This window comes from Vitis riparia, chromosome 18 (genome assembly GCF_004353265.1).
Source record: "Vitis riparia cultivar Riparia Gloire de Montpellier isolate 1030 chromosome 18, EGFV_Vit.rip_1.0, whole genome shotgun sequence".
Lineage (NCBI taxonomy): Eukaryota > Viridiplantae > Streptophyta > Magnoliopsida > Vitales > Vitaceae > Vitis > Vitis riparia.
In genome coordinates, this window is record NC_048448.1 from 4,756,084 (window position 1) to 4,898,100 (window position 142,017).

The 142,017-nt window shown below is 34.7% G+C and overlaps 16 protein-coding genes across 20 annotated transcripts in view; 5 read left to right on the plus strand and 11 right to left on the minus strand.

Annotated features, from left to right (window-relative positions):
- The first annotated feature begins 10,072 nt into the window (after nt 1-10,072).
- LOC117906738 (phospho-2-dehydro-3-deoxyheptonate aldolase 1, chloroplastic) lies at nt 10,073-14,105 on the plus strand. The gene is made up of 5 exons (XM_034819905.1): nt 10,073-10,749; nt 10,863-11,140; nt 11,625-11,901; nt 12,318-12,563; nt 13,643-14,105. Exons 1-5 carry the CDS (start codon nt 10,171-10,173, stop codon nt 13,907-13,909), a joined length of 1,647 nt encoding a protein of 548 aa, XP_034675796.1. The 5' UTR covers nt 10,073-10,170; the 3' UTR covers nt 13,910-14,105.
- A 1,167-nt stretch (nt 14,106-15,272) lies between these two features.
- Nucleotides 15,273-31,270, minus strand: LOC117906623 (F-box protein At1g78280). Its single transcript, XM_034819728.1, is given in 17 exon segments — nt 15,273-15,706; nt 16,303-16,468; nt 19,022-19,208; nt 19,211-19,237; nt 19,379-19,463; nt 22,380-22,613; nt 24,150-24,481; nt 24,582-24,662; nt 26,658-26,780; nt 27,295-27,870; nt 27,970-28,069; nt 29,034-29,233; nt 29,318-29,515; nt 29,920-30,062; nt 30,257-30,312; nt 30,492-30,602; nt 30,917-31,270. Coding segments are annotated over 17 exon segments (2,910 nt in total). The 5' UTR covers nt 31,069-31,270; the 3' UTR covers nt 15,273-15,567.
- Nucleotides 31,271-33,221: 1,951 nt separating this feature from the next.
- Nucleotides 33,222-36,258, minus strand: LOC117907714 (40S ribosomal protein S6-like). Its single transcript, XM_034821357.1, has 6 exons — nt 36,155-36,258; nt 35,996-36,060; nt 34,706-34,763; nt 34,504-34,612; nt 34,074-34,346; nt 33,222-33,666 (listed from the first exon to the last, which is right to left on the minus strand). The coding sequence occupies exons 1-6, from the start codon at nt 36,158-36,160 to the stop codon at nt 33,428-33,430; spliced, it is 750 nt and encodes a 249-aa protein (XP_034677248.1). The 5' UTR covers nt 36,161-36,258; the 3' UTR covers nt 33,222-33,427.
- Nucleotides 36,259-37,182: 924 nt separating this feature from the next.
- On the plus strand, nt 37,183-38,946 carry LOC117906296 (purine permease 1-like). Its single transcript, XM_034819275.1, has 2 exons — nt 37,183-38,049; nt 38,444-38,946. Exons 1-2 carry the CDS (start codon nt 37,312-37,314, stop codon nt 38,774-38,776), a joined length of 1,071 nt encoding a protein of 356 aa, XP_034675166.1. The 5' UTR covers nt 37,183-37,311; the 3' UTR covers nt 38,777-38,946.
- A 3,386-nt stretch (nt 38,947-42,332) lies between these two features.
- Nucleotides 42,333-46,574, minus strand: LOC117907365 (serine/threonine-protein kinase SAPK2). Of its 2 annotated transcripts, XM_034820880.1 has the most exons (9): nt 46,118-46,571; nt 45,821-45,895; nt 44,971-45,072; nt 44,058-44,111; nt 43,854-43,946; nt 43,663-43,755; nt 43,479-43,583; nt 43,219-43,317; nt 42,333-42,848 (listed from the first exon to the last, which is right to left on the minus strand). In XM_034820880.1, the coding sequence occupies exons 1-9, from the start codon at nt 46,235-46,237 to the stop codon at nt 42,582-42,584; spliced, it is 1,008 nt and encodes a 335-aa protein (XP_034676771.1). In that variant the 5' UTR covers nt 46,238-46,571; the 3' UTR covers nt 42,333-42,581. The 2 variants fall into 2 exon arrangements, with proteins under 2 accessions (XP_034676771.1, XP_034676773.1); XM_034820882.1 differs by lacking the exon at nt 45,821-45,895 and having other exon boundaries at nt 46,118-46,574.
- Nucleotides 46,575-47,122: 548 nt separating this feature from the next.
- LOC117907364 (plant cysteine oxidase 3-like) lies at nt 47,123-49,139 on the minus strand. The gene is made up of 6 exons (XM_034820879.1): nt 49,125-49,139; nt 48,907-49,056; nt 48,673-48,821; nt 48,428-48,572; nt 47,526-47,729; nt 47,123-47,442 (listed from the first exon to the last, which is right to left on the minus strand). Exons 2-6 carry the CDS (start codon nt 49,022-49,024, stop codon nt 47,330-47,332), a joined length of 729 nt encoding a protein of 242 aa, XP_034676770.1. The 5' UTR covers nt 49,025-49,056; nt 49,125-49,139; the 3' UTR covers nt 47,123-47,329.
- A 2,403-nt stretch (nt 49,140-51,542) lies between these two features.
- Nucleotides 51,543-53,797, plus strand: LOC117906304 (14-3-3-like protein). The gene is made up of 4 exons (XM_034819285.1): nt 51,543-52,189; nt 52,679-52,801; nt 53,274-53,390; nt 53,489-53,797. Exons 1-4 carry the CDS (start codon nt 51,704-51,706, stop codon nt 53,543-53,545), a joined length of 783 nt encoding a protein of 260 aa, XP_034675176.1. The 5' UTR covers nt 51,543-51,703; the 3' UTR covers nt 53,546-53,797.
- A 5,516-nt stretch (nt 53,798-59,313) lies between these two features.
- Nucleotides 59,314-61,699, minus strand: LOC117906303 (VQ motif-containing protein 9). Its single transcript, XM_034819284.1, has one exon. The coding sequence runs from the start codon at nt 61,522-61,524 to the stop codon at nt 60,514-60,516; it is 1,011 nt and encodes a 336-aa protein (XP_034675175.1). The 5' UTR covers nt 61,525-61,699; the 3' UTR covers nt 59,314-60,513.
- A 4,511-nt stretch (nt 61,700-66,210) lies between these two features.
- Nucleotides 66,211-69,101, plus strand: LOC117906124 (alcohol dehydrogenase-like 1). Its single transcript, XM_034819082.1, has 10 exons — nt 66,211-66,373; nt 66,479-66,618; nt 66,706-66,752; nt 66,853-67,178; nt 67,640-67,722; nt 67,835-67,910; nt 67,987-68,051; nt 68,137-68,232; nt 68,500-68,661; nt 68,737-69,101. Exons 1-10 carry the CDS (start codon nt 66,322-66,324, stop codon nt 68,851-68,853), a joined length of 1,164 nt encoding a protein of 387 aa, XP_034674973.1. The 5' UTR covers nt 66,211-66,321; the 3' UTR covers nt 68,854-69,101.
- Nucleotides 69,102-71,970: 2,869 nt separating this feature from the next.
- On the minus strand, nt 71,971-77,817 carry LOC117907543 (thylakoid lumenal 29 kDa protein, chloroplastic). Its single transcript, XM_034821119.1, has 11 exons — nt 77,648-77,817; nt 77,439-77,537; nt 76,519-76,603; nt 76,393-76,427; nt 76,192-76,257; nt 76,046-76,086; nt 75,661-75,791; nt 75,069-75,175; nt 74,180-74,317; nt 73,122-73,256; nt 71,971-72,273 (listed from the first exon to the last, which is right to left on the minus strand). Exons 1-11 carry the CDS (start codon nt 77,732-77,734, stop codon nt 72,163-72,165), a joined length of 1,035 nt encoding a protein of 344 aa, XP_034677010.1. The 5' UTR covers nt 77,735-77,817; the 3' UTR covers nt 71,971-72,162.
- Nucleotides 77,818-78,519: 702 nt separating this feature from the next.
- On the minus strand, nt 78,520-85,662 carry LOC117906859 (O-fucosyltransferase 7). Of its 3 annotated transcripts, none has more exons than XM_034820106.1 (12): nt 85,282-85,662; nt 84,576-84,674; nt 83,889-83,988; nt 83,603-83,670; nt 82,819-82,907; nt 82,547-82,727; nt 82,340-82,468; nt 82,104-82,237; nt 81,752-81,965; nt 80,008-80,192; nt 79,818-79,900; nt 78,520-79,089 (listed from the first exon to the last, which is right to left on the minus strand). In XM_034820106.1, exons 1-12 carry the CDS (start codon nt 85,438-85,440, stop codon nt 78,923-78,925), a joined length of 1,608 nt encoding a protein of 535 aa, XP_034675997.1. In that variant the 5' UTR covers nt 85,441-85,662; the 3' UTR covers nt 78,520-78,922. The 3 variants fall into 3 exon arrangements, with proteins under 3 accessions (XP_034675997.1, XP_034675996.1, XP_034675998.1); XM_034820105.1 differs by having other exon boundaries at nt 78,520-79,076; nt 79,805-79,900; nt 85,282-85,659; XM_034820107.1 differs by having other exon boundaries at nt 79,063-79,076; nt 79,805-79,900; nt 80,008-80,203.
- Nucleotides 85,663-94,382: 8,720 nt separating this feature from the next.
- LOC117907180 lies at nt 94,383-95,185 on the minus strand. The gene has a single exon (XM_034820622.1). It carries the CDS (start codon nt 95,154-95,156, stop codon nt 94,632-94,634), a length of 525 nt encoding a protein of 174 aa, XP_034676513.1. The 5' UTR covers nt 95,157-95,185; the 3' UTR covers nt 94,383-94,631.
- A 2,555-nt stretch (nt 95,186-97,740) lies between these two features.
- On the minus strand, nt 97,741-100,710 carry LOC117906223 (39S ribosomal protein L41-A, mitochondrial). Its single transcript, XM_034819197.1, has 4 exons — nt 100,628-100,710; nt 100,389-100,535; nt 99,631-99,695; nt 97,741-98,031 (listed from the first exon to the last, which is right to left on the minus strand). The coding sequence occupies exons 2-4, from the start codon at nt 100,531-100,533 to the stop codon at nt 97,948-97,950; spliced, it is 294 nt and encodes a 97-aa protein (XP_034675088.1). The 5' UTR covers nt 100,534-100,535; nt 100,628-100,710; the 3' UTR covers nt 97,741-97,947.
- A 7,441-nt stretch (nt 100,711-108,151) lies between these two features.
- On the minus strand, nt 108,152-110,118 carry LOC117906195 (homeobox-leucine zipper protein ATHB-6-like). Its single transcript, XM_034819171.1, has 3 exons — nt 109,689-110,118; nt 108,868-109,241; nt 108,152-108,756 (listed from the first exon to the last, which is right to left on the minus strand). Exons 1-3 carry the CDS (start codon nt 109,747-109,749, stop codon nt 108,328-108,330), a joined length of 864 nt encoding a protein of 287 aa, XP_034675062.1. The 5' UTR covers nt 109,750-110,118; the 3' UTR covers nt 108,152-108,327.
- A 6,041-nt stretch (nt 110,119-116,159) lies between these two features.
- Nucleotides 116,160-135,316, minus strand: LOC117905324 (queuine tRNA-ribosyltransferase catalytic subunit 1-like). 2 transcript variants are annotated; one of them, XM_034818234.1, is made up of 16 exons: nt 134,960-135,310; nt 134,729-134,785; nt 134,062-134,155; nt 133,424-133,602; nt 132,300-132,350; nt 124,638-124,694; nt 122,913-123,033; nt 122,442-122,508; nt 122,279-122,320; nt 121,659-121,764; nt 120,821-120,931; nt 117,636-117,707; nt 117,439-117,540; nt 117,308-117,354; nt 117,106-117,133; nt 116,160-116,618 (listed from the first exon to the last, which is right to left on the minus strand). In XM_034818234.1, the coding sequence occupies exons 2-16, from the start codon at nt 134,744-134,746 to the stop codon at nt 116,517-116,519; spliced, it is 1,197 nt and encodes a 398-aa protein (XP_034674125.1). In that variant the 5' UTR covers nt 134,747-134,785; nt 134,960-135,310; the 3' UTR covers nt 116,160-116,516. The 2 variants fall into 2 exon arrangements, 1 of the variants encoding a protein (XP_034674125.1); XR_004649721.1 differs by having other exon boundaries at nt 116,602-116,618; nt 117,439-117,545; nt 134,960-135,316.
- Nucleotides 135,317-139,111: 3,795 nt separating this feature from the next.
- Nucleotides 139,112-142,017, plus strand: part of LOC117905964 (protein FAM91A1-like) — a 17,900-nt gene continuing 14,994 nt past the window's right edge. Inside the window, exons 1-4 of the mRNA XM_034818863.1 lie at nt 139,112-139,335; nt 139,592-139,750; nt 140,124-140,241; nt 140,736-140,832. Of these exons, the coding sequence (XP_034674754.1) occupies nt 139,623-139,750; nt 140,124-140,241; nt 140,736-140,832 (343 nt within the window). The 5' untranslated portion in view covers nt 139,112-139,335; nt 139,592-139,622. The remainder of the gene's footprint in view (nt 139,336-139,591; nt 139,751-140,123; nt 140,242-140,735; nt 140,833-142,017) is intronic.

The following is a 142,017-nucleotide window of genomic DNA, read 5'->3' on the forward strand; positions in this document are numbered from 1 at the left end:
TCCGTCATGTGGATTCATTGCATTCATTGAAGAGGAAACTTCAGGGGCGCCAACTTCTGCATAATGCAGAACCGAAATTCTGGTCAGTATCTATATTCTCTATGGCAGGCCTTGCCTATGTTTCATCCTTCTGGGAAGCTATTGTGAGAGATGCTGCGTCAGTTAGGGTGAAGGTGGCAGAGGCGGAGATAGGATCTTCCAGCTAAGGGTTCATGCAGAGGCCACGCAAGGGTAGTCCATGTAGATGTGGCAAGTGAAGTTAATGGAAGAGTTGAATCTGACCCACTGATAAGGTTTGCATGGAATGAGTCACAAGATAAACTTCGAAAATGCCAATATGATTGAAGAACTCACCAGTCTGGACCAGTGCAAGGGCTTGACTTTTCTTGAGATACTAGATACAAAATTATGAGCCCAAAAAGCCCTCAGACAAGCCACTGGAAGCATACTGATGGAGCTTGCAATTACATCAGCAGCTACAGATGCTGCTACTCTTACACCAGCAGAATCTTCTCAGGAGAATATTGAAACCACTAAGGGTCCTTCCCCAAGCAATCAAAGTATAGCCTCAACTGCACAAGAAGAAGATTATCCTAATCAACCTCAATCTCCTCCACATGCACCAGAAAATTTATCACCAACCTTCGGGGCAGCATCGCGTGGTGCACCTGTAGATATTTCCAGAAATTTTCGAGGCGCTGCCTGTGCTTCAGTCATCTGGATTCATACCTCCATTCCATGCAACTGCAGCAACTTATATGACTTCAGTAAATCCCTTTTACCCCAATCTGCTCCTCCATGCATAAGATCCTATGAGCTTTCCTATGAAATCTTGTGCTGAGTTCAAGACTGAACACGTCATGTCAAAGGACAAAATCAGTGGGGAAATGAACGGAAACTTAAACTCCGTATTGGATGAGAAGCGAGAAATGGGGTTGAATAATACTGAGATCTTTTAAAGGACAGCTACAGGATGAAATGCGGGGTCCACAAGGACATTTAAAAGTTAATTCAAGATTTAAATATTTACAATTATTATTGTATTTATAAGGAAATAAATAGAACAATAGATTTGTAGTATTTCAATTAAAGTTTTGAGACAACATGATGCTTTAAATTATGGTATGTTCTCTTAAAATTTTGATTTATGAATTAATTTTTGTATATTGATTTAGATCATAATAATATTTTGAATAAAATTATTGATCTATCACTACAATTAATTTGATTATTGAAATACTTTCTAATTATTTCATGTATAAATTGCTCCACACTTATAAAATCAAATGTATGAGATATTTAAGAAATATATAACTTTAAATTATCTCTTTCATATTTATTTTGTTGTGTTATATATGTTTTTATTACTTTTACACAACTTATTAAGGTAAGTGATCATCGATGACTAATATTTTTTCATTAATTTTAACTCTTTCTCTATGATAATATTTTTCAACTCTATAAAGGTGAGATATTAATGACATGTTTTATGACTTGTTATTTTGATGAAATTCTTGTCTCATTAATTGCACAACATTGATGACAAACAATGTTAATATTATATCAGGTGATAGAAACCTGATTAAAGGCTCTAGAAGAGCTTACACTATGTTACTAGTAGTATTTGATTCCATGTGAATGACACTTTATACTATGTTAGATTCAAAAGAATCGTGTAAGACCAACCTGGTCCCCTAGAGTAAACAATGATACATTAATTCATTGTAAAGTCATATGAACATACATTATAAAAACCATAAGTTTTTATTTAGTGATTAATCTACTTATATGCTTGAAAGATAGAATAACATGTTGTGCAGATTATCATTTTAATGACACTATTTTCTCACCGTTAATGAGAGAAGAGCCAGTTCCAGATTCGGCGTGAAATTATTTGGAATGCATTGACTTTGACTTATCTTGATCCTCGTACTAATCAATTTAAACTAGAAGTTCAAAAGATTATTTATTTGTAAGGACTTGTAAATCAACTACCAAATGCTTTAATTGATGCAAATAAAGTGACAAAATCATTTTCACTGACCTAGAATATTCCTGTATGAATTGGTGTCCCTAAAAGACAATTAAATAATGAGTTGATGTCCATGAAAAATGATTAAATAATGAGTTGATGTCCCTAAAGCATGATTAAATAATGAGTTGATATCTCCAAAGGACAATTAAGTTTAAGGCACGCTTGAAGCTTGGTAGACCTTAAAGAGACAAACATGTTCCCTAGAAAAGGAAAACACAAGGAAAGATATATGAAATGTGACACTCTTGAAGAAGTTGCATATAAAATGGGTTATTAAAATGACTGATTAGTCTCAAGTAGTCCTTGAAGAGGCATAGTTTAAACAAGTAGCTCTGGGAGAGACATATGTTTTACAATTCGTTCCTAAAAAGGTACAAGTACCTAATAATAATGAAATCTCAATTATCTACTTATATATAGAGAAAAATGATATTGAAATAGTTTTTGTCATTGACAATATATTTTCTTTCCAAGTGATTATTGGTATCATAAGAAATGATCAGGATCCAAATCAAAAACTATGGATGAATGACAACATAGAAAATATTGGCCAAAATGGAAAGAATATATTCTGACAAAATTAAACACATTAGAAAAATGTGAAGCGTTTAGACATGTAGTCCAAACGCTTGAAGTTGTCAAACTTGTTAGATATAAATGAATATTTATAAGAAAATATAATGAGAAAAATGAAATCACGAGATATAAAGCGTGACTCATAGCTCAAGGTTTCTTGTAGAAACCTAGTATTGACTATGAGGAAACATATTCTCTTATGATGGACACAACCATATTTAGATATCTAATTTGTTTAGCAGTCTTAGAATGATTGGATTTACGTCTCATGGATGTTGTTGCCGTATATTTATATGGATCTTTAGATAATGACATATATATGAAAATCCTTGAAGGATTTCAAATGCCCGAAAACAACTAATTCAAAACATCATAGCATTTAATCAATTAAGCTACAAAGATCTTTGTATTGATTAAGCAATCCAAAGACATGTGGTACAATCACTTCAATGAATATTTGAAATAGGAAGTATATATGTAATACCTCATTTGCCTATGTATATTCATTATGTTGAATATTTATAATTGTTATAGTATATGTGGAATATTTGAATTTTGTTGGAACACCTAAAGAGCTTACAAAAATAGTTGATTATTTGAAATGAAAGATTTTGGAAAACAAATTTTTTGTTTCAGCCTATAGATTGAGTACTTTTCAAATAAAATGTTAGTTTATTAGTCAACATATACAAAGAAAGTGTTGAAGCACTTTCATATGGATAAATCACATCCATTAAGTTCTTCGATGATAGTTCATTCACTTAAAGTGAAAAATAACTTCTTCTGTCCTAAAGAAGATAATGAAAAACTACCTAATCTAAAAGTACCATATCTCAATGTTATTGGTGCGTTGATATATCTTGCAAATTATACATGACTAGATATTGTATTCCTTGTTAACTTGCGAGATATAGTTCTATACCAACTCAAAGACATTGGAATAGAATCAAACATATACCACAATGATATGGGTTTATTTTATTTGAAAGGATCAGAATCTTAATTGTTTGTATATGTAAATGTTGACTATCTTTCAGATCCCCATAAAGCTTAATCTCAAATGAAGTATGTATTTATCTATGGTGGTACGATAATATTGTAGAGATCAATCAAGCAAATAATGGAAACATGTGGACTACCCTCCATAAGAGGTAATGCTACCAAGTTAAAAATGTTGCATGCATTGCACAAATTAAAGAATGATACATTAAGGGTGATAGAATCAAGTATATATCACTACCCAAGTCTTTTACTTTCATTAACTCTAGGAGAGTGATGAAATTGTTATTCAACAAGTAAGATTAAGTAACAATTTAGTAAATCTATTAACAAAGGCGTTGTCAACTGCAATACTCAATAAGCTCATTGGAATATGTTGACTCAAATATCTCCATGTTGTGCTACTAGAGAAAACATAATCATGTTAACATGAGAATGAACTAATTGATAAGAATATCACTACGCTGTACTATTTTTTCTTTCGTCTAAGTTTTACTTTTAGGTTTTTAACGAGATAGTTATAGCAATCCAAAAGAATATTGTACTATTATTCCTTCATTAGGGTTCTTTTTAGTAAAGTTTTAATGATGCATATTCTTATGATTATCCAAGGGAAAACGTTATAAAATATGAGATTTTATTGGATTATAGAAACTTGTGGATGATCGTTTATATTGATATATATCTTTTTGTAACTCTTTTTAAAAGGGAGATACCTTTAATGAAAATCCATTATGTTGGCTACATTTTAGTATACTTTTATTTGAATATTTTTGTTTGTTCTTTTGTATTTTTTTTCTTCTTATTCTTTTATTTTATAATGAGATGTTATTTTTCTAATTTTTAGCTTCTTTTGGCCTACCCGTAATATTTTTATTTTGTGTTGGATTTTGGGTTGACTTTTGGTTTCCCAAATCAAATTTTTTTTGGTTGGGTTGAAATTTTCCAATCCAATCATATAATTGTCCGGATTGAAGCAAGATTGAATAGAACTCAAACTTGGGCTGGGTGAAGGACCCACTATACTCGCAATTGGATCAGCTAAGCCAAGTCCAATCCAATGTCGCTAACCGAAGCCTGAATTGCGTCCAACGGCATCTAAGACACCAGCAAGTGCCATACCAACTCTTACAGATTCCAGCTCGGATAAAATCATCTACAACACCTTTATCTATGATTCTATGTAGAGGTAGCATCATCCAAAATAGGAATACCAGGAGACATTAGGCATTAGTTTCTATCTCCAGGTTCAAGATGCTTCATTCTAATGAAGCCCATAAGATTGCTTAATTTGCTCTCTGAAGACTAGAATGCATGCTGATGGTTTTATAGACCTTTTGGACCGGGCTCCCTCTTAGCCGGTTTTGTTTCTAAGTGAGTTTGGGCCTCAGCAGTTGAGCCCGCAGCCGGAGGGCCTCTCTTGCTTAGGTCTGAAAATCAAATGCTAATGACAAATATGCAATGATAATTTTTTTTTTTCCCGGAAAAGCTCCATTTTGTATTTTTTTATTATTATTATTTAAAAGTTTCTTCCATTTAATAAATAATTATATATATTTAATTTTTATAGTTGTTGATTTTAAAAAATGGAAAAAATTAACACTTTGATTTTTTTACATTCAATTATTTTTTTATTACCAACGCAAAAGCAAATAGAAAATTTGAGAAAATTGGGGACGACAGTTGATTTTAAAGTACAATTCTAATATAATTAATTTATAAAAATTTTGACGTGACATTATTCAAAACCATAAATTTAAAACTTCTCACTTAGGTGGATTTTTTTGGGTACCTATAAAAAAAGCATCACTGCTTGAGGAGTACCATGTATATAATTTTGGTCTTGTTCTTTGTATCGATCTCATTAATTTGTATTTTTATACATTGATTCCATTTAATCATGCATTTATTTAATTATCTAAATTTCATCATAATACCACTTCTTAACCTTAATATTTTCCAAAAATATAGCTTAAGAATTTGTAAACATAGGCACTTGTTACCTTATCAGTTATAAGAAGGGCACTGGAGGCTTCCTCTTTCAAGAAAATAGTGAGCTGGGGTTTATTCAACTTTGATGGGAAGATATTGTGAGCCTGAGACATGAATATCACCAACTTAGAAGTTTCATTCAAACCCAATCACGTACGGGTGCTGACCGTAGGACGTAAGGCAGTTTGACATTCTGGGTCCAAGTGTGTGAGCCAAAGCATTGAGCATAAAACAAGAGAATATGCCGAAGCGTGAAGGAACACGTGTCGTGAAAGAAAAATGAAAACAAATGAGGTTTGGTTGGTGGGAGAGGGGAAGAGATGTGCATGAAGTGGAAGAGGGTAGGTGGGGGTGACCCGGTCTCCTCCTCTCTGCTGAGTGCCGAGTGCTGAGTTGATCGTCAAGGGGTAATGGGCCTATTCGTAATTTCGCTCACTCTCGTCGCCCCCGCTTTTGGTCATCTTTCAAATGACTTTCTTTCCCCACAAACTGGCTTGGCTCTTTGCTTGGCTCCTTGCTTGGCTCCACTCCATTCTACAGGTGATCTAGCCAACTTTTTGGGACTTCTCAGAAATGGGAACGGGGATTCGCCACATCCCCCCATCCATCATCCATCTTGTCTACACGCAGTTTTCTCTCGTCAACAAACCTGAAATCTGGTGGTGGGCTTGAAAATTTGGTATATATCTGGGAGAGTGGGTTCCGGTCATTACTTCCATCTACAAATTAAAGCACAAACAACCCTTTCTTTAATACAATCATAATCGGTTGAATGGACTCCATTCCTGGCAACCCTATGGAGGAATATCAGATTATCATTGCCGAACGCATATAACCTACCCAATAAGTATTTTGTATTCTGCTTATACAATTTAAGACTTCCTGTTTTCTTTAGATATACCAACCCCTGAAGTTGGAAGAGTTTTTTTAACTCACCGAGGATGTGATATTTCGTTAGTCTGGTTTCTAGATAATAAAGACAAGAGAGGAGGGCAATTTATGTTTCTTTCGTTCTTTGTTTGTACCGGAATCCAATATTCATGAATATTGGTACTACATGGATCACTACCCAATTTAGACTAATATCCACTATAGAAATAAAATTTAATAAAAATCTTTTTTTTTTCAATCTAATCAAATATTAGAATGGAAACCTCATTTCTATTAAATTTTAAACATTTATATATATATATAAAAGTGAAATGATTTTTAAAATTGTTTTAAAAGGTTTTAACTTTTAAGTAACTATAAAAAAATTGTTAGAGGTTCCAAATATTAAGTTTAGGGTTTCTAAGCACTTTATAGTGCAAAGTCTAAAAACTAGTTGAGTTAGTTGAGTACAATCGATCGAGGGATATTTTCACATCCTCTTTCTTCTCATAACAAAAAAATGTTGTCGGTTGAGGCATAACCTCGACTAATCAAGAATTGGTCGAGTTCCTATTAAGGTTTGATTGAAGTTATAACCCCCAACAATAACTTATCAAAGTATTAAATGTTCAATGACCACTGACCAATCAACCCTTAAATTTGCTTTGTCAATTTGGGTTTTCAAACCCTATTGTTTTAAACTTTTTTATTTTAGAGTATAAGAGTTATAAATTTTTTATGAACATCATTTAGCTCTTCAGGGAGGGGGGGTGTTTTGAGTGCACTTTGTTTTCAAATGCATATTCATTAGTGTACCTCAATCCTAGTTTATTTTATATTATTTAAGTAAAAAAAATTATATTAGGATTTTATAAAAATATTTCTTATAATTTTTTTGTAAATCTTTAAAAGGGAAAAATTTAAGTGTAAGGTATCATTAAGGATTATCAAGTGTGAAGTATTGTTGGAAAGATTGTTAAGAGTAGAGTATTTCTTGAGGATTGTAAATATTGTTTAGTTCAATTGTAATAGTTTGAGCTTTAGAAGCTTTGAATTAAAGAAAGTCTTAATTGATTAGAAGTTTGAGAAGAGTGGATATAGATCAGGTTGTATCAAATCACTATAAAAACTAGTGTTTGCATCCCCTATTTCTCGCTTTTTATTTTATATTCCATTATTTTTCATTGTATTTATTATATAATTGCATATATTTGTTATTTGTATTTATATAGTTCAAATTTGTAAAAATTGATCATCACCTTATTCACCCTCCCCATTAGGTTGAGTCTCTTAGGTCGATATAACTAAAATCTTAATAATGTTTTAGGATTTTCAGTAGAATATAATAAGTATAAAGGACATGAAAGACACATAATTAGTTTAAAATTTATGAAATATATATGGATAAAAACACTCTTGACTTGACTCTCCAAAAAAAGAAAATTTAAAATAAATTTACTTAAAAATATAAAATAACTTACAACATATTTATAAGAGATAAAACAAAAAAAGGGATACAAATCTTGAATATTCAATTTTTTATAAAAATGAAGAAATGTTGCCCATGTTTTCTTTTTCTATAACTCAAGAAAAGTTGAAAGAAAACTTAAAAAAAAAAAAAAAAATCTTGAAAAATCAATTCTCATGGATCTCCAATGGTTATATAATAACTACCCATTAAGGTAAAAATGGTGTTTTTGAAGGTTATAATTCATTAAAATGAATTTAATTTTTTTAGAATTTTGTTTTCTTATGTGTTTTTTTTATGCATGTTTTTGCTATAAAAGTCTATCCCCTTTTCAAGTGGGAATGGATTAAGAATGTTTTGAATATTGTTACATAGTTGTTAAATATTCTTAGCATCAATTATATTCCAACTTTTAGATTTTGGACTTAATTATACATCATTTATCATTTAGGTTCATTATATGCTATTGAAAGCCTTAAAGGATCATCATCCCCCTTATCGTACGATAAGATGGCAAATATATATATATAATAAAAAACCATTCCATCCATCTTATATTTTATCTAAAGGGTTTTGTCAACCATAATCCTTCAAGTCATACAAAAAGGGCATTACACATTTCTTTTATTATTAAGGCAATACAATATAGCCCCATTAGGAAATTTTTATTTTATTTTTGCCCTTTTATTCTTTAATTAAATAATTTAAAATGAAAATGATAATTCACATGTTTATAAATTTCCACTAATATTATTAGTTGGTTACCTTTTCCAAGGTTTTGTAATTTTTTGCACAAATGATAATTGTGATTTATTGCAACAATACTATTATATTCGGAGCAAACATTTATGATTTTGTTTCTATAAAATGTTTTTATTACTTTCTTATTTAAAGAATCATATGAGAAAGAGTCGCGGAGAGTGCTAGCGTAAATTCTTGGTACAACACCCAAAAAAAAAGAGAAAAATTTAAATATTCTACTCATTTGAGAAAGAAAATATCTATGCGATATTACCCCTAAATTGCTAAGTGGGTGACAAAAACATTTCATCAATTTACCAATCATAATTAGGCACAACCACTAATCACCATACTTGGAGGGATGCTTTGAGGACACATTACCACATTCCTTGATAGCCCCAATACCCTATAAGACCTTTTTTTTTTTCTTTTTACGTACCTATATCTATCTCAGACTCTGGATAGTGATATGTAAATTAGGAAGAAACTACAAGTTCCACTATTGGATTTTATTGTATCAACTTGAGAAACCACTTATAGAGCTTATCAAGATCATAGTTCTAAACAATCATAATTAGTTAGAAGCTTATCAAAATATTATATATTCGATACTAGGCATTGTGACCCAATTCTTGCTCTTATGACTCAACACAATCCAATAACAAACTCATCACCTCACCTCAAAAATGTTCAATTATTCACTCTTTCATGAGGAGAGAGTTGACCATATCCCTATCACAACAATCAATACAAGTTTTATAAATAAAGAAATCCATATTTATAAAAGGAAAATTCCTATTCAATATTTTCTATCTAAAATAAGTTTCATAAAAATAGCAAAAAAGTTAAACATTCGAGACACTTTCCAATAAATATCACCCGATTCACCCCAGTTAAAATCTTTCTACACTTGAATTTCATAGTGACCACGGAAAAAAAAAAGACATTATTTAAAATTAGAATTTAGAAAGGGAGGAGTGTTGATAAATGGTATTTTATATTGGAATACAAGTGGTTGTAGTTGAATACGAATGTATTTAGTATTTACAATAAGGAAATGGAGACAGGAGAGAATGGAAAGGGGGGAGTAGGTTGGGCTCGGCTGAGTGGAGTGGCTGAGAGCTGATGGCTGATGGCTGATGGCTGATGGCTGATGGCTAATTGGCTATAGTCATAATCAAATTTAGTAGGTAAAAAAGCCGCAAAGCAGGGCAGAGGAAATGAATCAGCTTGACAATGGACCCTAACAAAAATTAGGTAGCTGAAATACCAAAACTACCCCTTTCCCCAACTACCACCACCAGCCACCGCCTGTCCCTGCCCCGCCATCACTCTACCCTTAGTCTCCTCTTTCTAACCTTATAAATTCTCTCCCCATTTCTCTCCCTTCCTTTCATTGCTCACTGTCGTCTCTCGCCCTCTTTCTCTGCCAGTCTTCCTTTTCAAATCCAAAAGCAATAAAAAGGAGAGATAGAAAAAGAAAAAGAGAATGGCTCTCGCGGGCACTTCCATTATTCCCACCAATTCCAACTCCTTCCTTCAAACCCAAGCTCTTCCATCTTCTGCCTCCAAATCCCACCAACCCTATCTTCTCACCAACCCCACCAAATCCGCATCTATCCGACCCATCTCTGCCGTTCATTCCGCTGATCCCTCCAAGAATCCCGTCGTCTCCGATAAGTCCCCGAAGGCCCCCGCCGCCGCTGCCTCCTCTGCAGCCACCACTGCCTCTACCACTAAAGTCTCTGGTGCTGTTCCTGGAAAATGGAGCATCGAAAGCTGGAAATCCAAGAAGGCTTTGCAGCTCCCAGAATATCCGGATCCGGAGGATCTGGAGTCGGTTCTTCGTACCCTGGAAGCGTTCCCTCCCATTGTGTTCGCCGGAGAAGCCAGGAGCTTGGAGGAACGCCTTGCGGAAGCCGCCATGGGAAATGCTTTTCTCTTGCAGGGTGGTGATTGTGCCGAGAGTTTTAAGGAGTTCAATGCCAACAACATTCGTGACACCTTCAGAATTCTTCTTCAAATGGGTGCTGTTTTGATGTTCGGAGGGCAAGTGCCCGTAATCAAGGTTAGATCTCTGTTGTTGTTTGTTGTTGTTGTTGGTTTTTTTTTTTTTTTTTTGGGATGATTTGGGATTGTGCGTGTGAAGTTGGTTTTGAATTGGGGTTGATGGTTGTTTAGGTCGGAAGAATGGCGGGTCAGTTTGCGAAGCCGAGGTCAGAATCGTTCGAGGAGAAGAATGGCGTGAAGCTGCCGAGTTACAGAGGTGATAATGTGAATGGAGATGCGTTCGATGTTAAATCGAGGACTCCGGACCCTCAGAGGATGATCAGAGCTTATTGCCAAGCTGCAGCTACCCTCAATCTCTTGAGGGCTTTCGCCACCGGAGGGTATGCTTCTATGCAGAGGGTGACCCAGTGGAATTTGGATTTCACAGAGCACAGTGAGCAGGGAGATAGGTATATTTCATTAAACCTCTTTTAGATTTAGGTTGTTCTTCTTCTCAGTCAATTTCAGATTGGGAAGTGGAAACACCCTTTTGATTTTGTTTTTTGGAATTGAAAATAATTAAAAAGAATCCTCTAATAGGCATTGATGATCGGTTGTTTTGGCGTATTTTGCGATAATTGACCTTCCAATTGTAGTTTGCCAATTAGTGTATGGAACAGATGATGATGATGTTGAACTCCATAAGCCAGTTCCATCAATATCATTATTGTATCTACTCTTCCAAATAGTCCAAAATAGATCTCTTTTAGATATATAAAACCCCTTCCCCCCGTTCCTGTTTTGATATTCTGTATAAATATCCACTAAGTAGAAGTCCTGTCTTAGATGACTTTGTCTGGGACAAGCTTCAACTCGAACCAGATTGCATTTTCGTCTAGCTAAACTATATTAGGTAATAAATTTCTCGTTGCTCTCCTTGCCATGACATACCAGGTATCGGGAACTAGCACACCGTGTTGATGAAGCCCTTGGTTTCATGGCTGCTGCTGGGCTCACAGTTGACCATCCTATTATGACAACAACTGAGTTCTGGACATCCCATGAGTGCTTGCTCTTGCCTTTCGAGCAGTCGCTTACTAGGGAGGATTCAACTTCTGGTCTTTACTATGACTGCTCTGCACACATGCTTTGGGTTGGAGAACGCACCCGGCAGCTGGATGGTGCCCATGTTGAGTTCTTAAGAGGAGTTGCTAATCCCCTGGGCATTAAGGTATCTACTTTTAATACCATTTTTATTCAATAAAATTAATGCATAATTAACAAGATTGACTCAAACAAGTTGATGCAACCCCATTTCTAAGAAACTCAAGGGTTATGCAACTGCATCTAGGCCACTATGGTTTGGATTTTGGCCTGAACTGTTTTTGGTGGTGTTTCTTGGTAAGGTTGTTTCATCACCCAAATTTTACTCGGTGCTCTTTTAAGTGGATCAATTCTAATTGTTCTAGTTTAAATTGAAGTTGATCCTTGATTAATGCTTCCCTTCTGTTGCTGTGTAATTTTGACTTTCAGCTGTTTGGATATGCATTATGTTGTAGTTGATCATGTATGACTTTCTCATGAGATTTGTTTATGGATTTTGAAGTAAAATTTGGTGGCTAACAGAAGATGTCTCTTGTGCTGCAGGTGAGCGATAAGATGAACCCAAATGAGTTGGTTAAGCTGATTGAGATTTTGAATCCTCAGAACAAAGCGGGTAGGATAACGGTAATCACAAGAATGGGAGCTGAGAACATGAGAGTGAAGCTTCCACACCTAATTCGGGCAATTCGCAGGGCAGGGCAAATTGTCACATGGGTCAGTGATCCTATGCATGGAAACACCATCAAGGCTCCCTGTGGTCTCAAAACTCGCCCCTTCGATGCCATCAGGGCCGAAGTATGATAAACTTCATCTTTCTTGTTCTTATCACTCTACATAAATTTTGTTGCCAGGCAGTCATAGTTGAGCAGAAACTACTCAGTAGAGTTCAATGCTCATGCTACCAAGGGTTTTATGAACCATGCATAGAAATTAGATCTCTATTTTTTCTTCAAATATGTTTGAAGAGGCAATCTCATCCTTTTTGAATGTGTTAATCCTTTTTTGAGGATTTTATCACCTAAAATGTTTTGAAAAGAGTTGCAACTAGAGAAACTTATTTTAAATATGATAAAAAGATATTGAATTCAAATGCTATAAACAATAAAATAGTATTATTTTGAATCTATGTGGCATCCAGATCCCAGGAAAATTTTTGTTTATACCTACATTTTGGGTATGCATTAATGATAAATCTATAAATATATTTATTTTCTTCATTAGCTTTATTGTGGACTAGTATGAATATTCTTCTGTGACAATTGGCATTCCTGATCCTTTGATAAATGGGTTATAGCCTAATAAACGCCTAATACATGTTTGCTTTTAATGGAGTGGCTAGATTTCTGTTCATGAGTTCAATTTACAGAGTGATTCAACCATTTTTTAAAACTATTTTTATCTTTAAAAACATTGATATTTGCACAAGTTTTTTACCTTTTCATTTGATTGGTCCACCAAAGATGGGTATTGTGCATTGAGCATCGGAAAATATATTTTGTCTCCCGCAATGGACTCAAATGGGGACAAATGTAGAGGTGTGGTAGGTGGGAAAGCAACACCATATAAGAAATTCTTTAAACGCGTAATTAATAATTCAAGTAAGAAATTTCTTTGGTAGGTAGGCAATTATTTTTCCTTATCCATAGTTGTGGTTGGACTGTGCCACCTACTTCAATATAGAATTTGTCTATGGCTATGCTCACCCAATGCCTGTTAGGTTGCTGGAAGAACTGAGAGAGAGATTTATAGATCCTTATGCTGGGCTAAGGGGGGAGAAGCTATTGTAAAACTTGAATTTGCTTTTCATTTAATGTTAATGATAATTATTATCATCAATGTTATAATAACATCATATTTTGTTGGAGCAGGCCGAAGTAAGAGCATTCTTTGACGTGCATGAGCAAGAAGGAAGCCACCCGGGAGGAGTTCATCTAGAGATGACAGGCCAAAATGTGACAGAGTGTATTGGGGGGTCACGAACTGTGACATTTGATGATTTGAGCTCACGCTACCACACCCATTGTGACCCTAGGCTCAATGCTTCTCAGTCTCTTGAGCTCGCTTTCATTATTGCAGAGCGCCTTAGGAAGAGAAGGATTGGATCCCAGCTGTCTCTGAACACCATGGGGCTGTAAAATGATGCTAAGGGCACCCAAGGATATTGGTGTTTTTTTACCGCGGAATTAGTAGTGCCTTTACTAATATATTTAATTTTGTTATTTTCATGTTTTAATTTATGAAGTGTTGTATGTATACTGGATGGGAACCATGGTTTGACTATGAAGGGTCAGAGGAATAAAGCAAAAATATTAGTAATACCTTGAAAAGAAATTGTGTTCGGTAACTTCATTTATCATAGTATTTTTGTCTAGGAGAAACCTTATTTTGGTAGTCAGCAGCACACCATCTTCATCTAGAATGCGTGCTGGTTTGTTCAAAGTTATCAGGGTTATCTATGTTTTCAAAATCCATCTAGGCTTTAGACCTGAGTAGGGTCCAAATTGTTAAACTTTGTGCTAAATTAGCCAACACCCTCCCCTCTCCCCAGGGGTTTTACTGCCTTGGTTTTGCACTTTGGCTCTTGAACAAGGCGGCACACGATCAATTAAAAGTTCTAACATTTCCTGGGAAACAAAATCAGAGCAGGGAAAAAGGGAACTTGTCTTGAGGTTGGTTGAAAATGGTTGCTAGGGTCCCCTTCCATCTGTAAAATGACCGTGAATGACCAATTTTCTGGTGCTGAACCTGAACAAGCCGGCTTCCTATTTGGCAAGAATTGATTCAGCTTAGAAACACCTCTCTCTTGCTCAATTCTGGTTGCAGATTAAAAACACAAATCATCAAATTTGTAATGCAATATTATCTTCAAACCTTGACAATAATGAATGCCTGAAGCATTAGGGACGCACAACTTGTCTGGCTTTTGGATGTTTGGTTTTTGGAACCAACTGTTTGGCATTAAGTAATACATCACTAAAAAAACATATTCCTTTAGAGCTTTCATTTTTTCATGTATTTCCTTTGCGTTTCTTTTGGTAGGTACTTTCTATCCTTAACCTTCATTTCCTATCAAAGAAAAGATCCATTCATCTCTCATATGATTACATTGGATTTTTTGAAAATTCCTTAAATCCACATTTTTTTTAGAAAAATGTTTTTACATATAAAATTTTCATGGAGGTCGAAGCTTAAGAAGATACTGGCAGACAAGAAAGTTTACCGCTGCCAAGGTGAGATGTAATTGTCAGATGGCAAACTTTGTCTGCATGTGGCAAAAGCCCAGCACCAGAAATAATACCATCTCTTTAATTTTTGGGTGAAAAAATCCGTCAATTCAATCGACAATCATGTGATAGGTATCTTTGGAATCTAAATCTGGGACCTCCAATATTTCAGCATCCGTGCTTGTCAGTTGAACTGCTCTAATGATGAAAATAATAATAATATTTATATCACTAATTAGAATAATGGCTACTATTTCTAACGTGACAATGTGCGGAGAAGGAAAGACGGAGTCATAAATGTTTCATTCATCAGTTACAAATCAACACTACAATAATAGCACTGCGTTACAAGAGTCACAGTGCATTCATGCACTTATTCACCTTGTCACCTTTTCCGGAAAAACAAATAGATTAATAATTCTTTAAGTCACAAATGGAATTATTGCCTTATTATTAAGGTTCACAGCTACATCCAATTGAAAGAATTTTGGTAAAAGTTATGTGTTCAGAACAGGCTCCAACATCCGCAACATGAAACCCAACCCCTAAACGAGCAATCAAAGGTGTGATCAGCAGAAGCCATCGTAATTATTCAGCTCTCCCCATACTGTCTCCTCAACTTCTTCCCATGATTTTGCCACCTTCAGCTCCTTCCATAAACTAAAAATTGCCCCCAACACATTCTCTTCATGCAAAATACAGTAGCACCTGCAGATAGGGGAAACCGTTAGAAAAATATATATATATATTCTATAGGTGTAAGGCACCAATGCTACAATCACAAAACTTCTACTAGAAAGACCACCACGATGCTGATATGGGAAAGAAACATAGAGAGAGCAGAGTGATGACAATAATGAAGGTAACCAAAATGCCATAAAGAAGATAAATGTGTGTGCTTTGTGTTTCTGGCCAAGTTGCTTAGTAGAATTCACAAGCAACCTTGAACCAGCCACAAACTCAGTCCATCCATTTCATGTTTTAGTGCTTCTTTGACATGTGCATCTAATAACAAATGGACCTTGATGAAAATAACAGTGAAAATTTTGAAGTAGCTTGAGGAAAAAAATCTGGTTTCCCCTAATTATCAAAGCATAATTCTAGAACGATAATGTTTGGTTATTGGAAAAATAAAAATAATAACTGCAGTCTTATGGACAGTAGATATTTCATTTTTAGTGCTGATAAAGAAAAGAAGGTCAGTATTGCAATAAATTTCGAAAGAAAATCAACCAACAATATTGTGGATAACTAAATTGGGAAAGACAGTAGACATAAAGAGATGTCGATTTTCACCAACTTACATGGCATGGTACGATAGTCGCCTGAACTTATCATCATGCTCTAATCCATTCTGCGATGTTCTTCTCACTAAAGGAAGTTTATAGCTTTCTAGAAACTGCTTAAGCAGACAAGGGTCTCCTCTAAAGACATCAAGGTGTATGGGGATCAAGTCCCAAATAGGGTCACCTGAAAAAGAAATATAGGAATCAGATTTCACATTAGGGTGATAATGATGACCTAATGCCAAAAGTGGACACTGTTTTCAAGATGACCTAATGCATCACTAACTACAATTAGAACATATAAGATGTATATGTCATGACTGATGCTAAAAGTCAAGAAGATAGTATTACAAACTACAGATATTATCAAAGAGAATGATATACATTGTGAATCAAAATCCTACAAGTACAAACTTTTAGGAAAATTGGTAGTTCAACATGGTATCTAGAGTTGTAACTTGGTCGAGTTTCTTGGGTTCATGGCTAACCTGAACCTAATCTAAATTAAAAAACAATCAACTCAGACTTAACCCAACCCAACCTCTAACTCAAGGTACTAAACCCAAATCCAACCTAACCTCATTTCTCTAAGCTCAGGTTGAGTTCAAGTTGATCAGGTTGTTCAGTTACATAATTCCAAATTCATCTATAATGTTTTTTAAAAAACTTTTTTCTATACATTTATATGAAAATTTAAAGAGTAAATAGAACAAAATTTCAAGATAGTAACAAAAAATATATCTTAAAAAAAAATGAAAACAAATATAATATAATATAAATTGATATTTTTTCTTAAAAATCTCAAAAGAAAATGAATATTATTACATAGGATAATATATATTATAAATTTTATAAAAACATTAAATCAGATTTAGGTTAGGCTCGAGTTGTCCAAACCTTGGCTCGAGCAAAACCCAAATTGAGTTCGGATTGAAAAAACTTAATCCAAGTCCAAGTTAAGTATTGTAAATGACTTTCCAAGTCCATCCAAACAATGGGTTGGGTTTGGGTTGAGTCAAGCCCATCCACCCGAGTTGTACCCCTAATGGTATCATAGCATTGTATGGCGGGAGGTCATGTGTTCAAGCCTCACTGCATAATATTTATTTCCCTAATTTATTGAGCCCACATTTAAGCCCAAAAGAGGTTGATTGTCATTGTTTGCCTACAAGCCTATGTGTCTCTCTATGTATGGGTAGGGTTCCACACATAAGGGCGAGTATTAAAATCCAAATCCTACAAGCTTAAGATTTTAGGAAAATTGGTAGTACAACAAATATCACAAACTACATTTTAGACCATATAAGATGTATGTCATGACTGATGCTAGAATTTAAGAAGACAACATAGTGCATTTTTCTGTATGCAATATAAAAGAAATCAAAACAATAGTAATATGAATTATAGTATCAGAGTGTTATTAGATGCAGAGTGAAAGGCTGGTGAGGTTCTGAATCTTCACCAAACAGAGAATTTTTACAGTAATTTATAGTGAAAGCATTTTTGCTGGTATCAACTGAACAGAAACAATATTGGGATTAAACTAGGTCATGTTGAAGAAACAGCAAACTGAGGGTCTGGTTCAAATAATGGATTGCGCTTTTTGTTTAATTTTCAACTGCAAAAATGATTAACAGATCATCTCCAGTCAATTGCCACTCAAACCTGAATTTCTTCACACATGGTCCCAAAAAGCATCTAAACATTTTCAGTTTCCAAACAGGCACCTAAATCTAACTGCAAACAGTTTAATACACACCCATAGAAGTAACATGGCCAGGGAAAATGGAGAGTATATCAAGTGTCTAAACAGTGAGGGTTTGAACATGAAGTTTTATGGAAAAGAAGATTAAAAAAACAGGTGTTCTTATTCAGGCTGATAAATTAACAATTATGCCTCAAATCAAATTTGCCTAGTTTTAATTTTGGGAGCATTGCCTATGGGAACAGTAATTGATTTTGACAGAATAAATTTCCAACCTTATTCATTTGATCAGTAACTTTGATAGAGAAAACTCAGCAAAAGTCCCTATATGGACGACGGGAAACTGATTGGTGATCTCTATCTAAGAGAATTAACAAATAACAATTTCCAATTTATTCTACCAAAAAGGATCCATAGATTTTAACAAAAGTAAATAAAATCAACTAAAGAAGGAAAAACTAACATCTCTAACCAAGCAAAAAGAACCTCAAATGCATAAAATAACGTATGCAATACATGGGATTTAAAATCTAATTTACAATAAACAAAATTATAAGCAAATGCCCAAGTTTAAGAGAGTATTTGTTTTTTTAACTTTTTGCTGAAAGTAATTTGCTTTTAGACTTTAAGTTGTTTGTTTTTCTACTATTTCATAACTTACTATAAATTTTTTGTTGAATAGAAAAAGTAACATGTTAGTTTTTCTTTACTTTTTAATGCTTAATAAAAATAAAATATTACAAAAACAAACAACCTAATACTTAACACTATCAAACACTATTTAGTTTTAAATTCTATTTAAAATTAAGTAAAAAAAACCAAACACCACCTAAAGCTTTTTCAAAATTGGTTGTTTAAAAACAATTGATTTAGAATATAAAACCATTAGACACCAAACATGCTGAAAAAGGTTTCCTTCATGATATAAGACTTTCAACTAGCTCAATGCTTTCAAAGACAAACAGTAGCCATAAAAAATTTTTTATATAACTGTAACATGGAAAACTAACTGAATCACTGAAAAGTAGTCACCTATAGACAGATCACTGAAATCAAGAATGTGGCCAGGACGCCATGATACTTCCTCTGTGCAGCCATCTGCAGAACCATTGCCTGTCAGACAAGAATCTGTGGCAGGTGTGGTCAAGCAAGAACTAATCCTACATGGTTCCATGTGAATATTGTCATCCATGATATCTGAGTGTATCCAGCAGCAGGGTTATTAACTTTGTCTTGGCCATCTTCATCCTAAAGTAAAATAAAAGTCAAACACAAATATAAAGATGTTAAAAAGAGATTATGGCAAGGAATTTTTTTTACAGTAAGTACAAAAATGACAATCGTAATAACAACAACAATAACATTGATAATAAGAGAGGCGAGAGGTACCTGGAATATATTGAGCAACTTTGCAAAATCATTTGGGAGGTATTCGTCAACTTTTTCCATCAGGCTGCTAGGAATTGGATCTCCCCTATAAATTGCAACTGAGGATTAATCAGAAGCACACAGATTCCTTTTATGTCATATTAAAACAAGCATGAGCAAAGCACATTCAATAAACAGCAAGGCCAAGATCATAGCCACTAATAAATGTAAAGAACAGAACCCTCATTGAAAAGATCAAATTCAGTCACAGAAGACAAATCACAGATAGATGAATTAGCAGGGATTTATGGATCACTGCAACAAATAACATGCATGCATTAATATATAAGCACAAGCATACAAAAGAGCACAACAAAGATCAGACAATCCATTAGCCTTATATTAGAAAAAAGGAAACATGATATTTGCATCTGTAAGCCACAGCTTTCTTACCAAAAGAAGAGAAAAATAAATGAAGGAAGAAATTATTTGGTTGCAACACAATCTCTCATCAAATAAGCATTTTTGAATATTCATCATAATAATTTTTACAGTAATATGACAAAGAGCTAAATGCAGTGTCCTGATATCTAACAAGCAAGGCGAAAGGATCCACCATTACCAACAAAAATAATAACAACAAACAATAAAAAAAATCAAAGAACCCTACAAAAAGATGTCTCAAAATTTATTAAATTGTTTCCCATCAATGTGACCCACTACACAAAAAGCAAATAAAAAACAACCTAACTTCTATCATGTATGCTGCATGTACCCTTTTAAGAAAGGTGATCTCTACACATTTCAGCAGAGTAAATTCACCCAGAATCAGCTCAAGCAATTTAACCATATGATTTGAAACACTATTTATATAATGGGCTTATGTTTTGAACATGATTTAAGAAATGTGATTCACCATATGATGGGCCAAGAACATTTTTCTAATTTCTGGTAAGTTAGAAAACCATACAAGCTGTAATGTGTACAAGTCAGGTCTTTTATCCCCATACATGGTAGGCATATCTGATCCCTAAAAAGGAGGGGACCACTGTCCCACAGGTTACATTAGGAAGCTATGTGTAGCCAAGTCTTCTTTATTTGGGAGGTTTACATCATCAATTTTTATCTTTTATTCTTCATTTTTTATTTGGTATGACCAAAGTTTTTAAAGGCAAAAGTGTGAGTTGAGGCGTTTTTGCACCCGTGAGGAGAGACATAAAAGCCTTGAAGTGTTGAGACATAAGCCTGGACCTTAATTTTCATAAAAATAATTTTCTATAGCATATTTTCATACAATATCTTCTCTCCAATTTTTAAATGATTCATATTGAAAAAAAATTATCATAACTGAATTTTTTTTTTCTAATTGAAAAATCATAAATAATTAGATTGCATAATTTTTTTCCCCACATAATTAAATCAGTAAATAAATAATAATCTAAATAAAAACAGTCAAAATAAATAAATAAAATTTTAAGTTAAAAAAAGGGTGAGTGTGGTGTAGAAGAGCATTACTAGAGTTTTAAATTTTAGCCAAAAAAGGGGGGACCACTGTCCCACAGGTTACGTTGGTAAACTATGTGTGCCAAATCTTCTTAAAATCATTATTTTATTTTTTATTCTTCATTTTTATTTGGTGAGACCTACCATAATTTCTTTTCCATAGCATTCTAAAAAGTTGTACTAATAACAATCTAACACACTTTTTGATTGAAAACAAATAATCAAATGGGGCCAGCCATTGAGGCCAAGTTTAAGTTGCAAGGGGTTGGGAAGGTTATTGGTTGAATTCTATGAAATAGACAAACAAAGAAAAAAACCCTACTTATAAAAAATAATTATAAAAAAAAAATGGAATTACTTCTGAAATACTTAATGTACCATTTGGAATCACCATCTGGTGAAACAGGCCTTTTTCCATCAACAAACTGTACAAACTAGATTTTATGTTGGTTAGTTAGCTTGTTTCCATTAGTAGCATGTAAAACATAATAAATCTAAAGAGGTAAGGACATAAATGTCTCAGAATTATACCACAAAGACGACCAAAGAGTTTGCCTGCCAAAGAGGTAACTGCCACAGTTAGTAACCACATACGAGTGCCATAATAAACTGATTCTGTAGATTTAAGCCATGTAAAATCCAATTTTCTCTTGAGGCCTAGCTTAAGTGGCAAGGGGCTGGGGTAGGAAAAACAGAGACTCCACATTCATTACCATATAATAGCAACATATAAAGAAATGAACAAATAAAACAAATGAGAAAAAGAAAGGAAAACCAAAAGCAAAAAAGGAAACAAAAAAAAAAGAAAAAATCCATTTTGGCTATAGGCAATAATTAACAATAGGGCTACTCCTTATGTAGGTTGGGTCATGTTGATGGCCAACCCATGCCCATCCTAAATTAAGAATATTCAACCGAAACTCAACCTCTAACTTGAGGTACTTAAGCCAAGCCCAACTCAACCCAACCCCTAACTTGAGGTACTTAACCCAAGCCCAATCCAAACTAATTTCTCTAAACCTAGATTGAGTTGTTAGGCTCAAATTAATCTAACTCAGGTTATTTTCTTTCATTAATTTTTTTTATTATATAGGATATTATAAATTAGAAATATTATAAAAATATTAAATTAGGTTCGGATTTGGCTCAAGTTGCCAACTTGGACTTGAGCCTAACCCAAATTCAGTTCAAGTTGAAAAACTTAACCCAAGTCCAATCCAAGAATAAAAAATGATCTCTAAGCCCGTCCAAAGGTTGGATGTGCTTAGGTTGGGTTGTACCAATCCATTCAGTTGCACCCCTAATTAATAACGACACAATACAGGTGTTGTTTTCCCACATAAGGTGACACACTTGACATGTTAGTCTCAAATATGAACACAATAACAGTGCAGTAATCCAAAGGGTACATGGTGTCGAACATGACAAAAGCCAAACCATATGCTTTATGTATCTGCATCAATAGTTGCTCAACAGGTAAAGGTCAATTTTAAGTACTTCTCTGAAGGATAGGACATACCATTTAGTTAAGCGGCTGGAGACATCATTTCTCTTCCTGGCTAGAGTTCTAATGAAAGTCTCCCATTCAGCTGGAATGCCAATTTTATCAGAAATTTCATCCATAAAACCATTATCAAGGGACAAGTGTATTGAATCGTTCAAAGATGGATGGGGCAAGATATGAAGATTATGCAGCTGCTTTCCCAAAAAAGAAGCTAAGTTTAGAACATCATCCCTTGGAAGTGTATCTCTTCTGCAAAAAGAAGAGAACAGTCAACATTGATAATAAAACTAAATTACTCTTATTCCTAGCTCTTTTAGATTTCAGTTATGATATACACAATGTACCACATTAAAAACCAAAATACTAAAAATATTGATTAAAATAAAAGTTTCAGATTTCATTAAAAAGAATATAAGAAACATTTAAAAGAATTTTACAAAAAAAATAAAAATATAGTAAGAAACAAAAAATCTCACTAGCTATTTTTCAATCATTTTCATATTTTTTTATAGGAAAAAAGAATCTTAAAAAAATTTCAAGAGCCATGAGAGAGAGGGAAAGTAGCTAGTGATACCCTTATTGTCATTCTTTAAACAAAGTAATTTTAAACATTAGTCACAAGTATACACAATGTATCAAATTAAAAACCAAAATACTAAAAATATTGGTAAAAAAAAAAAGAATTTCAAAAAATAGCACATGAAATAAAAATATAGTAAGAAAATAAAAAATCTTAGTAGCTATTATTCAATAATTTTAATAATTTTTTGTAGGAAAAAAGAATGAAAAAGAATCTTAAAAAATTTTCAAAGAATTCAATAATTTTTTCTACTAAATTTTTTTGAAGAACTAAATATAAAATAAGTGAAAGACACAAAACCTTGTATGTAAAAATAAATTGTCATACATGATCATCTGAGGACCAAATCATCACTTAAACCTCAAATAAAATACAAGTGGTTAACAAGAGCTTGATTGTTATTATCCATAATTTAAAGTATCCTATTAAACCATGTTATCTCTTATGATTTAAAATAAACACATACTCTAAATGTGAACAATTAGATAAGACATAATTTTATGAAAAAATAAATAGCATATAATTTAATAATAATAATATAGTTTAATTGTAAATTAGGTTGTTATTTACTTTAATTTCAAAATAAAAAATTCAAAACCTTCCAAAATCCAACCCAAAGATAATTCAACATTAAGAACTTATTTAATAAAATAGCAAATAATTTTTTTTAAATAACGAAAAATAAATTAAGATAATAGTTGCATGAGAAGAAAAAAGATGAAAACAAAATTAAATTAAATTTTTTAAATTTGATTGAAATCCTAATATATCATTACCACTAAAGGATAAGTATTTTTCCAATAACATTTAATTAAAAACATTTTGTGCTTTTGAAAATTCAGTTTGTAGGGGTGGAGAAGAGGAGGGGTGGCGGCGTGCAAAGTTTTAATTTTTAAAAGATTGTTATTTATGTAAGCATTTTTTTTTTCATTAGGGAAATTTTAAGAGGGGGCATTAGCTCCAACATTGTTGAGGAATCTTGAGACTTTGGTGTTTCTATCTTTTTCCTTTTCCTCTTCTTTTTCTACTTTTGGGTGTTTGCTTGTTATTCTTCACAGATGATGCTGTCTTCTGGTATTCTTTTAATACCAGCATCTTGCCCAATAAGAAAATGTATTTGCCACTTCTAATGTATCAGAAAGGCAAAAAGTTCAGCTTCTAGCATTTGAACTGAAACAAGAAACTATAAGGTTAAGAGAACTTACAAACGAGCAAAAATCTTTCCTTTGCATCGTTTTGTTATGATATAAGGCCATATCCCTGCGCATTCAGCTGAACTAATAGATTCATATGTTGATGCTCCTGCTTTTTTATATTCAAAATCTTTCTTGCTCCATACACCAAAAGAGAAACCATCCTCCACACACTTTGCAGGAACCAAATTGCACTTAGCAATCACATCAGGCACTCCTTTACCATCCCAAGGCACAATTGTATAAGATCCATTATCAAGAAAGAGAATCCCGCTAGCCAAGACATCAGGAATATGATCTTTCAAAGGGGAGTTGACTTTACATAGTAGACTGTAAAATTCAAGCTGTAAACATGCAATACGACAATCTGTAAGACATATGCTCAGAGAGAGAGAGAGAGAGAGAGAGAGAGAGAGAGAGAGAGAAAGAGGGAAAGGATGATACCTCAGCACCTAAACTGTGAATTGATGCCTCTAGCCCTCCTTCAACAAAGAGCTTAACTACAGAGTCAGAAATGAGATAAACCTGCTCAGAAAGACATGAAGAAGTTATCACCAGTTCATTAGAGATAAACTTCACCTTTCAAGGTATGAAATTATTTCTCGCTTTTATGGACCGTACACACCATAAAGTTATGTCATGTCATACCCTTTCTACTATGCATTGAAACTTTTTCTTTGACTTAGATCACTCAAGGACATAGTAAAAGAGCTCAGAAAATACAATCAAGTAATGGGGGGTCAATCAGGACAGAACCTTATTCCCAGGTTTGGAGTTCACCCATTATGTGGTTTCAGCATATACAAGTATGCCTCTGTATTAGACAGTTCTACTATCCTCCTATATAACTTGAAGCATCATACGGGACAAGTTTTAATTACTCAGGTGCAGCACCTGTAAGAATTTGTCAACAGGTAATGGTATCCTAAGTTCTAAGTAGGAATTTAGGATGGAAGCAGGTAATGAAGTCTCTGTTTGTGACTCTTTCTCATAATAAGTTTCCATGTGTATGTTGTGTCAAGCATTTAATTAGAAGTAGATTCCCTAGAACATAGGTCTAGCTCATTTTCCAAAAATTCTAGGATGAGCACCTCGATACTTAATTACGTCCTATGATAAACATTAATCTATGATGGTGCTTCATGTTCACTGCTTCCTTCCCAACCAAACTCAGGAATACCTTTTTCTTCCCTCCCCAACCCCCACATGCACTGGCAGTAGGCGTTTGCACTTTGCAGCTTGCTTTCTTCAGACCAATGATATTGTAGATCATGTCTCAGTTGTTAATTTATTTTTATTTTTCTATTCATTGTTTCAAACAGAATACTATCAATGAAACCCCAACCAGATATAATGGTTCTCCTCACTCCCAAATCAACTCTTTGCATATGGTGCTCATTTCTTCTGACCTGGCTGGGACAGGTAGTGCTCCTTTTCTGCACAAATACAATGACTTTTTAAAAGCTGAAACTCCAAAACGTCCACTATAGTCAATTGTCTTGCAGCAGCAACTATTTCTTGTTCATTTTTGAAAGGTCCCCAATTACCACCTCACCCTCTTAGGATGCTGAGTTTGTTTCATTTCTTCCATCTATCATGAATTTTTGTTCTTTGGTCAATCAAATTGGATCGAGCAAAACAACCTGCTGTGGAAGAGCCAGCTTCTTGTCATGCTGAAATCACAGATCTACATGATTTTCTAAAATGCTAACCTACTCCTACCATCTCCCTTTGTTGATGATATCTGTTGGCTCCCAGAAGCCTCAAATCACCTGAAATATTCCTTGTTACATGTTTGATTAATTGCTTCTCTCAACAATCAACAGGTTCCTACTGGTATCAGTCCTTTCTTGCATTATAAGATTGACTACTTCAGTGATTATTAAAAATGTTGAATTAGGTCAACAATTAACGAATCTGCAGTCAAACACTGGTCAGTAGTTAGTAGCAATATTTCTCTCATTCCCTCTCCAAGTGAAAAGGATTAGTTTAATGATCAGCAAATTTCGGACATAATCAATTATACATTACACTTCCAAACATGCATCGCAGGACCCTATCCAACTGAATGCTGACAAAAGCCTCAACAAATAAGCATTTCTTGTTGAGAAAAACAGAAAAACATCATATTATAAATTGTATTATCAGATTTTTAATCAAATTCTATAATCTCTTTAGACTTTCCCACTGAACAACCGATAAAGCATTAAGTTCTTTTTCTTTTTGTTTGGGGATTCGATTCCTTTCCCTCCCCAACAGAAAGAAAAAAGAAACTCCTAACTATAAGTTTTCCAATAAGTATGCAATAATCGATTAATCGATTTGTATAAATAAGTGGACCAATCTAGAAATCTTTGTGTCATTAGGTTAAAATCGAAAATGTTGAGCAACTATTCATTCAAAAAAATGAACTAAAAAAAAAAGAAGTAAAACCATAGGTTCAAGCTATCAATAGAACCTCCAGTTAACTTATGAACCTTCAATTACTGAAACTAGTTAAAATACAGAAAGTTCACTTACAGGATTGCTTCCAGTGCCAACAGGAAGCCTCTCATCATCTGTGGGAGGAGGCAAACCATGGAAGGCGCAAATTTGTGCTGTGCGCTCTAACCACTTGCCTGCATTTAGGGCAAGACATGCTCCCTAGGACATTTCAAGACATGAAATATAAAAATTAGAGATGAAATCCAAAAATAAAATATGGTTGGCACTTCAAATTCTACATAAATATAAAAACCCATGAGAGTAAATCCAGTGCAGCCACTAGTAAACCAACAGGCAGACTCACCAACAGTTTCACACCTGCACAAGCAGTAGTCATGTTGTGTATTAACTGGTGCCAAGGTGGATGGGTGCTGATTGGGGTTAGAATAAAAAGAAGTCCTCCATGGAAGATCTCATCGGCAGAGAATCTGCCTAGTTACTCCCTTAAATAACCAACCTACTCATTCTTTAAGAATAGTTTCACTTTTTCCCAAAAATATTTTTAGTGTACTCACAAAGGCAACTCACATATACCACAATGTCTTTGATAGATCACCAAAGCCTACAAGGCAGACCTTAGCCTTCTTAATCAATAAAATATAGCTGATATTTCTTATTTAATGAACCACCAATAGACAAGCATTAAAAAGAGGCTGAGAAGAAAAGACAATACCTTCCATATAAGCTCTCTCATTCCTGGTTTTCCAACCCAAAGCTTGCATAACCATTCTCTCATTTCTCGTTGTCCTATGCAATTGCTTGAGCTCCACAGAGAACTGTAGTGGTCTTTCTCTTGATTCAAAAACATGGACAAGAAATTTATATCATAATAAAAATCTTGATTCCACAAATCATAACTATTACAGGCACCATTTCTTGCACTTTGGTTATCTGGATCCAACCCGGGTTGGTAAGTTCTAACTCTCTTCTCCTTCCTAGTCAGATCTGTATAGTTCAAGCCATCTTTATCACAGAATGCATCTATTTTGCCATTCTCAAAACTGCCTTTGTCCAAAGCAAGCATTCCAGCACGGCAAACTCCTTTATGATGATAACCTGGAGCCATATCAAGGCATACAAATTCAAAGTTTTTGGAATTTACAAAATTCTGTGTGACAGCAATAGTGGTTTCCAAATTTAACACACAGTGCCACCATCCACTTGGAACATATATTGTTTCTCCAGGTAATTGGGTACACTCGATTGGCTTGTCTTCATCAGCAAGAAGTGGATAAAAGTCCAGCCACCACTGTTAACAAAAATGGCATACAAAACAACTTGAACAAGTGTTATTAGAAGTAAGAAATAAATCATCGATGCTATGCATCTGGATGTCTACATCAGATACCTGCAATGATGTTGGAGTCTCAATATTGACATCACCATCTTCTTCATTTACATGTACCGTAACACCCGTAGGCACTCTTCCTGGAGGATACAATGCCCACCTATTCAAACATGATTAGGACGTTACCTTAATCAATCCATATAGAGAGACAACAAAGAAACAAAGACAAAGAACTCTTCCATACTAGATGGTCACGAGTCAAAACAGGCACTACTGGAAAAACATAATTCACAATGGAATAATGATAAAGGCAATGCCAAAATTGATATTTAAAAGGAAGTTATTTAAAAACACCTATTTAATTTCTTGTAGAAATTCCTAAATTGACCTCAACACAGTTGCAGAGATGAGAAAAACCAGGAATAAATGTTTTTTAACTTTTGACCAAACAATTGGTCACATGAATGTGGACAGCCACAAGTGCATGATAGATGCATGCAAAAACTTACTTTTTTTTTTTTTTCTCTTTTGATCAATTTCACCAATGTATGGTTTCACATGTTAGTATTGAACACACTAAGACTTCAGAATAATTGAGCATATATTTAACAGGATTGAAAAAAGAAACCTATCCAACGACAGGTTGATCAACCTAAACCTACTTGAGAAGCAGCCCACTCAATCTCTTCGTTTTTTAATCTCTTAAGCAGCTATGTTAGAAGCAAATGTGAAGGAAAAATCCAGGTTTTCTACAAGCACATACCTACATGCTTAGAATTTTGTTTCCCCTTAAAAGTTTATAAGAAACAAATTAGTTCTCATGATTAAAGAAGTTAGTATTGATGACAAAACCATTTTCCCATGACAATTGTCTATTCAGTTCTATAGAAAAAGATGTGATCACTATCCTCACAGTGTTAGAAAGGAAGATAAAAACATAAAACAAAACACCATAGCTAGGGAATTTGGACCTTAAAATGTAAAACCAGTTGTAAAATTTAGATACACAGTTTATCTAGTAGCAATAGGCATAGGCTGCAACAAATTATAGAGACTACAGAGCAATGCATAGAGACATATTTGTTTTCATGTTATCAAGCATCAAGTGTCTCTTTTACACTCACCTCTTACGCCCACAAAGAAGAGTATTCCAAGCACTGGTAAGAGCTGGATCAACATGCCAAGAAGCACCAGACCTTTCTGGCCCAATAATGAGCCATCTAAAAGGTGGTCTCTGATCTCTATCTAAGACATCAAAAAAGTCTTCTTGAAATAGATGAGACACACTGTAATCTTTCAACAAGCCTGGTGCAACTTCACCAAACTGCAAAAATAGCAAGCCGGTTTATTTTGAAATTTTTTTATTCAAGACTGCATTATATGAGTATAACTACTAACATAGGATCACCTTGTCATCAAAAATATACAGGGGATCCTCATCATGCTGAACTTTCATGTATGAGACATAATCTTTGAATTTCATTGTGATCTTCCGTGAACTCCTTTGGGAAATCTTAAATGCTGTATCTCCATAATTCAGCAATAGCTGATCAGTTGTCCAGGTACTTCTTGCTGGCCAAGTATCAGCTAATCCAGCAAGCAAAACCTGGAGTAGGGTTCATCAATAAAGCAGTGAACAAAACGAACAAGAAACTGGTAGTAATTCACAGTTTTTCCACCCAAAAATGTTCAAAATAAAACAAGTAAATCTATTTGAGATAAGAAAGAACATGGAAATAGTAAAACAACAAGACTTCAAAACAATAAGAAACAGAAGCCAGTATATAAAATATGATGGAACTGAATATGTGCATGACCAGTTTAACACATACACATGAGGTTCTCTCCAAATACAAATAAAATCTTCATGTCCATGATATGCATTTTGAGAAAGTGAGCAGACTAATAAAGGAAAAAGAGAGGGTAGAAATCCACGATTATAACATATTATTTTCACCATTTCTTTCAATCTAGTTCTTTGGATTCAAATATGAATCACAGCTACTTTACCGGTTTTTTCCCATCATACTCATGACAGAACTCTTCTAAAGAGAGATCTTTCTTTCTTTCTGCTTTCCCATTATCAAAAGTGAACCCATCCAATGTGGTGTGGCACCGATATAATCTTCTGTACAGGAATAAAGAGTTGAATCCTGCAAAATGTTAAACACACCAAGGCATTCTTCTAATCAAGAAAACACTGCAGATAATAATAATAGTAAGAAGAAGAAGAAGAAACTAAAACAGTCTCGCAAAAAAAATTTCTGAATATCGACTGGAAAAGAGAGCCAGTGAAGGGAAAAGTTATTAAATGACAGTTAAGAACCCATAGCAAGAGACTTTTTACCATCAAAATGCAAAGGCTTTTCGCAAGGTTCTATATATCCATTTGGCATATGCTCCCTGCAATAGAAAAGGGACCTTTTCTTTAACAACACAAAATAGGAAGTCAAAAGAAACTTAACTCATATACAACTGATGGGAAGCCAATATGAGAAGTACTCAATAAGAACCCAATTCCCAATTAGAATCAGAGAGTAAAAGCTCTCTAAAACAAACGTAGAATGATTAGTAATACATACTGAAGCAGTGCCGTTTTCTTCCAGGAGCCTTTGTATTGAAGGTGATCCTTTACATTATTAAGGCATAGACTCATCCATAGAGGCTCTTCATTGCACAATATGTACATCACACTGCATATTTTAGAGAATCAAATTTAAAGAATAACAACAAAAATAATAATCTCCCATGCTAACTTCCAAGAAATTCAAATTAAAGAAACGTGTATGCATTTAATGGGGCACCACAAATAAATTTTATATGAAGAGCGATAACACAATGAAACCGCCAATTTTCTGCACAACCACTCACAGAACAAATCCTATTTTCAGATTGGAGACAAAAAAAAAATATATTGTGATCGGGTCAACAGCAATGAATTTAAAGACAAAACCTACATATAAACATTGGGCGAAATAATCAGAAAACCAGGGATATGAGGAGGGACCTGCTAACACAAGCGAGTCGTGAAACATCTCGGGCGCCGAGACTTGCCAAAATAGCAAGTATGATTTCATCGGGAAGGAGACGTAGGTCTCCGAGAGCGTCCGCTCTGCGATCTTTGAGCCCTCGTGTGTGGGTTTCAGAAATTTCCGTCATTGCTGAAAGAATTCAAGCAGATATCTCTGTGTCTCAATTCTCAACGCGAATTGTGTTCGGGTATAACCACCGCCCCTTCCGACCGCGTACAATTTAAGCAGAGCACCGCAGGGGTATCAACCGTCTTTTCTTATGCGCGTAACACCGCGTGGGGGAAGTGCAAGTTTCGCAGCCAGTGCCGCCACATTTCTCATAAAAACAAACGCTTACATCTCTGTCTCGCCGGGCTGCAAGATTTTGAACTTGTGATTTTTTTGTTTATATTGAACTTTAAGTTGTCTTCATTTCTCATTTGTTTTCCCTTGTTTGGAAATTTTGGATCATTTTTTTTAGGTTATTAATAATGGATTAATACAAAAATTTATATGGTTTTTTTTTTTTTTTTGAATTGTAAATCTCAATTTTCCAAATTTTTGCAGAATGTTTTGTAGTCTTTTCTATCTTGTTTCCTATTTATAATTTTTCTTTGATGTATATTTGTCTAGAATGGCTGCTAACTTACCAGGTTTATCCTTCTCAATGCTACTTTCTTTAAATTAAAGAATTGAACTTCAAAAGGCGAATTCCAAATTTCATTTTTTTTTAATGCCAAGAAAATGAATGTGACAAAATGGCAATACCCATATGAATGATATTTTGAATTTCCTGGTCTACACTATTTTGAACACATCATTAGGAATTAGGAATAGGGACAATACACTACAAGGTTTGAAGTTTGAACATGGCATTACGAAGTAAAGTATGGCTGACCATTTTCATCTAGCCCACACCAATCTTTTTTAACTCATTCTTTCCATCCTCTGCTCATATTTCTACTTCATACTATTTTATCCTATTTTTTCTTCTTTTTTTCCCATAATATTTCATCCCATTTTTTTCTAATGCTCATCTTTCTACATCCTACTATTTTATTCATGCATCATCGTATGATAAATAATTATTGATTACTAATATAGTAATATATTTCTACCTTTGAAGAGCCATATTTGACCCTATTTTCAAGCTATCTAGTAAATTCAGATAGACGAGAGAGGATAATTCAATAAAACACCTGAGACAAAGTGAGCCACATGTTACACACTTAATATTTTTCTAACCTCGTACAACACTTAGACAAGTCAAGACGCTTGATCTTACTAATTCAATAGAAGCTTTTATTGCTCAAATGAAAATTTACAAGTGCTTTAGGGACTCACTTGTTTGGTTGGTTAGGTTTTCAGTGGTCTTGGGGTGGTGTCTTGGCCAAATGAGACTCTCACCTATTTATATCCACCAATAGAACTCTCTGGAACCTTGGAGGGTTCCTTACAACTCAAGAATAATTTAGAACTCTCTACATAATTCTATGTACAATAATATACAAGAGATTCTTAGAATTCTCTAGAAAATCTTGTACTCCCCTCATGCCTTCCTCCATAGTGTAGAGATGTGTGAACATCTCTAGGCATCTCCTCCAAAAGCTTCATAGGCTCTATATAAGCCCATGGGGAGGGTCATTTGAAACATCCTATGACACATAGCTTCATAGCTTATAGCTTCATACAAAATCGAATCCTATGTGGAACATAGTGGAAAAAAGGCTCCTTACCATGGATGATGGAAATTATTTCTGCCTTAGAGTAGTCATTCTTTGCAGAGCTATCCTTAAAACAGAAAAAGTTTAAACCATCCTTAAAACTGCCAAATTTTGTACGGTAAGGAGTGTGGTTATAACCATACTCTCTTAACATGCAAACTTATGCTGCTAAGTGTCCTAGTGTATAAAAAACAACCAACCAGGATTGGAGCAAACTCCAGGACTAGTTCCTCCACAGAATGACTCGGGAGAGTCAGCAAGACATGCCACCAGAGACAGTACAAATTTTGTGTAAGATATAAAAAAGTAATTAAATTCCAAAACAAGAACATTGAGCTCCATTGCTTCTATTCCCAACAACTTAATTTTCTGTTTGAAAACCATCCCATTGACACACACTTTAAGTTCCGCCAAATTTTTATGTTGTGTTTTGAAAATATGAGGTCTCAAACTGTTTGGATAAGCATGAAGTGTTGGCATGCAACCAAATTCAAGCTGCACCTCTACCTACCATGGAAAATGCAGGTTGAAGTGCAGAACTACCACCTAGAGATCAAGGACAAATGGAATTTTAATATTTGAAGCAGCCATGTAATTTGAAAAACTTCCCATAATTATAAGTGAACAATCAGCAATCCTCTTGATGAATTTAATGAACTAACAGGGTCTAAAGAAGCACCTTCTGCAGAAGTCATGAAATACTAAAACAAATGGAGAACGATATCAAAAAACTCAGTGACAATCAACTTTAACCAAAATTCAACTTTCTTAGGGAGCATGGGCCTAAGCAGCAACAGATGGCTTAGACGCAGCAGAAAGCCTGGACCTTCTCTTGGCTAAACTCTCGCTGCGACGTTCTCTCTGCTCCTTCAATCTGGTAGCAAGGAGTTTCTGGTACTCAGCTGCTTCAGACTTGGCCTTAGCAATTCTCTTCTTCTTCTCTGCAATCCTGGCTCGCTTCCTCTGCAAGGTCAAAGGAGTAACCAACCTCTGTATCTTGGGAGCTTTACTGCACTTTTTGCCTGCAAATTAAACAAGCACCCCAAGGCTTTAATAATAGAATAAAAGATGCAGTTAGCCATTTTACCAATTCTTTTTTTGGATAACCATTTTATAACCAACCCAATAAAGGCAGAATAAAGAAAGCCAATCGAGCCATCTGAAATAACCAGTAGTCTGAAGTTATCAAAATTAAAACAGTGTCCCATAGTCATGATCAATGGTGAAGCCAAACTCCTCTACTGTAACACAACCACCATCTTAGCCCCATGACCTCATAGAAATTGTGACAAAACACCAGGAGCTTTTCATGTATTTGGAAATTGTGATAAAACATCAAGAATACTCTTTTAAAATAGCATCCCACTTTTTTAATGTAGGCTACTTCAGTACTTAAACATATTGAAAGACATAAAATTAAAAAACCTACCAGATTTGGTTGTGAATGATCTGCGGTATGTGTTGACATACTTTCGGACATCATCATCCTTTGAGAGGTTGAAGAGTTTGCGAATCTTTGATGCCCTCTTTGGACCTCTCATTCTTGGTTTTTCAGTGTCTGTCAGCCCAGGAAGATCACTCTCACCCTTCTTCACAATAACCAAGTTCAGAACAGAAAGGTCCTGGCTGACAATGCACCCACGTACAGCCTTCCTCCTCCTCTCTCCATTACGCCTACCATATCCTCGAAAGCAAGGGGTTCCTGCTTAAGCAAAACTAGAACAGTTTTCATCCATCATCTATGACAAGGCAACAAAACATGGTCCTAGCAAAACATGCTTCTAACTGGCCATGATCCATCTTAAACTTGAAGGAATGGTGGTCAGTGCACCAACACTAATATACCACCAAAAACCCACCTCTATGGAGCAAGAGACTAACACGACCAGGAGTTAACACTCCCTGCTTCATTGGGAACCCTTGCTTGTCACAGCCTCCCATGATTTTGAATACATAGCCATTAAATTCCTGTCAGACAAACAAACAAACAAAAAATAAATGTTATATAAATCTAGACTGATAGTAGAATTTTGGCATTGCATAACAATGGTAAATGCTTACCTCTCCGAGGGCATCTCCACTGACCTCCTGCGAGATCCTCTTGTCAAAAAATGCCCGACTACACAAAAGGTGGACAAACATTTTTTGATAAGCAAATAAGGCAAACATATTAAAAAGAACCAAGAAGGCGGAGCAGCACTGCAAAAGGCTGAAAAACTGAGAAAATTTTATCTAAAATAGGACTAATCAACTAGTAAAATAGAGATATTAAAACCTTTTTCTGACAATTTTGGAAGTAAGATGATATTTAATGTACACTATATTTGTTGTTAATATTAGTCAGCCATAGTTGAAATGCATGTAAGAATTTGTGCATGACAAAGGGGCTAGTTACAATCATCCCAGGTAGTTGCTGCTAGAAAAAGTAAAATCTGAAGCTGCCATAAAACAAACTCAGAAAATTACAATGAAAACAACAGTAAATTTTCCAAATGTAATTAACTATGCCAGGTACCTACCATCAAGAACAGGGCAGGCCATAGAAGACAAATGGCATCCATCTCACACATGACCATGCCCATTGATGAAAAATGGTGCCCATCTCACACATGATTATAAAAAATTGGAAGAGTAAAATTTCAGGGGAAGAAAAATGGCATCCATTTTACACACGATTATGAAAAACTGGAAGAGTTGACTTTTCAGGAGAAACCAAGGTTAACTATTTTAGAGTGATTGATAGTGATAACTCCCATTTTCATCAATAGCCCCTATTCACAACCACCAGTTTTTACCAGCAAGCACTATATAAAAATGCAACTGAGCCATTTAAATACAACAACTTTCTTTATGTTTTTACATGTATGTGTGCAAACATGTTCCACTTGTATGACATCAGAGAGAAGTGAGATTTGTGCCCAATCTATGACTATAAGCTATTACAACAAAGCTTCTTAAGCTAGCAGATTCCGCGAATACTGAGATGGGCGACATTCCACATGAATAACACACATTTTCTTCCCTTTTTCCATTTATATTTTTCGATGCACAAAATGTGTTAGTGGTTGTTTCATAAATAATACTAGCACTGCAAATCTCAGAAGATGGCATCTTCATCAAAGAACTTTAGATTTTCACAAACCATATATATGAACAAACCCAAAATGAGCAGAGAATCCCCATCCTAGCAAACCAATCAAATCCTATCCTAAGTCCATATACAAAAACAAAACAAAAAAAACAAAAAAAAAAGAAAGAAAGAAAGAAAGAAAGAAAAACAACAAAACCAAGAATGATTCAATCACAAATTTTAATCCATATATGAGAACACTGAATCAAGTAAGCACTTACAGTTTCTGGTCATCGTCAATCTCAAGCTTCTTCTGGCATCCCGTGGTCGGATTCGCGATATTGAACTGCAAAACACACACAGAATATCAAATTAGGGTTTTGAAACATTGAAGAATGGCCGGAGATCATGAATTGCAAATTGGGTTTCGTGGATCGAACCTTCATCCTGGATCAGAGAGGAGGCTGGCGGCTCTGGCGAAAGAGATGAGAGAAGCCCTGCCGCTAGGGTTTGTAGTCACTGCCTACTTATGTTGATAGAGGACGCCGTGGGTGTCGACCTTACACGTGGACAGATTTTCCTTTTGGTAACGGGAACGATCCCCTGCTATGCGTTCGAATCATATTAGCCGTCCGATTAAGGCTTTTTATCAGTTGATCTAAGGTGCTAAAATTGGTTCCTCATATGCACTACCATTTTTTTTATATATATATTTCATATAAAATAAAATATTTGTATATCATGTTTTTCTTATAAAAATGAATAAAAGAAGCTAGAAAAAAAATGATATTTTTCATATATACAATCCACGGACCATAGGCGTTAAAAGAGGACTAGGCTTCTTGAGTTGGGCCCAACACAGACCCATCCACGAAGCCTGGGTTGTAGGGCCTATACATGGTCCAAACCACTCCACGCTGGATGGTAGGCCCATTCATTCAATCAAGCCTACGACTTCTCTTTATTCTCAAAATCACTTTCAAGCCCTACCATGACACACCTCAACGGAAAATAATCAACCCTAGTATTAAGAAAAATGAGTCACTTTTGGCTTTTTAACTTTTCATGATTTAAATATTTCATAAACTTCAATTAGTTTTCCTTTTAAAAATAAAAATAAGAAGTGGTCATGATCATTCCAAATCAGGATGAAGTAAGCTGAAAACCAATCAAACCTAAAAATAAATTCATCCTTTGGGCTAATCCCACCCCCACCTAACCAACTAAAGCATTGGCAGATCCAGCCATAGGGATATGATTCATATGAAAGTGGGTAGATTCAAAGGTTTATAATTCCTGAGAACGAACGCAAGCATCAATTATTGATTCTAGTGGTAATACGACCGTGGCACTGAATTTATAATTTAGTTGATGATATCAATGCTTGTCTCTTTATCGGTGGGGCGACCATTACTCTGCATGCCTCCCACTTTTCTCGGTCTGTCTTTCTGATTACTATGTTAAAAAAAATGCTAAGAAAATATTAAAAAGGATAAAGGCGAGTGTGACTAGAGAGTCCACCAATGCCTCTGCCTCATCCTATCCACTTTGAGTGCTAAATCTCTGGGCAGTGAGTAGCAGCAACAAAGAATTGAAGATGAAGAGTTCCCAAGGAAGCCAGAACGAGGCAACGCAGCGTCAAAAAAGGAAGTCTCTGAAGGCAATGTTTCTGGTACTTGTGAACTGTGTCTTGATGACAATTGGCCAAGTAGGTGGCCCCTTGCTTCTAAGGATCTACTATTTGCATGGGGGAAAGAGGAAATGGCTCAATGCTTGGCTGCTCACTTCTGGGTTCCCCATCTTGATCCTCCCAATGGCCTTTTCTTACTTGCGAGCTCAGGCCAAAGGGCAAGCCACCGTATTACTGGTTACGCCTAGGCTTGTTGCTGCCAGTGCCTTCCTGGGAATTCTACTTGGGCTTGATGGCTACCTCTATTCGTTTGGTTTATCTTACCTCCCCATATCGGTTTCTTCCCTTCTTGGTTCAACTCAGCTGGCCTTCACTGCAATTTTCGCTTTTATTGTGGTGAAGCATAAGTTCACACATTACTCGGTAAATGCAGTGGTGTTAATGACCTTCGGATCAGTCGTTCTTGGGCTTCACATGAATGGAGATCGCCCGAGTGGGGTGTCTGATGGGAAGTATTTGCTGGGTTTTTTAATGACCCTCGGCGCTGCTGCCCTTCATGGGTTCATAATGCCAGCACTGGAGTATACTCACTTGAAGGCCGGTATGCCCATCACCTTTGATCTTGTCATGCAGATTCAGTTCCTTATCTCCATGTTTGCCACTCTGTTTTGCACCATCCCCATGGTCATCAACAAGGACTTTCAGGTACTTGAAATCACCTGTATTTAAATCCCTCACTGGCCGTCTCGAGCACAATATATATGACACACAACCTTCCAAAACTCTACATCAACTCAAGGGGAGGTCCATTAAGTAATACCAATGATCTTCCAGAAGCTCCACAGTTGGAAATCCATTGAATCTAAAGAAAATATTTCTTTAGAATGTTTACTCATCTCAACTATGCCCAATCCCCAAAATTCTGCAGCTTCTATTGTCGTGTAACTTATAAAACATACCTGTTGGTGTTGTGTTCACATGAGGAAACCATCCTGGTCAAAAATCACTTGCCAGACCATCTGCGTGGAGAATTTGGTAGTTGCTTCCAAACGAATTTGAAAATGAACTGATTTTCCATATTTTTTATGATTTTGTGTAGGCTATTTCAAAAGAAGCAGCAGAATATAGTCTTGGAGAGACTAAGTATTACATGGTGATAGTATTGGCAGCAGTAGCAATGCAGTTGCTGATCATAGGAAGTATTGGAGTGATCTTCTGCTCCACGTCCCTCCTGGGAGGTCTTGTGTCATCTCTTCTGGTTCCTGTCCAGCAGGTTTTTGCTGTACTTTTCTTGCACGAGAGATTCAATGCTGATAAGGGCATGGCTTTAGCCATGTGCCTGTGGGGTTTTGCCTCCTACTTCTATGGAGAATACAGATCAACCTACAAGAAAATTCCATCAAAACAAGAGTCAGAGGTAGAAATCATCTGAATTTATGACATTTCATGTGATTCAAATCAATTCAACACCAAATTCATTTGTCCATGCTTCTTTTACAATTTACATATATCACGCTGTTGATTAGTCATTTTTCCAGTTATGTGATAATTGATGTAGCACCGCGCAGGCATTTCAGGGTGTCAAAGTTTCCTCCTGTTCAATAACTAGAAAAACCCTTTTACATGCATCATAAAGCCATTCAGATATTTCAAGGGAAAAAACAAACAAACAAGAGAGCTAGAACTCTGCTTTTTGAACGAGGGGGTCCAACTTTTATATATATATATATATATAAGAGCTTGTATTAGAAATGCCCAGAAGTAGCGAAAAAGGTACACACAAAGTATACAAACATCGTCCTAGGAGCTATGAAAAAAGAAAGACAAAAAACCTTCTATCTAGATAAAAAAAAAACCACTTTATAAAAGCAATCATGAACAAAGAGTAATCTTCTAAATACACCAAAACCTAATTCACAAAAGTATACAAAAAAAAACATGTTTTAAAACATGGTCGAACTATTCAATGTCATTAAACACTCTTTCACTTCTTTTATTTCATAAGATCCACATTAAGCAAAAGGGGGCAGCCCTCCAAGCCTTCTCCCTTCTTTTATTCACAAAAGTTTCATGTCAACTAATCAAATTCCTTTTAATTGAGAAGTACAAGACTCATTGTACACTAAATAGAGAGAAAAACAAGCTTCATAACACTGTAACCTTTTTACAAAATAGGATCAGGTGATAACTGATTTCCTTTTTTTTTTTTTACACAAGTAACACATATACGACGTATTCATCTTCTCAAGGGCATTGTCCAACTTGAGAAGTACTTTTTCTGCTTCTTGATGTTACATTCATGATAATTAGAATCCCACTTGTCATAGGTGGAAAAACGAGTAAGAAAATTATCATAAAATGACTAGGCAGAAGTGACTAAAACCAAAAAGACGGACACGACATCCCAATTGGCAACCAAGCTAGCCATGCCTATGGCTTACATGTACAACTTTACATGCATTGACCCTTGCCTAGGTAGCTATTTAGCCATTACGAGGGAACCGATTAGCAACTAACTAGGCAGATTCTTGAGCCCAGTGCCCTGTACTGGCTAAGCATGGCAACTAAGTTTGACACGCTAGGCCGACCACTTCAGCCTAATAAGATAACCGTCATAATTAGATAGGATGGTTATAACTAACTCCCAATGTTTACCACCTATCTGAATAAATGAGTAGATTCTATAACATCCCACGCTTCCCACAATAATGTCACTGTGTCTGATATGATTATCCCTTTATATATGATATACATCATACAATCATGTCAGATTAATTTCATTAATCTCTATTAAGGTTTTGACTAAATATACATAATTCTCATTGATTTGAAATTTTATTAAATATTTATCATAGTTTGAGTGAAAAAGAAAGTGGGTAAAAATAATAAATGAAAATGATAGAAAAAATATCTTATAAAATTTTAAATTAATAAAAATTATGTATATTTAGTCAAAACCTTAATAGAGACAAATGAAATTAAATCGAATTATGTTAGAGATGCCACCAATCTTATATGAACAATCCAAGTACTCTTCCTAAACTATCCACCTAAGATGCCAAATAAGAGACACAAAAATAGGAAAGAAGGTAACTTCAATATATCCTTTAAGAATTCCCTAGTTTTCCATTCTCTCTTTTCTGCTCCCCTAAAAACTAATTTGAAGATCGGGAAAGAATTTTCAAGACCCCCTTGGATCTTCCTTGCTTTGTAGGTCATCCTTTAGTGCTTTAAGAAATTGGCCAAGTTTGAATTTGCTCAATTAGCTCGTGTTAAAACTTTCCCAATCATTATTTTGCCAACAAGTACCTCCGCTTATTCAATTCCCTCTCCTCCACTTGATCTTTCAAAGTCATTCATGAGTGATGGCCTCTTCCCATTCTTTTCCCTTTCATACACTTCTTTTATAAAGTGGCACTCCATCCTCTTTGTTAATGCCCTATTTTATAAAATTCAAATTATAATGTATTACATCTGTAATATATATCATGCTAACTTCTTGTAATCATCAACTATAAGATATCACGTGTCTTGCTACATAATAATACATGTTCAATACCACTTTTCATTAACATGACATGTTAAACATTTCATTCTTGATCCCAATGTTTTGATAGATCTATGTTTTGCTTATATAGCTTCTATGTCATAATGTTATGTTCACTAGTTATAAAATTTTATCTTCAAATATGTTATTAGGTAAACTAGATGTTCGTGAGATACCAATACATACTCATGAAAAATGCCAAGGGATTTCTCATATTATACTTTTTGGTAAATGTGATACTATATACACCTAAGAGAGTTGATTGTACCATCCCTTGCCAAAGAAATCTTATGGCTAGATGAGCCATATCTCTTGGATGGTGTCACCCTTAACACTTCATCTTGATGTTAATACGTTTACTCGAATTTGAAGCATGGTTAGAAGGTTCAAAATAGACTTGATGCATCTCAATGGTAGAATTATTTTTCCACCATTTAGCATTTTGAGACTAGTTTAAAGATCGTTTTATGGTTAGAAGTTCATTGAGCTGAGGATTAACATGCAATGAACCGAATCTCAATCAGAACGAAAGGGATAAAACCACTGTGTCTTTTATTACACATGCTATTTTCAAAAGCTTTAATATTATCAATGATACATTTACTTGATATCTACTATTTTGGAATACTATAAAAAGATTCAATTTATCGTCAAACTAAATAAGAAATATTCCTCTGTACACCTTATTTCACTATCACTCTCTAGTCCTTTCACGTCTCTGACTCTGCTCTACTCTCACCTTAGGTTATTGACTCGGGATTACAAGAACCTACACAAACACCCTTAAATGCGGCACCAACATTCTTTTGAAAATGCCTTGTATACCCAAAGTTGAACGGGGCTTTCCTCTGGATTTTTACCTATCAATCTTATCCAATTTGAGTCATCAATTCGTTGTTTTTTTTCCGCCAATTAATTAATAAAATCTCTTTCTTCCTCGATGATGTTTGCATAGAGAATTGAATACCGGAGAAAAAAATAAATAAATAAGAAGTTATGGTAGAAACTTCCCCCTGTTTTCCTGTGAAAAGATGGGACAAATATTAAACCGTGGTTTAGCCGAAACTGGTTCTGGCTGCCCTCTGCCACAAGACTATAGTTCGCTAACAACGGCAAAAATTACAACATATACCTCGTCTCCCCTGTATGATTGTGGGTCATGACTGATGAGACTTGGCGGAGCAATTCAGATATGAGTCATATGACATTCTTTTCTTTCCCCTATGGGATCCTACAATGCACCCAGAAGCGAAGATGCAGCATGGAAGCGGGTCATGGCCCCTTCATCCATTCTTAAACATCATGACATGGAAAAGTTTTCTCAAATACCCTGGGTTTCATGAATCGGGGTTTTTGGTTGGTGGGGGGCGGCTGGCTTCATAGGAAGCCCAGAATAGCAATAAATTGGGAAAAAAAAAAAATCAGATCCATGAGACAGTTCATGTTACAATTATAAGATATTCCACATAATTCCCCAAGCAGAAACAATTTGGACTTATTTAGCTTCGTTACACACAAGGAACATGTAAGCAGACAAACGGATTCCCCCAACTTAACAAAAATCTGATAATCGATGCCTCTGACCATGGACGCACTGCCTCAGCAAGGTGGAATATGTTCGTATAAATTGTTTAAAATGAACACGCAAAATCATCGCCACTTTCTATATCTTTTGATTTGTATAAATTGTTTACAATGGACACACAAAATCACCACTAGTTTCTATATCTTCATCAGCGTCAATGTCATCAAGATCCATGCTGCCTTCCATAAAAGGCCCACCCGCCTTGCGCAATCCGGTAGTTTTCCTTGCCTCTTGTATTATGGATAGTATCTCTTCTACACTTTGGGATGGGTTATTTACATCATTTTTCTGCCAGCTTCCTCCATCCATCATTTCTATAGGCAAGTTCTTTAAGAACCACGGATGTGTCTTAATTTCCGGGATTGTTATTCTCTGCAAAGATACAAATAGGAACACAACAAGAACATCAGAGGTTCGGATCCAGATTCAACATCGCATTTACTGTGCAAAGAGAGAATGGAAAAAAGAAAAAAAGAGAGAAGAAGAAAAAAGGCTAACGCTAGGGCAATTGCATTGGTTAACTAGAAGAAAAAAGAATTCAAACTACTTGTCAACTAAGAGCCCTGCATGAAATACCTCTAATTTTATTGACACTTATATGGTCTATGTTACCCCATTCAAGAAGATTTCAAATCTAATGGATATTAGAAGTGAACCAGACCCCTATTAATTGGTTCTTAAGAGTTCTTAATATGAACAAAGTTTGGGTGAGCCAGGCTATCATCAACAAGAAGCACATTACCTTATCTGGGTTTGCCACAAAAACTCGAGATAGCAGATGTCTACACTCAATGGACACTCTGACATAATCTGGAATTGAGTAGTGGACGCTAAGTATTCTCTGTCATGAGCAGAAAAATCATGATTAAAAATCCACAATAGGATAAGAAAACCAACGTATGATCAACACAGCTTGCTTTGTTTTTTGTTTCTTTTTGGGCGGATTTTTTTTTCTTATGAGGAGATGGTGGGGGAGGGGGAGGATGTTGGTACTATACTCACACCAATTGTCTTCCTGAAGTTTCTGGGATCATCAGGATCTTCAAAGGGATACGCCCCAACCAGCATCACATATAAAGTGACCCCACAGGACCAAACATCTGAGAGCTACAGTTCTTAAGGATTAGATATGGATAAATAAGTGGTAAGGCAAACACAGCGGGCAAAAGAGAGAAATTGGTTTCACCTTCCCATCATATTCTTTTCTAGACAGGACCTCAGGTGCAATGTAGGCTGGTGTTCCAACAGTAGATTTTGGTTGAGAGTGCAGCACAGATGACTACACAAAAGACAGCCACTATTCAGAGTTTCATCAAATAACAGCAGCAACTAGAAAATATTCATGATCTGGTTCTGCCTCATTAGCACAACAATTACCTTTGAGTATCCAAAATCACATATTTTGACACGTGGTGCTGTACTTCCATCTAAGAGTGTATTTTCCAGCTTAAGATCTCTATGACAAATTCGCTGCAAGTATTACATAAACCTCTTTAAAACCAGTCATAGCTTGAGGACCCTGAAATAACTATTTACAATAGAAATTTACAACACATAAACAAGAAAAGATTAAAATAATACCATTGAATGGCAGTAACTGACTCCAGATATCAGTTGTTGGAAGAAAAATCTTGCCTGATGCAAATTAACAGAAACAGCAAAGTGGTAAGACTTAAACTAAATTCTTCATCAACAACTATATAGATACAATCATACAAGCATAGAGCTTTGGAGGAATCCATCCTTCCATAATTTTCAAGGAATGCGTAATGGAGATAATGATGCCAAGGATGCACAAGAAAAACTACCCTCAAAAAAGGGTAAAATTGTCGCATGGAATTTCTCATCCATAATGGTCCCTCTCAGAACGTTTATATTTGGCTGCTTATAAATGTCATCCATGGCAATGTCTTATACACCCTACTTTTTTGTTACTACAGATGCTCCAATCTATCCATACCCTTGTAAAAGAGGCCTATCATTTGGAGAGAAACAATCTAATAATCTTAATACCTTAACCACTAATCAGTCAGAATGAACTGAACTTTCATGATCAAGAAAGCAATATGGTAAAACCACCACACCTAAATAAGTTTTGAATTTGGCCCAGGTATATGTTAGCCAACAACTAGGGGTTTTGATTGAAGTATTTGTCCCAGGAGTTGGAAATAATATGAGATTGAAGCCATTTCCATTTGTTCTTGCAGTACTTAGGCACAAATTCCATCTATTAAACTGAAGCAATTATTTCCACCTCCAGCCCACCAGGAAAGGAAGCAAAGATATTGCAAAGCTGGGTTCATCACTGGAACTTGTAAATTTGTAAGTATTCTTGAGGTTTTAAAGCTAACCCGATAACACAAAATCATTTTAAAAGCCACAGAAACAAATTGTGCAAGATACAGATGGAACATTTTCATTTCCAAGGACGACCCAAACAACACTCACTACATAGTTAATGATTTTTTGCTTGAATTTTCCTCTTTTACTTTACCTCATCCTCACTGAATCTACCAGCATTGCATATCCTCCCAAAGAGTTCTCCTCCTGCAGCATACTCCATGACTATCGCTAGATGAGTTGGTGTCAGCAAGACCTGCAATGATAGCCACCCAAGCTCTTAATCCGAATTAACAAAGATACACTGGTAAATTTCCAACCCTTTTAGTTTCTCTTAATGGGAGTTGAGCTCATACAAATAGAGGAGGAACAACAACATTCTACTAACTTAAGCATGAAAGGCTATGTGGGCATTAGCAAATGCCTTTTCATATTTTGATCATTTAGAATGGAAACTGAAGCTTTATTTTGGGTTTGGTTTTCAAATTAAGCAAGAAACTGGATCAGCTGGTAACAGCATTCCTCACAGTATACAAAACAAAATAAGTTTGTCTTCAAGTATCATTTTTCTTCAGATTTCTTAGTCTAATCGCAAAAGGTATATCCTTGAAGAACACATTCATTTCTAGTGGAAATAGACTCAGGGTTACTGATTTAGAAATTTGTAAAAACAAAAAATGACCTGAATGATCGAAAGAAGGATTTCCCAATGGCTAGTTTTATATATATAAAAAAAAAATATTTAAAAAAAAAAAAAACAGAGCCCTGAAAACAAGGACAGGCATCTCCTAATGAGAGAAAATATAATTCTCTCCTGAGGGATCTCAACCATAGAAATAAATAACAAGTCTAAAACCCGAACAAAACCTCTCACCATTGAGCATTAAGTATTCGTCCCTCCTGCATAGAATGTTCATACCACATTGATGGAAACTAGCATTCATACTAACCATCTAAATCCCCAACAAAACACTCATACAACATAAAGAACTTTAAATACAAACCTCCTTGAATCTAACTATATTGGGATGCATCAATGATCTATGGTTCATAATTTCCCTTTGCACATGTTCATCAATCTGCAACACAAAACAACCTCTATATCTGTAATAAGATCAAAGACTGAAAGCAAGAACATTATTCTTTTTTTTTAATACAAAATCAGCTTTAAAAATCCCAACCAAGAATTTAAAAGCCCGGATGAAAAAGAAAGTGTAATCACATCTGACCCATCAAATTTCCTTTAAAAAAAAAAAAAAAAGAATTAGAAGAAAGGAAAAAAGAAACGGCCAACCCTGTACCTTCTGGCCTCTCTCAATAAACTTAACAGCAAAGAGTTCTCTAGTGCGCTTATCCGAAACAAGCCTGGCAACCCCGAAATTCCCAGATCCAATATCTTTAATAATCTCGTAACGCTCCATAGCTTTAGATCATCAAACTACAAAATCCGAAGAGTCTAGCTATATATTTCCAATTTTTTCCTCTCCCCTCTCTATCGCCTCAGTTCTTCGTCAAAGAAAGGGGCATGGATTTCTAAGCTGTTGGAGTAAAGGCAACTTGTAGTTTTGAGTTTATCCCGTCCTTGATGAAGTACAAACCCCCATTGTATCGGTCGGGCAGCCTTCAATTGTATTTTACGCTGTGAGCATGGTGACCGGAGAAACGTGTAGAAAAACGTGGAGAGACCTGGAATTTGCAGCTGACAATGACATGGTTTTGTTAGTATCAGGCGGTGTGCAGCATGCGGATACCCTTGTTTTCCATGGCCATGAGGGAACGACTGGCGGTCCTAGATTTGCCACGTCCCTACGGCACCCGCTGAATTTTCCTTCCTTAAAGCCCTTGCTGCACGTCAACTACACGTCATCGATATGTTACAGATATACATGTTCTGTTAATCTTATGATTCTGACACATCATCTTAGTCGATGATCCACCTCAACCCTGTATCCTTTTCAATTTGTTTTTGGTAAATAGACGGATTTGATCATTTTTTATCAATAATAATAATCATTAAATAACTAAAGCTATTCAATTAAGTAAAATTGGCATAATACAATTTCAACCATTAAACAGTTTTTTGGCCCCCTTGTCACAATAGGACAAATGTTAAAGAAGAGAAGGCGTGCCATGGTCGCAAGGTGCCACTGCTAGATACAGAGGCGACCAACCGAGCAATTGAAAAACCATGTGTAAATGACTGGGGTTGGTTGCAAGTTGCTGCTACTAGACAAAGGGGAGACAGCTTGGTAAGGACCACATATTGATGGGTCATGACTATGCAGTAAATATTTGCGACTTTGAAAGAAAAAAAAATCTAAATTATATAATTTGTTTATGAATATGGTTGGCAATGAACGGTATACATATAAACCTGATTGTAACATTTTTTTTTCACCATATGAAAGGGTAGCTGCTGAGATTGTAATTTCTGAATCTGTTAAATCAATCTCAGAGGATCCTGTATTGCTATAAATATATACATATACACCCGACAGAATAAGCTGAACATTCTATGAACAAGTCATGAGCTCATCCCCAGCAGCGACAATGGAAGGGCCAAGATATGGTGCTCTAGTGACCACTAGATCATCTGGCAAATCTCTTTCCTCAAGTATGACGTAACCTGCGCCACAAATATTGAAGCAGCAAAAATCAAAATCCATCTCAAGATCAGGTAAGCATCATATCTCATTACTTTTTACTCACCAGGAAGCGTTGGAATTGGCATGTCATTAAAGTAAGTGGAAGGCCTTCCAAACTCCTCACTGTATGGCGGAGCCAACACATCCAAGATGGCACAAGGAGTGAGTGCTGTGAAGGAATGAATGTTTCCACCGCTCCGTGGGAATAAGATGGATGGCTCGTGTGGTGCGTTGAAGATGCTGTTTGTCACAATTCCAGCTAGTCCAACTGCACCCACCAATTCCATAATAATATGTCCACGTTCCCATAGGATTTGACAACGGGAAAATGAAAGTCGCTATTCGATAGTCAAAAAATGCAATTGATGTTGCTTAATTTGAATATCCTTTCCATACTTATGTATAGATGATGTTTCAGCTGTGAGTTGCATATTCTACCTCGTCCAGAACCTCGTCCACATAGCTACAGCCTACAGGCACTATTACTCCAGAGACTCTTAACTGACCGTTATTATTTTAATGTACCATATATAAACGCGACCGTTGGGGATTGACTATGGTGAACAAGTGTGTCAATTTCTCCCAACTCCTATGTAAAGTTTCCATCTAAATAATCATGCTCGAGCTTAATAACTGTCCCTACAGATTCATTTACCTGATCAAAGTTTAATTAAGAAGGGGTTAAAAATGGAGGTATATGTGGGGAATGGGGTAAGTAGTACCCCAACTATGTATCTGGAGAATGGAGATCCTTCTGCTTGACGCTAAACCATCGGAAGAAGTTGCTTCCGCACATACACTAAGAACCGTATGTTGTTCATCTTCAATTTAATTCCCTAGATAAGGCATGAAGTGTGTCTGGATTAACTGATTTATTAGTGTATTGATCATTCTTTGTTAAAATGTGTCTTGATGGCATCATGATATATGCATAAAGAAAGAGCACAACTACAATCAAGTTCTTACTTGTTCTGCAGCTGGAATTCTCTGCTTTCACCCAGTCATAAGCTTTAACATGAACAGAACCATAGAGGAGTTTGCTCAGAACCGTCATATTTGGATGATCATGAAGGGGAAATGTTCTTCCTGCAGGGAAGCAAAACACTCCCATCTGCCCATCACAAAACCAAGTCATCCCATTTTACCTTTCACTGATCATCAAAACAAATAACATTCCATATCTTGGCATTCACAAACATGTTTTCACTTACAGAGAAATTGTCGCATTCATGTATGTGAATATAAGTTATTTCAGAGACTGCTTGTCCGCAAACCAATCCTTTTGTAATCTTTGGGCTTGAAAATGGAGACTGGTGTAAGCTAAATTCGTCAATCCCAACATCGATGGCTTCCATTAAGTCTGCGTGAAATGAAATTCAAAACTTCATACAAACTTGCAACTCTTTTTCTCAATAAATATTCATGAAAGGAGATCGATGCAATACCTAGGAGATTCTTCAGCCACTGAATCTGTTGGAAAGTTGGAAGCTCCTTCTGAGAGAACACAGCATCACAGGCATCATACAGCACTTGTATCTTACTTCTCTCAATTGCGCAGTCCATGGCCTTCTGTTGCCTGAATTTGTCATGCACCACTGGAAGCCGGTGAATGATGATAAATAGAGAGAGAAGACTTGTAAAATTCAAACTACATCAACTAAACCTGGGGCTTGTCTTGACTTCGGCTTACCGTGGGCTTCTTTTTTCTTCTCGCTTGTGTTTTTGTTTTTCCAAGTCATGGCCTTGAGGTAATTATGAAGTCTCGGTACGCACGTATCATCCCAATGAGAATTATTGAAAGGCAAAGTCGTCATTCCCAACAGGAACTCTCCTAATTCAAGTGAATCAGGATATTGGTTTATGCAGTAACCGGTAAGTTCATGGCATAAGAATATTAAATTTCACAACGAAAGACATGAAAACAATTGATTGAGTTTTACGGGAAGAGCATTACTTCATACTCCACCAAAAAATAACACTGCCTTGGCCTAAGCACTCGTTTTTCCATAACGCTAAGGTTTAAGCTAAACACAGGGCAGGCGTTTGTAGGTGAATCGTGTGAAATGTCACATAAAGAGATCATATAAGAAATAAGAAACAAGGCTGAGGTTGATGCAATGATGCATTCATATAACAAGTTTGGGAGCAGGGTCCAACAATGGCCTTAATCACACAAGGTAAGGACAGAAAGACTTTTCACACTAGAGTGCAGCATTCACATTTCAATGCTTCATAGTGAATTTGGTATGCATTGTGTGAAACATCCCACCCAAAACCAACGGGCCCGCCCAAGCAGACAATGACAATCATGAGTCTCAACTCTTTTTGACCTACGAAATTGGAAGTTTCTGGGGAAAAAATCATTAATCTTTACTACGTGCGATTACCTCGTTTGGAGTGCGGACCATCAACCGTGGAAATTGAAATGGCTAAGATGTCTTGGAATATTTCAAAATATATCTGTATACGTATGATGTTTAAAAGTCGGATGCTAATCCGATTAATATCATAAGGATAAATTTTAATTTATAATAATAATAATTATTATTATTTTTAAAAATTTTCTAAATAAATAATTTTCAAACTAAATAACACTTAATAATATATTAGATTTATTAGTATGTCTATTAATTTTTTAAAAAAATTGAAACTCAAATAATAAACCTATTAATACCATAAATTTATGAATAAAAATTATTTTAGACCATTTTTCTGTACACAATTATATTTTATAAATTTTATCATTAAAAAAAATAAACTTCAAATAGATTTTATATTTAATTTATTAATTATTTTAACAATTTTTATAAATAATTTAAAACTCAAAAAATAAATCTAATTACTAAAAGAATAATGCATCAAAACTAATAGATCATCGTGACTTTACAATTGTTTCTCCTTTGATGATATTTTAAAAATTTTCTCATAAAGTAAATATATTATAAATTAAGTAAGACATAGTTAATAAATTCAATTTTTTTTATCTAATCTTTTGATTTTTAATATTAATTTTGAATTCAAAAAATTGATTTAATTAATTGCTTACTAAATTAAAACATTATATTCTTAATTAAGTACTTAACATGACTTCACTCATTTTCATATTAAAAAATTTAAATTTTATTTGTTATTCATTTTAAATAAAATATTATTAATAAATTTTAAATTATTATTATTCATTTTTACAAAAAAAAAATATATGAAGATATTAATAACTTGTGCTTTTTTATATACACTAAAATAGTTTTTTTTTTTTTTTGTAAAAAAAATATAATTTATGATTTATCATAATATCGTTATTCATGTTATACTAAAAATTATTTATTTTTTTAATTTATTTGTAATTATAAAATTATTTTTATTTTTAATAAAACTTAAAAAAATTTAATGATATATTATATAAATTATATTTACAATGTTTTCACAAAATAAAAAAAGAATATTTTTTAAAAAAATCCATTTTTTTTTAAAACAAGTTGACAAACAACTTTATTTTTATAAAATATTAAAAAAACAATGTTTTTTTAACTTACAAATAATTTTAAAAATTTTAAAAATAAGCATAAAAAGCATGATCAAACGGTCCTATTATTTTTTTTTAAATTTATAAAAATATGAAAATAAAGGGATTTTAGGTATTATTTTACAAAAATATTAATTAATCTTTAATATGAAATAAAATATATTTTAATCTTTTTGAATTAAAAAAATGATTATATTTTCTCAAATATTATCCTTCATTATAACTTATCTCAATTTTCCCTAAAGTTTTTTCCTTTTATAACTATATGTTGAGAGTATTTTTATGGAATATGGAAATTTAGGTATGTTATCATGATGTTCCTTTTTCTACTTCGCCGTTAACAAATTTCCGGTTCCGTCAACGGTTACAAACTCACAAATTGCGAGGGACACCGAGTCAGAGACCCTGTAATCCGTCACGGTTATATGGGTCAGTGGACCAGGGGCCCAATAATCCCTCTATAGCCCAACCCACGGATGCGTGCCAGCTGCCTACCCATTGCGATCCCCTATATCCCTCGAAATCGGACGGTCCCTATTCACTTCTCCCAAATCACTCTCTGGCAACGCGATCATAGCTCCACCACCCCCAAAAAAGAAACAGGCTAAAACAAACCACCCCTGACTCTATCCCTCTCAAAACCAAACCACACCAAAACCAACAGATCTAGAAATCGCAGGCTCTCTCTTCCCCCAACAGAAAAAAATTCATCAGAATCAATGGCGGCAGCTCCATCCGCACGCGAAGAGAACGTCTACATGGCGAAACTAGCTGAGCAAGCCGAGCGCTACGAAGAGATGGTGGAGTTCATGGAGAAGGTCTCGGCCGCCGTGGATTCGGAGGAACTCACTGTCGAGGAACGGAACCTCCTCTCCGTCGCCTACAAGAACGTGATCGGTGCTCGCCGAGCCTCCTGGCGCATTATTTCATCCATCGAGCAGAAGGAGGAGAGCCGCGGCAACGAGGACCACGTTGCCATGATCCGCGACTACAGATCTAAGATCGAGTCCGAGCTCTCCTCGATCTGCGATGGTATTCTCAAGCTTCTTGATTCCCGGCTGATTCCCTCGGCTTCCTCCGGAGACTCCAAGGTCTTTTATCTGAAGATGAAGGGCGATTATCATCGCTATCTGGCCGAGTTTAAAACTGGAGCCGAGCGCAAGGAGGCGGCTGAGAGTACCCTCACTGCCTATAAATCTGCTCAGGTTTGTTTCTGAATGCTCTTGCCTTAAATTTTTTTCATTTCTCTGTAATTTGGCTTTTATTTGTTTTATTAGTTTTACCTCTTGTGAGTTCGGAACTTTGATTCGTTGGTTTTGGGCATCCAATTAACTCTTATATGGACCTTCCTTTAAAAGGGAAAAAGCAAAAAATTCTGTTTCCCTTGCTCATTATTTTATTTTTGCCGCATAAATCTCTGAGACTTTTCATTGATTTCCTTCTTTGTTGTTTTCTTGCAAATATTCATGTTGTAACCTTATAGTGAAGGTTGGGATTAGAGAAAATTTATGTTTGACCTGTTGGGATCTCAGGAGGATAATCTAATATCTTCAAGTAACTGCTGCCGAGGGAGATTATAACTTTGATCCTGTCCTGAACTTTGCACCAGACGAAAGAGATTATATCTTTGATCCTGTCCTGTACTTTGAACTATAGGTATTCTATTAATTTTATTTGAATGGTTGTGATGGCAGGATATTGCAAACGCAGAACTGGCTCCAACTCATCCAATCCGGCTCGGACTGGCTCTCAACTTCTCTGTGTTTTACTACGAGATTCTGAATTCTCCCGATCGAGCTTGTAACCTTGCGAAACAGGCATTTGAGTGGATCTGAATATGTCGGCCTTCTTTATTTTGCTTGTTGTGGTGGTATGTATGCCTTTGAAGAAGAAATATTGTAAGGAGTAGAATTTGATTAGGTTTTGATTATGGGCCATTCTTTAATTCAGTTGAAAATTTCTTCTTTCCTTTTTTTTCCTTGTTCTAATCTTTTTGTATGATTGTTGAGAATGGAAATATCCGAGGGAAAAAGACCATAGAATTTAGATCTTCTGCTTTGCATTGTCTCAGTTTCTGAAAATTTGAAAAACTACCACAACTAAGCCCTGAACATTTTGTATTAAGCACGAGTAAATTTTTTTTTCCTACATTTTCTCAGCAAGGGTACCATCTATTATTGAAACAAGCTGGCTGTTTAAGCTTTCAATCTACACAGGCTGTTTGGTATTAGATATGGCTCTCATATGATTTGGATCTTTGTCCATGTTCTTTTTGCCTGTTCTCATCAGGCATTTGATGAAGCCATTGCTGAATTGGATACCTTGGGTGAGGAGTCATACAAGGATAGCACTTTGATAATGCAACTTCTTCGTGACAATCTCACTCTGTGGACCTCAGATATGCAGGTATTAAAACTAGCTCTTCATTAATTTTCCCTCATATCTTCACACTGCTGTCTATGTTAGTTTGATATATAATTTTTAAAATTTCTGGTTTTGATTAGGATGATGGGGCAGATGAGATTAAAGAAGCACCAAAGCGTGATGATGAACAGCAGTGAGGGTTCTCATCCTCCAACTTGTGCTGAACTTCTCCTTTATTTGTTTTTTTATAGGAGAAGGTGCTTGTTCCTAATTTCCTTGCCATTCTCAGTTTCTAGGCATTCTTGTTTTTATTGCTGAATCTTGGAGGTACCTGGTTTTTTAGATTGTCAACTTCAATTCTATCTTTCCGAATGTCATATTTTCATGGAGATGCTAAAGTTTATATCTGCATTAGGCATATCAAAATTCTATTTTCAATAGGCTGAAAATTCAATTGGTGAATCTTGGGGACAAACAGATGCATCAAAAGTTCAATCATATTCTAGGTTTAATGTTGTCCTTGGTCCTTGTAGATGGTGAGCATTGTCCTGGTTAATGGTCATTTCCAACCTCTATTTCACCTCTCCTAAGCTTTTTGCAATATTCCCCTTTTCCCTTTATTTATAAACCACAGATCCGAGATTGCTATTAATGTTTCAACTTATATGCTGTTTTTTGTCGTCATGTCTAAGTTGTGATGGTTTACTAATAGCTCGCAATCACATTGGAAATAGGGCAAGTTGCGGGGGACATAGGGATTAACAATAATGGTTTCTCTATTATAATGCAACACATGCACTGCTCTTGCTTGCCAAACCCCATCATCTACTTAGGCTATGAATATTTGTTCCCTAATTTTTATGGAGTCTCTTTGCTGCTCTCATGTAGATGCGACCCCTTTTTAGTTTGGATGTTTATGCATGTCTCTGTGAGTGCTGCATGTTTTACTGTTAGATCTAGGTGCTATGTTTTAAGGTTTTTAAAATTATTATCCGAAAGGGGTAAAATTTTTATTTAATGATACTGGTATTGCTGACCAAATTTGTAGTTTGCTGTAACTGATGAAATATAATAACATATGGGGGTGTATTATTGATTGATTTTTTTTATCATTTGGTATTTTGGCTGTAACCAACCTTGTTAGGTTGCAAGTTGCGACCTGACTGTCAGTTACTTCCCATCGTGATGCATGAGGATAACATGACCTTTTTAGCTGACAGTTGGCTTCTTGGTGCTCACCTAACTAGTTTAACTCACATTTACATGGTCGATTGTCACGTCTCACTTAAATGTGATTTCGCACTGGTCCCTGACTAGTGGTTATAGCTTCTTAACCGTAGAGCTGCCCATTTTCATGAGGAATTATTGCTGTTTAGCCTCAATCTTTGTTATTTACTGGCGTCGAGAGGCGCTGAACTTCAAATTATTGTGGATGGGATTAACCAATCTTTGAAAATAATTCCTGGTTGTTCCAACAGAGCAGAGGAGATTAAAACCTGATTGATCTACTGGTTTAAACCACAAATAATGCACTAATTTGGGCGCGTTATAGGTTTTTTTTTCTGGAATTATATTGTTGGAGATGATGCCCTTTTATGAGATCGTTGTATGCTTGTTAATAATTTTATGTTTGAGTGGAATATTACCTTCGGTACTTTTCACCTAATGTGCCCCTCATTCATGCACTTGAATGTATGAGAGTTTTTGAAGCTTAAAGGAAGCCATTGAATACCTTGATTAGCGTTTAAAGGTCGTTGGATAGCGGTATAGAGCTTATATCCTAATTTGCTTAGCATGCGTTGGTTGGGGTGTCGAACTACTCAATATTAGGATTTAAAATTAATTTTTATTTTTAAAAATATTAAAGGTAACATTTAACAATATTTGAATGGAATTCATTTTATGCACCATCCTCTAATTCATCTATTTGGAGCTTAAATAATGTTTTTAAATAAAACTCTCAAAAGGTGGGTCCTACTAACCTAGTGAATTGGATAAAACTCTTAAAAGGACGGTCCTGTTAACCCAGTGGCTAGTGGTTTTAGTGTAATTAGAAAAATCATTTTTTAAATATCAAAATCATTATCGTTAGTACAATAACCTCATTTAGTTTAAAAGTTATGGTTGTTGCCTCGCTCTTGTAAATATATTTTGATGGATGTGTTGCCTTCGCTTGCAGTGTCTTTTTCTAGTGGCGGCATGTTTCAATGTTTTAAAGCTTTCATATTGCTGTTCCAATAAAAAATGGTGGTAAAATTGTTGACCAGTTCGAGTTTCCTTTTATCTTATGCTTATCCAGATGTTCAGAAATATGTGGGAAATAAAAAAAGGCAACTGTCATTAAATAAATTTCCTCCCGTAATTGGAGCAAAGCCCATCCACCCAGGAGAGTGGTTTAGTCATTATCAAACTGCATAAAAATTTCAAGCAGGGACATCATATTTATTTTGATCCGAGTGGTCTGCACATAACAAATAAATTTCCAAGGATAAAATCAGACAAACAAACAAGGCATTCAAAAGGGCTCTATGGAATCCGTACCGACCAAATCAGGTTTCGTGTAACACCTCCCTTGGCCTTTAATCCTTCTCTCTTGGTTGTGACTTTTTAATTTAAAAACATTCATCTTATTACTTCATTTTTTTTTCCATCTCGTAACATGACACAGGGTGTGAAGATTATATTTAGCATGATAAATCTTTAAATATGTTGCTGAAACAACTACAAGTACAACCATTCTGGATGAGGATTAGAAAAGATAACTAAAACCATTTTTTTTCCTTTTATTTTTATTTCATTTAATTTATTTATTTTTTAATTCCATGACAAACAATTCAAGAGTTAAATTTGCATTGACGATAGGCATAGTTAAGCCTGTGAAACGGAAAGCTATGACCACATGAAAAAGAAGTTATATACCCCACCCTGAATGTAGGCAGGCATCTCGTGGAATCTGATTAGTGCACTAGCACTTGCCTTCCAACATCTCAAGTTCTAGTGTTCAGCCTCAGCCAAAATGGGCTCCCCAATTATGTACCAAACATTGATTCATGACCTTGTTGGGTTCCACAAACGTCTTTACATTCAACTCCCAAACTATAAAAGCTTTCTTAATATCAGCAATGCAAAAACGATGCTGCCATTTGCAGATCCTGTGACCTAGTTTACTAAGCCAAGAAAAAAAAAAGGTCGGCTTAGTAGTTATTTTAAGCAGGCTTGAGGTAAGCCTAGACCTTTTCAACGTAAAAGTGAATGCAAGAATGATGCTGCCATCAATGGTTAGTCTGGTATCCTTTCTGCAAATACAACTCCACCCTTCATCCTCAATTGAACAGATTCTCAAACAGATAACATGCTCAGTCCCCCACTCGTCAAACTAGATATGGAGAGCCACTAGACTTAATTACATTTTTTATAATAGGTAAATTGGCTTTTCTCACACTCAGCAAATTAACAACCAATTTATTTATTTATTTTTTAGAATGGCGTGCTAAGACACACAACCTTAGCCAACCTTACTAAAAGCCACAACAAAAGCAAAAGTAAACAGGCAACCGACAAGATACCTGAACCTTGCCAACTTGTATTTCTCAACTATTTTCTGATTCCAAAACTTTTTCCAAGTGCCCAACACTAATACTATTTTGTCTAAGTCAAAGAACCCAAACCCCCACAAAAGTGTATTACAATTTGATTTCTCCTCTCTTCTGTCACTGTACAATACAGCAGCCTTTTATACTTGGAACCATGCAGTTTGAATTTTGAATTCTAGGGGGTGGTGGTTGTGCAACTACCACAACTACATAGTTGAGCACACCTCTTCACTTTTCATGCATAGCCCACAAGCCTATCTAATGTTCCCTTTCATGCTAAACCAAAACCTAACACTCAGCCTCAAGGTGACTGTTCTGGGTGTCATGTAACCACCCTCTACAACTCAGCCAAACAGACCCTTCCCTTATCATCACATCAGCCCAAGCCCATGTTGCAAGTCAACCCATCGGTCTTTAGCCCCAACGCATGTGGGTCAAGCCCACATCAAACACCTTGTGTGCGCCAATCAGCCTGCATCAACATCTTGCCTTGCCCATGTCCATGTCCAACCCATCTCTAATGCATTAGTATGCTTTGCCCCACACACTGGTGCCCAACCCTATGCCATGTCAAGGTGCCCATGGCACAATGGGTTGTTGTCCATGTCATGGACCAACCTGTTGCAAGGCAAGGGAGGGTCTTGCACATGTCAGCCAAGCACCACCATGTCTGCCACAATCTAGTTGCTGCAGCAACACCCCATGCTGTGTCCTAGTCTCTCTTATTTGCAACAACGAGTCATGGCATTGGACCCATGGCTTGTCATTCCCATGCACAGGACATTGCACCCTTGTGCAACACATCAGCCATGCGTCTAAGTTGGCTTTGTTGTTGCAGCATCATCATGCCCTGTCTAAGACCTTCCTTAGTGCCGCAACATGCCATGGCATGTGCCCATGGCCCATTGAGCCACCTTGATGCACCAGGTACTGCACCCTTGTGCTAGCACTAGGGAAAGGAGAGGTTGCACTACATTCTGTGCCCTTACAGCCACACGTTGCATGCCACACATGTCATGGAGCCCATGTGTGGGTGCTAGCATTCTTTTCCGTGTGCTATGTCCATGCCTAAGCCATGCCTTGATGCCCCCTTGGTGCCTCCCTTGAGTCCCCTCCCCCCTTCCTTCCTTCCCTCCCTCCCTCCCTCTTAAAGAGCATTTTAAGCCATTTTAGAGATTCCTAGAGGAGACATCATCCATGCTTGAAAAGGCATAATGCATTTATTAATTAATAAATGCATGAAAAAATCTCATTCCACTTGGAAACCCCTTTTTAAAGATCCTTTTTAAGGGAAAATGACTGGCTTTCCAAAATTCAAACTTTGAATTTTGGCCGACTCAGGCCATGCCACCTACTGTAGTGCATTATTGCACCCTATGTTGACGCCTTGCATCAGGTGTGGCCTGCTGTTTTGCATGGCCTGTGTGCGCGTGGCCTCCTTTGTGATGCCTTCAAAACCTACATCTCCACCTTCCGTCATTCCTAGGGCCCTCATGGGTGCAAGGTGCCCATGAGACCCTTAGTGTTGCAACATTGAGGCTAGGGACTAACAACTTCCATTTAACAACATATAGCCTACTTTAGATGGTTGATACAGACAAGCTCGGAATCCCCAGGAGTGTTCCAATATGAAAATTTACTTATCAACATGTCAAGTACCAACAGGAGAGACAAGTAGCAAAAAAGCCCAACACTGGTGCAAAGTTTGGGGAGAAAAACACAATAGCAACAACCTGCTGCTAAGTTGTGAAAGTGAGAAATGTCACACTAAAAAAGCATGAGAAAAAATGTTATATATATTTTTGATAGGTAAATTTATTGTCCTCATTGGGACTTGAATGAACCTGGAACCTCCCACGATCAGGTCAGGCTTCCTGAGATATAACATCATGCAGAAGGCTAGGACATGCAGTTATGAGATTATTATTGGTATAAAGAGCAACCTTGACCCATATGGGGACCCTCCCAATCCAAAGTGTGTTTGCGCAGACCTCCCTTCGGAATCTAAATGATGCATAAGCCATCAGGTAGGAGACTTCAATTCATATAGAAGCGAAAACCGTTTGTCATTGTCACCCCTGTAACAACTGGAAATTCCTCCCAACTTCCTAGTGTTCATTCTTTAAAGAGAACTTTTAACAGCCCTCTTGAAAGTCCATACTGATAAAATTATATGAACAAATCTTAGATTGAGCCTCCTCTTATTCAATGCCACATATTTATGAGATCCAATCATCAGTCACAAAACCCTGTTCCTCAGAACTAGGACCTTAAACATATATCTATATGAAGCACTACTTAGCCTTATAAACTATAGCACAAAACAGGGTCCAATTTTAGAGCCGGTATTGAGTGATTGGAAAACACACATGCCCACAAACAGGCCATGAAAATTAAATAAAATCTAAAAAATCAATACAAGTAAATCTTTGTATGAAACATATCTAAAATCAAAACTATCCATAAATGCTAATGCTGGTATGAAGGTATGCCAAATGCAAATTCTTCTTTCTAGAATCAAAGACGTAAACAGTAGACTCATTCTATCTTCCTTTTGCAAGGACTTTCAAAACCCAATGCCTCAATGATTCCTGCTATATAGACATGTGAGTCCTACAAAATTCCCAATAAAAAAAAAACCAAATCTTGACTTTAAAGCAGCTTCATTTAGTACCCATGATTTCTGCAACTATGGCAAACCATCACCCATATCCCATGAACACTCCTTTGCTAAAGCTTCTTGTTAATCAAGCCATTTCAGTGAGATAATCAAAATTCCCTTCAGAGAACTTTCCAATACCCTTACCCTGTGCTCAGGTTAGTAAACCCTTTTCCAAACATCAAATTGATTAATGATATCAATTTTCCCCTAATTGTTCAAATAGTGAATCAAGGTCAGCCTATTTTGTTAGCTCCATGCTCAAGCAAGTACAAACATGACACCCTTCGTGGGAATGACAAACCTTAAATGAAGGTAGTCAATGCTCAAACAAGAAAAATGCTAATATTAACTTGGCATCCCTTTGCTTTTACAACTAAGGCACATCTCTGTCATAAAAATAAAATAAAACAAAACAGTAATCAACTACGGTGGCGATTCATATACTTGAAGAGCCCAAATCATGAATAATGACATGTCCTGGGGTTTGCACAACTACAATTCGTATATAGAAATAGCCTCATTTGACCAATATATACACTAACTTCCTTAATTTAGCATATCTAGGATAATGATTTTTGTATGAAATAAGAGAATAGCAAAGGCATAATTGACAATCTAGAGCACAGGCATTTGCACAAGTAATTGATAAATAATAACAACATCATTCCCTAAAATTCAAAACATTAAACATTTCACTATCTCTCCCCCCCAATGTTCAAGAAAATTCTAATTGTTTTTTTTTTTTTTTGGTCAATTCTTTTGACATCCATTTACAGAACAAACTCTAATTAACTGGTGTTAGATCTCTTTTAACTCCAACAGCCACTCAAATATACAGATAAGTATGAAAATCCCCAAATAAGAGTAAGCCCTGAAACGAAGACGTTTGGTGTATAAGGCTTTTACCTGCTCAAATATCTCTCCATCTAGGGCTTGGCACAGGCAACCTTGGCGAGAGAGGGAACTGCGGAAACCCCAATTGACCTGCCGAGGGCGAAAACAGTAAACTTGGGGAAAGTAGAGGGTACGGTGACCTTGGTGATGGCAAGCACCCAAAAGGCAGTGGTGATGAGGGCATCCCGAACTGTGACGAATTCGATGTCATTGTCGAGGTAGGCGGAGGCGGTATTCCCGTTTGATGCGGCGGTGGTGCGGGATTGGTCCAACGCGGCGACACCAATGGAGCTAAAGGTGAAAATCCTGGTAAGCGTTTTGGATCGGAATCGGCGGTCTGAAATAACCTCATGTAGGCGGAGATCGGCGATTCTGCAGCCGCATGGACAGCTGGGAATGGGGGTAGAGGCGATAGAGGCGAGACCTGTCGTCCGTTGTTGCCGAAAGTGCATCCAGGGACGGCGGAGGTGCCGACGGAATTGTTGATGGGGTTGTTAGGGTTTAGGGTGGAGGCGGGTGGTGGGGGAACAGCGCTATTGAGCATGTGAGGGGGGCGGTTGCTAACTTGAACGAGAGGAGGGCGGTTGCTAACATGGGCCAGAGGGGGGGGACGGATTCGTTGAAGGCGAGAGCTTTGGGGTTTAGGTGGCTGTATGGGTGGGGGTGTAGAGAAGCGCTCGTGAGCGGGAGACCCGGTGAGCTTCTGAACAACATCCCTGAAATCATTCTTATTGATGTTGTAAACCGGCGGCTGATGCTGTTGCTGCTGCTGCTGCAGACCCTGCTGCTGTGGCTGAGGCTGAGACTGCGGCTGAGGCTGAGGCTGAGGCTGTGGCTGTGGAGGTGGGTGGTGATATTGATGGTGATTGGGATGATCAATAGTAGGTCTTCTGATGATGGGTTTAGAGATCTTGTGAGAAATTTTATTGAGGTGTTTGAGGTAGTGATCTCTGCTGCTGCTACTAGTGCTACTGCTGGTATTAGTAGTGATGGTAGAGTCACCAGAGGAATGACAGCTTTTATCCATTATTCCCACCTCTCTATCTCTCTCTCTCTCTCTCTGTATGCGACGAGGTAGTGGGGGGGTCTCTCAGGGCTCTCAGGTCTTCTTATCTCGCAGACTTAAGAGGGTCGGTGTGTGGGGACTCCCTCATCCGTCATCCCCACCCCATGTTATTCTATTTTAAGCCTCATTCATGTTTATTTCACAAATTAATTACTGTTGCTCAAACTCATTCCCATCTACATTGACGGAAAAGAACGAATCTGTCTGTCTCTGATTTGGTTTTGCTTTGCCTTCATTTTTAAGCGTAAAAAGAATAGAAAATAAAACAGACATGACACTGCCCCATAATAAAAACTAAAAAGCTCTCTCTACACCTACAGCAATGCGTTTTATTTTTGTGTTTGTATGTCTCTGCTTTTGCGTCACTAAAACTTTTGGTTGTTTCCTTGTTGGAACTAGTGGCTCAAGCTGGATGGATTTCTCATCTATGTGGAAACAGGATCACTCGTTTCATCTTCCATAATTTTCAAAAAGGGAGATGCTTGCTTGATTCAGAGGCAACAAAGCCACAAAGTCACATCACACCACTAATTACTCAAGACTTTTATATCTTCAGACATCTAATTATGAGTTATGACTGGGGTTTGGATTTTAGCAAGCCCGTCAAAGTGCCTTTACTCACTTGCTCTCCAATCTGAAACGTCACCCATTTCAAGTCCCCATCAACCCCTACCAACAAAATGCTCCCAAACCTTCCTATTTATTACTATTTTGCCTCTCCCTTCTCCCATTCTCAAGCCCATCAGCCCACCATCTCCCCTTTAAATTTGGTTCAGGCCCAGCTCCGGATCCATGCTATTTTTCTTTTTCCTACCAGATATGATACACAAGCATGAAATTAGATAAGAAAAGATGGGTTTTGGAATTCTCTCTCGAAATTGTTTTGTGCTTTTTTTTATAGTTTCTTTTTTTTTTAAAAAAACATATATTTATTGAAATAAATAGTCAAATTAATATTTTTTCAATTATTTATCTATATCATAACTGAATCAATACTTAATTTCCTCTTTTTTTCAGTATTTTATCTTCTATTTCTATAAAAAATATTTCACACTATGTGATTAATTAAATATATAACTACATTTATTTTTTCAATCAAGTTAATATTTTCTTTTCTGTTCCATTTTTAGTAGTTTGTGCTGGCATCCACATCTTACTTCTATCCATGTCATCTCATACTACTCAACATTCTATTTTCTATTATTAGTTAAAAAGTAAAATAATAACTTATGGGGATGAAATTAATAGTAAAGAAACAAATATAGGAATTATAATACCAAACATTTCACACCTTGTCACGTTCAGTTTATGATATATTTGAAACAGCGTGTCACGGTGTTGGTGGTGATAAGTGTTTGGATTTGGGTTGGAATAATTGCTTCTAAATATGAACAGCTGAATTTAATGTAGGCTTATAATGAAATGAATTTAATTCAGTTTGATCTTAAAACTGGTTTAATTACTATCTGATGATGAATGCATCCCAGCAACATAATGTAGACTCGTTTACTTTTATCTTATTTTTCACTAAATTAAAACTTTAGTTAACAAGATTATCGTAAGTGGTGAAGTTGGTGCATCAATCACATGGATTAGAGTGGCCATTTGATGGACCCAACTCTCAAGTCAATCTTGATGTGTCCTAAAGTGCGGAATCCACCATTGACATAAGTGGATTATCTCAACACGTTGATCTACATTTGATTAATAGTATTGTTAGTAGCCAAAAAAGTCGAGGGAAGGAGCATATTCAAGGAGACACCAAAACCAACTAGGGCTCCTTTTCACTTCCATGCTATTGATCATGGTCAGGATATGGAGGGATCGATTGTGATTGGGAAATAAGGTGTTGATATCAACATCACTAAAGGTGAAGATGATCGCATATCTCTAAAAAAATACCATGTTATTGATCATGGTCAAGATATAGAGGGGTCGATTGTGATTGAGAAATGAGGTGTTGATATCAACTTCACTAAAAGTGAAGGTGATCAAATACCTCTAAAGAAAATGTGCTTAATAAACCTTTTTTCAACAAGATACTATTCATTTTGTTAATATGTAATTTACATTATTTTCATGATTGCTTCAAACCGCATGTGGAATGAAACCTAATTACCTAAAGAATGTTTCAAACTTAGGTCATTTTGGAGTTGAGAGACATCAATATCGTAGCATTCCAATATGGATAGCCCCTAGATGGGTGTTAATGTTGGCTTAGTCATAAGGGATAAAGTTATGGCATACATGTTATTTCTCTAAGCATGATTTGCACAACGGTTTGCATTGACATGGAGTTATCAAGCTCAATATAATGAATTTTCTTTTGAAAATTTTACATAAGATCTAGCAATCCTTACCAAGGTGATTGACAAATCAATGATGATCATAAAATTTAGGATACTTTCGTTTTAGTGGATACTTCCTTTTTAGTGATTATAGGCTTCTTAACAGTAATAAGGAAAGTGAAAAGTCTATAATCATTCACTTCTATAGTAGTCTAAATAAATTGGGATGACAATTAGTACTCCCTTTTTTCTCTTTGAAGCTTATACTTGACTCCTTAGTGGAGGCAAGTAGGGAGTGCTTGCAATCACGAGACCATGGATTAAGTCTTTGGAGGAATGTGATTAAAGGAGTTAGTGCATCAAGCAACTTCATGGAGCTTAGAGAAAGTAGGTAAAGTGAGGTTCTTGAGTTAGGCATAATGTTCTTATAACATACCAATTAAGGTTTCCTTTGAAATAGGATCATAACATTCCATAATGCATTCTCGGACTAGCAAACATAGCATAAACAATCTTCCTCATATTGTTAATATTCTTGGCTTAAAGTAATGAAAGTGAGGTTCCTTCATGCTAAAGAACTTGTAAAATTAAGCTAGCCATCTTACCCTAAAAGTGCAATGACCCAAGAGCCAACATGGAGTACTAAGTGCATACTCTACTTGTGAGGGGCTCAGAGAATTCATGAATCTTAAGTTTGTGATCCACTTCATGAACCCTAGAGAATTGATAAAGGGGAGGAAATTTTTAGTAATATTTCTTGGATTGGAGTTTGATTATCTCATTTGAAAATCAATTGATGTTTAGTGAGGATAGAATAGACCTTTTGTAACATTCAACTTCTATCATTTAAGTCATCCACCCACTAGGCTAGCAATATTATTGCACCCCCGACATGACACTCCTATGGCTCGAATCCATAACTCTAGTTTTGATACCAAATATGAAAACAAGTTGATTCAAACCTAATTATACACCAAAAAAAGGGGATGGGTGAATTTAGTATTGATTCATTTTCCAAAAAATTAATTAAAAGCAAATAAAGAAAAGGAGAATCGGAGATAAAGAGAAAAAGTAAGAGAATTAAAAAAAGGAAATGTATACGTTTTCTTATAGTGGTTCAATAATCCACTTATATTCACTCTTCTTAAGTTCTTAACCGAATAAGAGTTTCACTATCTCTAAAACTTGAACCTCAAGGCTTCAATGCTTACACTTGAATTCTGTAGTTTTAATAAATCTTTACAAATACTTTAAGTGATCAACCTAGCTTGAAAACCACTTCTCACAAAATGAATAAAAGCTAAGATGAATTCTTCAATCCTAATATAGTAAGTAAAGCTCACAATACAATAAAAGGTAAAGAACTTGAAAGTACACTTAAAAAAATAAAAAGTTCAAAAATAAATACACTTGAAAAAGATTTAAATAAGAAAGAATTAATTTAGCAATCAATTTATTCCTAAAACTATCTTTTTATTTTGTTTTCTACATCACACTTTTTTTTTTTTTTTTTAATTTGTGGAATGTTAATGTTGCATCATTTTGGTCATGCGTAACTATAAATAACATAGGATAACTATGTCACATTTTTTTTTTAGTAATTTGGATTTTCTTTGGGAAATTAAAACTACTTAACCTTTGATTTCTACTTTTAATCTTATTTAACAAAAATAATGTTGTCTTATAGAAATGGATATACATTTTCATGTAAATTAAAACAAAATAATCGTTATATTAAAAACATAGTAATTAATCTCTTAGGTTTAAAATTTTTTAATTAAAAATAAAAAATAAATCACATTTTTTTAATATTCTTTTTATTGAACATATAAAGAGATGTAAATTTTAAAATTTTCCATTCTAAATCTTCTCTTTGGCGCTTGAAATTGCGTACGTCTGATACTTTAAATTGCTGTGGTACAATGAATTGAAACACTTCCAAATATGATCACTTTCAAGGAAGTAAAGACAATGCACTTGATGGGACACTCAAAATATCTCCAACATTAAAACTCCACCATATTTATCATCTATTAAAAGGCTAAAAGCATCTAGATTTATTTTATACCGTCATAAATTTTAATAAATTATATTTTATTTTATTTTTAGAAAAAGAATTATAAACCAGGTAGCTATTTACGACAGAATTTTTTTTTAAAATATGGCTTTGAGAGGTTCTGACAATGATGTCTTAACTGTATCATCAACCTCATAGAAAATTTATCATGTGCAATTATGGTGGGTAGACCAGTTTCTCGTCCACCGAGCAACAACTAAAGTAAGAAAATAAAAAAATAAAAAATTGTACTGTTAAATAATTATTTAGGAGTGGGACAAGGAGATGCCAACCCATGAATCCCCATTTTGTTAAATAAATTCATTTCACTCTTCCCTCTCTATGCCTGAATCTGTGTAAAGAGGTCAACACCTAAGAAGAAAACACAGCGGCAGAACCAGCCAGAAATCTGATATGGAGAAGAAAAACTCATCAGAAACTGCAGGAAAAGCTATAACATGCAAAGGTAGAGTACATTCTTTCATTGATCTATTTGTTTATTGATTGGCTTTGGTTTGGTCACTACCCTTGTTCTCATATTGCTTTGTGTTTGCTGTGTTGATTGGAACAGCTGCAATTTGCAGAGAGCCAGGAGAGGCTCTTGTGATAGAGGAAATTGAAGTGGCCCCTCCAGAAGCTTGGGAAATTCGGATCAAAATACTATGCACATCCCTTTGTCACACTGATGTGACCTTCTGGAAAATGAATGATGTAAGTCCATCAACTACAAATTTACAAGTTATACAACCAATGAATTCAGTTATCTTCCAAATCTAATTTCCACCATTATTTCTCCAGGGACCTGAAAGATCCTTTCCGAAAATTTTAGGGCACGAGGCGGTCGGGTGATTAGTCTATCTTTACTCAACTTATGCGTTTTTCTTGTAAATTAAGCTCTTGAATGTGCTGATTTTACTGAAAGCTTTTGTGTGGGTGCGTGTGAAGTGTTGTTGAGAGTGTGGGAGAGCATGTGGAGGAAGTGAAAGAAGGAGATTTGGTGGTTCCAGTGTTTCTTCCGAGCTGCAAGGAATGCAGGGATTGCACGTCGACTAAGAGCAACCTTTGCACAAAATTTGGGAGCAAGTTCTACCAGGGTATGCCAAGGGATGGAAGCAGCAGGTTCAGGAATATGAAAGGGGAGGTTGTGCACCATTTCTTGTTTGTTTCAAGCTTTGTGGAATACACGGTTGTGGACATAGCCCATGTTGTGAGGCTCAACCACGAGATTCCTTCGGATAAGGCCTGCTTGCTCAGTTGTGGAGTGTCAACAGGTGAGAGATAGCTGATCCATCGACCATCATGCATATCTTACAGTCTATTCATTGTCATCAAATTCGTACATCCTTGAAAGAAGACCGGAATGAATTTTCATGCCTCAATTATTTGGATTAAAAGCCATGGGAAGAGGAAATTTTTCAGTAAAGATGTGCAGCTTTGTTGCGCAAGCGGGACTGGCTTTAGACTTCATCATCATTTGGATGTGGAGTTGGTGGGTGTGGATCACTGCCCCAACTTGCTGAGGCTGTACCCCCTTTTGTGGAGTCAAGTTATGTTATGGAGGGATCGGTGAGAATATTATGACGTCCCCGTGACGCCATCCGTCTAATATCTTATAGATTTGGAAATCATAATCATAAACGTTTATAAACGTTTAATACTAAACGCATTAAGATTTGAAATTTGTTTTGTTTTTATTGTTGACGAAAGTTGATTGATCGGTGGTGGGGTATAGGAATAGGAGCGGCATGGAAGGTGGCAGAGGTGGAGGAGGGATCTACTGTAGCCATATTCGGGCTTGGAGCTGTCGGACTTGCGGTATTTCAAATAAAACCTCATCTGCCTGTGGCCCTGGGAGATGACTTCAATGGCCACACACACCCAAGGATTATACATTATGCAAGCCTAATTGATTGCTACATCATATCAGGTCGCGGAGGGGGCAAGGCTCCGGGGAGCTTCAAAGATCATAGGTGTCGATTTGAATCCCGAAAAATTTGAGATAGGTGGGCTGCCTTTTAACCCAATCATCCCCTTCTACTTTCCTGGTTGAGGAAATTGACTGACTCTTGTACATGGCAGGAAAGAAATTTGGGGTCACCCATTTCATTAACCCTACTGCCTGTGGCGAAAAAGCAGTGAGCCAGGTCAATCCCTGCTTCTGAAATATAAAAGACAGTTGACAGAATTTGAACGGCTGATGACTATCCTACTCATGTTTTGTCTGATCAGGTGGTGAAAGAGATGACAGATGGGGGTGCTGACTATTGCTTCGAATGTATCGGACTGGCATCCTTGATGAAAGATGCTTTCGATTGTAGCCGAGAGGTCATTTCTCTCTCTTTTTTATATATGCTTCATAAACACTAGAAGAACAGGATGCGTGCTTTTTTGTAAAGGTAGGATGGCTGGATGGGTCCCTAGAAAAAGGTTGTCCACTTGCAATCCCAAATGACCCAAGAAAAGAAATTGTGCCACAACAAAGAACAAAGCACATGGGGTCACGGACACAAATATGCAGGACAAAATCATTATGTTAAAGACACCGACAAATTGAAGATTAGCTCTAAGAGTCGCATGGTTTTATGAATGTAGGGGTGGGGCAAAACAGTGATACTGGGAGTAGAGATGCACGGGTCAGATTTGAATGTCAACTCTTATCAAATTCTCAGAGGCAGAAGTGTCATGGGCTCCCTGTTTGGAGGACTCAAACCAAAGTCTGACATTCCCATTCTCGCTAAAAAATACCTAGACAAGGTAAGTTTCCATGGGACAAAATTTGGGAACATGATGTAGGTAAGTGATAACCCAGCGTTAATTTGTATCCTGCAGGAACTTAGACTGGATGAATTCATCACACATGAGGTGAACTTCCAGGACATCAACAAAGCTTTTGAATTTCAGAGTCAAGGAAAGTGCATCCGATGCATCATATGGATGGATAAATGAAATTGGTCCATTCTATAATAAAAGAGAAAGGTTGGTAATGTTAAGTAGCATCACATGCATATTGAACACAAGTCTTACAACTTTAAGTTTTCAGAAAAATTGGTTATTTATCATAATATCATAACTTGATTTGATAAGAGGTCATAAGTTAAATTCACCTCACGGTTTGTATTTCACTATTTGTTTCTCCTCCTTTTTTTTACCATTCCTTGATTTTCCCATTTAATAAAATCGCTCAAATTTGAATATATGCAATTCATCCTCATGGACACAAGGAGTAATTTAGTTTGTCATACAAATTTAATTTAAGAATGATGTTTTAGTTGTTGAATGGATGAGTATTAACTTTATTTAATTTGAATTTAATTTTGAATGATGTCAAGCTTTAACCCAAATTAATAAATTGACTTGGTATTTATTATTGATTCATTGCTTTAATAACTTATGTTTTTAAATTAAAATGATATTTTAAAATTCGATTAGAGGCTTGGATGAGTTTGTGTACATCAAAGTCCAAAAACCCAAGACCCAAACCCTTGAGTTAACCCACCATCTAAAAAATTTACATTCTTATGTGGAACTCACAACTCACAAGAGCCACAACCCCACTGTCTGGTCAACCCATTGAAATTTGACTTCTTTTGTGGAACCAAAGATTCCAAACCCATAGCCGTGGGGCCCACATTCTAGCTAACTATCTCAAAAACTCAACCAAAATTTGCAATAATAATTATTATTATTATTACTTTATAAAGGATTCAAACTGGTGGACATGATCGCCGAACCCACTTCCACCTTTCTTCAGTTGATTCTGTTTTTTTTCTTTTTTCTTTTTTCTTTTTCTAAAATGATTTTTCAATTTCGTATTATCATTGGCATACTTATTTATTATTATTTATTACTATTATTTTATATGTTTTAATATGTTAATCAAATAATAATAATAATAATAATAATAATAATAATAACAATAATAGTAGTAATAATAAGGAAAAAAACTTTGATGTCAAACATTTGGTACCTATAATTTACCTCTAAACATTTTTTTGAGATTTCGTTTATCTAATTTTTACTTAGGTAAATGTCAAATTTGTCATTCAAACTTATTCAACATAATCTTGAGATAGAGCTTACATCAAAATTCTAGAATTTAATAAAAATTAAGTCATATCAAAGTGTTCAATTTGATATTCAGATTGACATAACCTCAATGCAAATGAAGGATGTCGAGATTTGAAACTTTACATAAATTGAAATAAATTTGACTTAAAACTCTTATTTTAGTTCATGTATATCTAAGTGCATCAGAGAATTTTATATATAATTAAAGTGGTACAAATTAATGTCATCGTATAAATATTGGTGTTATAACTTCAATATCACGTAAAACAATACTCAAAATTCTTAACTCTTTTCATTATTTTATATATGATTCTCTTGAAATCCTTTAAAAAAATATCACGATTATACGAAGATGCAAGTGACGAATATAAAGAAGGGACAACTTTATCTATCCACAAGTCACTTATTAGTCCTCAAGTTTGAAAAGTATCAAAACTGAGGACTCCCTTCTCATTCTTTCTTGGTTTGAACTACTATTTGTTAGTTGACAAAGTTTAAGCATTCAAAGATTAGTAAAGTGAAGTTCGTTTTCAACATCTCTCTCATTCTTTCTTGGTTTGAACTACTATTTGTTAGTTGACAAAATTCAAGCATTCAAAGATTAGTAAAGTGAAGTTTGTTTTCAACATCTTGTTACAAGACTTTTCTCACTATTCCAAGGGTAATGTGGAATCTTAACTTTAACTCCTTGACCATTGCATTCATAACCAAGAAATTAAATGAATGATTCTCTTTCAAAGCCATTGGAAAGTCCTTAGCTTATAAATATTAGGAATAGGTGGAAGATGTGTTGAGTCATTATGATTAGCTAATTAAGACAATCAGGATGTGCAATACATTTTTATACTTTTGTTTGGTTATGATTGGCACGCTTCTGTCATTAACAAAGCTTATGTGAACGTTGGTGTCAGGCTACTAATACTCTGCATACTTCCATAGGCAGGATTTCTCTCTTCTGAGATTTCTACAACATTTTAAGGTTATTCCTAGTGCTAAAGAGTTGTCGAAAGATCAATAGTTTCACTTGCACCAACTTGTTGACACTTACTTTCACAGCCAGAAGAAAAGTCAATAAAGAAGTATGAAAACAGAAGAGGGGATGAGAAGCCATAATAAAAAATAAAAAATAAAGTACAAGGAACAAGTCATAGTAGCCGAAGGACATCCACAATCCTTCTGGAAATATTATAAAACCTGTTCCATGTGCTCGATGGGATTTTAAGGTGTTTGATTTTCTTGATATAGTGGAGGATGTGGATGGGCAATATAGAGCAACTTTTTTCACATGTTAGTTATGCAAGTTCGTTCTCTCCCGAGAAAGAGTATCACTTCAACTCACCAAAGAAAAGCTAAGTTGCATCTGATGCTGTCATTTCTATAATGCTCCGAAGACATCTAGTAGTCAACACCCAGTAGCTCGAATGAAATATGGTCCTAAGATCAGCGGCATTAATACCTATTGCAGATGGGATGTTGAATAAAGAAATCTTATGTGCTTAGATTTGATTCCTGCTATTCTGGTAAAGCTAAATAGCTTCTATGTGTAAAGTTTGGTTCCAGGCTTTATGTAAAATATGTGTCTTTTTGAATGGATGCCTTCAGTAGCTGAAACTGTGGCTAGCCATGCTCAATGCTTGAGCCAACTGGTAGCAACTCTCAACTTTGAAGCTCACCCAAAGTTTTGTAACACATCCATCTTCAACCATCAATAACAATATGTACCCTAATTCCGGTACAACAGGGGGTGGAAATCAGTTTTCTGGGCTGACTCAATGATAAATAAAACATGGTCTATGGTGTGGGTGATGATGAATTAATTTGCCAGATTTCCATTCTAGATACCACCTATATTAGTTGGAAAACCTAGTCCTGATATGCAAAGACAAAGGCCGTTGAGTTGAGGCTGCTCTAAAAATATTATGTCCAGTTATTAGAGGGTGTTATCCTCCTCAGGCATAGGAATAAAGAGGTGACTTCTGATGACAAAGACCTAGCTACCTACTAAAAAATGATATGATTATAATAGCCAACGAGGATTTGCAATAAAACTGAATTGTAAAGTCATGCAAGCAATTTCAAAATTTATCTTTGAAAGCTTCCCATAGAGTCAAAACTAAAAGCTTTGTTGCAGGCCAGTTGCGCTCAGAAATTGGAACTGCTTCTCTGCTATGGCCAAGTGCTATCTTACTATAGTTTGAGCTTGCTAAAATCAACCTTTTGGACAGGGTAACTATATGCCTCATAGTTGATTTGTTGGCCCAAGCAACTCAATTTTGTGAGAGTGGTAATAAGATCAACCTGAAAAGAAAAAAATTCCAAACCCAAAAATGAGATTAAGAGTGCATTTGGGAGTGATCCTAGAAAGTGTTTCTAATATTTGAATGACAAAAATTTTCAAGTATTAGAAATATTAAAAACATTTCATAGAATCACTACCAAATGGGTTATAAGTGTTGATGAAGCATATTAAGAAATTAATCATCATGAGTTGAACTACATATTGTGGATCAAAATTCTTCCACCAAATCATTTTAGCCTATAATGACTCACTCCTAATCGTGTATATATTGTTCGTTGTAGGTCCAAAGAGGTCATCACGGTTTTAAAACACATTTATAAGGTTAAGAAAAACTCATACATATGTAGTGTGGGATATCACAATCACCCTCTCCCACCCTCTATGTTGTGTCTCATAGGATTACGGGACCATATAGACAAACAACCCTCAAGGGGTAAAACAAACCCTCACACCAAGGTCGAGGATTGACTCTGATACCATCTATAACAACTCACTCCCAACTGTGTAAATGTTATCCACTTTGGGCCCAATGAGGGCCTCACAACTTTAAAACACGTCTACGAGATTAAGAGGAGTTCATATTTATATAGCCCCATAAACTTTCTCCCTTATCCGATATGGGAAAATTAATTTGGTCTTAATTTCAAAGCCAAGCAATGAGAATTTAATCTTCAAAGGGGGTATCAAAGAATGCCATAGAGAAGTATATCAAGCATAGTCCCCGATGTTTCCTTCTTTTTATTCTTTCCCCCACTATAAAACTTGACAAGTCAATGAACAATATCTATTTTTGTCCATTTTCCAATTCGAAAGTAGAGGAAAAAGAGGAAACAATCAAGTTACTGACCTCATAATCAGTCTGAGAAACTGTTTCTCGGCTGCGTTGGTATTTCTGAACCCATGGAGCAACATCTGGATCCGTGGCTAATAAGGCCTCACTTGCCAACTGATCTGGACCCAAAAATGCAGACATAACAGCTAGCTGGCAAACCCAGAAAGAGAAAGAAAAGAACAAGGTCAGTTAATATGACTCATTATGTCATCAATAGTAATCAATGAAGCTCCTCTACATAGGTGTAGAATATCCTTAACAGGTTTTTTTTTTTTTTCCCGCTAGTAAGATCCTTTACATGTAATTTTAATTTAGCTCTTTAAATTTCATCTTTTAAATTGGTTTACTGAAAGAGAAACTTGGATTAGTGTGGATCATTTGCATAAAAAGAAATACGGCATACATCCATGAAGGATTAGATATGAGTACAGATGCAAATCACAATAAGCTGTTCAAATTAAGCTTAAATAAAGAAATTCAAGAAGATGACAATTAGTTCAAGTTGAAGCTGCCAAATGGGGCAAGGAGAGTTACTGAAGTGAGTAAAAGTTAAATTATATGTTTCATTTTAAGAAATGGTTTGTAAAGAATTGGATTGGCAAATGGTGGAAAAACAAATCCTTTAATACCGTTATTTAAAGTCTTCCCAACTATTTTTCGGCTGGAAAAACAAATCCCATATACCAATCTATGGTGCATGACTGGTTCTGGTCCGTGTTTTATGCAGTTCAGTGTCTCTTGGGTGGATAAACAAATCTGACATTAGCCATTGAAGCTTGTGCAAATATAAATTATATAATTAATTTTATATTTGATAGTCAGGAATCATAGTCAAGTTTGGATTGATATTGCATTGTCAGGTTACAGCATATCTTCTTTGCAGCATGATTTTAATCTATGCGACAAATAATCTTTTTCCTTCGTTTGAAACTACAGAGCTGAAATTCATGGTTGCTCAAGAAATGGTAGGCTGACACTTTGCTGGCCCAAATTTATATTTGAAAAGGACATGCTATAATAAAAACAAGACCCTAAAATGCAATTTTGGTGTTGAAAATGTTCGAAGAAAATACCTGGCGGGGACCAAAGCCAACAGCTGTGAACTTATCTTTCATTTCCTGGACACTAGCTTTCTCCCACTGGGGAACTCTTCCCTCCGGATCTGGCTCCTGAGTGTCAGCTCTCCCAAATTGCTTATCGAACAACCCCCACTGTTAAAACAAAGTACAGTTTCACACATACATCTACAACTCCATGACTCTTTTATTAAGAGGGGAAAAAAATGATGATCTCTATCAGTAGATATAAAATGTGTAGACCAAACTCATGAACATACATGCAATTTTTATGAGATGCTAGCTTCCATTCTCCAGGCCTACTTCATGCACTCACAACTGGTTTGGTTGAGAGAGGAAAATAGGACCATAAGAAACTCACCATAGCTCATAAGTGGGTAGAAAAATATGCTTATACCGCTAGAATGGAAGAAATAACCATACAGGAAGAACATGATCGAAGTTATGTGCATATCATTTTTCTTTTTCTTTCTTTTTTTTTTTTTTTTTTTCTAATAGGAAAGTTACATGCATATCTAATACAACAGTCACTTTCCAGAGTAGTGTTTTCCCCTTGAAATAATCCTTGATCCATTAGATTCTTATTCTTCACCAAATCTTTTTCTTCTCACTCATAGTAAAACTTATCTTTGAAACCCAAGAAAACATGATAAGGTTTCCAATAAATCGAACTCAAAACAGTCTCTTCAAAATTTACACTATTTTAAAAACTCATTATGAACTAGTTATGATGGAAAAAGATTACCAGAACTTAAAACTGAACCAGGGACACATACAGAAGGTGACCAAACTTGTGAACAAACCCACCCTTTTGAACTATATGAGTGTGTAAGTATGTCTGATGTTAGAATTATATGCATATCACAACACCAATTTAGAAACAAACCTGCCCATTTGAGCCATATGCTGTGTATAATAAATTCCCTTTCTCTTCATTCCCACCACATTTACGTACTGCAGAAGCTATAAATGTAGACTTTACTGCACTTTGAGCTGCGTCGGATCAAGAAAAACTGAATTTAGGGGCATTATGATTAATTTGTTAAATGCCACATGCAGACTAAATCAAAACATTCTTTTTCTCAGCATCTAAAATGAATCTGTTATTGTTTTCATAGAAGTAGAAACCAGTCTTCTTGGCATTTCAATCTGATGGTAACTTGTCGGGTCACTAAGCATAAAAACAAATGTTCAAGTTTTTGTGTGGCCACTTCAGAAAAATGTTGGGAATTTTAGCTTTGTTCTTCTATCCCTCCTAGAACCGCAAATTGAGATCCACACTGACTAGTGGCCTTATCATCACTTTTGGTGATACATCTTGATACACATTGAGAGTACATCTTGTGCATGTGTGCACCATATTGTGCTCATCTGCTCTTGATTTTCATTAAAACACAGTTAATCAAACTGCTAAAGGACGAGTCCCGAGTATTTTAGTGTTGTCCATGTATGTAGTCCTGAGTATTAACATGTCTAACCTGCATATTGGATGAGATCTGCGAATGATATTGGCCCTCCCTTGGAATATGAATCTATCTCCTTCTTTGATTCCTCTAATAAATTCAAAGCTGCAGAGAGCCCTTTATTCTCAGGTCTGCTTATCTCTGAACTTCAAGCAAGAAAAATTATGAACAAGAACAAAATCAATGTAGTGGTTGAATGAGAAGAATGCTTTACAACTTAAACTCATTAACCAAAATATTTGGAAATTCAAAACGATATGCCTATTCCTTATTGTCCAAATTTTGTGTTAAAAATGCTCACAGGATGTGACAAGTGCATCTGACCTCACTTTAAGCATGTGAAAATACTCTTTTTTCATCTTTTGAGTACCATAAATATTTTAAGGTGTTGCTATATTACCTGAATCGTATCGATCCATTTGGGCCTCCAGATTTTGTAGCCTACAAATTTAATCAAGAGCCCATAAGTTTTTTCCATTTGTTGCATACAAAAGTAAAAGACTCCAATAGAGTATGAAGTTTCAGAAAGTTTGTTTTTGGCCTGACCTTATCATAAGTCATGGCATCATTCAGTGCTAAAGTTAGTAGGGATGGGATGATATCAGGATTTCCCTGAATATATGCATGATAGAATTAGTGAAAAAAATGCCCGCCAAGAGTATGATCAATTGAATTTAAGTCTATAAATGAGGCCAAAAAACTAGGTACACCAAAATCATTGATATAAACCAGGGCAGAAGAATTTACCTTTATAGCAGTAAAAAGAGTCCCCTTGACATTCGCTGTTAAGGAAATGAAAAAGAAAAAGGAACATTCAGTTCTTGTTGAATCCAGGAAGCTTACCAGAGAAGGTGAGGTATTTAGAGAACTTACAACGAAACTCAGAACGTTGTCTGAGTTGTATTAAATCAGCTGCAGCAGCCATTTCAACAAATGGTCCTGAGCTTGCTAGTAATTCCTAAGGAGTGATTACAGCTGGCAGAAACTCATCATCATATCATTCTAAACCATAGTATTATATTCTTCTAGAGGCACTAAACCATAGAAATACATACTTATATAGATCTGCATATGTTCAGAAGCACGTTTAGTAGCAAGCATATGTCTTGTCCAGATTATTGAAAGCCATTTAAATCAGCATTGGTTTTGCCTTGGTTATTGCAAACAGTGCTTATTTGACATAAGGAAGTGAGAAATAATAAACCAGAAATAGTAAGATAAGCAATTTTTTGCAAGTTACACAAAGAGGGAAATGCAGCAGGGACTTGAAAAGGTAGATTGGTGTCAAGCAGAAGAGGCACAAACTACTTACAGGATTTGCCAACTTAGAGAATTAACATTTCTGATACACCAACTGCATAAACAAATTTCTAATTGACCCTACAAATCCAATTATTATGGAAACACTGATTCTGTGCCACCATTCATAAAATTTGGGAGGATGGTCAACAGAAACACAGATTTTAACCAAATTTGCAGGCAGGAAATTAGTAGTAATTTTGAGTCATCTTTACTATCAACAGCTATTTAAAGCAGTAGAAGACATTGGCATCTGCAGTCTCATAAGAAGTGAAATCTATTTTAAAATTTGAGTGTTTTTCTAACCATGGATTCATGAGACTGCCAACTTAAATCCATCTCTGTTTCAAGGATCATAGTGTTTCGAACCCTTTTTCCCACAACAATAAAATAAAAATTGACAAATCCACAAGTTGCAGAGTTGGCAATGTTGTATCACGAAACAAGGAAGCACTGGGAAATTGAAGAAAAGGGTTAAGAAGGAGTAGTCTCACCATGCCAAGGGTGGCACCCACGCATTTGAGAACGTCCCTCCGACGGAATCCATCCTCATCAGTTCCATTACATTCAATTCGGTTACAACGGATCCTCCCCTGATGTTGCAATTCCAAATTAATAGTGCTCTAGAATGTTTAAAGTTAAGGAAATCAGAAAAAAAAAAAAAAAAAAAAAAAAAAAAAAAAAAATTGAGAAAAATACACACTGCTTGAAAAGAGTGTCTGGGGGTAGAAGATGGTTGGGGCGCCATTGGAATCAAAGACGGAGCTGTTGATAGGAAGGACACCCCCATTTCCCTCGAAGTGTGTCCCTTCTTTCACACTTTGTAAACTCGACTCAACTGGGACTGTTGGGAGGTGGAAAAATACAAATGTTTGCAGGGGGAGGGTGATGGTGTCTTATCCTATCCTCAACTTCTCATGATATCCTGAAATCTCATACCCGCCACGTCCACCCACTCACCCTTTTTCGGACCCACAACAAATGTTATTATTATTAGTCTTTTTATAATTTAAATAAGTTGCATATAAATGTTTTTTTTTAATTAAAAAAAAAAGGGAGAGAGAGAAAAAAAAAAAAAGGCCCTACTTTAAAGAAGAAGTCATTCCACTGCTAAAGGATTTTGTATTTTTTAAAGATGAAGGTCATTCTGAATTTGGTTTTTACTGTGTCTTTTTTAGATAAATCCTTTGGACAACACTTGGAAATGAAATTATTTGATTAAATGGAAAGGATCTGATGGGTTAAAACAATTAAAAACAACTAAGATTTTTTAATAGTTAGCTAAAACATTTCAAAGCCAAGTATGGATGATGCTGGGAGGAAGCCCAAGCAAATGCTTAAAAACCAAACGTAGGTTTTCTCAAGATTATCACTTCCAAGATCAACTTATCCAAATGCCTCCAAGTCCAAACAGAGGACTTGCCTTTAGGGTTTCAGACCCAAGGCTGTCCATGTTTCAAACCATCCATTTTTCATTTTTCATCGCAAGTTCCAGTAGGGGGGCCGGCCAGTTGCGCGCCCATGAAACAATTACAGAACAAAAATGTAGACAGAAAATAAAAAAAGGCCAAGGCAAAATGAAATGATTCCTTTTTATTTTTGTTTTCAATGACCACCAATAAAATGGTCACATGAAAAGAACACATTATTTCCAACGGCTACCCTCATTGTATCACATTGAATTCCCACCAAAGCCCCTCCACCGTCAAACCAACCAACTACCCTCAAGAAATTAATGAGGCCAGATGATAAGACCAGTGGCCTTTTTACCTCCTCTCTCTTATGCATTCTCCCTTTCATCTACATTTCTATACACCCTCGCCTCAGCTACCTGGACTCAAGATATACACACACTCCGCAGCTGTATCCGCTATAATGCCACCACTGAAGCTTTCTATAAATAATCAGGAAAGAAAATGTGCCGCAAATCCACCAGCATGGGTATTTCTTTGGAGGACATTGTTCCGCTGCAACTAATCTACCTGATAATGATAGAGGTGTTCATATCTGGGGGCTCCTTGTGACATAAACAATCTGGTAGAGGGTTCACGTAAAATGCCTCTTCTGAACGAAACCTATCCATGCCCTTTGTTCCAGAGATGGGGCCTTTTCTTTTTCTTGGAGACCCTTGCCTTTTTCTGTGCAACCAACATAAAGAAACAAGTACAAACTTAGTGAAAAATTTTGGCAAATTTACCATACTACATGATCCAGTTATTGGGGGTTCTTCAACAGATTATACAGACCACTTTTGACAGGTATCAAGGGGTAAGGAGGTCAAAAGAATCTTCTTCCTCTAGTAGCTTAAAGATCAAGGTTCAACCATGTGGGCTGCTATTATTGCAGAAATAAGGATCACTCAAGACTAAGAGAAGTAACCAGACCTTCCCAGCTTCCCCTAATCTAAAGTGAAAAGCTCTCATATTTTCCTCTTCAATATCCAAAAATGAACCTACAGATGAATAAGTGGCTTCTGTTCTCAAGCACCAGAATGAATGATGCAAAACCCACCATAAGTTCAGTGTGACAAAAGGAAATAACCGACGAAATAAGATGTCATGATCCACTGATTACAAAGGGTGCTTAGAGAGGCTTCGGTCATCATGGAAACTTACAATAATCTAATTAATCATCTTTGAGTGAAATATCTTCCAAGAACTCCAGTGGAGGTCAGGACAGCCTCACCCAAGAACAGGCAACTCAAACCAACCCAAAAAGCCTTAATCCCAATGACTCATAATCAGAAATCCCATAGAATGATTCAAGACATAAATGCCCATTTCATTACCAAAAAAAAAAAAAATTGTAGCCTGCCATTATTCATTATGACTATAACAGAGGAATCTTCATGTAGACATACCTTTTTCTGTGCAGTTCCATAATTTTATTTGATAGGTTTTTGCCTTCTTTCAGGGATCCCCGCTCAATTTTGTCAAACAGATGAACAAGAGCTTTCCTGATGTACAAACCACACAAACAATTTCAATAAGTAGTGACATTGGGAGCATGATTAGTAAATAGGAAGTTACTAAAATCTGGGATGAGCTCAAAAAACAATCTTGCCTGTCAGGAGAAATTGTTTTCCTGTGTCCCAAAAAACGACGATGACCCTCAACTGCTCTTGCCATGTTTCCAGAGTACGAAGGAATAAATACATCACTTTCAACTGATACAATATAATCAAGTGCAGCCATCTGAGATGCATGATTAGCAAACGGTTCAAGCTCATCAATGGATGCCAGTTTTTCCTGAAACCAATCTTAAGATGTGAATCAATATGACAAACAACCTCGTTTGTAGCTTTGGACAAGCTAATGTCACTGACGCCAAGGGTTGGCAGAGAAGAAGATAAAAAAATGTGAATCAGTAGGGTAACATCAACTGAAAACATCTCAAACCAAAATTCCATGTGGATACATGCATACAATGGGCACATGCACATGCAAAAGGCACACAGACACATGCACAACCCACTCACACACAGGCACAAAAGGAAAAAATTTGAGACATACAGAAAGCGTAGATACAAGAAGCAGTCATACATGAAATTTTCACAATTTTAGCTACAAGTATAAAACAAAATCAGTTGCTTGCTAAATTAGGTTCACTTTATAGATGGTTCTTAATCATAAAGCTGTTTCGCATCCTTAGATATCTAATCTAGACTACATGTGAAGCAAGGGTGTAGAGATCTCATAGATGTCCATTAACTGTTCAGAGACCTTCTATTTTGGTCATCTAATCTAAGACTTCACATGAGCCAAGGCTGTTGATGGGGTAGATTAGGATCCCTGCCCAATTTTAACTCCCACTTGTTAAACCAGACTTGAGCCCACCACAAATTAGACAGTTTTTCTTTCTTTTTCTTCTTTATAAATATATGCAAGCAGGAAATATATTAACAGCGCCTAGTAAATGGCCACACCAAGAGTAAATTCAGGTTTAAATCACAAGACACATAAATCCAGTGGCCTAGAAGTAGATCCAATAACCCAAGTCAGTTAATATCCAAATCTAGTTATACCTACAATGTTGGTTATGTATCACTTATAATTGCATGTATTTACACCAGATAACCCGATTATTTTGTTACGATAATATATAATGCATACTTAAGATTAGATTTTGATTTATGATGCTAGTCTATTTTCTCATTTATATCAAATTAGATTTTAATTTGAAAGCATCATAACAGTATGTTCAATTGACATACCCAGCCCATGGAAAAGTGCAATCTGAAAGGTATAAGAGAGAAAACTGCCTTCTCCAGGTGATAGGAGTCTCAGCAGGACTTGAACAAGTGATTTCCCAGATAACAGCACTCCTAGGATACATCTGAGCTGCAGTCCACTAGCCTCACTTGCAATTTTTTCCAGTTTTATAAGTACCAGTTTTAAGCTTGACATCTACTTCACAGGTTTGGTATTCATACAACATCAGTTCCTTGTTTTAACAATGCACTAGCAGATGGCACAAGAAATACACATGGCTCTGTTTAATTAGTTAACTTGGTGACTGCAACCATAGTTTATGATTACTTGAGCATTTATGCAACTAAATTGATAAGATTGTAAACTTTTGGAATAAACTTCCATGCCAGATGAATAACTCTGCATACTTCTTAACAATAGTGCTCAATATTCCTCCCAATGTGAGCTCCTTGTAAATTTGAACCTTCACAAGGTTTGCATTTATGCCTTAAATGATTGCAGATGCTCCCAGGTATTCATTGAGTAACAACAAATCACTAAAAAGAAGATATGAAAGAAAAACTGAAGCATCAAAAATAACATTAATGACTGCATACCTTGCTCATTAATATGGGATAACGAGATTGCAAATCTGCCATATGAGAATCACCCCCATATATCTCTCCTGCAGCAATATATATGGGAGTGCTAGATGGGTATCCAAGAGCCATTAGGAAAATTCCAACCTCCTTTGGAGTTAAGGGGCAATACCCTTTGGCTCTCTGTTCCCTGGAATCAATACCCTTTACTTTCCAATATGCTGTGTTTTCTCTACAAGTTAGAAATAAAATAACAATAAAAAGAGTCAGGCAGCATCTCTGATGAAGAACAGTTCATGAAATACATGCATGCATGTTGAATGCAAGTAAACCTTTTTCATTATAAATCAAGCCACAGAACATCTCCTACCTGATCATCCTAAGTTCTTCAGCTTCAGCAGGGGATAAATCATGCGTGCATCCACTAAAAGCCAGCATGTCCTTCTCATATCGTAAATGTAGAGCAATGTAAGGACCATAGGACCTCATTCTATCCACCAACAACTGCAAAACCAATGGAACAATAGACTTAAACAATGAACATTGCATTGCCCACAAGAAAGAATAGCCACTTAGAAGTCAAATAACTTATATTTAATTATTTACTTTTCCCATTGCCTCAATTTGGGGTGCAAAACGGAGGGCTTCATAACAAGCACGACACCTCAGCTTCTGAATGTCTGGAAGCAAGTTATTATTTGCCAGACGAGAATCAGATTTAGCAGCTCTGATAACCTAGGGAAAATGCATTGCATCAGATGATTATATGGACCCAATAAGCAAAACCAGAATGAAACATTTCACCAAATATACCTGATAATCAGCCCACATGCTAGCTATCTCATTCTGATAATAATCTATACCAGACCAGCTTCTAAAATGCTTAACTGCTCTAGGAGCAGTTGCTAGTTCCTTGGGGAGCTTTTTTATGACCTTTACATCATAAGCTAGAGCGCTAATAAAATGATCTTCATCAAAGACATCTGAGAAGTTACTGTCATTCAAATAGATAAAACAAACTATAGCATCAATTTTTTAGCAACTGGACAGAGATATTAAGCATAAAAACAATGAACAACTGGTACCTAGAGTCTTGCCAAAATGACCGCTTATCAAGTTCAGGAATTACAAGAGTGGCATTGATGATGCGGGCTACAGCTACCATGTCACATATCTGCCATTCAAAATTGTGGCTGCTATTCAGCTCCAGATAATAGCCATATGCTTATAATCAGGAAGCATGAAACTGTTCAGGTTTCCAATAGCTTCCTTTCCCAGTTCTATATAATCCCAAAAATGATAAAGTCCATATAGGTTTAGGTCAAATTAAAAGTTGCCACCCATAAACTCCATTAATTTTCCAGTTTAGCACATATCATAAGCACAGGAAGTTTCTCAAACCATAACAACAAAAGTGATTGCTGGGATTCAACAACTACAATCAATTAATGATATAATGGAAGAGTAAGGACTCCTAGCTCCCATCATATTCGTTGTAACAGGTCACTCCACTCAGCTAGAAAAAAAAAAGCAAGAGTAAAATCAAAATGTGTATAAAATAATGACTCTTGATAGGCATATGCCTAAATCAGTAATAAGAACATGTAAACTAAATCACAGGTATTAACTAATTTCTTCTCCTTCTATAACATAATGCTCCATTTGATTGCCAAAAAGAGAAGATAAACTTGGAGCAGTGGCTGTTGTATTACAAGTTCCCTTTTCTTTTCCACCAGCCTTTAACAAGCAGACAAAGCATTTAGGGGGCAAAATTCTAATAAGTTGGTATTTAAAATAGAAGGGGGATAGACAAAATATATAGTTTGAGTAGCTACTAACAAATAAAGATGAGAGGGAGAGAGTACCAACCCCAGCCCGCATTTGATTGAGCCCACCATTTGTATGAACGAGCAGGTAACCCTGTGACTCTGCAGGAGCTGAAGAAACAATAGGACAATGGGAAATAAGTACACAGGGATTTCATTATGCACACTTCAAGTCCCATTTGGATCTAGGAGAAAGGAACAGAGAGGAAAAGTGCTAAAAAAATACATAAAATAGATTCTTTCTCAAGCTATTTTTAGCATCTTCCTTTCCTTTCCCTCATCCTTTCCAACACCCAAACAGAGATTAAGGAAAACCATATCTTCCGTACATGTATAGTTTGCACCAGGGTAAACACAGGGCACAAAATCCCGATTTTGTGGAGGCTTCCATAGCTTGTCCAAATCCAAAATCCCACTTGCACCATCCAACTGTCAAGTCTAAAGGAGTGAAAACATGAAAGATACATGATTGCTTTGCATCAACATATACACGTATATCTATGAGACTCAGACCGTAGGACAGTGCAAAAAATCAAACCCATCCTCTCAACAAGCAATGAGTTAAAACAACAACCGATCTCACCTCATAACAGTATATGACTAATTTTTTGTTGTTTTTTTTCCCTCTTTTAGGCTTCAACAGGTCATGAAAAGAACCATGGAAAGGAAAGGAACATGCTGAAATTGGCTTCCAAAAAGATCCATTTTCTCATAATATTCAGCATTTCCTTTCCTTTCCCATATTGTTTTCAAAATCCAAACAAAGCCTAGACATAAGATTAATGAAATTACCTGTCTATTGGTTACTAAGAAGAAAAATAACGAAAAAAATTACACAAATTTTGTATCTTATTTTGCGACATATTGGTTTTCAGTGGAGCTTATTAAGGCCTTCCATGAATAAAAGATTTAAGTTTGGATATTTTCGTTTCCTTATTTTTCCTACATTTCTTGGCCACCAAACGGATCCTAAAATAATTTTTTTTAAAAATGGAAAAATGATAGAAACACAAAACCTTGCGAGAAGGCAGTGGAGCTTTTGATAAATGGGGTGGAGCCAACTCTTGTACCCATTTTCGCTCGGTGCTCAACCTCTGGAACCCAATTTCATGTTGCTGCAAAAATGAACAACCACAACTTCACCTCAAAATCGATAAACCCTAGCCAAACCCACAAATAATAAATAAATTCGAAAAATTAAAATAAAAAGATAATAACAACATAGAAAATAAATTTTCAAAACTGCTACCGAATACGATGATCCAAGTTACATAAAGATAGATAAATTTAAAAAAGAAAAACTAAAAATAAAATAACATAGAGAAGCAAATTTGCAAATGATTAGTGAATACAGTGATATTGTTCCAAATAAAGATCAACAGATAATATTAGAATTAAAAAAAAAAAAAAAAAAAACGAATTCCTTATCACAATAATATATTCAGAGTATAAATGACCCGTTATTTCAAATCTTTGACTGAAATTTTGCCCTCAGAAAATTAGGGAAAAAGATAGTATTCTGAGTTTGGAAAGCATAAGGTGAAAAACAAAAATAATAATAATAATAATAAAATGAAAATAAAAATGCTTTAGAAAATCACAGAAGCATGAGGGAAAAAGAAAACCTAATCAAGATGCAATTCTTGATATCCTAAACTTGAAAGAAAAAGAAAGAAGCAATGAAAATGGGGGTAACAGAAAGTGGAGTATAGATGGAATGACCGTGGGTAGCTTATAGGAGTCGGAGAAGTCCGGGACTTTGGATGAAAGGAAAACGTGTACGTGTACAGAGAGCAGAGCCACCGCTGCTATCGAACATATGGCCCCTATCAACAACCTCCTCAGCACCACCAATCCCCTCCACCTGCTTCGTTTCTGCATCTTTTTCTCTCTCCACAACTCACTAGAGCATTCCTCTTCAACTTCCTTCCCGTTTTTCTTCCTCCTCCTGTCTGTTCACTGCTGAACGAGTCGGTGGTGGTCTGTTTCGATTTCTTTCTCTCGCGTCCCCCCACCGCGCTCGGCGTTGGTTTAATGCTTTTAGGCTTTCTTCTTCTTTTTCCTTTTTTTTCTTTTTTTAATGATGGGAGAAATTACATCTTCCTTTACAATCAGGAATACACAGGCTAATCAAGTCGCCGAGCCTTTAACCTTCTTGTGGTATTTATTTAATTTGATTTTCCATATTAAAAATTAAATATTTGAAACCAATCCAGATATACTTGGTCCAATATTTATTTTTTAAATATTTTTAACATGAGAATCATGGATTTGTTTTAACGTATACCCAACCGTCAATTAATTTTCTCCATTTGCTAAAAAGCTTGCGGTATATAGCTTTTAGACCTCACAATTTTGTAGGAGTATCCCACGGTCCCACCCAAGTGATAATCAAAGATTAAAATTATAGTCCAGTTTAAAAATCATTGCAAAAAATGTTTTATGGTAAGTAAACTGAATTTAGTTCCCGCGATAGGACGGAAATGTCCAGGGAAAATAATTCGGCAAAAACAAACGAATCTACACACCAAGTCACAGACGGCTCAACAAGACGTCTTGTCGGCATTGGATTCAACTCTACATGATGCAAAGCATTTTGGACGTATGGCGGAATCCTTGGTACAAACAAAATTTATGTAAATTGTGCATAGATTTTGTGAAACCACCGTTATAGTTATGACTTATGACCCTTTGTTATCCTTTGTGTATTACAAAACTTTTTGTTTCCTATGTTTATTATTTAGATCATGCCTCAATTCTTCTAATTATGGGTAATTTTCCATGTGAAACCAATAATTAATTGAGCTGTGAGTGGATGAAGTACTACTGCATGTCCATGTCCATCAGTCCATCGCTCAGGCTCCCACTCCCAGATAACAAAGCTCTATAGTCTATACACAAGCAAACGATGAGTCATGAGAGTGCGGATCTCAAGATGACTCGCATTGATTGAAGGACCGCATGCATGTGCAGATCCAAGACTAGTGTGACCAGAGTCTCTCTCAGGCACTCTCTCCACATTTCATGGCTTCTTTTTGGTCAAGTTTGGCCTCTGTCACTCCTTTCAACTAAAATCATACGGTTGCCTATTGCTATGAATATGGTTTGACATGGAAACAATGTGCATATATTTTGACGGGTGAAACCCATTAATGCTCTGATGCATGGCATGTGGGATGTTCATGTAGGAACTGAAAAAAAGAAGGGTTGAAGAATGGGTGCCTCACGTGAATGGAACAGGTGAAGTTTAAAGTTTAGACTAGTATGGGGAATTAGAGACTGGATAAGAGGGAAATGGTTGGGTTGTCAATATTATGTATTCGTGAGAAGGTCCAAAATTAAACAGCTAGCACAGAGACAGTGATGTGATAATGAAGACGACAAAGGCAAAAGAAAAAAAAGGAAGATTGGCATTCCTTGCTTCATCGACGCCTTTCAGTTCTCGTGATCCCCCCTTCCTTTTTCGCTTTCTGTGTCATAAGTCATAACATCATAATACTCATTCTTAGCTATTACACTTGATCGCACCGCCTCCATCCAAACACTGCCCTGTACCCAACACAAACATACAAAACCAAAACTAATAAATAAAAGAGGTTCCGTTTCACGATGCCCTCATGCCTCCACTTTTAAGCCACCCCTTCTGTTTTTTCTATCCGTAACATGTCATATGCAAATTATTTTTCCTTTCAATTATTTCTTCAATTTGTCTTATGCTTTTGTATGAAGCTAAATGAAAATTTCTCAAAGCTTCAATCATTTATCCTTGTCCTTTATTATTTGGTTATTAGTTTCGGAGTTGTTCTATGATTACCATAACGACCCTCAGAATCGTGAGCGAGAAAAATGCTCAGTCCACCGCATGGTAGGGAGGGACTGTTTGGTGAAAAGTTCAACAGCCCGTGCCAGAAGACTGTCAGCATATGACTTTTAGCCATGGCTTGATTTTGCGCTCTTTCTTTTCTAAATATTAACACTAGACTTAATATCACGATAGTCATAATTATTGTTATTTGGAAGAACCTGGTACAATGGAAGGGAAATCATTCTACAATCCACGTATTTTTTATTACCCATGTGTCGATGAATTTTTTATTCATCTCTTGTAAGTTACGTTATTTATCCTATTTTATTTTATTAAACCATTAATATAATATTAAAAATAAAATGATAGTTCATTTTGTCGGCTCCAACTCAACTAAATAAAATAAAAATATATTTAATTCATTATATCAATTTATTCCAATTTCTTATCTAAGTAATGATTTGTGGGAAAAGTAAGTTTTGACCCGCTAATACCAAAATATAATTTTAAAAAATCTCAATTTTTTTAAAATCAATATTATCTTCATATATTTAAAAATAAACATAATTTTTAATAAGTCATATAATTATTTTCTAAAATATTCGTTTTATTTGTTATGTCGTTAATAATAATTAACAACCAGACTCTTCCAAAAAAATGTTTCTTTTTATTTAAAATATGTTGTTTATTATTTTTATTATTATTATTATTTGGATTATTTTTCTCTATAAAAAAACACCTCATAGGAAAAGTTGGGAAAATAAGCATTTTATAGCAAATATGAGATAATTTGAAGAGTGTGACATTAAAAGTTATTACATATGGTGTAATGTAAATAAGTTTGAGTTTTGTTATGAATAAGATTTATAGTTTTTCTCATGGTTTATTTAAGAATTTTTTTCATTAAAGCTTCTAATATCCACACTCTTCAAATTACCATACATTTGTTATAAGATACTTTTTTATGTTTAAAAAAATTCTAAACTTTTCGTATGGGGTGTTTGTTTACGAATAAAAAAATCTCAAATAATAATAATAATAAAACATATCTAAAATGAAAGAAAATATTTACGTGAGAATTTAATTGTCTCTTGGTGTTGATGACATGATAAGTAAAGTGAACACTTTTAAAGATAATTATATAATTAATTAAAAAATGCTTGTGTTTTAAATTATATTTAAATAAATGAAAATAGTGTTGATTTAAAAATTTCGATGTTTTTCTTTCATATGTTTTCGTATTTATGAGTCAAAACTCATTTTTTCCTATTATTTTAAAGGTTGTGTAATAATTTTTAATTATTATATATCAATCTTATAATTTATAATAAAATATAATTAATAGCATTAACTCTCTACGTTGCCACTAGTTAAGACAAGCGTGACATTGGGGTAAATTTAAAGAACTTTTTATGTAAGAACAAAAAAAAACACATATTGGCATTTTCCATCTTTTCCTAATAAATTGGATCCTTCCAAGCAACTAAAACATGGGTTACACCCCTATGGGTGAAGCCGACACGTGCCGAATAATTAAATCTCCACCCATCTTGACCAATAAGTACACAAGATTGTAAAAGATACGTCTCTAAGGTGCACATATACAACCTTGTTGTACTGTGGTTATGGTACGCAAGCATATAAATTGAAGATTGCTTTTGACATAACTTTCTTAAAGATGATTGCGGTGCCGCCTTTATTAGAGCATTTACGACATTTCATGTTCTTTCTTTTTTTTTAAATAAATATATTTGTTTTTTGGTTTGAAAGGATTTCTTTTGACGTGTTACCAATGCAAGGAATCCATCACACACGTGGCTCGCATTCACCGGTGCGAATGGAATCCTGATCACAGTCAGCGTAATCTTCGATTAGAAATTAAAAGGCACGTGGCGGAAGATCAAAGGATGTCTTGAAAGCATAATAAATAGCACATGGGTCCCCTGCCTGTCACAACACGTCTTCACGGTAATGGGCAGCTGCCATCAAGAAAAGAACAAAGCACATGCATATGAAAAGGCAGTCCATCCGGCATCCATCATTCTGAGATCTCAGCCGTTGATGCCTCATTCCCAATTATGATCACATGTGATCCGAGCTGTGACCCATACCAATTATCAAACACGGTAATTCATATTATTTTTTTGACAACTTTATCCTTCAATTGTATTTAATTCTAGAATCCCCAGTCGACAATGTGGAGAAACTAAACCAAAAGTGTGTTTTGGACTTCCAGTTTCCATGATACCATATCGGACGGTAACAATGGCGAGGGTTGACCAACATTAAAGAACTTTGGATCCAGTGGTTGAGATTTTCAATAACATGTTTGGGAAAGCGGGTTGTTTTTGTAGAATTAAGGGTCACGTCAACCCACTTGTTTCCACATAGAATACCCATTTTGCGAGGAGAGATGTCAATGGCGTCAAAGAATTTTTAGATCCAAATTAACTCACGAAAGAACGATGATTGAGGCTTCGAATGAGTGAACAAGACTTGTATAGCGTGCACGACATATGAAGGGGGTAATTTTTGTAAACGAAAACGTTACACACACGAATCAATAAGCCATATCATAGACATCATATCCATATTCATATGAGAAAAAAAAAGACCTTAAACCTTTAAATATAAGATATGCAACTGTGACCTACCCATAGCAATAGTGAATCTTTTGTTTTTTGGGTGGGCGGGGAGTAGGTGTATGTACCCTTCTAAGGATAAACAATGGAAGAGGAGATGGTCCTAAGGGGAAATGAACTTAGTCACTAAACATGTCGATATAATAATTACTATCACCAATGTCCAAAGTTTTTCTTTAGTTGGAATCATAATTGGGCATTTTCGAGGGGTGGAGATTGCTTACCTAACACATGAGGCATGGCACACAAGAACTTGTTTGGGCATAGAGTGGGAGTGAACCTCAATCGTTTTCGGTTCGGCAAGGGAAGTTGGATATCAATTACAACCAATGGGAGCAAAACCAATTTAAGTGACGCTCAGCAGAGCAGGTCTTATAATTTTGATTTTAAATATATTTTTTTTTTTACACAAAAATAGAAGATGAATTCAAACTAAGTACTTAAAGTTATGCATAAAAAGTGGCATATGTTTAGGAGGACTTGGCTCGAATTAAGTGGGGCAAAAATCAAGTGAGTGAAAAAGGAGTTTTTCGTATGCGCAGTCATCAGTGGATGTTTCGAGTGGTAGACATTGCTTGCATAACAGAGGACACGAGAAACAAAGAGATAAATGGAGCACAAAAAATAAAGATGAATGGAAACGCTGTATTGAGCATCGCCTGTAACTAATGTCGTATTTGTCTGTCTTTGGCACTACACTGATGCCTTAGTACCAGACCATTTTATGATTCTTATAATACTCCTAATGCCCAGGTAATAATGCATGTTTTACCTCTTTCATTACTGGTTTATCAGATTGGATCGTGAATGTTTGAGCTTGATTTCCACAGGAGGGTCAGCTTCAAAGCCGCGTGGGACACGGAGGCCTGGGCATCATACCAGTGTCCAGCCTTCCAGGGCATCCACAAAATGGCAGAATATTTTGTTCTTCTGTCACATTCCTTATATTTGAATGAGGACATGGAATCTTAGTAGGTGAGTTCTCGATATCTGCCACGTCCTTTCATTCCTTCCCCACACTAATGGGCTCCGATTTTCAGAAAACAATGCCTACCTTGCAAAGGGGTTTCACTTCGCTGCCCTCCACAAAAATATTGTTATAAACTTATGTTTTCCAATTAAATTAGCTTATGTTCTTTTCAATGCACTTATATTCATTTATTTGGACACAATTTTCAATGAAATTAATAGGTTTTAAACTTACTTTTACAAAGCTTTTTGGGCATTTGCTAATGTGTTTAATTTGACCACTCCAATCTTTTTCTTTTTCTTATTATTTTTATAAAAATTAGTAATTGTTAATGTGATGGGTTTGTAGACTGAGGAGGGATGGAGGAATTGTCCAAGGAGAGATCACAGCACTGAGAGAATTTGTTCCATGTGAATGGCTTCAACAAGCACCGTTTCGCTTCTATTAAAACGACAACCTTTCATTATTGAAAGGAAGGCCCGATCTCATCTTTCTTAACCGAACGCACCGACTTGACGTGCATGCCTTCAAAAAGACAAAGAGAGCGGAGGAGAAACAAACGAGCACAGGGTAAGCCCATTCAATATCCGAACAAATTCAAAAATCTTTCTTATATTGAAAGTAGATCCAAGGGTTAGAAGATAAAATTATTGATGATTTCTTACTCAGAAGATATTTTATGATAAACTGCATTGAATATAGAACAAAAAAGAAACCAGATTTTCAACCATTCTACAGGCCCTATCATGATACTCTCGAGGCAAAGGCAAAGCAAGAGGTCCTGGTTTGCTAACAAAAAGACAAAAAACAAAGACTGAGGAGTAGATGGTCAGAAAAATGAAATTTTGTAGGGAACCACCCTGACCCACCAACCCTTCTAGGCTTCTGCAAATTGGGCTTTGGGATATTATCCACCAAACTTAATTTTCTTTAAGTGGGCTTTGGGGATATTCCATTCTTCGGGTTGGGGATACGGTCTCATTGTTATCCAGATTGAAGGCCCAATACGAAGGATTCTACCCAATCTAGCTAGTTGTCAGCTCGACAGCTACAAGGGAGAAGTGGTCAAATTCTAAAGGAGATCCTAGTTGAGACTTGAGAGCCATGATGCTTCCGACATGATTCCATTTCCACTAAACAACTCTCCCGATGCGATTGGCATCCAGAGGGGCAAGTTAATATTTTAGTAACAACACCTACACGACCTCTGGTCAATCCTTGGAGTCAAAGTGGAATAAAAGGAGAAAAATTATTAGGGTTCCCTTCACAGAAAATTTGAGGAAAATTTTAGTATCTGAATTTTCTACATTTCGGTTCTAATTTTTGTGGAAAAGTGGGCTGTTGGGTCATGTTTGGCTATGTTTGGTTTCATAAAATTTGAGGGAAAATGTGAAGAAAAAAAAAATGAGAGAAAAAGTAGAAATAATATAAAAATATATATTTAAATTTAATAAATTATTTTTGTTTGTTTCTTTAAACCCATTTTATTTCTTTCCCCCTATTATTAAAAAATTAAATAATTTTAAAATATATAGATTTTTGATAAAATTTTAATTATATTTTATTTTCTTTCCTTAATACTTTTCGAAAACTAAATATAGTCTTATAAACCCCCATGTGCGACTCATTTTCATGCAGCTTGTTTTGCCAGGTGGAGGACTCTTTGAGAGCGACGTGTTGCCCCGAGATTGGTCTTCAAAGAATCACAATAGTGGATTTGAGATGCAATAAGAATGTGACACCTATCAAGGAGAATTAGGGGGAGCATGTTTTCAGTTATAGGCAGCAGGCTGTTGTCTGGAGAGGAGGGTGATTTTTGGTTAGTGGGTTTCAAAGATATTTTTCTGGGGAGGTTAGCTTGGGGAAGAAGTAACAGAGAAGTTTGAGCGGGCTAGAGGGAGTTGTTTGGGTAGCAAGCTAGAGGGGAATTGGAGAAGGGAGACTGCGAGAGAAGGTGGGTGAGTCGGATGGCTGGTTGCTTGAGAGAAAAGGCAACTGAAAGTTGAAACAGAGAAAAGAAAAAAAATGTTCTCAGGTCATCACTCAGGTACATTATTTGTCTCTCATATTCATTCGGGTATTTTATTATGATTTTCATTCGGTATTCATTTATTTACTTATCAATCACCGTATTTACTTCATTTTATTAGTACAAAACCGTTTTTAGGGACTTAGAGGAGTATTACGGTCTTTACTGTACCTTTCCGATAAGTAACCTGACCCTCGAACTCAATCCGATTTTTCACAGACCATCTTTTCGTGAATAAGGAATTACACTTAGGGTTTTATTTCTTATTTTGTTTACCCTTTAAAAATAAAACAAAAATAAGTGGCAACTCCAAATCATTTTCTTAAAAATAAAATAATTTTCGAATAAAAAAACTAATTTCGTCATCGAGTGGAAACGCATGAGCCGAAATATGGGGTCCACAAGTCTTTATCAAATTTCAAATTCTTCTTTATTAACAAATTCATTAAAGAAGCTAAAATTTGGTTGCCTAATAAAATAAAATTAGAAAAATATAAATATGTGCAAATGAGAAAAACTTGAATTATGAAGCGTGTTGAATCAATTTTGATCTGTTATTATTTATTTATTTTTGTCAGATTAATCTATTTTTGAGTTCTAAATTAATTATTTTAAAAAATTATTAGACGTATTAAGAAATTTAAAATCTTAAATATCTCTTAATTTGAAGTTCACATACCAGTTTTAATCCACGAACTTCTAATGATGATTGGATTTTTCTCAGTTCCATTGAATTAAAAAAAATTAATAGACTTAAATAGCATATTATACAAAATAGATGCTCAATGGTAAAAAAAATAAAAAAATAAAAACTTCCAAAAAAATCATATCTTTGTTTCTGTGAGAAGGGATTAGAAATCATGTGAACAGCTACATATTTTGTTTCAGCACGGGTTTAAACTTGGAAATTAATACACGAGGAAACTGCCACGAGGTTGGTCCCCGGAATTTTGCCCTTTTAATATTGTTAAGACTTAAGCATGCAAGGTTGGACTTTAAAAAACCCTAGGAAATTGCCATGAAGTTGGGGCTGGAGGCTTTTACAAGCTGTCACCTTATAGGCTAAGACAGGCCTTTGAATAAGAAAATTCTCAACGTCTTCCAAAAGTAGGGTGGACCGACAGTTGAACATAGGACCAGAAGAAATTTCGCGGATCGGGGAAGGAGGCCCTCAGTCGTATCCTACATCAACACCCCAATCCTTATATGGAATTTTTGTCTTATCATTCCATCCAGACAAAATCAAAACTTCTCTTTTGGGTTAGAGATATGTGTATTTTTACGAAACTCTTATTTCTTAATCCCCACAGGTGAAGAGGATGCAGAACTCAAAATTTAAATGAATGCTTTCCTACCTACAATTTCATGAGTTCAAAATGACAAAGAGATCAATCAAGGAGCTTTTTTTTTTTTCCTTTCCTTTCATGTAATCCCCCAAGAGGGATCAATACACAAACGTAACAATTATATATACACACACAAACAACACACTGTCTCACTTTTTTATTCCAATACTTTGGAGATTGAACTAAATTTTACTTTCCTGTTGTGTTGTAAATCTAATGGTTGCACCTTCATCTATCAAAAAAATGGAAAATGAAAATTTTTGTTTTTGAGGAATCTGCCCTATCGAATCCTGGTAGCGCCAATTCCTACCCTTTCTCTCACCGTCCTTGAGTACACCAAAACCTCTTCTGTTCTCTTAGCCCTGGGACGAAGCAGCTTCGACCAAAACCCGCTTTTCTTGTTACGTTGGCTTGCATCCCCAGTTCGCATGCGCGTAACAAAAGCCACTGATCTGCTCTTGGTGAGCATGTTTTTCCCACTTAACAAGAAAGAGAAGGAGCCTTTTGCATCGGAATCAAAGCGATAACGCTGCATGGGAGACGAACAAGAAGAAGCCTCTGAAGAAGAATAATGGGAGGAATAAGAGGACAGAGAAGAGGATGAAGAAGCAGAAGCCACGGTGGTGGAGGCACTGCGTGAGCTGGTGGAGAGCTGAGAGAGTCTTTCCCTCAGACAAATGGAGCAAACGCCTGGTGATTGCCGGTGTTTTGGGTGCTTCCTGCAAAGAACTTCCGACTTCGATCTGCCGCCCATCTGATCCCTTGATCTCCTGCGATATTCCATGTTGTTCATGACTGCAAACATATATGTTTTTGGGGTGTGCGGTGGTTTTTTATACGCATATACATAGATATATATATATATACATAAGGCATCAGAGGGGGTGCATTTCCATGAAACTTCATGTGGGTTGCGTCGTGTCTTCATGAAATGGGCCTTTTGGACTGAGCGTGAGTTTGAAAATTTGAGTGAGAGGACTAAACGGAGGGCTGGGATGGATAGGAGGTGGCGTGGGGTCCAGTTGAGGTACGGAGTCGGTGGCTGGGATCAAGTTTGTGGAAAGTAAAACAAGTATGAATCTTTTTTATTGTGGGGGCGGCGTGGAAATCTGGCGGAGTAGCCACGTTAGAAAAAAATAGAAAACGGAGCCTGGACACCTCCAATTCAAATAAACTACGAAGTATAGAAAACGGCACCAGTAAACGCACCTTGCGTGGGAAATTTGTATCCATTGCTCTTGTCTTGTGTACTACGTTAACAACGTTATTCTCCAGCAACTAAGCTTTTATATCACCTTCCTTCCATGTAAATACTCTACCCCATAAAATTGTATTTTAATACTCGTAAATGTATTGGATAAAGCTTGAGTTCAAACTCATTCCATTTCACAGGGAGCTTGTTGTCGTTGATTGCCTGAATCCACGAAAGCAGAGTGCTGTAAATAAATTCATGTTATGTGTAGCAATGGAGACCACAAGCTTAGTTCTTAGGACTAGTTCTCCCATGGATATAGCTGATTCTTAGGACTAGTTCCTCTATGACTATATCTTCTTTCTTGGACTTGTCACGCATCACTACATCTACTTTCTTGCGATTTTTTAAAACTTCTCCATCATGAATTATTTTATATTAAAACTCAGTGACATGCAAATATTTAGGAGGTAGAGGAGATTGTCTTTGTTTTTTTTTTTTTTTTCATTTATAATAACAATAATAAATCTTATCCACGTTCAAGAAGGAAAATTGATGTGTGGTTCACGTATGCATCTTTCTCTGACTTTTTTTTTTTTTTCTCAAAAATGCAAATATGTATAAATAAAGAGATTTTTAGGAAAATATTTATTTATTTTTTTTAGCTTATTCATCATATAAAACATTTAGATGTTTATTTTTTTAACTTTTTACTGAAAGCAATTTGTTTTCAGAATTTAGATTGTTTGTTTTTTTACTTTTTATGACTTATTATAAACCTTTTACTAAATAAAAAAAATAATATATTGATTTTTTTTAATACTTAATAAAAATAAAATATTATAAAAACAAACAACTTAATATTTAACACTATTAAATATTAATATTCTATTTAAAATTAAGTAAAAAAATAAACTATTAAATATTAATATTTTATTTAGAATTAAGTAAAAAAACAAACACCACCTTCAACTATAAAGACCAAAAAAAGGAACAGAAAAAAGCGTAAAATTAACCTTGAAAATTAGGTCAAAAGAAAGTGGCGACACACACGAGTTGGATCAGGATTTGAGTTGTGGGGTGGGAGGGAAACTCAAATCACCACTTCAACAAATTCAGACAAGAATCTGGACCCAAGATCGGGTGGGTCTTATTGTCTCCATTGATTCATTTTCCAAGGTCTTATCGGATTTAGTGAGCGTAACCATAAAAGTCCATAACGCAGCCTCCATTCGACGATTATTGACTGCAGTAAGTGCATGATTCCAATTGAAACAAAATTTACGAAGAGTGTCAAAGAGGGGTGGCTCATGAACGCGCTGGGAAAATTCCGGAGGGAGAAGAGCAGGTCCAAAATATGACTTGTAAAGGTAATCTCCGACTGCCGAGGCTTCAGTTTGAGATGGGGACATACCATATCATCTCCCACTACTATGCTGTCAATCAGATCGGCTACAGGTAAAAACTAGTGCACTTTTGTCCCCTCTTCGACAAGTCACCCTGACCCAACGTTTTTAATTCCACTTACATATCAGATTATCATAGATTTCCGGCACTTGAGTCAATAACTTAGAGTCATCAATTAGAGCACTTGGCCATTTTTTTCAAGCTAATACATATTCAATTCCGCACATTTGGATAGGAAAACACCTTTTAATTTGCCCCCGTTTTATAAGGCTAATTGATTGCATAGAACAGAAGTGAAAACCCAAAATCTCGCAACCACCATTTGTGTCAGAGTGGCTGTCAAAAGATTCTAAATTTCTTCTATTCTTTTCCCACCACTACTCAGCAATTGGACAGAGCTTACAGGTGTTCCAGATCCGATCGCTAGGGGAAATGAACCTGCCAGCTCAATTTACCTGATTCCCAAACAGCCACTACAAACCACAAATTTAGGTAGACCAGTCCCAAAGAATCACGTCAGAAAATATTTAGCATATGCTGCTTTTGGTTGCTATGGAAAAAGAATATTTTCAAATTTTCGATGGCTTTTCCTCCATCCCAATAATTAATCAAATCATTTAGCAACTTATGAAATTGATCAGTTTGAATGTCAATATGAATTTCCTCAACCTCAAATTTTCAAATGAATTTCAGCCTATGATAGCTTGCTGATCCATGACAGCTGGTAATTGTTTTATGAGCCAAAGCAGTCACCCACCATCCTCAGCCCCAACATCCTCCACATCCCAAGTGGAACCAAAAACAAATTTTATGATATAACAGGGAATACAGCACAAGAATCCAACTGCATTAATATAGTTTTGCCATCATTCAATGGCATCATCTGTTATGCACATTCCATTGGCAAGCAAGGAGGACAATTCTCTGGATAAAAATCACTATAGCCATTAAACAATTAAATCGAAGGGCTGAACCCTCTTTTTCCCACTCCTTTTGCTTACTTAGCTGTATCAGACTGAGCTGCCTCAGTAGCCTCGTTAGTTTTCACTTCTCTTGGGCATTGAGATACATACGGTTTAAGCTGCGAACAACAAAAAATGAGAATCACCAGATGCATATCACTATAGGCATAGACTTCATGCATCGTAATTACGGATAGAATGCCAAGCTGAGACTTCAAATTTAACTTCAAAAAATGAACAGTCCCTGTATATGGATGGCAACACTTCTGTGCCTTATGCAGTTCATATTCTGAGGGCCATCCAATATAAGCCCCATAGAGGAACTCTAGATAGTATGCATGGATCAGGAGTAAAACAAACCATATACAATCTCAAATTCATACACTCGGCATCAGAAAAAGAATGATGAAGTTATGCTTCCTAACAAAATGAGAACAGGTAGCCTCAGGCAAGTATTAGGTGCCATTTCTCAGCATTAATAGCTGCAAAATTGATATGCCAAGTTGAAATTTTTGCTCAGCATTACAAGCTGTAGTTTCCAAAGGGGGCAATTCTCAACATTTTTTCCATATAATCTAGGAGTGTTAATGAAAGAGCTCTAAAATGTTGACCGCTTCAATTTTGAAAGCGTTAAAATTATATTGAAAATCAGGAATCAATGCATTGTTATCTAAAGAGTTTGCATCAACGCTGAAGATTTCTTATTTTTTTTCAAAAACATCTAAAAAAATCAAAACGTTAACCTATTGTTGCCCAGATTTTCTTCATTCTGAAAACTCATAGGTAGAATGAAAAATGAATGCGCTTTTCCCATTAAAATAACAGCCCATTGATCCCCATGACTTTGATGCAATGAAGAACAAAATGAAAATAATCACTGAATTTTTATCTTGATTTATCTTTGGGTTTGGTAAGGAATTTGATAAAGATGCATAATTAGGAAACTGATTTGATTAGCATCAAATTGATTCTTGAACCATGTTTTCCAAGGTTAGTTGAAAAAGAAAGGTTGGTATCACTTCTTGCCACTCAAAAACTGATACAAACAACAATGAATGTATAGTCGAAGTCTCCTTAATTTATGAAAAATCATCTTTAGCCAAAGTGGTCTTCTAACATTCCTAATTGGATTAGAATCTTAAAGGCAAATGCCATTGGTCACAGGTTCTCCATACTGATGTGTTTCCACAAAGGAAAAACAATCTCATAGAAAAAGCTTTAATCTATAGAATATGCATGTATAACAAAAAACAAATTGAAAAACATCTCTCTTAGACTTTCCAATTTTATTAACTTTATTTTGAATCCAAATAAGCATAGGTGTGAAGGAAAAGGCACAAAAAATCCTGTGAACACAAGCTTGGAATCTGCTAGCCCTAGAGCATCCCAAGGCAAAACCCAATCTACCACATGGGTCCAACCTACACTAATTCCTCTGGTAGTGTAAACTGCCAACTATAAAAGTGGGTGATAAAAAATAATAATAAAAATAAAAGATAAAAAATCTGCAAATTCTTTCCAACAGATCATAGAATGATAAAGGATCAGAGAATTTTTCCAACCTAAGTCAGGTCCATTTGCAAACATGGGAGATCAGTAAACTTGATCAACAAACCACACATCAACATGCCATTTTTAAAGCAGACATTCAAAATAAAGTGCTTTGAAAACAAACTCCCCTAAGGAAAATCTAAGGTAAAAAGGACTGATCTGTGTACCTTGAAGTCAGTCAAATCAGGAACTACATAGTTCGGCAATTTCTCTTGCATCAAAACATATCCACCTGCACCAAAAGGATAAATTAGTAAGTCTTAGATGGATAGAAGTAATTAGATTCAAGCACCAAATAGGAGGTGAACCAGATAAGTTAGTACATTACAAACAACAAAACCAAATACTTGAGCATTCACAGTTGTAACAAATGCAACACATTATACTTCCTTATTCTGTTATTGATTCTCTGTTTCGCAATTTCATGAAATCAAAATGACACACTTTATATTGCATGGGTGTGGCTATCAAAGCGGAATTGACACCCTCACAAAGTGGCAGGGTTAAGAAACTTTAAAAATTAGGATTCGAAACCTAAAATTCAACTCAACCCAAAACCCAAACATGTGAAATTCGCTACTGGGTTCCTGGCACTATTGTACACAATCGCACCATACTACTCTGCATTGTTCGTGAAAAGAAAAGGAAACCATGCCTCAAATGCCGCATCAAGAAGAAAATTTCTTCAAATCAAAATTTGATGATATTTGATATATCAAAGACTGTAATTGGAAAAATGCTGAGCCAAAATGTGATATTTCATAATTCAGAAAAGAATGCGAGGCAATTCAAATGGGTGTTATAGGTCTAGACAGTCATTTTGCCATGAGAAAACCAAAAAAAAAAAAACAAACAAACAAAACAAAAACGAGAAAAGAAAATGAAACGAGTCAAACAAAATGAGATGAGAATGATGAAAGTGAACCTTTGCGGGTATGGAAACCAGTGGGCTTGCAATTCTTTCCCTTGTAGTAATCTCGCGGGGCTCTTTTGGAAGAGAGAATGTCAAGGGACGATGTTCGCTTTCTTCTGAACGCTCTTCCGATCCCCAATATCAGTCCCAGCGCCATTCCTACCTCAACCCCACACAATCTCTGTTAATTTCAATTTTACAACTTCTACACCATTTCATCAGCTTAAAGTTAGGGTTAGGGTTAGGGTTACCTGTTGTTTGAGTTCCTCGTCTCTCCCTGTTTCCTCGACTCAAGCCAAGCGAAAACTGAAAACCTAGGACAATCCTCTTTTTTTTTTTCTTTTTCTTTTTTTTCTTTTTTCCTTTTTCTACATTTCTAGCAAATTTTAAAAAAAAATGAATAATTTGTTAAATTAAAATAAAAATTAGCACTAATGGATATATTTATAATATTTGGTAATTACATATTATAAATCCATTGTCTAATTTTAAAACGAAAGCTGGGATAAGTTGTACTCGATGAAGATTTTTTTTAAAAAAATTAACTAATATTTAACTTTTTCAATTGAAAAAAATTAAATCGAGTGTTATTTCCTATAAAACGACTCATTATTCTCATTTTAATGTAATAACTAAGGTATCCTTATTTAATATTTTTAGAAATTAAAAAAGTATTAAATAATTTTTAACATTTTTATCTCAAAACTATTAGGAAAATAAACTTATTTAATCATAAAATATATATATATATATATATATAATATACATCATAAAACTCATTTGGATAACAGATAGATTTTTATATTTGAGAATTGATACACTCGGTATCATTTAATTAAATAAGTGATTATTGACATTAGTTATGAAATGAAAACAAAATATACCATAAAACTCGACAATAGATAAATTTTTATATTTTAGAATCATACTATTGGTATCATTCAATTAATTAAGCAATTATTGATATTAGTTATGAAATGAAAGCAAAATAAATCATGTAAAATTAAACAACAAAAATGCTAAAAATATAAAATGTATATATTTTTTATTAAAATTTCATCAAAAAAATTCAAAAAACATTTTAAAAATAATTAAAAAAATCATACTACAAAAATTTTTAGACTATATTTGTTTCTAGAATATTTGAGGAAAAATGAAAGAAGAAAAAAATAGAGAGAAAAAATGGAATGAAAGAAAAAATAAAATTGAAGTTGATGAATTATTTTTCACTTTAAAACCAAATTTGAGATAACTATTTTCCAACACATTTTTTTTCTTTTCTTAATATTTTTCAAAAACCAAACATAGAGTTAAGAATTTTAGAATTTTTTTGCTACAAAACTTGAATAATAAAATAAATAAATAAACAACAATTGCACTAATAATTTTTAGATTTTTTCAAAAAATTATTACTGGAGATTTGGAGGAGTCATAAAGTATCCCTACATAAAATCTAAGTAATAATTAAAAAACAAGTTATTATCTACAATTTAAAGTATGTCATATAATTTATTATCATTAAAACCAAACACAAACTCCATGTAAATCATTAAATAAAGGGTTTATTACATTTTACCCCCTCTAACATATAACATGTTTTGCATATTACCTCATCAAGCAATATGCCCTTCATACTTCATAATAACATGCAATGTACATTTTTTAACAAACGGTGTTACATTTTTTTATAGAAGACGAATGTATTCACCACATGACCTATTTAAATGAGGGCAAAAGAGTAATTTTGTAACCAAAGCAAAACCCCTCTCGCCCTTCTCCTCTTTCTTAGCGTTCACTCCTCTCCTCTTGCCGTTCCTCTTGCTAAATCTCCAAATTATAGTTAAAACCCTAAAATCTCAAAAAAGTTAATGCAAGTATTGAAGAGATGACATTGAAGAGAAGACATGGAGTTTAATGATATATTTTTTTGTCTTGTAATCTCTTCAGTGACTAGAAAAATCTCGGCAAAGAGAGTTAGGGTTAGAGTTTCCTTTTGATGTTTTAGAGAATTTTGATAAAAATTAGGGTTCTTTTTTTAACTCGAAGAAAATGAATGAATTTTTTTATGTAATGCTCCAGTTTGTTGTTTTAAAATAGGGTTTCGTTTCGATGTTTTAGAGAAGTTGAGGAAAATTTACGGAAACTTATCTTCAGTTTGTTATGGCATTTTATTTATTTTTTTCCTTTTAAATTTGGGGGAAATTTGATTAGTTGATATTAATTTATTTCTTTGTAGGTATGCTTAGTTTTTAATTGTTTTTTCAAGCATCAAGTGAATTTTTTTTATTTTTTTTACTTAATGATTGATGTTTCGTTTAATTCTGTTTTTATTTTTGTTGAACATCTTTGTTTTTCATTCATTGCTTCCACAGTCTCTTACAATTTTGTTTTTTCTCAATTTCATTTGGATTTGTGCTTGTTTTGACATAAAATGTTTTTGGACATATATCAAAGATTTTTTTTTTGTTGGTGAATGGCCTAGGTTTCTGGATTATGAAAGGTTTTCCTCAAAAGTATTTTTCGTCAAACAATCAATGAAACCTTTTTTAGCTTCTTGGTTGCCCTGTCCACCATTAGGTAAAAGAGTTTGTTTGATTATCTTTTTTCATTTTTATTTTTTATGAATCTGTTTATTTTTTAAGATATTGCAAATGTGTTTGGTCAAGCTTGTTTGGTTGTCGATGAAATGTGGTTTCTAAAAATGAAGAAATGAAAAAGGAAGGTTGGGTTAGGGTTTTGGGGTTTTAAAATGAAATGACTCTTTTACCTTCACGTATTATAAAATGACCATTGTGTCATCAATTACGCAAAAAACACATGTCATTCCGTCGAAAAATGCAACGTTGTGACTCATAAAATAAATATTGTATGCAATTATAAAGCTTGGAAAGTATATTACTTGATTTTGAACTTGAGTGGGCAATGTGCAAAACAAGATATGAGTTGGGGGTAAAGGGCAATGAACTATTAAATAAATTAAATTTTACAAAAAAAGAAAAAAAAGAAAAATGAATAGTAATCTAAATAACTATAAATTAGTTGTAATTAAATTAATAAATTCAAAATTAAAAAAATATTATAACATACTTTCCCTTTATTTTTTTTATATACATGACTATTTAAGTAACATTAAAAGTAAAACAAATAAAGATTTTATAAATCTATTTAATATCAATATTTATCTATTTTTCCCTTTTTTTTAATTCCATTTAATATTTTTTATCACCCAAGATTTATTTTTTGGTATAAACTTTCGTTTTGGTTTTTAATTTTTTTTTTAAATCTTAATTAAGTAAAAGAAATTTTCATTTTTATTTTTTGTTTCATATTGATTACTTTAATTTATTTATTTTAAAATTTATAAAAAAAAAGTTACAGAATTTTATTTTAATTTTTTTTATTAAATTGATTACTTTTTTTTCCCATATTTTTTATTGTTCCATATATATCATTGTCTTTATAGAGAATTTTAAATAATTTATTTATTAGTTATTCTTATCTTTCCATACTTCTTTATATATTTCATTTCCTTATTTCTATAACATACATTATTCCTTTTATATATATATATATATATATAAAATATTTACTACATATTCCTATTATATTATGACTTTTTTTTTCATTATTTCTTCTATATTCTTTACCAAACCTTGTTTTTTTCATTTTTCTTTATTTTTTATTATACATTTTCACTACCTTTTATCAAAAATAAAAATAAATTTATTAAAATTTTCTATTATGTTCCATGAGTTTTTTTTATATATTATTTCTTTATTATTTAATATATATTATTCACTTCATAGAAAAAAATAAATACTTTATCTACTAAAAATTCTTAATATTTTCCATACATTTCCTCCATTTTCCATACTTTTTATTCTTTAATATATATATATATATATATATTGTGTTTTTTTTCAAAAAGTTTTAAATAATTTATTTATTTACTTATTCTCCTATTTTCATATTTTTTTAAACCTTTTTACTTTTATATTTATTATTCATTTTTATTAATAAATAAATAAATAATTTATTTACTAGAATTTTATTGAAAAGATCCTATGAAACCTCATTTATATCAGAATTTTTTATTTGAGAAGCAAAAAAAAATTCTAAAAGTGGGAGTAAATCACTTTTTCTTTTTTAACACTATGTGGGATTTGATACCCGTCTTGTTTTCTATTTTTAAAATTAAATAATAACTTGTATATAAAATACAAGAATTTTCATAGATTTAGTTAAAAATATAATGGTTTTAAAAATTGTTTAAATTTTATTTTATTTTTGATATAGAAATTTGCTTGGATGACAATATATATATATATATATATATATTTGATTAAAAGCAAAAGAAAACAAAAACAAAAAGAGGAGAATTTCAATTTTAATATATTGATTAAACCCATGAAAAAATAAAACAAAATTAGAGTGATAATTTATATGCTTGTGTTTTATTTTTATAATTTTTTTTTTCTTATGTTGCATTTATAAAGAGTTTTTTTTATTGTTTAATAGAGGATCATAACTGTAATTTTTAATGAGTAGTTAGGTTATATTAAATAAAAGGTTTAAATACACTTTAACCCATCAACCCATATGATATTTTACATTTTGTGCCTTCACATTCAAAATCCACCAACTTTTCTTCAAACCTTTTAAGCACCAACATTACACTTCTTTTGTCGGAAAACATTACATTCATTAAACGTAAATATCACATAAGTGGGGGTAAAATTGTCATTTGAAACAACATGTGGTGTGTGGAGCAATTGAAACTTGAAAGGGTACATAGGAATCGAATTATCACTATCCGTTGAGTTAGCGTAGAAAGTAATGTTGAAAGGAAAATGAAATAGAGATTGATGTAAACCCATCATCTTATGCAACGGAATGATCTTCTTTAAGTTCTTTACATCATGGGAACAATCAAGAACCTAAAAAAAGAAAAAAAAAATTATGCCTTTTATTGGAAAATTATTCTCAAATAAATAGAATTAAGCTCTGAAGCCTTTGTAGTCAATTTCAATTCATCATGTGAAAAAAAACCTAAAAAGGAAAAAAAAAATTGAGAATTATAAGATTTTAGAAAAAAACTATCATTGCAATTCATATCTTTAATCGAAATCTTAATCCTGTTATGTTTGCATTAGGTTTGTGGGTGTTTAGGATTTTAAATGTGATGGAGTAATATGTAAAATATATTAAACATTCAACAAAATATATTTTACTCCTTGTATTTAAAATTTTAAAAATTAATTATATATTTTTAGATATATTTTTATTTTGTTACATTTTAATATTTTATCTCAAATTTCCCTAAAAATATAAAACTTATCATTCTATCTTATGTCTTTAATTTTATTTTATTTTTAAAAGTTTTAAACTTTGAAACTCTTTAATTTTTATTAAAAGTCATTAAGTTAAATCTAAAAAAATTCTTACATTTTATATAGGATTTATTATTATAGACAAATAAAAGACAAGAAATATATCAAGACCAAAACTAAGGTGATGTTTTTTTTTTCTCAATGAAAAAAAAATATTGAAAAAAATTATTTAACTTAATTTTATAAAATATTTTATATGTGTTCTTAAAAGATATATTTGTCCATTACTATTTCATATCCTTCAACTCAATTTGAAGACTTATATGGACCTTTTGTTAATTTGGGGGTCCATCTACCCCCAAAAGATAATTCTCTCAAAAAAATATACCAAATATACCAGTAATTTAATGAGTAATTATGACATCTGCATGATTTTTACCCTAAACTTTCCTCCACCACAGCCATCCTAATACACATTGATTCTTTTTTTTTTTTGTTGGGTGTTTGGTTCTACCACCTAAACTATTTATTTTCTAAGCCGAGATGGATGGGTAAGTTGCATTATGAGCAATCTATTCGATGCCAAAGAGCCTTCTCAATGGCAAGCGCACATCACTTTTATCATGGATCTTCCTTTTAGTTCTTTACACAAGAAACAAGACAAATCCTTGTTAGGCTGCTTTCAAGTAGGCCAAGGCTGTAAGGTGGCCAAAACTTTCCACCAAACCCAATGTGATTTGAATACAAAGAGTAACAATTTTCACCATATTTGCAACAAATTAGTCTAGCCTCATCAGAATATATTGGATGCTAAATTGAAATCAAATTGCATTCAAAGTAACGTTTAGTACATACTTATAAGTTATAAATCATCTTTTGAAATTAGGATTTATAATTTTTATAAAATAACTTAATAATAATATAAGACTTTTAATTTTGTTTTGCTCGCTGAAAAGTCGGATTTGATTCCCACCTTCAGGTAATAGGTAGCTTTGGAGGTTGCTTTTTTTTGAAATGTTGTCACTGTGTGGGACAATAATTAATAGAAAGTAGATAGGCAGAAACGAGATAAGGGGATGAATTCAGTGGGTTCTAGGGATCGCCGCACACAACTCATGACAAAGGCTGACAAGCTAGATTCCATAGAGCGTTAACAGTCAAACGTGGGTGACAAAATGAGGGGGTGATGGGTCCGTCCTCTGACAATGGCAGCTCAGACTTGGAAGAGTTAAGAGTCATAGTCACCGCAGCTTTTGGCCTGTCTCTTTCCCACTATAAATAGAAAAGAGAAAAGGAACCCAGAGTCATCCTCAGTCCCCACTGTAAATATTAAAAGTCCCCATCAAAACACAACTTTCCCATATTAAAATATATATACAGTATTATAATGATGTAAATTTCTTGAATTTTGTCATCGGACTCGATCAAAGATTGGAAGTAGACATAATTTTTGAGGGCAATTGTCTGTTTGAATGTAGTTGATGCAATATTGAAAGGCGATCTGCATGCAAGGGTGATGAACTTTTACTTTTTATTCACTGATAGGGCAGTGATACAGTACTGAAAGAGCTCTTGGTTTCAATTCTTGCCGTTCAATTTTGTTAGCTACCAGTCATGATCTACTTTTCACCAACCACATGGCCTCTTTGGCGCCCATCGATAGGAAAAAATTCACTCGGGGTAGCCTACATTTTAGGGGGTTTTGTCCCCTGCGTGCCCAGCGTAAACCTCTTCCATAAGTCATCTTAAATCACATAATCAATCATATTTCATCTGCTTATATGGTTCAAGCTCTACCAAGAGCTGAAGAGCAGTGCCAATATGAACTGGTTTTCTTTTAAAATTTTCTGTAATCATTGCAGCATGATTCCATCATTTAGCACGAGGATCCTGCATTACAAATGCCAAAGTTATGATCCTGTATTTAACTATAGTTCTGGTCGTGGTGGTAGCCGGCCTCTAGGGAAGACAACCTTCATTATCCATTCTCAAAGAGTGCTCCATTTTAAGGTACTGAACAGTCAGCATTATCCTCCAATAAAATGAATTAAAACTGTTTTTAGAAAGGGATGGCGTTTGTCTCCACACCATTAAGGTCCTTCCCAGAATTTTGAGTGGAAAGAGAAAAGTATATGGGTATCTTCACATCGAAACTTTTGCTGCCTTTTGAAGCCAGAACAGGGCCCTTAGCCCATTCAATGCAATATCAATTTATGTAAGCTCATATCGTGTGTTGGAAGTTGCTCATAGCCACATCAAGAAGAATCTCACGACTACTTAGCGAAGCATGAGTATCCCTAAAGTTTGACAATTTTTGTAATGCGGTGAACAGTAGTAGTTTACTCCGTCAAAGGAGATGGCTTAATGGTCAGGATTATAATTATTGGATGAGAGTGTATCAGTGAAATTAGCCCTACTTTCCCCTGGAGCGGATAAAGGGAAGCATTTAATCTCCGAAAAAGGCCAAAAAGGTTATGGCCACTGACCAATGATCATTATGCCAATTCTATTGTGCCACAGTAGAGCTTGAAATTAAAGGTCTAAAATTACAAAATTTCCATACTTGTACATCTCATTTTTTGAGATATCAGCTTTGAATATATCTCTAGGCTTCACTAGTTTTACTGATCAGGAAAGTACCAATGAAGAGAGGGGGCTTGATCACCCCAGAAGAAATTGCAGGGCTCCTCTGCACTGAAGAAACTCTGCTCTTCCATTCTCCCAAACTGTTGCTGAAACGCTTTACTTGGAAACCAGTTCATTGGTGAAGGTGATGACAAAGAAGCACAGTTCAATCTAAGAGAAGAAGAAGACGCTGGAGATATCATTAGCTGTGCGTTGAAATTGCTCTCATTCTTTAAAATTCCACTGGAATCACTATCAGATGACCCGTCTTTGAAGTCTCCCAATCCATGGATTCCTGATATATTTCCATTGTTCTTACCCTGCTCTGAAACATTATTCTCAGACTCCGAAACTAGAGCCTCCTCTTTAACAGATTGATTTAACTCCATGTTTCCGCCTTGGAGCTTTGCTTTCAGCTCTCTTAGCTGCAGTTCAAAGACAAAGACCATAAGAAAGAGCCAAAAGTTCCACACTCAAGTCAAATTTCAACAACCAACCATGTAGAAAACATCTAAAACTAGAATCCATTAATTTACCTCTGCGACTAAAGCTTCTTTCTCTTGTTCGAGACTCTCGTAGTCAAGCTTCAGAGCATCATAATTGGCTTTAAGAATACCGTAGTCTCTCTCCAATTGCTTCGTCTTCCAGCGTGCTCGGCGGTTTTGAAACCATATCGCTACTTGTCGTGGTTTTAGGCCCAGTTCTTCTGCTATTTTCACCTTTCGCTCTGGCTCAAGCTTGTTCTCAATCTCAAAACTTCTCTCCAAGGCCTTAACCTGATCAAAGCTCAATCGCTTTTTCTTCTCAGTGATCAGTCCAGTTTCCTCAGCACAGTCTTCTTCATCAAAACTATCTAACATAGCTTGAAATTCACTATCGTAGACAGGATGATTCTTTGAGTTCTTCCCCTCTAAATAACAACACGAGTGAGGATTAGATTTTTCTGCAGTACAAGTCACTTGAGAAATAAAGCAAGAACTCGGATGAAATGAAGTGTGGTGTTAATGTCATAGAAGAAGTGTTATAGAAAACAGTATCAAGTAAATCTTGGTTTAACTCTTGTTTGGTTTCTGAGGAAAGGGAGGAAAAGAAAAGAAAAAACTGAAATTTTTGAATGGTAGAGTTTTTCATTACTGTCACACAGTTCCTTGACTCTGCCCATAAGGCTCTTCATTTTCTTTTATTGTGCTACCTTTTCTCAGCTGCCAAAGGACCACTGAGTTGCAGCCTTCCGGAGCAAGAGAAAGGAACAAATGGACATGCATGAATCTCTAAATAAACAATTAAGAAAAAGGGCAAAAAATAAAAACAAAAACCCCTAGTGATTTGAATTTGTTGCTGAACCATTTCTGTTTACCTTTAGGCGAACACATGGAGACCAAAGGAGCCAAAGAAACAGAGCTACTGAAGCGCTTCATGACAGAATTAATATGTGGAAGAACCTGAACAGATCTTACTATAATGGAGACTCTTTTCTTTTCTCAAGTCTCTCTACACTTTTCTTTGGTGAATAAGAGTTGAAAGCAGGCCTTTTCAGTTGAGAGAAGAACCAGAACCATTGATGATCATGACTTGAAGTTGCAAAAAAAAAAAAAAAACAAATGCTGTAAAATGACTGAGCCTGAGCTTTCTCTCAGCACCTATTCTCCCTGCGAATCCAGAAGAAGAAGTAGATGAAGGACAACAAGAACAGGCAAGCCAACTCTTACGAGCCAACCAAGCACAGGAAGCTCTGAATCAAGCCCAACGCATCCAAGGGAGTGTGTCGAGACTGATTCACAAGAAGAACATTAGTAAATTAATTTACTCAAGACATGCCTTTTATATTTGCAAACTCAACTGGGTACCGACTCAACTTTGACGTAGCTGCAATGCTGGCCACGGGGCAGCCCACCATAAGGAAAAAGTTTGGACAAGTTTTTACAGAATTTTTTTTTTTTTTTTTTTTTTGCAATTGGTCCACCAAAAGATGCTGTCTCCAGAGAGTGAGGGAAATACTTAGGCCCTCATTCAACCTTCTCTGAATCGTCAAGGTTAAGTTCAATTCTTGGGATGATAAGAGATTCAATCTTCCAGGTTTTTCGGCCATTTTTTATGAAATATAATCATTTCTTTCATTTATTTTTTTTGAAGAATAATTCGCCCATTTTTAATTAATCCCATATCCTTTTCCTGTTTTTTTCCCTGGGTTGTCCGGCTAAAATTTTGTTTCATCTCAGCTCAATTCAATCATCTGCACTGAGACTTCCCAGTTTTGCCCGCTACTCGATAAATATAATACTATTCCCTCCCTCGTGGATAAAATCAAAGTCTTTTTTCTTTTCTCTCTCTGTATATATAATTAGACGAAACAATTATATCCATTATTAACCTTTGGCAAAGCCCATAATCCAAGCGAAAATCTTGAGTCATACACCTCTAATGATAGTTACATTATGACGGTTTCCTGCCTCGAAGTCGAACAAATGATGTATAATCTGTGGGGTCAGATGATATGACTGACACTGAATTTTTGCTTTTATTCAAATCTGAGCGTGATCGTGTCGCCCATGATGCCTGTGATGGAGCTGTCAGTGATGGCAGCTAGTTGGAGGATTCACTACCTATTGCCAGAAACCTTGTACCATTCGAGTTTCAGTTTTGAACTTTTGATCAACCCCTCACTCTCCAATAAAAGTGGTGGTATTAGAAAGACAGAAGGCTTCACTAGGAAGTAGGAGGAAGCATGTGGTCATAGCAAGCCCAGGTAATTGGCAGAATCTGGGTTACTTAAGAAAATTAAAATCACCGAAAATTAACAGTGTCTTACAATGTGAAGTAGTCGATGCATCAGCATCAGCATGTACCATACAGGCAACTTTCATTGATGGATATATGGTGTGTGTAGACGCTCACTACAGTACACGATTTACGCTTTTCCAATCACTAGGACATCTCCTTTTTGGAGTTGCGCCCCCTTGGAGGAGCAAACGCTCTACTCCAAGATAGAGACATCGAAAGAGTATATTTTTAAGCTTTTTATTTAACAAAGAGTAAATTTAGAGGCAAGAGTAGAGGATGAAAGCGGTGGAGTCGGAGAAATGGGGGAGGCTAAGCAAAGTCCAGCGTAGAAGCACGTGGAGGGCGCAGGGAAAAAAGAGCAATGTGGGAGGGTTTTGCTTAATTTCTGCAAGATTGGACAGTGCCACCTACATCACATGGAGTGTTATAGTAGAAAAGAAAAACACCCCGTAAGCATTTTCATATTGTTCGGAAATTGGGGCTTTGGATGCTGGTGACAGCACTGCCACCTGCCTCACATGACGTTGTCACTGTGCCATACTGTTATTGGGATGTGTCTCCTTCATGTTTCAATCCTGGTTACATTTTCACTCCTCCACCCTCTTTATTCTCCCATTTTTTACCTTTTATAAGTTATTCGTCCGTCTTGGAGACTCGCATGCTCCAATTCGTTTCCTTCAAATCCAAAAAAATTGTAGAAAAGTTTTTCAATGGTCTACTACGAATTAATAAAAAATCCAATTATTGGAGGATTGAATGCAGGCGGGTTTATTAATGTCGGGCTACAACTAGGTTTGGCCGATGAGCTACAAAGTCAACCAAACCTCAAATTTTCAATCCAGACTAGAATCTTTTGAATTTAGACAGATTTTATTTTTATTTATTTATTTATTTATTTTTGGTTGAATTAGATAATATTTATATACTTCGTTTGTATTACAACATTAATTATACAGCCAATTAATTGATCACGTGTAGATATCTTATAATATTAAAATGATCGTAATTCTCTATGTATGAATATTTAATATGTATATAGTTAAGGTTGTTTATCATATACCATTATTGGGTTTGATTAGTCAGAATTCACAAAAGATCCGAATACTTGATATTACATGCCAAAATAAAAGACAATTCAAGGGTTTTTTCTTTCATTTCCTTTCTTCCTTTCTTTACTCTTTTTTCTAGATAGTTTGGCTGTCAAAACTTCAACGACTAGATCTTTTGGAACCCACCTATGGAAAAGGATAGGCCATTTAGAAGCTGATCGATTTCATGATGAGAAAATGGATGTAGGTTGAACCAATGAGGTGAAACCCAAGGCCCATAAGTTGAAATACGGAACAATAGGTGATGGGATTGGAGCAAGCACCGGAAAATACAAGGCTCTTACAGTAGTGTCACATGGGAGTGGACCAATATGTCATGATCAAACAAATGAATTTTAGCATCACAACAGGTGCCACATCAAAAAAAAAAAAAAAATCTCATTTTCAAGAAGAGAGAGGACCTATGGCCATCCGGTGTTGTGTACCATACATTTTAAACTTTCTTAAATATTTATTAGGTTGGACAACAAAGATTTAGAACCATTACTTGGTAAATAACAAACAACCTTTTCCCTTGTCTGGTTAAAGACAGCATCTTCAGAGTACCAAAAGCAACTTGAGGGTGGGAAACGCCCATTGAAGATAACATGGCAGTTTTCACGGTACGCATTGGAATTTGGATTTTGGATTGTCCACTGAAATTTTGAACCAAAATTAACTTCATTTATATGCGCATTCCAGCCCCGCGTGGAGTGTGTGCCGTGTGGTGACCGGTGCGATGTAAACAAGTGAAACCTCCCTTGACTAGAAGTGTGTTTATAACAATGACATGCTTACTTCAACATCCTTCTTGTGAATGAGTGGAAAAGATATCATTCCTTTTCTCGTTCCAAGTATTTAATTCGTACTTAAAATCAACTTTAAGTGTGGGTCTCATTTCTCTTTAGGAAAATTTATTCCTTCAAAGTGGAGGATAAGTTTTTCACACCGTCCCCTAAGAAACTCGTTCTATTCATTTAGGAATTGATATTTGGTTAAATAGTCTTTGTTGCCCTTACCTTAATAACTTTTACCTCCTTTTTTTTTTTTTTTTTTGCTTCCAATCATTTTTACTAATAAAAAATGTTTGTAATAAATAAATTAATAAATTAAATATCTTAAATTATATAAAAATTTATGTATTAAAAAATAATTACAAAATTTTGTTGAATTATCAAGCTTATTGAGTCACTTCTCTCTTTTTTTTTTTCTTTTTTCATTTTTTACTTGTTAGTTTTTAATTAAAAAAAATATTCATTAGTATAAATTGGTTTGAGTGGAAATTTTTTTTGTTGATTTAAAAAAATGAGCGAGATATTTTCCATTATCTTTCCCAAGTTGGGTAAACTTGTCATAAATGCAATTTAAAAAGTGTAAGGAACGTGGAATCCAAATTGGTCGATCTTTTAATAAGCCCAACTAATAGCCGGTGCCCCAAGCCATGCCTACCACTATTGTCTCATCCAAGAAGCCAAAAATGGCGAGAGAAAGTGATGATGGCATACCAATATTAAGCTCTAATATTTGATGGGAGTGGGAGTGGGAGTGCTACCATATGGAAGGTCCACAAAGAAAGATAAAAGAGGGAATATGTAACCAATTGATAATGCATTTGTGCTTGAAATTAGGGAGCTGGTGAAGTATGGAATGCATTTCCTTCTTATGTCCCTTGATTTTTCTAAAGCTTTCTAGACCACCACATCTCCATATCCGCCTGGAGAATCTTTGCATTTCTTACTTGTATGCACCATATCACAGACCTAACTTTGCAGAAAATATTTAGAGAATTTGGAATCCAGTAAGTTTTAAAATTGAAGATGGTATGAGAGGAGTGAAATAGATAGAAATTTTATCTGTTATGAAGTTGGAAGAGCAGTGTCTTCCAACATCAGTTATCTTGTTTAATGCAGTACATGATGCAAGCAACTTTAAAGCATGTTGGCTTCTTGATTTGGGCAATGATGCTTCTTTAGAAACCCTTGGAAGGAATGATGATTTACTTCTCTTTATCCCCTTTGTGTAGAATTGAGAACAGAAAGAATAGGCAGTAGACTGTTGCGGGGGAGTAGGTTTCTGGTTTGTAACAAGACATGGATGGTCGTTTGCATGTAATATCTTGCTGGTTTACTAAGAAACTTACTAACAGCCAAGAAACATTAACAGAGAAGAGCCTTTTTTAGGTACATGTCTATTTATTTTAACTAAAAAAAATGCGAAGGCAATTGGTAGTCAGAATCCAAATCCGCCCAGAGAAGCAGGGCCTCACATGGGTTTCAGTTGGATGGCCAGGTTTGAATTGGATGTTTCAAAGGCTATCAGCGATGGATAACAAAAATATTTGCTTATAAGCTTGTAGCCTTCATGGGTCTGCATAGTCGAGAGACCTGGAAAGGGATGGACATTTTGTACATACGTAGGCCCTAGAAGGCTAGACCCACCCTATAAGAAGGAGAGAGAGTGGCAGGGTTGGTGTGGAATGAAGGGCAGGCAGCTTTATTGTGTGCTTTCTTTTCTGTTTTTTAAGTGGTGTCCAAAGGATAGCCTGAAAAGCAAGGAAATGGAATATTTCTTAGACTTTCTTGTGCTCTCCTATCCAATCATATTAAATAATTGGTTGGGAAGAAGTTTGGGAAGATTGGGTAGATAAGTGTTTCAAAAGTTGGGTACGATTGGGCGGAAAAGTGTATTTTGATAGCATGATACACACTTTTATATGTCCTCTTTCATGGACTTTATCGTCCAAAGTTCTTGGCTGGAAGGGGTGTGGATTTCAAAAGCGACCCCTAGTTTGGCATGTGTTAGCTACCCAAAGAAAAATCATCCTCATGAAATTTCCAGAGGCTAATCTAGTCTAGGAATTTGAAGTTGCGCCTAACCCAACTCTTAAAATCCCTAATATAATATTTAAATGACGAACAAAAGGATTCCGCAGGATAGTGCATCCTCGGGTTCTTTGCCTGCCACACCTATAAGACAAGAAAAGCTCAACAGTCAACAATAAGAACTGAAGAAGTGCTGCTGTAAGAGTAAGGAAAAAGGATTACAGAGGACCTGCAGAGGTGCATCGAGGGTTTCGATTCTTTTAGGCTCCTTAACTTCTTATCGCTTGATACTTTTGACTCACAGAATAGACTTAACAAGAGGCAATTGATATGTGGGTACACTGATACAACAAGCACAAGATCCATCTCAAACTTTTATGGGCCTGTAGCATCAATCTTGTTTGACTAATTATCTATATTTTAAAAGCCAGTTTGTCTCTCTGGACATTCAAGATTTTTATCTTTTGAATTACGTTTTACTATCGCACTCCAGCTAACATCACGCTTTTTGACATCATAACTCATGAGTTTTCTTCACTAGCTCAATGGACGGTGGACACTACCTTTTAGCCTTCAAAATCTCAAGAGTTACAAATTATAAGTTTAGAACTATTATGCCTCTTTTAACTCGTATCCTCCTCACGCTACAAGACACAACTCAGCTGATCTTCTCTCATATCACCAATTGGCAATATCCTGTTTAAACCTACACACATTATCAGTTCTTTCATCACTCGACAATCTTAGTCATATTTCATTTCTGAATACGTCATATCGTGAATAATAATGCCTTACAATAATCTCCCTCAGTTACGCTTAGCCTGCCTCATGCCAATTTAGCGTTTACGGCAAAAACAGTCAAGCGCTTGGCTTCATATGGGCTGCATTTACCTGTGAACAGGAGCTATATGTGGAACAAAGTTGTCAATCCCAAGGCGGCAAGCCAGGAAGTTGACTCAAGGGGCTCGGTCAGCAAACCAAGAACATGTAGAAAAATGAAGTCTGAAAGGAATTCGCCATTGTAGAAAAATGTTGGCACCGACTGCTGTCTATCAGTAGGTCCACCTCTATGGGTGCAACACTAAACAAGAATCCATAATAGACCATACTTTTTAAGTTTCACATAACCAACTTTGGTTACTTGCTAACTCCCTTGGATGCAATACTGGCAATTAGAAAGGCCAGTGGGACTTGGGACTGATGTCATTCATTAAATTATTATAAATAATATTCAGACAGGAAGTGGTCGAAAGGAGGAAAAAAAAAAAGGGAACTTACATTACTGACAAGAATTAGTAATTAATTAACAAAAAACAGTTGAACTTTCTCGATCAGGTTCAGTTCCTAGTGAAGCAGCATATGCTCTATCAAAATCTATGCCGCTCTGTCATCACCTGTGTATAAAATTTCTTCGATGTCAACTTCCTTTGAGTTGAACCCTGTAAAAATGCCTATCACTGTACTTTCTTCCTTCATGTCTAAATGTTAAGAACTCTAATCTTGGGATGAGGAGAATGGAGCACAGCAGCAAGAGATATCAATTCCAGCAACTTCCATGGCATTGCAAACCCATTCAGGGACGTCACCCTTGGGGAACTATACAACACAGGATCAAAACAAAAGTTTGAAGAGCAATGTATTAAATATACCCTGAGCACAATTTAAATAATCACAGAAACAATTAGACGCTCAGTTCCAACCATACATCAGAACCAAATTGATGTCACAAAATCTAGGGTGCGTGAGCATGCAACACAACCTATCACATTTTTACACCATTCATACCTCATGTGGGATCTATGCACACTAAATATCACATTGATTGAGTGGATATTAATCACCTTTTGATCCACAAACAAACATTTCTTCAAATGAAGAAGAATAAAAATATAAAAAATAACCAATTTGGAGCATTGAATTAACAGGACAGATCTCAGCCTCCAATCAACTTGATATTAGGCATGCAAGAAAAGGATCCCACATGAAATTATGAATGGAGAAAAAATAGCATCATTATACTAGGTGTAATTTCGTCCCATATAATATGTAATGAAGAATATAGAGCCATTTTCAGCCCATGTACCATTTTCTGCAGAAACTCGCATACAAACCTGCAGAGAAACAAAACAGAGTATTAAAAAAAAAAAGGCAATCAATAAAATTGAGGAAATTGATTACCATAGCCTAATTATCGACATGAGGTTCTCAGCTAAATGAAAATAATCATCTAAGAAAATGATAAAAATTAAAGGATAAAAAATAAAGAAAGTGAAAGGTGAACATACTCTGGAAATCTCTCTTGTATTATTGATGAGTGGAGATCTCTGCTAAGCTGCAATTTTGAAAGAATTTAATTTCATATATAAATGGGATGATGAAGCACAAAAACTAATATATGGAAAGCCTATATTTGTACCTTCATCATGTAATACAGATTGTGATATGACAGAAGCTGAGATCCCATTGCGTCTTTTGTAACAAGGCAATGGATATAGGCCCTTGTATAGTTCTTGCAGACCTACACTTAGAGGAATGAAAACGATGCAAGATGCATAAAAACAGCGATTTACAGATTAGTAATTCAAGCCAATGAGCACTGCATTGGAAGCATACCATACACATGCATGCAGGATCAATAGGACGAGTATCATCAGCCATTGCCTTGTGTTTGAGTTTCAGTACTCCCTGTATGAAGATTTAAACATTAGTATAGGAGTCAAGAAAGAGGGAAAGCAGGGTTATTTGAGTTAAATTTTCTAGTCATAACTAGAGGTGATTGCACTCTGCATGAAAATGTTCTTTATCGACATTAGACACAAAACTGGGCTGAATACAAAACATCAGTTAGTGTCACATTTTGTGTAAATCATTTATTCTGCAAAAAGCTTGTTAGTTGCAATTTCAAAAGTAAAACAAATGGAAAAAAGAAAAATTCATTAACAAGAGGAGTTGCGAGAAAAATGAATTCCTTTCTAGGTAAGCCTGTGAATGTAACTTGAGGCCAAAAAATACTTAAGGCTTCATTTTTCGTGTCTTCAACAAGACAATTTTCAAGATGATATAATGTTACATAAAAGTACACACATGGTATATTTCATGTCAAGACATTTAACAGGAACAATTTTCCAACAATGAATTGTATGAATCAAACCAAGCAAACACACCCCAAGCAAGACGACAACTGAAAGCATAACAGTTTGCACGGTTCAAGGGAACCTTGGTGACCAAATGACTCAACATGATCAGTCACTAGGATGATCAAACCAATATGCACATTTGACTTCAAGAAACAAGGACACAGTCCATTGTCAAACAAGGAAAGAGGGTTCTGGTGGAATTCTGTTGTATATAGAGACCCCAGGTAAAATGAAAATTTATCATTAGAGTGATTCAAATATCAAAATAAAACAAGTGTGTGAATCTGCTAGCAATAAAACCTATCTTCTACTGCTTTGCTTGATAACTAGACAAGTCACTTAGTCATTTAAAAGCTTCACATTTGTCAGGATCATTTGAATAGGATAACCACTAAGCAGGCAGTAGAGGAAGAATAAACACAAGAATTTAAGAAAAAATCGTTTGTATTATTAGTTTTACCTATTCAAACAGCCTCTGTGATTAGTGGTCTTAGTGAATGGAAGTACTAAATAATGGGGTAAAGCAACCAGAGGTTTAACACAAGGAGACATACTCTTTCTTCATTCCTCTTCACCATTGCATCCGACGTTTTAAGAAGGATGTTGTTGCGAGGGGAGAAGAGTGGTTTTTCGGAAGGCTTCTTAGTGGATAGGAGTAGGACTAGAGCATGACATTTGCAATATGCAGATGACACCATTTTTTTTTTCTAGAGCTTATATGGAAGATTTGCAAAATATCAAACTAATCTTGTTGGTTTTTGGGCACATATCAAGACTTAAAATCAATTTAGATAAAAGCACTCTCACCGGTATCCCTATGAATCAGAATCAAACCACAAGATTGGCATTAATGCTTAAATACAAAGTCTTGGACTGACCCTTATCCTACCTGGGTCTCCCATAGGGGAACCCAAAGGCTGGCGCTTTTCGGATCCAGTGATAAATAGAATTTAGTGAAAATTTGATGGATGGAAAAAAGCTATTTTGTCATTATGTGGAAGAATAAGTTTAATAAAATCCTCCTTGTCTCACATTCCTATCTATTTCCTCTCTCTTTTCAAAATTCAATCATCAGTGGTGTTTACGATTGAAATTTTTTTTGAAACAATCTAAGATTGAAATTGCAAAGGGATTTACTTTGGTTAGGGGTAGGAGAAGGTAAAAGAGACCATCTCATTAGTGGGGACCTAATAAGCAAGCCTAAGGCAGAAAGAGGTCTAGGGTTTGGAAAGATTATTCTAAGAGCCCTCTTAGGGAAGTGACTTTGAAGATTTCCTAAGGAAAGTTCCACTTTTTGGCATTGGGTTATATTAAGCATCTTTGGAACACACCCCAATGGGTGGGATGCCAACATTATAGTATGGTGATTGCATTGTTACCCCTAGATGATCATTGCACAAATTTTTTAGTATTTCTCTAGATATACTTGTTTTGCGATAGGTGATGATGAGACAAGAATTCATTTTTGGGAAGACTTATGGTAGAGGAATCAACCATTGTCTTTTCAATTTTCAAAGTTGTTACAATTAGAAATCTACCTATCTCATCTATCCCTAACAACTCTTCCTCTTATTTTTGGAACCTAAAGTCTCGTCGTAAACTCACTACTTTGGAGATTGAGGACCTTGAAAGATGTATGTCCTCTCTCACTCATTTGTACTTGTCACCATCTATTACAAATGCAAGAACTTGGTCATTATCTTCTTCAAGCTCATTTACGGAAACGTCTTTCCTCTTAGCCTTATCAATCTATCGAATTCACTTCCTTTCTCTCTAGCTAATTTTATTTGGAAATCTAAAGTCTTATCTAAAGTTAAGATCTTTGCTTGGCTAGTGGCCAATAAGAAGGTCAATCCTAACGACATGAAACAAATGAGAAGACCTTACAAAGCCCTTAGTCCTGACTATTGTATTTTGTATAATGGGAGTGGATAATTAGTTAATCTTCTTTCTTTACATCGTCCATTGACTTTGGGGCTATGGTATAGGCTATGTAGACTAGACAACTTAGATTGAGGTTCTCCCAAGAATATTATATGACATAATGACCATTTTCTTTAGGGGTTTGGGAAGCACCACCAGAGGCAAAGTTTCATGGCAAATGGTTTGTCTCATCATAATTTGGATTATGTGACAGAAAAAAAATATAAGGATTTTTAGGATAAATGAAGGACCTTCAAAAACACTATAAGATTTAATTCATTTTTATTCCTCTTTTTAGGGCCTCTTGTTCACAACCTTTAAAGTCACTCTTCTCAATGTTGTTCAATTGATTGGTATGCCATAAGTAGATCATGTTTGAATAGTAAGAAAATGAGCATCGATTCAGTTTCTTTTTTAAGGAGATGTGTTACATGGAGTGATGAGTTGCTTTATCTTGCATATCCTCATGTGGTAATACTATGATGTATGGGTCTCCCTTGTATATTGGAGAAGGTTCAATAATCTATTCTTTTTATCAGCCTTTTGAAAATTTAGGGAGAACTCAACATCCTTCACATGTATTCTTTATCCATATCAATGCATATTTTGTTTTTATTGAAAAAAAAAAAAAACTTTTGTAAGTGAGACACAATAACTTATTAAAACTTCAAACCTCAATAATGTTGTCAAATACAATTCCCACAAGTTTTTAACATATTTCATAAGAGAAGTCATCACCTCAGGTACAAGAGCTGTGCCAAACCGAGCCGTACGAGTAGGATAAACACAATCATACATGTCAGCGCCTAAAGCACTGCAAACTACAATATCCAATGGATAACCAACACCCTGAAAAAATACAATAAAACCATGATAAATGAATGTTCAATAAATCAATAATCTCATTTAAATAATAAATTTTTCTGGTCGAAAATATTTTTTTTTTAGAAATTAAGGGCCAAGGAAATATAAATAATTATGTGACGTAGTTCATAAAAAAATAGCAAACAAAAAATTCATAATACAGTATTGCGTAACTTTTTACAACTTTCATTTTTTAAAATTCAACTCTTTCTTGAAAACATTGCATATTTGAAACCTCATTTATCTTTTAGGGTATTAAATTTTAACACCAAATTTTCCTTTTAGGAGTTTTTCTAACTATTACAATTAATAATCATCTCTTCTCTTCTAGAGAGCCTTAAATTTCTATGTATTAACTTCTGACCGCATCAATTATTTTTGGATGTATAAGTCATATATCTATAAATACCGTACAATGGAAACATAATAATCTCTCTAAATTATATCTATAAATATTGTACAATAGAAACATAATAATCTCTCTAAATTAATAAATATCCATTCATCAATAAATTAATATATTATTTATTGATCAATAAATCAATAACCCTACTAAGATAATGATTTCTCTTAGTCCTAAGAGTAATATTTTGTAGGGGTTTTACTGTAGCCTGTGTCACAATATCAGGAAAAGAAAGAATAGCCTGCAATTCATACAAATTTGAGATGATTTGAGTAGAGTATATCTTGAAATGATAAAAGTCATTTGTACCATTACATATCGAGGCTTATCCTCAGGCAAGGCAGCAGTACACTGAGCAACAACACGCCAAAATGAATTTTTATCTTCACCACCTGAAAGACCACCAATAGCATAGCTGTCGTGGAAGTAAATTCAGTTAAATCAGCTCCATGTATAGCAGAACAAATTTATTGTTTTATAATCATGATTAAATCTGTACGAATTTGGACAAGATGTCCAGCAATTTCAGAGAGTCTGAAATGTTATGCAACTGAATAACATACATAATGAAATTGACAAATGTCTGGCAATTTCAAACACAACAAAAAGAAGTAACAGTCATTATAATAATAACTACCATAATGATTACCATTATTTTATTACACAGTCAAGGTCGTTATATGCTTTCTCTCTTTTTGTAATGATTTATAATTATTAAAAAAAAAAAACATGTGCTGAAATTGATCACATCCATATGAGCATCATAAACATGCCAAAAATGTAGTTGTAGAAGGAGAAATAAAAATCCATTTAACTCGTGAGATAGAAAAGCAAACTGAAGCAGATTGAATATCTAGAACACTGTAAAGTGTCTCGGTACTTAATAAGTCTGAACCCCAGCATCATTAACCAAAGGCAGCATAACATACCCAGGTAATTTCCGATCTACCAGGCCCCTTACGCAAATATCCCTGATAACAATATGTAGCAAAATTGTAAGGTAGTGGTAGGGGTGTTAGCTGAAGAAGAAGTAAAAAGATAAATAACACCATTGAGAACAGCGAGAAGATTACAGATTAAACTGAATTTTACCTTAGCACAGGATCTAAACCACCTTGTACAATACCAAATAAATTCTGCTCTTCTGGTCTCTTGTGGGCTGTTCTTCATGAAAATCAACATAATAGTAGAAAATGCTAAGAAACTGGTTTAGAAGCATGAGTAACAAGGAATAATAACAAGACATGTTTAAAAAAGATTAACTGGAAAATTTATCACAGAAGACTGGTAGATCCAAAAAAGAAAAAGAGTCGATACATGCAAACATACTTAAATAACCCATTGAAAATTGGATCCAAGATCATGCAAACATGCTTAGCATGCTATGGCATCAGCCTAAACTCCAAAGCCCAAAAAAATTTCAAGTTTAATGAACCTAGGCTGGTACAAGGGGATGCAACTTGATGGTTACAGCTTGGATTGATTGTGTATGGACATAGATTTGTAACTTTTTCCTATTTGTGCAAGGGACATATGTGATATTTATTTATCAAATATATTTACCTGCTATACATCTGTCTATCCAACGAAGAGTGCGATACATAGCCTCCTCAACTCGTGGGCCAGTAATGGTGGTTTTCACTACATCATCAAGAGCCATAATGATATCTGCACCAATTCTATTCTGAAAAAGGAGTTGGTAGAACATACAAACGTATAGGATATTAGAGATCAAAGAACCAAAGGAACAAAAGACGGCAGTTATTACAACAAATGAGCTCTGGAAATATTTATGCCATGCTTTTGACGGTCCCTATGCTTTAATTGCTAACCTTGTAAACTACTAGAGCCATTTGGAATGTGATAGCAGTAAGGATGAAAGCATGAACATAGGTGGTTAGATTTTATGGAAATTTCGGATGAAAATTCTGGAAAAGATTTTTTATGGGACCAAAAATTCAACGAAACTCATGGAAATGCCAAAAAAAACTCAAAAGTTACTTTTTTTAAGAAAATAACATATAAAAGTAATAAACTAATTAAATTATATATCAAACTACTATTTATTGAAGTAATAAATTAACAAAACATTAAAAAACATATTCAAGTTCAAACTGAAAAATTCATAAGTCATAAACAATCAACTTATATAACAATCAAATTAAATTGTATAAAATATGAATTAATACTTAAATTACACTAATTAAACAATTAAATTCAAATAAATGTCAAACTAATATTTAAATGGGACAATATCAAACTAATTGAAGTTATTGAATTCTATACAGAAAAATTTAAATTGTAAAAACAATAAATCATATGTTATATATCAAACTGAAAAATGATTTATTAAAAAAATGGAAGAGGTCTTTATAAATTAAATTACACTGTTTTTTCATATACCTTTAAGGATCCAATAAATAGGGTAGCCCAAGGTATGCTTGGAGCTAGATTTTAAATTTAAATGATATTTTTTATTCTATTGAAGAAACATAAAAAATAAAAAATAAAATAAAAAGATATATATATACACAAGAACAATTTTTACAACTTTAATGTTAAATTATAATTAAAAAAATAAAAAAATCCAATCATATGAAAAATTAGAATTCACTTCTATAACACATTTTTAGAAAAAAAAAATGATTATCTTAATTTTCTTTTAATAAACAATTTTTTTGTTTGATATATAATTTAATTGAATTGTACATATAATATATGGTTTATCATTATATAAATTGTGTATATAGGTCAAAAACTGCAATTTACTTCAGCTTAAATACTATCCCATTTAAATATAGTTTAATATCTATTTTAATTATTTAATAGTTTGATTTTAACATTAGTTTCAATTTTTTATCTAATTTAAGTTAACTTTAATATAAGTTAATTGTTTATAAATTATAAATTTATGACTTCGTACTTTATATATTTTATGTTTAATTAGTTTAATATTCAATTTAAATATTAGTTTGATATATATAATTAGTTTCTTCCTTATATATAATATATATATATATATATTATATATATATAGATATATTGTTTTCTTAAAAAAAAAATATTATTTCTTAGAGTTTTTTTTCCAACATTCCATGAATTTTGATCAATTCCTCCCATTGAAATTTTTTTACATAATTTTCGTCTAATATTTTCATCCTATAATACAACACAAAATGTATAAAAATTTGATATTTACATGAGCCAAAAATTTGGAAATGTAGGAATTACGTAAATATAATAATGCCTAATGATAAAAAAAAAAGCAAACAAAATAAATGTGCCTACTTGGATTTGAATTGATTCCTCAGGTGTTAAGAGCATTGGCTTTCCATCAACTGGTGACTGAAGCAAGAAAATAAAGTCATCATTACAAGCAACACAACAATATGAACTCTAAATTCTTGGCATTCAAAAGAAGAAATAAGTGAACAAGAGAAACCTAATAAAGTTAAAATCTAGTAAAACTATAGCAAATTGATTAAGCATTCACAAGATGGCACACCATTTTAGACACAAACATTGATGGCTAGCATAAACGGAGATGAACATAAGGAAAATGAATATTTTGAAAACACAAGAGAATTTCCTAAATCTTGGAAAAATTATCTCAAAATATCGAGAGGAATGAGAAGCCTTAAATATGTTTGTTGGCAAGAAAAAAGAGTGCTCCCACAAACTTCCCTCTACTCATTCATTTGGTTAATTGAAAAAATTATATATTTATATATATGAGAAAAATGATCAAATACATGACCAATATGATTCACTTTTTTATATTTTGTGCAATTATACAAATATTGTCAAAAAAGGAGAAACTACCCCTTATTACCTTAAAAACATTTTTTTTTTTTTTATAAACACCTTAAAAACAAATTATTGGCAATCATAAAAAAAAAGGTATTTTTACAAGGTTAGCATTGTGTGAGTATATTGTTGGCAGTCCTAACCTGGGTATTGTGGAATCCCTTTGGCTTGTCCGAACCAAGTGTCTAAGGGTACTAATTTCCTTAGGACCCTACCTACCATTCCTAGTGAGCCTCCTAACCTAGTTACAAAGTGCCCTGTTAAAACAGAGTTATCATCGTCAGGTGGTTTTCGTATAGAGAGTCTTTTTCCCCGTAATATGGTTGGAGTTCAATTAGTTTTAAATTCTACGAATGTTAAGGTGGTCAAGGTTAATTAGAATGTCACACCTTCAGAAAGTAACAAAGCAAAAGTAATGGGTAAGATGTATTTTAGGCGAAAGTACAAACCTTCCATAGGTTTTTTAGCTTTACAAAAGTTGGTTTGGAAGTTGGGGGACAAAGGGATTTTGTTATGAAGATCATTCGTTGGAATATACAAGGATTAGGATTTAGGAAAAACAAAAAGGAGAGAGGGGGGGGAGGAAGGGGGTTAAAGAATTTTTGCGATATGGATCCAAGAAGCATTATTGCTTGATTGTAAGGCTTTTGATTGCATTCAAGCAATAATGCCAACCTAGTGAGTTGAACATGATCAATGTTGATGTTAAAGAGGATACTCTTGTCAAGATTGACTTTAAGTCCAGATATCTACTCAAACACTAACAAAATAATCTTAAGAGTATGCAAAAAGAAAATAGTGTCATATGCAAATTGCAGATGGGACACTCTTGTTCTATTCCTACTTGCACTAAAGCCATCCAATAACCTACTCCCCTCAGCTCTTAACATCATCCTACTTAACACGTCAACTACAATGGTAAAGAAAAAAACGGATAAAGGATCTCCTTGTCTTAGTCCTCTAATTGCTTTGACCCAGCCTTTGGCATTTCCATTCACTAGAATTGCGAAAGTTACCAAGGACAAACAACTTCTCATTCAAGTCCTCCATCTAAGACTAAACCCCTTCTCTTCCAATACATGATCTAAAAAACCTCAATCCATATGATCATAAGTCTTTTCAAAATCAATTTTGAAACTACCATTTCTTCTCTTGAGCATCTTTTCTCATCCATTATCTCATTGGCTATCAATATTGCATCCAAAATTTGCCTTTCATGGACAAAAGCTCCTTGTATAGCATAGATAGTTTCATGAAGGCCACCTTTTAGTCACTTTGATAAGACTTTGGCTATGATCTCATAAAAACATGTGATCAAGCTATTAGATCTAAAGTCAAAAATCTTTTTGGTCCGACTCCTTTTTGGGCACTAGAGCTATGAAGGTGGCATTGGTATTTTGATTAATTATCCCACTTTTATGTAACTCTAAAAACACCCCCACTATATCCTCCTTGATCACATCCCAACACTCTTGAAATATAGCAATGGTAAAACTATCAAGCCCAAGTGTCTTATCCTTATCAAACTGAAAAATAGCTTTATAAATCTCTTATTCGATAAAGGAGACGTCCAACCTAGAAGCACTTTCTGCTAAGATGGGTAACTAATCTAAACCTTCTAACCTCCAAGACTCTCCAAGGGGGCTCATATAAAGCTTTTCAAAAAAATGCAATATCTCCTCTGAGAAACTCTCAATGTTATCTAGCATTGTTCCTCTTTTATTCTCCAAGATCTTGATATACTTCCTATTTCACCTACCATTAGCCACCCTATGAAAAAACTGTAACCTTCTTTTACACCCTAACTTATTGTCTCCAATGCACCTCTTCCCTTAACAATAGTTCCTCTAACTCCCCTTTTCTCAATGTCTTTTGTACTAAAAGCTCAAGAGACAAATTCCTTCTTTGCTTAATAACATCAATACTAGCAATAACATTAAGGGTGCTCTTCTTCCTCTATTTTAACTCTCCAAAAGATTCCTGATTCCATTCTTTTAATTTGAACTTAAAAAATTGTTACTTCCTCATGAACATATGCCCTTCTCATTCATCACTTTGAAATTCTCTCTACCATCTACTAAAACAATCTTTGAAATCGGGATGGAACAACATGTTGTCAATCTAAAAGGAGTTAGTCCCCACTTAAAAGGGTTCGTGTCGAGAACAATTGGGCAATGATCAAAGGTCTATCTAGGTAAAACTTCTTAAAGACTTTGGGGAAAATTTTGCTCCCAATCATTTGAGTATAAAAATTTGTCCAATCTCTTATACACGAGAATTTTGAATATTTGACCAAGTAAAAGAAGCATTTCGTAAAGGGGGGTTGATTAACTCACGCTCTCTTATAAAACCATCAAAGTCCCTCATACTAAATATTAATCTAGAACCACCCAATTTTTCTAAAATTCCCCTTATGACATTAAAATCTCCCCCCTGTCCCTCAATTTGGATAGGTTAAACCAAAAAGATCCAAGATCTCTACCCAAAAATCCTTCCTAAGGAATGATATTGTTAGGACCAAAAACCGAGGATAACCAGAGGAACCCAAATCCATCCATCAAAAACTTGATTGAGATAGAAAAAAAACCTATTACCACATTTTCACTGCTAAGCTTCTTTGAATTCCAAATAATCAAAACCCCTTCTAAAGACTCACAAGCATAAAGAAAAGCCCAAGCCTTATTCCTAGTTGCCCAAAGACTAACAACAAACCTCCTATCACACACCTCCCTTTTTGTTTCCTGAAACATCATGATATCTAGATTCTCATATCACAAAAATTCTTTTTTTTTTCCATAAGCAATGTTTTTTATAGGTTGTTTTTTTTTTTTTTAAGCAATAGAAGCAACTAAATTAAAAAGCGTCAAAGAAAATATGCAACAAGGTACATAGGAAGCATACAAGTCACACTTTAAAGAGCAAAAAATGAGAGAGACCACAAAAAACCATTACTCTCTCTTAACCAAGGCCCAACCACTCTACAAAATTTAATAAAGACATGGGACCTATCTCTATGTACACTTTCACCCAAGAAAACGGAGTACTAAGGAACGAGGACTTCAAATAATGGTCTGGATGTTCTTCATTATCAAACGACCTTCGATTTTTTTCCTTCCAAACAACCCAAAAGATACACAAAGGAGTCACTATCCAAGCCTCCTTGTGCCTCTTACCCACAAAAGTGTCACTCCACCCTAGAAGAGCTTCCTTTATTGTGGTCAAGGATGAAAACATCGGTTTTTACGAAATATATAGGTCATTTGATTTTGTAAATATATTAGGAAATATTGGTGGAAATTTTGACACAAAATATCGATGAGAGAAAATTTGATCAAAACTCATTGAAATATTGCGAAAAACTTCAAAAAAGATATAAAAAATAATAATAGACATATTGAAATTGTTTTGCTAAAGAAATTGATAAATGTATGATATAATTTGTGACATTCAACAATAATGTTCAAAAGCAGATTTTATACGTACCGATTTTTAATTTTGATGTATTCAATGATATAAAAGAAATGATGATACATGAATAAATATTGTTAATTAAAATGTTCATAATTTTATTTATTAATTTATATTTATATTTTATTTAGTTATTAATTCAAAGGTTGGTTGGGTGGCATGGCCATCCCCTTTAAAGTGTAGCATCTTAGGTTCAAACCCTTGCTTCCACAAGTATTTGAAATTTGGTTTTTAAAGCTTCAAAAGCAATCCCACATCAAAAGAAAACAACACCCAAAATGGGTATTTAAGCCAAGGAGCAGCCATGATGACTCGAGCACATCAAGTGTGCTGGGCTGGGGGGGTAGAGTGTGCAACGTAGGCTCACAACTAGGCCTTAGAAAGAATTTTAGAAAAAAATTAGAAGTCAAAATGGATTATGTGGCGTCGGTTTATCAACACAACCCAAAATATCAAGAAAATATCACTTTATCAACAATAAGTCAACAAAAAATTGCCAATCTCATGGCAATATCATGCCACTGAGATATCTGCCCTATATATCTATCGAAGGCTGCTGATAACCGAAATTTCGGGGATATATAGACTATATATCCCGACATTTTCAACCATGACTATGGCAAGTTGAACCCACTGGATTCTAAAGAAAGCAAACAAGGCCCTCCTTTTCTCTTCAAAGGAAACACCTATTTACCATAGTCCACCCTCTTCTCTAAAGCTAATCAACTATCAAGACTTTTCCTAAGCTAGACTCCCACACAAAGAAGCTAGCTTTAGAAAGCACCGAAGAGTTCCAAACCACACTTTTTTGGAAATTAAACCTTTCCTTCAGTTTCAGTGCATCATATAAAAGCTTAAGGGAAAACTTGTTGTTACTTAAGTTCATCCACACCACCTTATCTTCCTCCTCACCAAGAACCATCTCCCCTTGTAGTATGGAAAAAAGCTCTTCTACAACGTCTACCTCCCAATCATTTAAAGATTTAGAGAAACACCGGTTCCAATGACCTCTTTCCCCTTCATGAACCCATAAGCCTGTAACTCATGCCTCTTTTAAGGTAGCTAAAGTATATAACGAAGGGAAGAAGCATCTCAATGATTCATCCCCACACCATTTAGCCTTCCAAAACTTCACCCTCCTCCTATTACCCACCAAAAAAGAAGAATTGTGGTGGAAATTATTCCATTCCATTCCTTATAGCCTTCCAAAGCCCCACACCATGCCCATCTCTTACTTCATTGAACTACCAACCGCCTTGCAAAAATTCTTTAGCCACCCTTCGTTTTTTCCTAGATCCCAATCCCCGTACATTCCAACTAATGATCTTCAAAACCCCTATATCCCCTATCTTCCAAACCAACTCCTGTAAAGCTCAAAAACCTATGAAAGATTTGAACTTTCACCTAAAATACACCTTATCCATTACTTTTGTTTTGTTGCTTCTCGAAGGTGTGACTTTCTGGCTAACCTTGACCACCTTAACATTTATAGAATTTAAAACTAATTGAACTCTAAACATTTTACTAGAAGAAAGACGGTCTATATGAAAACCACCAGACGAGGATAACTATGTTTCAATAGGCCACTCTATAACTAGGTTAAAAGGCTCATTAGGAACACTAGCCAAAGTCCTAAGTAAGTTAGTATCCTCAAGCACTTGGTTCGGACAAGCTAAATGGGATTCCACAACATCCAAGTTAGGATTACCAACAATATACTCACACAATGCACCATTGTCATTGTTTTTGGAATTCACTTCAGGTAAAACTTGGAGTTCAAAAAGAGACTAAGACAATTGGATTGAGTTGGGTAGGGATCAAAAACAAGTTATGGTGGGAGATGAGGAGAGAATCCATTTTTGGGAAGACTTATAGTGGGAGGATCAACCTTTGGGTTCTCAATTTCCGGGACTATTCATAATAGTCACAGTTAAAAACCTTCTTATTTCATCAATTTTTAGGTCTACTTATCTTTTCCCTTGGAACTTTAACTTCAGTTGCAACCTTTCTAATTTTGAGATAGAAGATTTAGAAAGACTTATGTTCTCTCTCACTCATTTACACTTATCTCTATCCGTTCCGAGTACAATAACTTGGTCTTTATCTTCTTCAAGTTTATTTACAATAAAGTTTTTCTTTTTAGTCTTGTCTAACCATTTTGGTCCAGTTCCTTTTCCCTCTACTAATTTTGTTTGGAAATCTAAAGTTCCTTTCAAGGTCAAGTCATTTCTTTGGTTAGTGGCACACAAGAAGGTAAACACCAATGACATGTTACAATTGAAAAGACCCTACAAAGCCTTCAGTCTTGATGTTTGTAATTTGTGTATGGAGCATGGAGAATTGGTAGATCATTTCTTTTTACATTGTCCTTTGGCGCTAAAACTATGGTAAAAATTATTTAGATTGACCAAGATGGATTGGACTCTTCCAAAGAGTATTTATAATATGATGACCATCTCATTAAAAGATTGGGAAGCTCTAAGGGAGGCCTAGCACTATGGCAAACTGTTTGTCTTGCTTTGATTTGGGTTGTGTGGCAAGAAAGAAGTGTTAGGATTTTTTAGGACAAGGCAAGGACTTTAGAGGTTCTTTGAGATACCATTCATTTCCTTACTTCTTTTTGGGCCTCTTACACTACAACTTTTAAGGGCATTTCCCTTAATGTGGTTCAACTTGATTGGTCATTGATATATAGTTCCAAGGGTGTGGGTTAGTAAGGAGAGGTTGCTATTTGTATTTACCATATGGTTTATGTTGTACCATAGGTGTTTAGGTTTATTTAGTACTTTGGAGGTTCCATTTGTTTAGTTTTTATTTGTGGGAGGATTCCTCACCCTTCTATTGTAATCTTAAATCCTATTTTTAATATATTACATTGTTATTTCTCATTAAAAAAAAAATAGAAGAAAATAGATTGAACATGAATATATCCAAATAATAATAATAATACATGAAAAGGCCTTTTGGATCAAAATTCAAGAAAAAAACAAAAGGAAGAATTCACAGCCAGTCAACATTGCTAAGAAAACAGAAAGATATTAACATTTCTTGTAGGTTTATGATTATCTCCCTATTCCAATTCCACCACAGTCCCCCTCCCCCACCATCTCCCATGGGGTAAGAGCTAAAAGGGAAAACAGCATGTCTGCCACAGAGTTCAAGAGAAGTTAACGTCATTGGTAAGATCATGTTCTGATAATTTTAGAGATAGATAGCTTAATCAGGTACCAACCTAAAGTTCAAAATCCTTATCAGATGCCTTACTCATATTCATTTTTCTTTAAGTCCACAAAAGCACAACTAGCATGTCTCATAAAAGAGTTGGACCACCTATTCATTTATTGCAATTATCAATTGTTCAACTCAATACAGCCTCATCCTAAATACACACATACAGCATACGAAGTCAGCTAAAGAAACACATCAAATGCATCCTGAATTTGTAACCACAAACAACCAAGGGATAAGCATTGATGTATGTGTAAGAATGAATCTTCATAGAATCAGATCAGTAAGAGTATAAATAGATAAGTACCCAAATAATGCCAACAATTGAACCGAGTAACCATGCACAGATACATAAATAGTAAAGGCTCAATCTAGTAAATAGCCATGCTCTAATCTGATCACATTGTGTAAAGTTTGGCCACCAGAATTCCAAAGAGAAAAAAATACCTGAAATGTTACACCCTTTTCAGTAATGTCAGCTAAATGCAACAATGACACCTGAAGAGATTAAATAATAAATTGTGAGCTGAATTGCAAGTATAAGAAATCCTAGAAACCTGTTGCCATTATAAAAGAGATCCATGAAGATTGTGATCACCAAAATGGACACTTAACAAGGTGACATCATCAACTGAAATATTACACTTTAATAGCAATACCATTCAAAAATACACAGTGAGGGGGAGAGGAATTCATCCATAATTACATTTACACAAAAAAAAAAAAAAAAAAACGGGAACCGTGTATTATTCATTAATGAGTACAGACCACAAGTTAATGTACAATTCACCCATGCATATTAGTTTTTGTTACCTTTTAGGTTGTCAGTTTCCACAAGTAATCAAACTATATAAAGAATGAAGTTTGAGATTTTTATCACAAAAATGGCATTTACAAATGAATTAAAAATGAGATTAAATGAAACAGCAACAATCTTCCTCTCCAGAGAATACTTCTTGCATCAATTGTAAATTTTGTGTACATACAAATTGATTATCCAGAAATTTAAATGAAAACATCAATGAGCTTATCTCATGTCTGTTGCTCACTGAATGCTGTCAGTATGTTGTGGTAGTTCATAAATGCTGAAATGGAACTTGAAAAATAAAATTGAAATTCAATACCAAGACTAAGAACAGATACTAATAATTTTTATTTTTATTTTTTTGATAAGTTAAGAACAGATGCTAATGATAATAGGTGATGTGATGAAGTACTTAGATGTCATAGTGCATACCACTAATATTTAGAATGCAAATATTTCACAGTGATTAAACAAATAAAGGGTATCAAAGAACAAAATAGGTGGAGCCATCCAGGTACAAAATGGATGTCATAAGGATTGTTTTGGATGCAAAGACTATGAGACCATATCCATAAGGTAGTATCTGGGAGCAAGGAATTGTAATAACTAAAATACTAAGAATGACAAATCCTGTATCTAATAAAAAAAAGAATGACAAAACCCTGAAATGGTAGGGACTACAATCATAATATCACAAGACAACAGCAACAACAATAATAATAAAGATTCAAAACTGTATATCACTGTTTGAAACATAATAAACAACCATTTGAAAGCCGCCGGAGTCTGTAAGCAGTGCTCTTGGCCAGTTCATAAATTTGTGGAGACCCCCCAATTCATCGATCAGCTCAGAACTAGGGCGAAGTGCCAAATGATATGTATTGCCAAGTATTATTTGGCAACCAATTTCCTCAAGCTGGTTGGTTGTTAAACCTTTTATTGTCCCTGTAACAAGAAAACCCAATCTCATGCCATCAATCACAGATATTTGATTCCATCAAATGCGTGTGTAAGCATATTATAAATATCATGCCATGGTCAACAAACAGCTACTTAATAAAGGCATCCCAGTACAATGATAAAGGCATCCAAGAGAGGGGGGGATATGGGTAATGTCAATTAATACTGGATTTGTTATTAATTGTTAGTACCCGCATGGATCCCAAATATACTAAACAGCATTGGCCATGGACAGTTACAATAAAACATTAAATACATCTACTGAGTTGAGAGCTAGTAGAGAGAACCAATACTCCATTTGCTTCAATAAAAAGGAACAATGACAACAGAATTTTTACATTCCAATATAGCATGTGAAGGTAATGGAAGTAGTCTTACAGTTACTCACTAACCATACAAGCATTGCAATAAACTAAGAAGATATAAGACAGTTGAAATTCTAACCTTGTGTGCCTACAGGCATAAAGAGAGGTGTCTGGCACACAAAGTGAGGGAGTGTCAGTTGGGCAGCTCGAGCACGGTTGAACCTCCCAAGAACCTACAATTAAAGGAGGAAAAGAATGAATAATAGTGTTTTCGGATGAACGAAAGCATAGTGTTTTTGGATTAAGAAACAACAAATTCAGCAAAAACAAATGAGATCGTATAGCAGAGTGATTTCCAGTCATGGCCCTCCCACTGTTATCACAGACGATAAGTGGTGGGACGGACCTAATGATGCCTATAGTTTGGGCACAAAAGTAACATAGCTAAGGAAACTAAATAACAGCTCAAAAGAACACAATTTGGAGGGGCATTCACATTCTCCCTTTAGAGTTCTCCTGTGAGGCCTTTGTTTCTTGGAAAGAATGAGATGATGAATAAAAAGATCCTTAAAAACGATTTACTTTCATGTCCATTTCCATAACCATTTCTTTTATTTTCTTCATTGTTTTTAAAGAACCAACTAGGGGGTCAATAAGGTAATCTGTTCTCATCCAAAGCTCAAATTCGTCTTTCACAACATCTTCATTTTGGCTGCAGGTTGGCTTCAAATTTGAATGAAATGAATACAACTCTGACCACTACAGACAAATAGAATCACAGAAAATGTGCATCCAAATTCAAATACCTCAAACCGAAGCGCCATCCAGCAAACTCCTTCCTCGACACTCTTTTATGTATAAACCTGTAAGTTGATATCAAAAAACGCAACTAATCATACAAAACAAAAGGATACTACAAACTTTCTGAAGAAAAATCTAGCAATGCAAAAACGGCATGACCAAAATGTTGATGTGGGAGATTACTGTGATAGAGAAATACAGATAATGTGCAAAATAAAAGATAGTAACAAGCTTACAGAGAAGAGTGTAGGAGGTGAATGTGTTGAAGGCGAGGGCGACGAAACAACGAGCCCTAGTATGAGCAAGAGAATAGCCTAGTCTGTCTCGGCGGCTTGGATTGTGCGCCGGCAACGCGTTGCTTCTGTCGGCCTTTTTCCACGCTCGGAACGAAGAAGACTAGGGTCTTCGACACGTAGCGGTCAAAAATTAAAAAGGGCTAGGGTCACTGGGCTCCTTGTTCGAATCGACCCGAACCCACTTTTTTTTTGTTTATGAGATTTGATTCGCTCCTGTCAATAACGTTTTAACCATTGGTATGCACTTTGTACGCATTTTTCGTTATTTCGAGGTTCCTAGAAGGCTGGACCTGCTTTTCTTACATCCCATTTATACCTATCTGATTTCTCTGCCATCCGACAGGCGACAACCCCGCGATTCAGCCCTTTCCCCTTTCAGCAAAAGGGGACCAAATGAAAGCATGTGGGCTCTGACTATTTTAAATTTTTCCAGCTTCTTTGCTACTTTAAAACCCCGCTGATTGCGATTATTTATAACTCGTTTTCTTAAACAGTGCATTAAAATACGATACTCATATTCATGCACATGAAATGCATTTTATTTTATTGATACTAGATTGGAGCTTACTATTGAGTTTGAAGAAAGTTTGTATTGAAAACTTAACATTAATCTACGCATTAAACATGATACAATTAGTTTGAAAAACTAAATTTCATTGAGTTATAAAATTAAAGGGAAAAAAAAAATTAACAGTTAAGCCAAAAAACCAAAATTATGTCTTTATATCACACTATCTCTCTTTAACTAATTTTTTCTATTTTAGCCACCCACCCTATATTTCTCGCTCCACCAATGGTGTTAAGTACATTTTTCGAATTTAACCGAGTCATACATGAAACCACATTAAATAAGTTATATTGGAATGCATTGACATATGTTATTGGAATATTAAATCATGTCCTTTTACCAAGTATTTTTTAAATTAGTCTAATTTTATGAAATTTGTTTGACATATAATTAATTTATGAAAGTTTTTAATTTTATAGAAAATGATTCCTAAATTTACATGACTTTTGGTGTAGAAATCAAAATTGAAAAATCAATTAAGAGAGTAGTGTAATAAATAAATAAATAAATAAAATTTCATAAAGATTAATATCATGTTATATTACTTAAATGATGAAAGGTATAGATAAAAAAATTCAAATGGTCGACTCTCAACACGTGTAGAGGTAATTCACTAATAATTATTAGGGTTTGTTGCATGAAAAACATTAAGATTATGTTTGGTTCCATAAATAATAAGGAAAAAAAAAAATCCAAAGGAAAATAATTTTTTCATATTTAGTTGTCATATGACAAAATATCAAATAAAATCAAACATAATTAAAATTAATTAAAAACTTATATATTTTTAAATTATTTAATCTTTATATTGATGAGTTAAAATAAATAAAATGAGTTTGAAGTAACAAAAAAAAAATTATCAACTTTTAATCTTTTTTTTTTTTTCCTTTTACTTTTCATTTGTATTTTATTTCCTTTACATTTTCCTTCAAATTTTATGGAACCAAACATAATCTAACACATGCAAGTATTGGTCAAGACAAGTATGAGAAGCTAGTATATTTCAAACAAAATAAAACCATGTATTATTCTTTCATATTTTGTGGATTATTGATAATATCGACGAAACATTTATTTTTACATTTATAAATACCAATTGTTTTATTGTTTTATTTATGAGTGATCTTCCATGTATATTTTGAATGTGTTTAGCAATGATTTTAGAAAGTGTTTTTATAATTTTTAATACTTAAAAAAATATTATTTTTCAAGTATTATAAATATTATAAACAATTCATAAAATTACTATCAAACGCACTCTAAAAACCCATTTGATAATAATTATAAGAAGTGTTTATAACATTTTTAATATTTAATTTTTTTTTTTTTATCATTCAATTGTTATAAAAACTAAAAATGTTTCTAATAATCACTATTAAACATATTTTTAAAGTGTGTTTGACAAAAATTTTAGAAAGTGTTTCTAACATTTTTAACACTTAAAATTTGTTATATATTAAATATTAACAAGATTATAAACACTTAATAAAATCACTACACTCTTAACGTCACTATATTGATTAATTTATTACTAATTTATAGATAAATTAATTAAAATTAACTAATCATACTTTAATTTAAGTAAGTGGATTTGTGAATTTTGGATATAATTATGTGGATTGCTTATTCGCTCTCCCTCGACATAATTATATATGACTTGAGAATATGTATACAAGTGATTTATTTTTTTGGGGAAATATTGAATATAAAAATATAAATATAGATATTGAACAAAAATCTTTGTATGAATCCTTAATCTATATTCCCCAAATGAACAAAGTGTGAAGTTTCAAATAAGAAAAACTATATCTCAATGGATATAAAAATAAAAAATAATTGGCTTTTTAAATCAATAATTTAAAGAAATAACTATGGTGGTGTTTTTTTTTTTTTGCTTTTTGCGGAAAGTAATTTGTTTTTAGAATTTAGATTGTTTGTTTTTCTATTTTTTCATGACTTATTATAAATTTTTTACTAAATATAAAAAGCTAAAATATATAATTTTTTATAAATATAAAAATAACATATTGATTTTTTTAATACTTAATATAAATAAAATACTACAAAAATAAAAAACTCAATATTTAACACTATTAAGCATTAAGGTTCTATTTATAATTAATTAGAAAAATAAATACCACCTATATCTAGAAAAACCCGAGTCACAATTAAAATAAAAATGTACAAGAAAGTGATTTAAAATTATTTTGAATATGATGGCTAGAGTCAAATGATCAAGGAATATTAAAAAAACTTAATTTTGTTACTTTCATAAATTTTGTGGAAATTATTAATATTAAATTAAATAAGAAATAATAATAATTTTGTTTATGATTTTAGTGATATCAAAATCACATATTTTGCATTGTATCATGAAAGTCTTAAATTCTCACAAAAAAAACATGATTTTATTTTATTAAATGTAATGAATACAGTTACACCAGTAACAAAGATTATTGTAACAAAGATTATTGGATGATATGATAAAGTTTGTATCATATAGTTTAAGACTATTAAGAAATATTTATATAAAAATTATTATTATTATTTTATTTTTCTAAAGGCAGAGTATTTAAGCAATTATTAAATAATTAAATTGATTTATCCTTAAGCCTCAAACTAACAAAATTTAAGACAAAAGTTAACCTCTAGTGTGGGATACCAAATCATTTTTTCTTTCCTTTTTCTTATTTTCCCTTGTATCCTCTCAATCAAGAACTTAGAAAATAAGACCAAAAAAAAAAAAAATTTACTCACCTATGCATTATAATAAAAATAAAAAGAATAATTCTTATTAACTCAAACTATAACCCCACGGTGCGCTTGAAATTGAGAGTTTCTTATTAAAGTAATTTGTTTTTTTTTTCTTTTAAATTCTTAATCTAAATTCATGTTAAAAATATTTGTTAAAGTAGTGCATTTGTACATCATGAAATTTCATTTTATTAATATTTTTGTTTTAAATTTAAAATAACAATTATCAATATTGATTTTTAAAATTATTGCCGATAACTAAGATTTTAAATTTAAAAATAAAATACACTTAAGTGGTATTTGTTTTTTAATTAAATAGATAAAACCAAAATATTTGACTTTTTTTATTAAGTTAAAAATATTTTATTGATATCAACCAATATAATTAAAATAAACTTGTTATTAATAAGTTTAATATAATTATGTTGGTTGATGTCAATGAATTACTTTTAATTGAATAAAAAAATCAAATATATTTAATTTTTTCTATTTAATAAAAAAACAAATATCATCATAGTTTTTTATATTTAAAAAACAAGAAAAAGTTAACATAAATATTAAATTGGTAAATATTCGGAAAGAAAATTTATTTTCATCTTTTTTTTTTTTTTCTTCGAAAGTGTTTTGGCTCAAAACTCCAAAATTGACATAACGTAAGGTGATAAACGGGAAATAAAATAAAATCATGCTGCTTAAATGCTTCCTACGATGGCCAAAACGAAGAAAATATAAACGACACCGTATTGGGTTCGTGAATTGGAGAAACAATAATTTCAATGCCAAGGCTTCAAGAGAGAGAACAATCCCCCATGCCCCACTGTGGAGCAAGTGCAGCTAACCGGAAGGGACAGGTGAAACGAAGCATGTAACAACGACGTCGTTTCAATAGCTGGATATTTGGAGAACAGGTCCCACTGAATAATTTTCTCCTCCAATTCCCAGATTTCCAAACAAATTCCAAACCCTAGTTCTGATCCAACTCCCACAAATCCAGGTAAACTCGTTCTCCCTGGATCATATTTTGTTGCATCTGATAATGCTCAAATGTTCAAGCACTGTGGTCTTCCGACCCGATCCGTGATCACAATTCCGAAGTCAATGCCCATCGTGTTTGTTTAAACTCACAAAACAAAGAAAATTCTCAATATTCATTGCGTAGTTGAATGTTTTGCGTTTGTTCCTATTTATAGATCTGCCATATTGAATCATTTCTAAAAAGGGATCACTTAATGTGCCTGATTTATTGGCAGTGAGCGTATTAATATAAAGTGATTGGATAAGATGCAACGCGTTCCGGCAACAATAGAGGAACAATTGATTTTGAAAGCAATTAGGGAGGAAAGCCCTTGGGAGAACCTTCCGAAACGGCTTCAAGCAACTATAGCTTCCAAAGAAGAATGGCACAGAAGGTTACATATTTTATTTGTTTAGACACTGTCCTCTTGTTTATGGATTCACAAGGGACTGTACTGGTAATAGTTATTTCGAATTGAAACTAAACATGAAATGTTGACCTTTAACATAACTTATGAGTACATGCTTTAATCCATTGCTTCGCTTTGATGAAGTTGCAATCTCAACCCACCTCAAATATTCTATGCCTTTTGTTGGTGTGATGGTTGGTCTGCTTTGTCAAGTTATGCAATAAGTTAAATCAACGCTTAGATGCTGGATAAACAATTCCTAGATCTAAGTAATAATTCATGGAGTCGGTCGAGTGTTTTTCCTTTTTACCTTTTTTAGTTGGTTTCCACCTGTGAATATAGTTTGTATTTTATGCAGGATAATTGAACACTGCATAAAGAAGAGGCTCCAATGGAACTCTTGTTTTGCCCGTAAAGTATGCAAAGAGAGTGAATATTATGAAGAAATGATGCGTTATTTGAGAAAGAACCTAGCAGTAAGTACTATACATAAAATCTTTCTTTTTCTTGTATTGCTGTGTTGTATTTTGAAAAAAAACGAATTTCCTCTTATTAAAGCATCGGCGATAATTTTAATTAATTAATTATTTATTTTTGGAAGTTGACTCAAAACAATGTGGGATATGAAGTTCCAGCATCTGTATCTTTCACAAATTTTGGCTGAAAGAGTAACTTGCACCCATAAAATCAGTAATAAACTACTAGATATGGATTTGTGAGTATGTAAGCACTAGATATTTATTCATGTTAAAGGGCCGCTTTTGTTCTGTCATTTCCTTGAATGAATCTATGCACAAAAGTTCTATTTGATACCCAGTGTATCTTCTTAATTCATGTTATGCACAATAAAATTGGACATGTAGCTACAGTGTCCAAATAATGCTATTGTCTATTTTAAAAAATCTTGGGACAAATGCAATTTACTTGTTGATTTTCTCTTTTCTTTTTTTTTGGGTTTTCTTTTTTGCAGCTGTTTCCTTATCACCTTGCAGAGTATGTTTGCCGTGTAATGAGGGTATCACCTTTCAGATATTACTGTGATATGATATTTGAGGTTATGAAAAATGGTAATAGGTTGCTATCTTTTAACAAATGCAATATGACTTTACAAATATATGAAACTGTTATAGTTGTCAAACTATCCGTGACTTGTATTTACGGAGAAATTTTACTGTGTTTAATCTCATGCAAACTGTTAGTTAATCACCTGTCTAATAATGACTGTTTTGTAGCTTATCTTTTACTTCACTACTTGATCAATGCACTCCTGTTAGTCACAAAATCTCTGATTGAACCTATGTTTAGAGGAGCTGAGGTGTTAGCGCGGTTGGCATATTGTGTTTTAGTGTTGGGACTATAAATCGTTGCACTAGAATGCTTTTGCAATTTCTTCATCCATCATAACCAAACTCTAGGAGACTAATAGGAAATATTTATTCTATTGTTGCAGTATAAAGAATTGTGTACTTCTTGGAATGATTTCTCATTCTTTGTAGAAATTGTTGTTTCTCATAAAAATTTAAAGGCAAAAAAATTATAGTCATTTATCATTCATTGTCCTTACATCAAATATCTTATTAATAGGCTTTAGAAGCCCCAAAAAAAACTCAATTTACTATAAGAAAAGAAACTCAAACTGCACAGTAACTTATTAGAAATTCTAATTCTTACCTAAAACTGAATTAAAAAATAGAAATAATTGTTTTTTTTATTAAAAAAATCAATATTTTTTAAAAGGTAGAAATATTTTAGATAAAAAATTTTTTAGAGAACAAATAATTTTTAGAAAATAGAAATTTTTAAAGAATGGAAAGTCTAAAAGCAAGAATTTATGACAATAAACAAAGAAACTTCATAAGTTCTATATAGCACTTAAACTAATACTAAATTTGACTAAATTAACTTAGGATCTCTAAGTTATTTTTTTCTTTTTCTTTTGTCCTTTTGTAAGTGAACTTGGAAGGGCTCATCTTCATTGCTTAGGGAGGATGATTATGTTGGCCTTGGTTGTAATTCTTTAACAAATAAAAAAAGAAGAAATAGTACATTTGAGTATGGGATCAAGTATCTTCAAGGAGTGGCATGAGAACTTGCATTTGATGTGAAGATCTAAGTTTTCTTTATTAATTTTCCTCTTACCCTGTTGTACCAAATCTTGAAGCATTATAGTAATATTTACTATCAACCATTTGGCCTATTGTTTGTCCCAAGTATTTCCTTCTAACTGGCGCTTGGTTAAACTAGGCAGTTTA

Bases quoted from the DNA above. Each gene is read 5' to 3' on its own strand.
- LOC117907364 (XM_034820879.1), bottom strand. From the start codon at position 49,024: ATGGACTGCGCAATTGAGAGAAGTAAGATACAAGTGCTGTATGATGCC. The intron at 48,573-48,672 runs GTAAGTGAAAAC...TGTGATGGGCAG, and splicing joins ATGAATGCGACAATTTCTCT to ATGGGAGTGTTTTGCTTCCC. The intron at 47,730-48,427 runs GTAAGAACTTGA...TGGTGGGTGCAG, and splicing joins GAATTCCAGCTGCAGAACAA to TTGGACTAGCTGGAATTGTG.
- LOC117906296 (XM_034819275.1), top strand. From the start codon at position 37,312: ATGAAGAGTTCCCAAGGAAGCCAGAACGAGGCAACGCAGCGTCAAAAA. The intron at 38,050-38,443 runs GTACTTGAAATC...GATTTTGTGTAG, and splicing joins TCATCAACAAGGACTTTCAG to GCTATTTCAAAAGAAGCAGC.
- LOC117906124 (XM_034819082.1), top strand. From the start codon at position 66,322: ATGGAGAAGAAAAACTCATCAGAAACTGCAGGAAAAGCTATAACATGC. The intron at 66,753-66,852 runs GTGATTAGTCTA...GTGCGTGTGAAG, and splicing joins TTAGGGCACGAGGCGGTCGG to TGTTGTTGAGAGTGTGGGAG. The intron at 68,662-68,736 runs GTAAGTTTCCAT...TGTATCCTGCAG, and splicing joins CTAAAAAATACCTAGACAAG to GAACTTAGACTGGATGAATT.
- LOC117906195 (XM_034819171.1), bottom strand. From the start codon at position 109,749: ATGAAGCGCTTCAGTAGCTCTGTTTCTTTGGCTCCTTTGGTCTCCATG. The intron at 109,242-109,688 runs GTAAACAGAAAT...GTTGTTATTTAG, and splicing joins CTCCATGTGTTCGCCTAAAG to AGGGGAAGAACTCAAAGAAT. The intron at 108,757-108,867 runs GTAAATTAATGG...TTTGAACTGCAG, and splicing joins AAGAAGCTTTAGTCGCAGAG to CTAAGAGAGCTGAAAGCAAA.
- LOC117907543 (XM_034821119.1), bottom strand. From the start codon at position 77,734: ATGGGGGTGTCCTTCCTATCAACAGCTCCGTCTTTGATTCCAATGGCG. The intron at 76,258-76,392 runs GTAAATTCTTCT...GCATATATTCAG, and splicing joins CTCTTTTTACTGCTATAAAG to GGAAATCCTGATATCATCCC. The intron at 72,274-73,121 runs GTCAGTAACTTG...TTTTCTTTTCAG, and splicing joins TTTCTCAGACTGATTATGAG to GTTGATCTTATTACCACTCT.
- LOC117907714 (XM_034821357.1), bottom strand. The intron at 34,347-34,503 runs GTGGGTTTTTGG...TTGCTTAAGCAG, and splicing joins TAGTCTCTTGCTCCATAGAG to GAACCCCTTGCTTTCGAGGA. The intron at 33,667-34,073 runs GTAGGTTTTTTA...TTTAATTTGCAG, and splicing joins ATCATTCACAACCAAATCTG to GCAAAAAGTGCAGTAAAGCT.
- LOC117906304 (XM_034819285.1), top strand. From the start codon at position 51,704: ATGGCGGCAGCTCCATCCGCACGCGAAGAGAACGTCTACATGGCGAAA. The intron at 52,190-52,678 runs GTTTGTTTCTGA...TTGTGATGGCAG, and splicing joins CTGCCTATAAATCTGCTCAG to GATATTGCAAACGCAGAACT. The intron at 53,391-53,488 runs GTATTAAAACTA...GGTTTTGATTAG, and splicing joins TGTGGACCTCAGATATGCAG to GATGATGGGGCAGATGAGAT.
- LOC117905324 (XM_034818234.1), bottom strand. The intron at 120,932-121,658 runs GTACAAATGACT...GTATTTTTTCAG, and splicing joins ATAAGCCTCGATATGTAATG to GGTGTTGGTTATCCATTGGA. The intron at 117,355-117,438 runs GTACAAATATAG...TCAAAATTGCAG, and splicing joins ATCTGTATTACATGATGAAG to CTTAGCAGAGATCTCCACTC.
- LOC117907365 (XM_034820880.1), bottom strand. From the start codon at position 46,237: ATGGAGCGTTACGAGATTATTAAAGATATTGGATCTGGGAATTTCGGG. The intron at 45,073-45,820 runs GTTTGTATTTAA...CTATCATTGCAG, and splicing joins ATATAGTTAGATTCAAGGAG to GTCTTGCTGACACCAACTCA. The intron at 42,849-43,218 runs GTAATGTGCTTC...GTATCTTTGCAG, and splicing joins TTGTGGCAAACCCAGATAAG to AGAATAACAATCCCGGAAAT.
- LOC117906859 (XM_034820106.1), bottom strand. From the start codon at position 85,440: ATGCAGAAACGAAGCAGGTGGAGGGGATTGGTGGTGCTGAGGAGGTTG. The intron at 79,901-80,007 runs GCAAGATTGTTT...TTTGTACATCAG, and splicing joins AAAACAATTTCTCCTGACAG to GAAAGCTCTTGTTCATCTGT. The intron at 79,090-79,817 runs TGCACAGAAAAA...CTTTATGTTGGT, and splicing joins ATCAAATAAAATTATGGAAC to TGCACAGAAAAAGGCAAGGG.
- LOC117906738 (XM_034819905.1), top strand. From the start codon at position 10,171: ATGGCTCTCGCGGGCACTTCCATTATTCCCACCAATTCCAACTCCTTC. The intron at 10,750-10,862 runs GTTAGATCTCTG...ATGGTTGTTTAG, and splicing joins GGCAAGTGCCCGTAATCAAG to GTCGGAAGAATGGCGGGTCA. The intron at 12,564-13,642 runs GCCGAAGTATGA...TTGTTGGAGCAG, and splicing joins GCCCCTTCGATGCCATCAGG to GCCGAAGTAAGAGCATTCTT.
- LOC117907180 (XM_034820622.1), bottom strand. From the start codon at position 95,156: ATGTTTGCAGTCATGAACAACATGGAATATCGCAGGAGATCAAGGGAT.
- LOC117906303 (XM_034819284.1), bottom strand. From the start codon at position 61,524: ATGGATAAAAGCTGTCATTCCTCTGGTGACTCTACCATCACTACTAAT.
- LOC117906223 (XM_034819197.1), bottom strand. From the start codon at position 100,533: ATGGCGCTGGGACTGATATTGGGGATCGGAAGAGCGTTCAGAAGAAAG. The intron at 99,696-100,388 runs GTTCACTTTCAT...CTTTTGGTGCAG, and splicing joins TGGTTTCCATACCCGCAAAG to GTGGATATGTTTTGATGCAA. The intron at 98,032-99,630 runs GTACACAGATCA...TGTTGTTCGCAG, and splicing joins CTGATTTGACTGACTTCAAG to CTTAAACCGTATGTATCTCA.